Source organism: Sceloporus undulatus, chromosome 4 (assembly GCF_019175285.1).
Source record: "Sceloporus undulatus isolate JIND9_A2432 ecotype Alabama chromosome 4, SceUnd_v1.1, whole genome shotgun sequence".
In the NCBI taxonomy this organism is placed as follows: Eukaryota; Metazoa; Chordata; class Lepidosauria; order Squamata; family Phrynosomatidae; genus Sceloporus; species Sceloporus undulatus.
This window is the reverse complement of record NC_056525.1, coordinates 75279384-75423176: the sequence shown is the minus strand read 5'-3', so window position 1 is coordinate 75423176 and position 143793 is coordinate 75279384. Positions and strand designations below refer to the sequence as shown.

The 143793-nt window shown below is 40.5% G+C and overlaps 6 protein-coding genes and 5 non-coding genes across 15 annotated transcripts; 9 read left to right on the top strand and 2 right to left on the bottom strand.

Annotated features, from left to right (window-relative positions):
• The first annotated feature begins 4088 nt into the window (after window positions 1–4088).
• LOC121928327 (riboflavin-binding protein-like) lies at window positions 4089–18605 on the top strand. Its single transcript, XM_042462858.1, is given in 8 exon segments — window positions 4089–4243; window positions 7712–7886; window positions 8848–8947; window positions 10128–10256; window positions 15735–15846; window positions 18178–18216; window positions 18218–18377; window positions 18380–18605. Coding segments are annotated over 7 exon segments (720 nt in total). The 5' UTR covers window positions 4089–4243; window positions 7712–7741; the 3' UTR covers window positions 18415–18605.
• Window positions 18606–29487: 10882 nt separating this feature from the next.
• Window positions 29488–40551, top strand: LOC121928315 (intracisternal A particle-promoted polypeptide). 3 transcript variants are annotated; one of them, XM_042462829.1, is made up of 9 exons: window positions 29488–29542; window positions 31692–32017; window positions 35283–35714; window positions 36452–36607; window positions 36713–36880; window positions 37535–37672; window positions 38134–38256; window positions 39221–39441; window positions 40116–40551. In XM_042462829.1, exons 2-9 carry the CDS (start codon window positions 31735–31737, stop codon window positions 40338–40340), a joined length of 1746 nt encoding a protein of 581 aa, XP_042318763.1. In that variant the 5' UTR covers window positions 29488–29542; window positions 31692–31734; the 3' UTR covers window positions 40341–40551. The 3 variants fall into 3 exon arrangements, with proteins under 3 accessions (XP_042318763.1, XP_042318764.1, XP_042318765.1); XM_042462831.1 differs by lacking the exon at window positions 29488–29542 and having other exon boundaries at window positions 31703–31851; XM_042462830.1 differs by lacking the exons at window positions 29488–29542; window positions 37535–37672.
• Window positions 40552–42083: 1532 nt separating this feature from the next.
• Window positions 42084–47502, bottom strand: TMEM69 (transmembrane protein 69). 2 transcript variants are annotated; one of them, XM_042462855.1, is made up of 4 exons: window positions 47358–47502; window positions 46971–47137; window positions 45174–45229; window positions 42084–43560 (listed from the first exon to the last, which is right to left on the bottom strand). In XM_042462855.1, the coding sequence occupies exons 3-4, from the start codon at window positions 45222–45224 to the stop codon at window positions 42838–42840; spliced, it is 774 nt and encodes a 257-aa protein (XP_042318789.1). In that variant the 5' UTR covers window positions 45225–45229; window positions 46971–47137; window positions 47358–47502; the 3' UTR covers window positions 42084–42837. The 2 variants fall into 2 exon arrangements, with proteins under 2 accessions (XP_042318789.1, XP_042318790.1); XM_042462856.1 differs by lacking the exon at window positions 46971–47137 and having other exon boundaries at window positions 47358–47472.
• Window positions 47503–54220: 6718 nt separating this feature from the next.
• Window positions 54221–105345, top strand: GPBP1L1 (GC-rich promoter binding protein 1 like 1). 2 transcript variants are annotated; one of them, XM_042462835.1, is made up of 12 exons: window positions 54221–54243; window positions 85544–86411; window positions 86844–86958; window positions 88105–88234; window positions 89251–89528; window positions 91782–91854; window positions 92820–93013; window positions 96629–96769; window positions 97434–97592; window positions 101412–101533; window positions 102765–102867; window positions 104441–105345. In XM_042462835.1, exons 3-12 carry the CDS (start codon window positions 86899–86901, stop codon window positions 104588–104590), a joined length of 1410 nt encoding a protein of 469 aa, XP_042318769.1. In that variant the 5' UTR covers window positions 54221–54243; window positions 85544–86411; window positions 86844–86898; the 3' UTR covers window positions 104591–105345. The 2 variants fall into 2 exon arrangements, with proteins under 2 accessions (XP_042318769.1, XP_042318768.1); XM_042462834.1 differs by lacking the exon at window positions 54221–54243 and adding an exon at window positions 54340–54547.
• A 5391-nt stretch (window positions 105346–110736) lies between these two features.
• RPS8 (ribosomal protein S8) lies at window positions 110737–118401 on the top strand. Its single transcript, XM_042462859.1, has 6 exons — window positions 110737–110886; window positions 111999–112105; window positions 113893–113992; window positions 116359–116534; window positions 117466–117595; window positions 118240–118401. Exons 1-6 carry the CDS (start codon window positions 110883–110885, stop codon window positions 118347–118349), a joined length of 627 nt encoding a protein of 208 aa, XP_042318793.1. The 5' UTR covers window positions 110737–110882; the 3' UTR covers window positions 118350–118401.
• On the top strand, window positions 111163–111249 carry LOC121930225. Its single transcript, XR_006103875.1, has one exon. It is a non-coding gene; the product is annotated as a small nucleolar RNA SNORD55/SNORD39 (small nucleolar RNA).
• LOC121930230 lies at window positions 113713–113815 on the top strand. Its single transcript, XR_006103879.1, has one exon. It is a non-coding gene; the product is annotated as a small nucleolar RNA SNORD46 (small nucleolar RNA).
• On the top strand, window positions 116968–117040 carry LOC121930228. Its single transcript, XR_006103877.1, has one exon. It is a non-coding gene; the product is annotated as a small nucleolar RNA SNORD38 (small nucleolar RNA).
• LOC121930229 lies at window positions 117937–118003 on the top strand. The gene has a single exon (XR_006103878.1). It is a non-coding gene; the product is annotated as a small nucleolar RNA SNORD38 (small nucleolar RNA).
• A 530-nt stretch (window positions 118402–118931) lies between the features above and the next one.
• LOC121930247 lies at window positions 118932–119064 on the top strand. Its single transcript, XR_006103895.1, has one exon. It is a non-coding gene; the product is annotated as a small nucleolar RNA SNORA35 (small nucleolar RNA).
• Window positions 119065–120525: 1461 nt separating this feature from the next.
• Window positions 120526–136492, bottom strand: BEST4 (bestrophin 4). Its single transcript, XM_042462832.1, has 9 exons — window positions 136047–136492; window positions 134382–134476; window positions 129979–130212; window positions 129078–129232; window positions 127719–127796; window positions 126208–126366; window positions 124969–125049; window positions 124246–124400; window positions 120526–121169 (listed from the first exon to the last, which is right to left on the bottom strand). The coding sequence occupies exons 1-9, from the start codon at window positions 136196–136198 to the stop codon at window positions 120773–120775; spliced, it is 1506 nt and encodes a 501-aa protein (XP_042318766.1). The 5' UTR covers window positions 136199–136492; the 3' UTR covers window positions 120526–120772.
• Between the last annotated feature and the right edge of the window lie 7301 nt (window positions 136493–143793).

The following is a 143793-nucleotide window of genomic DNA, read 5'->3' as shown; positions in this document are numbered from 1 at the left end:
TGTACTTTGTTGCTTTGCGTCAAACATAGGGAAACCATAGTTTCCTGTCAAATATTAATGGCTTGACCCAGTTTTGAAAGTCATGTTAACTTGTAGCTGGCAAACAGACAGTAACAAAACTAGACTCAGCTATTTTTTAAATGATTTAAATTAGTTTCCAGGGGGGAAAAAACACTTCCAGATTCACAGAATACCTTGGCTGACATTATCTTCTTAAAAGCCTGGAATCTGAAATAAATAAAACTTTAAAAAAATGTAAAACTGCCAATGCAATTGTTAAATGCTACTAGTAGGCTGCAATAATTATTGATACTTTGAGCAGTACTCGTTGTTGTGAATTTATAGAAGTCCTTTTTATTTTATTCAGATATATCATTGATATGACAAGTGCAGAACTATGCACGTTTACAAGGATTTGTGATTGGTTGACTGGCCAAACCCAAAGGGTGCTCAAGAATGGCTCCTTTTCATCCTGGAGAGAAGTGACCAGTGGGGTCCCACAGGGCTCTGTCCTGGGCCCAGTGCTATTCAACATCTTTATCAATGAATTGGATGACAGAATTGGGGGCATGCTTATCAAACTTGCAGATGACACCAAATTAGGAGGAGTAGCTAATACCCCAGAGGACAGAATCAAACTCCAGAATGACCTGAATAGACTAGAAAGCTGGACCACAGCTAACAAAATGAATTTCAACACAGAGAAATGCAAAGTCCTGAACTTAGGGAGGAAAAATGAAATGCAGATATGGGATGGGTGACACCTGGCATCTGAGCATCCAAGTAGACCACAAATTGAACATGAGTCAACAGTGCGATGCAGCAGCTAACAAAGCCAATGCAATTTTAGGCTGCATGAATAGAAGTATAGTGTCTAGACCAGGGGTAGGCAACCTTTTTGATCCGGAGGCCGGGTTGCTGTCCCTCAGACAACTGGGGGGCCGAAACCAAAAAATAAATAATTAAATAATTTTTAGAAAATTAATTAAATAAATAAACCGAGACAAATGTAGGATAAATTTTTCAAATGGAGGGCACTTTTTTTAAAAAAAGAGGACACGCAAAATAAATTGCTGATTTTAAAAAAAATGTTAATATAAATGCATGTTTCAGAGGCTTCTATAGACGCCCCCCTTGCCCGCCTCCTCCTGATAGGCCAAAGGCCCCACGCCCTCACGCGAGAAGCCAAAGGCTCCGGCGGCAATCGGCGGCAGGACTGGGCTGGGGCCGGTCCCAAGGCCTTGCCGGGCCGCATCCGGCCCACAGGCCACAGGTTGTCTTCCCCTGGTCTAGACTCTAGATCAAGGGGAGTAATAGTTCCACTCTATTCTGCTCTGGTCAGGCCCCACCTGGAATATTGTGTCCATTTCTGGGCACCACAATTTAAAAAGGATGTTGAGAAACTGGAGCATGTCCAAAGAAGGAAATGGTCAAGGGTCTGGAAACCATGCCCTATGAGGAATGACTTAGGGAGCTGAGGATGTTTAGCCTGGAGAAGAGGAGGTTAAGGGGTGATACTTGAAGGGATGTCACATTGAGGAGGGAGCTAGCTTGTTCTCTGCTGCTCCAGAGACTAGGACCCAGAACAATGGGTGCAAGCTCCAGGAAAAGAGATTCCACCCCAACATTAGGAGGAACTTCCTGACAGTAAGGGCTGTTTGACAGTGGAACAATCTCCTTCCTCGGAGTGTAGTGGAGTCTCCTTATTTGAAAGTTTTTAAACAGAAGCTAGATGGCCACCTGTCAGGGATGCTTTGATTGAGAGTTCCTGCATGGCAGAATGGGATGGCCCTTGCGGTCTCTTCCAACTCTATGATTCTAATATGTCTTGCCAACCTCAGTTTCCATTTCCAGATATCCAAGTGAATGGTTTTAAATTAATTGTCAATACATCACATAAAGTTGACAGTACATTCATCCCTCCATATTTGCAGATTTGATATTTGCAGCTTTGATTATTCATGGATTTGCTTAATATGTTCTCTCTAGGAGCTATGACTCTATATTTCTATGAATATCTGGGTCCTCCAGTGCAACTCTATGGTCAACTTTAGCTAAAAGTTGCATTAAAAGATCTAGAGATTCCTAGAGAGAATACTCTACTAAGCATTTGTAGCTCCTCCAGTGCAGTTCTATGGTCAGTATCTGTCGGACGTTAACCACAGAGTTGCACTGGAGGGCCTAGAGATTCCTAAAGATGTGTCCTCTAAGGTAAAAACATGGTGCTTTTGTTATTTGCTGTTTTTCCATATTCACGGGGGTCTTGTGTCTCTAACCCTAACAAATATTGAGGGACAAGCGTAGTCGATAAAGTACAATCGTCCCTCCCTATCTACAGATTTTTTTACCTACTTATTCAACTGCAGCTTGAAAATGTGTGTGTGTGTGTTTTATCTATGGATTCAACCATTCATGGCTTGACTATATATAGGCTTCCCATATCCCGCCTGGGGGCGGGACTTTCCCAATTTGGGGCGGGTCCGCACGGTCCCATCCCGGTTTGGCCCCGCCCCCAGGACTCCCACCCCAGTGAGTCCTCCAGGCTTGGCTGGGGCTTGGAGGACGTCTGTCTTCCAAGCCCCAGCCATGCCCAGGGGGCTCCTCCGCGATCGCGGAGTCCTCCAGGCTTGGCTGGGGCTTAGAGGACGGCTGAAGCCAAGCCCCAAACCTCTGCCTGGCTGCCTTCGTCTCTGGGGGGGGGGGATCCCAGGGGGGGGGGCAAAACGGCGACAGAGGCAGCCAGGCAGGGGCTTGGCTTCAGCGAGGCCCCATTCCCTTGCCTGGCTTCCTCCGTTGGCGACGGAGGCAGCCAGGCAGGGGAAAGAGCCTTTCCTCTTTCTCCTCCTCCTCTTCTTCTGCCTCCTTTTCTTCCTCCCCTTCTTCCTCCTCCTCTTCTTCTTCTTTCTCCTCTTCCTCCCCTTCTTCTTCATCTTTTTCCTCCTCTTCTTCTTCCTCCTCTCCTCCTCCTCCTCCTCCTCCTCCTCTTCTTCATCTTTCTCCTCCTCCTCTTCTTCTCCATCTCTTCTTCTCCTCTTCTTCCTCTTCCTTCTTCCTCCCTTTCCTCCTCTTCTTCATCTTCTTTCTCCTCCTCTTCTTCTCCATCTCTTCTTCTCCTCCTCCCTTTCTTCCTTCCCTTCTTCCTCTTCCTCCTTTTCCTCCTCTTCTCCATCTCTTCTTCTCCTCCTCCTCTTCCTCCCCTTCTTCCTCCTCCTCTTCTTCTTCTCCTCTTCCTCCTCCTCTGCCTTTTCCACTCTTCCTCTTCTTCAATGCCCAAATATGCTGTTTGGAATGGGGGGGGAGGTTAGCCAGAAAGGGAAGTACATTTCTGCCATCTGTCTAGGAACAATGCCCAAATGTCCTCCATTTTGATCATGCCTAAGAAACATGCATTTATATTAAAATTTTAAAAAAAATCATCAATTTTTTGCGCGTCCTCCATTTTTAAAAATGTGCCCTACATTTGAAAATTTGTCCTACTTTTGTCCTACATTTGTCCCAGTTTGGAGGTCCAGAATTATGGCAACCCTAACTATATACTAAAAAGCAAATCTTAATTTTTCCATTTTATATATGCAACATCATTTTATTATGCCATTGTATTTAATAAGACTTGAGCATCCACGGGTTTTGTTATCCATGGGGGCTGGAATAACCCCCATAGGATAGCAAGGGCCCAGTGAAGGGTGGGGTATAAATACCATAAATAAATAATAAATAAATAATATTTCCCATTTTAAACTTACACAGCTCTGGTCATAGCCCATTGACCTGGACAGGTCAAACAACCAGTTGGAAGAAAGTAATCTTGAAGGAAGAAAATCCCATAGTTTCTGGACACTGCCATGAGGGCTCTTCTCTTAGCTGCTAAGATTAATATGTGGCAAAATGGTCTGGCTTCCATACACCCTTGTATTTTCTTCTCTACAAAGCTGTGTTTTGAATGAAGGAGAAGACAACTTTTCAGGCCTGTTCTAGAGACTTCTGACTGGCGATTGCTAGAGACAGGATGCTGAACTAGATTGTAGACCGTTCCAAAATCCAGCAAGGAAGGTTAGTCAACCTCCCTATTGGCACTGACCCTAAGATAAGTCTGTTAGCTTTGCAAAAGGTCAGGGAACTTTTCTTCACAGACAAACTGTGAGCTCGTGATGACAGACAATATAGAGAGAGACAGAGGAAAGAAAGGATAGCAGCCTTTTGGTTTCCAACCTGTCTCAAAGAGAAAGAGGAATTCAGCAAAGGGGTAAGCAATCACTTTAAATTATCTTGATTTGTCTTACTTTATTTACAACCAAAAAAGTTAGAGGGAGGGATATATGGTATAGACCAGGGGTAGGCAACCTTTTTGAGCCGGGGGCCAGGTTGGTGTCCCCCAGACAACCGGGGAGGGAGGGAGGTGAAGTCAAAAAATAAATAATTAAATAATATAGGACATTTTCAAATGTAGGACACATTTTTTAAAAAAATGGAGGACATGCAAAAAAACTGATGATTTTTTTAAAATGTTAATATAAATGCATGTTTCTTAGGCATGATCAAAATGGAGGACATTTGGGCATTATTCCTAGACAGATGGCAGAAATGTACTTCCCTTTCTGGCCACCCCCCTTTCCAAACAGCACATTTGGGCATTGAATATGGCTTTACTTAAGATGGCCTCTTGCATATTTCAGAGGCTTATTGCATAACCAAACTCTTTGGGTTTCACACCGAACATGGGTTCACATGGCTATGCATATTATAATAATAATAAAAATATTGAACATGTCAAGGTGGTTTCACAGTTCTTGCACCAAGTGTACTTCTCAGAAGTGTGTATTTGGTCAAGGGACTTTGGTTTTTCTTCACTGCTCATGAGTTTGTAAAAATTACAGCAATTTACATTGGCCTTGCCTCAGAGGTTTTCTGATATCAATATCACCATTAAAGAACCAAAAACACACAGAAAAGGCACTTTGGAAAGTCACACTCTCTTGGCTTCAGAAAGAGTGCCTGCATGCCTCTCAAGCTGACTCATATCATCATCATCATCACACTGTAACTGTCAAAACAAGGGAGACTTGTTAGCATTAAAAGCACCCTAAACACACTTTGGAAGGTGACACTCTCTCGGCTTAAGAAACAGTGCCCGCATGCCTCTCAAGCTGACTCATATCATCATCATCATCACCACACTAGCATTGTCAAAGCAAGGGAGACTTGTTAGCACTTAAAGCACACAAAATAAAATTTAAAAAAACCTTGAGGCCTCTGGCCACTCACCACCTCCTCCGTCTGCTCCCCTTCCTCCTCCTTCTCCTCCCCCCCCTCCTCCTTCTCCTCCTCCTCCGCTCCCTTCCTCCTCATTCTCCTCTTCTCACTTCCTTCTCGTCCGCCTCCCCCCCTCCTCCTCTTCCTCTCTCCTCACTCCTCCTTCTTCTGCTCCCCCCTCCTCCATGAGCCGCGGGCGGGCCTGGGGGGCAGGGGTGGAAGGAGGGCAGAGGGGGGAAAAGAATGAGGTGGGCAGCGCAGGGCCGCACAGGGAGGTGGGGAGGACAGCGTGGGGCTTCCCCCTTTGCCTCCTCTGCCCCAGGCCGTGCGGCCCTCCTCTTCCTCCTCTGCGCAGTGGAGGAGGAGGAGGGCAGCGCGGTCGCGCGGCCCAGGGGAGGAGGAGGTGGAGGCAGCGGCGGTGGCAGGACCGGGCTGGGGCTGGTCCTGCCGCCTCCGCGGGCCGCATCCGGCCCACGGGCCGGGGGTTCCCGACCCTTGGTATAAACGAACCTTGTTCCTGCATCCTTGCTTGTACAAATCTTACTACTTATTCTTTGGAATGATGTTCACCTTGAGGACAGAAACTCCCCATTTAAGGGAACGTACATTGTTTTTTATCCTTCTATTGTTAAATGGGGAAAAACACATTTAATGTCATTTTTGTTTTGCCCCAATGTTGTATAAAATGGAGTGCATCAAATGTGATACAGTATTCCATCAACTCAGTATTATATAAAATCTGGTTAATTGCTTATCGTTCATCAGCCATTGCAAGCTGCATTGCGGGGGGTTAAATCTATTCACACACTGACAAGCTGGCTTTGCCTTCCTCTTAAAATATTATTAGCTGGGACTTAGTATTTTGTTTCCCTGCAAGTCAGAATAAAATGGAGACACTTGGTGCCAAGGAGATCCCCATACATGTGTGAGGAGTCTAGTGATAACTGATCCCTTAGAAAGGAAAAAAAAAAGGGGGGGGGGAGGAAAGGCAGCTGATGTATGTGCTCCAAGATTACTAGACAAGACAGCACATGGGCAGAAATCCATGAAATGATAGTGCATTTTTAGGCAGTAGGATTTTTGTGGTGCGTTTTTATGCAATGTGATATTCATAGACTATAGACTATAGTCTATAGAAGTAATTTCTAGCAAAGATGAAACTGTGACAGATGTGGGGCAGGGATTTATGTGGCTGTGTACTCAAAGCTAAATAGTCACAGGCAGTAGATTGGTGCCTACAACACCCAATCTTTGCTACAGATTTTCAATTGCACTATGGAAAAAGTATCATCTGTGACACAACTAAATGGGGTGCAAGTCACAGCTGGTGATGCTGCTACTCTCAATATCTCATCTCTCCCCTAAAAACTTTGCATAGTGCTCACCTTTTATTAGCTGAAGCCTTCCTGGTGTTGTGTCCTAGAACAGAGAGCAAATTTAAATTAGAAGCCTGGCTGCCTGTCCTATCTATACCATACCGCCTGAGATGATCAAATCCAAAATCTTGCCAGAGGCAGTGCACAAATCCAGGATCTAATTCTGAAACTGGGCTCCTACATTAAGTGTGCCTGCACAATCAGAGTGTTAGGCATACAGGCTAGGATGAATCTTCCTGGCTTCCTTCACCATTTCATGGTTCCTCTAGGGTGGCAAAAAAGAAATGAGTTAATTATGCTAGCTAGCTGATTTTCTTCTAATTACCCAGTGATAATAATGTAGCCATCTTGTATATTAATTCTTTCTCTCTTAAGCATATAGTGAAGAGGGCAAAGGAAATATTTTTTCTTGTATTTGGATTATAATGTGCTATGTTTTAATATAATTTATATCTGACATTTGTCATTAAACTTGCTTCTGATCCTGAATTCAAAGCCATGTTAGTTTGTAGAATTAGTATGTAGAGAGATCTTGTAGCACCTTTGAGACTAAGTGAAAAAAAGAAGTTGGCAGCATGAGCTTTCTTAGACTTCAGTCTACTTCCTCAGATGATTTTGGTGAAGTGAAAATCCAGTTTTAACAATGGCCGTTTGTGAACAAAACATAGCCACTGGGTATAGAACTGAGGTCAAAACCAGTTTGGCCTTGGAAATTAGCATGTAGGTGGGGATAAAAGATGAATGCTGGATGCCCCCCATGAGGATGGGATCAGATAGTGTTGAAATGTGTTTAGTGAGCCAGGAAGCCATTGTCCCTGTTCATTTCATGAGTGAGGGACTGTAGTTTATGGATCAATTCCAATTCTGCTGTTTCCCTTTCCAAACTACCTTTGTAGTTCTTTTGTTCAAGGACAGCTGTTCTGAGGTCTGAGATGGAATGCCCAGGGAGATTGAAATGCTCTGCCACCGGTTTTTGTGTATTCCCATTCCTAATGTCTGATGTATGTCCATTTATCTTCTGGTGCAGGGACTGGCTTGATCCTGAAGACAGCTGTCTGACTCTGCAATATATGTTTCTCTTACAGGGACATTACAAAAACAAGAGGAATAAGAAGATGTTGAAGTTTTGGGTGCTTCTATTCTTTGCTATCTTAACAGTAACTATAAGTGGAAAGAAACAAAAATGCCTGGGAGGAGCTGGTCATAAGCACAAACCTACCCAAGAGTATAACTTACAGGAATGTACCCTATATGCCAAATGTAAGAGTTGAAAATTTGTGGGAGAACATTTGCAAAACTGCTTTAATAGTTAGACTTTACATGGCTTTGCTGCCTGAGCTGCCACCCTCATTAATGGGATGTTCTAAAGGAATTATTGCAGTTGAGTTTTATATTCTAATTTGTTTATATAACAGCCAGTTCTAGATATCTTTCCCTTTTTAAAGTCAGCTGCAGAGCGCCATCTGCTTTGATTTGATCTTTACAAACAGGTATTTCAAATGACATGCAAATTCTTTCACTTGCACCAGAAATTATGGTTTAATAATGTGTAATACTCTGAAGCTGTACTTGCCTTGGGTTTTACACAACTATGTGTTGATTGTAAAACAGTCAATGGAACTCCTTAATGGAATGTATAATAGTATTGATGGAAATGGTGATACAGTACATTGCAACAGGTATCTGCACATCATGGCCAAAAGATCACTATACACTATATGTTCAGTTTATACAAAAGATGAAGGCTATGATACAAATATGTAAGAACTGCTATTGTTGTCAATGTGATAACTTCTCTGGTTTATAACTTGTTTCAATACTTCATCAACCATTTAAACATAAAATATTGCATTCTTCATGGAAGGCAGCTATGGGAATTAATCTCACTAAGATCAATGAGATTTATTCACGAGTAAGTGTGCAGAAGATTGCAGTTTTAATATCTTGCTCTATAAAGTGTGAATAATTTAATTTAATAAAATTATTTTCAGTATCAAAGTATGAATGAAATATATCACAAACAATGTATGTACAGTACTTCTGAGATCCTTTGTTTCCCTGTTCTTTATTTTACACAATCAAGAAAACTTGTAAGGACTGACTTTCCATTTTTAACCAATTGCCTATTGTGGGCACTTACAGAACTGATGAGGCTTCAAAATTGTAATAATGTTAAACAGTAAGCCTTGATTTTAAGCTTTTTGTTTTTAATTCCCCACAGCGTCTTGTTGTCATGCAGACATTACAGAAGAATTAGCTCATTCTCCAGTAATTAAAGTAAACACCACCTACTGGAACAGATGTGGAAATCTCAGTAAATCGTAAGTAACTTGTATATGTTTTTCCAGAAACATTCTATTTTATTTTATTTTTTAAAACTAACTTTGGGATGTGTTGCAGACAAAAGTATAGAATAAAGTTGCTACCTTTTCCTCCCACCATGGCTCATATTCTTCTAAGAGCAGCATTCAGACATGCAGTCAGTTGAATTCATTTCTGAATGCTGTATATTTGTTGAATCATAGGCAGTACGGCAGAAGTGAAGCTGGTAATCTTATCTCATTAGGCCCTCACAGAATCAGCCTCACTCTATACTCAATATTTACCTATCATTGACATTTTAATATAAATTGTTAGCATGCAACAGAGGAAAAGGCTATTTGCAGGATCAAAACATATTTTGCATATTTTGAAAATAATAATTAAAAAAGAGCCCTGGTGGCACAGTGGTTAAATGCCTGTACTGCAGCCACTCACTCAAAACCACAAGGTTGCGAGTTCAAGACCAGCAAAAGGACTCAAGCTCGACTCAGGCTTGCATCCTTCTGAGGTCGCTAAAATAAGTACAAAGATTGTTGGGGGCAATTAGCTTACAGTTGTAAACCGCTTAGATGCTGCTTAGGCGGTATGAAGCGGTATATAAATGGAGCTTGTTTGTTAAAAAATAGAAACTCACTGCAGAATTAAAAACTTTTAGTTCTGATAAAAGCTATTTTCCTTTACAGAGTGTAGTTACCTGAATCAGAGAGTACTAGCAAAGGACTTTTATTGATTTTAATAGGATAGCATAACTTCAGAGTTACTTGGCTGGAGAATTACTGAATCAAAGCTACATGTTACAATGTGGTCCCATGTTTGATCAGTGAATTTGTGTTTAGACTTTGGCCAATAACAGTCTTGAAAAATATTTCTGCTCCAGGTATCTTCATCAAGTGCTATCTGTCTTAATAGAGAGAGGATGGGATGTTTCAGTTATGGCACCCTGCTTATGGAATGTTGTCAAATAATATTACCTTTATGTAGTCCAGTGAGGATTGAGCATAGTTTGTGGGAAGAGGTCATCACGAATGACAGAATTCTGGTTTCTACTTGATATTCTGTCTAAAGAGCTGCATCCTAAGAAGCTAGAAAATGGAAAGAGATAATATAATACAGAGGCAGGCACATGCAATGATAACAGTTTTTCACAGAATAACATTCCTTTTTCTCACATAATAATAGGTGTGAGAATTATATGAAGAAGATAGAGTGCTTTTATAGGTGTTCACCACATGCAGCTCTCTGGGCACACCAACAATATGAAGCTGCTATTGATTCTGTTCCCATATGCCAGCACTTCTGTGATAACTGGTAGGTTGTGTGTTTTGTACTAGTAATTTTCATAAAACAAATTGTGAGACATGTACATTCAAGTTGCTATTTTCCAATGGAAACCTCTATCTGCAATCAAATGCACTCTTTTATTCATAGGTAAGACCCTCAAAGAATTGGAGTTTAGAGTTGTCAAAATAAATAGGACTAATTTTTCCACTTTGCCCTTGTCTACTGCATGCCTATCCAACTGGGCAAAGCTACAACAGGAGTTGCATGCTCACCTGCATGTCTATAGTCAGATGAAAGATGATAGCAGGGTCCCTTTAATACTAGACAGCTGTAGCACTATGATTCTATTTTAACTGCATGGCTGCATCCTGTGAAATCTTATGTTTGTAGTTTGGTGAGGCAGTGGAGCTCTCTAGCTGAGACTTCTAAGCACTCCTCCCTAAACTGCAAATCCCATTATTCCATTGAATATTGTCATGGCAACTGAAATGGAATCATTGCTATAATTGTGTAGTGTGAAAGGTGCCCAGGACACCAACAGCCATTATAAACAGGTTCTAAATCAGAGGTTAGGATAGTTTTCCTCATGATTTGGCTTAGGGCATCCAGTTGTTGACCCCAATTCCAACCATGTGATGTAAACCTCCTCCCATTAGAAATCTATCTGCTCAGAACTTTGTTTCTATGTGTCCTGTGTCCTTAGGCAGAAGCTTAATGGCTGCTTATTATACATGCTAGAATTTATATAATATGTGACCTGGCTCCTAAGGATATTGATTACTTTCCTCTCATCCTACAGATATCTTTGCTTTAAAAACTCCTAGAAAGATCTTTGTAAAGGATAATTTTTGCAATCATTTTTTGGGGGGAAGTAAGGGCTGGACTTTAGATAATTAAAGAAACTCACATCAAACTTCCTGTTGGCTCAGGATTGCCTGCTGCTAAAGCTCATCTTTCAGCATGCCTATGGACTTTGGAGAGCCCTAGAGGCAGCTTCACTTTTCAACCCATCTGCCAAAGTGTCCTTGGGCAATTACAGAGGAAATTGTGAACTTGCCACATTTAATAATTCTTTGATCTGACATAAGGATTTGTTTTAAATGAAAACAGATCTTTGGTGAAGCAAAGAAGTCAGTGCATTACTTTATTATTATTATTATTATTATTATTATTATTATTCAGATTCTCTGACACTCAGCGCCATATATTTTTTTCTCCAGATGTATTTGTGAATCTCCATGTACTTTAAAGCTGTACTTTAAAGCTGTGGTTTTCTTAAGTGCCTTTTTAAAATGGAGGACAAATCCTGAAACTGATTATGGTTGCTTGAAGGAAGTTCCTAATTCTGGGGACAAGACAGAAGAGCAGGAAAGGAGAGGGAGGAAGGGTTCAGAGTGTACTCTAAAGAGCTCTTTGCTTGTAGGCTGTGGATTCTCATGGTCAAGGATGCTAATTAATGCTGTGTGTATGTCTGTGTGCATGTGTGCGTGCCTTCAAATCATTTTAGATTTACGGTGACTCTAAGGTGAACCTACTGGGTTTTCTTGGCAAGATTTGTTCAGAAGGAGTTTGCCTTTGCCTTCCTCTGAGACTGAGAGAGTGTGATTTGCTCACGGTCACTCAGTGGACTTACATGGCAAAGCAGGGATCTGAACCCTGGTCTCCAGAATTGTAGTCCAACACTCAAACCACTACACCATGCTTGCTCTCAACTTTATTTGTTCCCCACCTTTTCCCAAACGGATGGTTGAAATGAAAAACTGAGGAAAGGATAATATAGGTTGAAAATTTGAGTACATAGTAAAACGTGTACACTCTTAGATGGCAGTACTGAAATCAGCTAGATATGTGTTTGAGTTTAACATGCACAATAGCAGTAGTGTTACCAAACTGGAAATGGGTTACCAGATTCAGTAAAAGCTAGACCACAAACTTTGACTGGACTGGCTGGTCTAAGATTTCTAGCAGGTGGACCTTTCCCTTTTATTGTAATAGTGGTGGTATTCCCAACAGAATATCTTCAGGTGTCACTATGCCTGCTGCTGCAGTCATCAGCTCCTGCTGCTTCCTATACTTCCTCCCATCAAAATAAATTAACTGAATTCTCATGGTGGGATAGGGGAGAGGTGGCACTGCTAGAAAAACCACTTGTGAGGAAGGGAAGCCCCACTCTGTCCCCTACCAAGAACTCTTGAGATAACAGGGTCCTTGGCACAGGTTGTGGGTTTCCTGCTCAGCGCTTTGGAGGAATAGCGTATTTCTCCCACTATATGCAAATAAATTGAATGCTTTCTCCTTTCTCTCACTGTACTCTCTTGTTCTTCTGTGTCTGTTCTCTGACCTCTCAAGTGTTCTTCCTCTCTATGTGTGTTTGTGTGTAAGAGAGAGAGAACGAGAGAGAGAGAGAGTTGTTTCTTGTTTCTGACTTTTGTCTATGATTTTTCTGTTACTTTCATATCTAGCTCCTATACCATAATTAAGGCAATATGCACAACAACTACACTGGAAAGCCTGTTTTCTGGAGAAAAGGAAGGGGCTGTAGATGAGGAAGGAGGCTGTGTACAGATTCTTCCCATGTGAAGTTCTAGAGAAAAGGGAGGTGCATTCCTCTTTTGCGCTTCTTTTTCCCCTGAAGTACAAATGTCCTCGTTTCTCATAATGCTCCTTTTTAAAGGCTGCACAAGAGTAGGCAATTGGTCCCTTCTCCTGATTACCCTTGCTGCTTTCTTCCTTCCTTCAGCCTTCAACATCTTGGTCTGTGGTTTCCTTTATTTTTTAACCAAGAACATCAGTCTGAACAGCAGTTATATAATTGTTGCTTGAACCATGTAGCTTTGTACAATACAATTCACCAAAACTGACATTTATTACTGGGCTGTAGCTCAGAGACTGTAAAAATAGTATGCCCACTGTTTTGCTAGTCTTTCCATTCACTCTATCCCCCACTTGCTGCATTCAACAGGGAGACTATCACACAGGGAAAATCAGGGGATTAAAAAGGCACTTTCCCTGGAAAGCTGTGCGATCGCGAGAAAGATTTTCAGATGACGTAGCGATTTGAGAGAACTTATCCAAGGAAGAACCAGGAATGCTCCAGCAATAAACCATTCACGGAATTTCCCCATGCATAGTTTGTTGCTGGAGTATTCCTGGTTCTTCCTGGGATAAATCCTCTCAGATTGTGATGTTTGTGAAAATCTTCACCAAGATCACGCAACTTTCCTGGGAAAATGCCTTTTTAATCCCCTGATTTCCCCTCATGTGATAGTCCCCTAGGACTCATCATCCAAGGCTGCAGGAAAGGGAGATGCTAGGCAATGAGATAAAGGAATTAATAAGTAAGGGGCTGTACAGGCAAGTCCCAAAGGGGCCACCTGCAGCCGCCCCTTTTCACGCTGGATTGGGGCCAGGGCAGCCTCACTGGCAGCCCTGCGGCCCAAATCTAGCAAAATGCCGCTTCTCCGTGGCCTGGAAAAGGGGAATCCTTGGGGCTTCATGCTCCCGGACATCCAAGCCCTCAGGACTGTTCCCATGCCCGTGTGGTTGCCGTGGGAATGATCCGCTCTTAAGAAGGAGCTGCAAATGCAGTTCCTTCCTGCAACGTCATAAGGGCTGCATCACTGTGGGCATGCTGCGGCGGCAGCAGCATCATGGCGGCCCCCGTATGGATGGGAGGCCGCCATGAAGGCATCACCCTGACATTCTAGGGTTAAGGACCTGCAGTTGGTGTGCGTTCCCTAACCCTAGAATCACCGCTGCCACGCCACAAAGCGCCTGTCTGTATTGGGCCTAAGAGACACTACTGCTTCATCATCCTCTTCCATTTTAGCTTTAAAGCTACAGTGTCCATGCTCAGATTGCAACTTGGAAGTCAGTAGTAGAAAGCCTGGTTTCAGACAAAAGTCCACTCCACTATAAGTATATTGTTTCTTACATGGATTTTCACACACCCTGTAATTAGGATCACTCTTAAGTTGATCAGCAAACTTTAGTGTGTGGATATTTCCACAGAGAATCCACTACTATCCTGAATTCTTGCAGAGATGTTTCAGCCTTCCTCTGCACAATGCTGGAGTACAGCTGGAATGCTGGACTACAGTATTCAACATTCCCAGCCAACATCTGGAGAGGATCTTGTCAGGAAAGACTGAGATACTGTGCTGAGATCTAATTTATATCAATAACCCAGAATGCAAGGTTAATCTTGGCAGATGTTTAACTTTCCTTTAGAAATAAAAATAAGCTGTGTCATTTACAGTATGAAAAGTATATCAGAAATAAATAAGAAGTAATTTTAAGAGGCTTAGTAACTAATATTTAGGAAACCATCTGCTTTTACTGCTAGAAGCTGCTGAAAGTATCATGAGATACTTCTCTAGCAAGCTTTCTGTCTTGGGGTTCATATGCTGCTATCATTTTTAATGATCAAGCAGAAATCATGAACTGCAGAGGTGCCTCTACAGCACTTTTGTAGTTTTTTTTATTTTTTTAAAGAACATTTTAAACTATCATTTAAGTTTGAAAATGATATTATCTAAGGTAACCCTATGAAATTCATAGGGTTGCCATAAACTAACAAACAATGTGAAGGCGCACACACACACACACACAAGGTAATACTTGCATTTTAAATGGGTCTGTGGGTTTCCTAAACGAAATTTGCCATTAACCTTTTTGAGCTCTATTAATTTCAAAACTTTGATCTTACTAATTAACTAACTTTCCTGTGAATCCCAGTGATATAAGGCATGGTTCATATACTGAGATAAAAAGTGGACTTTTGTTCCTGATGTGCTAGCAACAAAAACTAGGCCAGAATGTTAAAAGGGTGGTGAGGTTGCAACAGTCAAGATTTTTTTAAAAAAAGAAAGGTTAAAAAGAGTATTCTGTTGTAGTAAGGCTGACTCAGATTCATATGTATTTGTTCATTACTATGCATGCAATCTAGCCATCATACAGTAAAATTACTTCTGAAAAAACAATTACCTGTACAAACCATGGGATTAAGATTTATGATCATTTTATTCCACTTTTATGCATGTGCTAGATACAAACAAATGCTGCAGAGCTAAAGACTCATATATATTGACCTAGTTTCCCTCCATCTGATGTGTTTGCAGATTAATGATATACTAAGTACCTAATGGTCTCAGCAACCCTGTGCTTCATTCTGTTCAGTATACTCCTAGGTATGTTTTTGCCTACCAGATTTCCTACTTTAAAGCCTAGTTGGTAGAAATATGTTATTCTTTAAGCATTCATTAAGTAGAAGATGTTGACTGACTGAAATCATTGACAGGTGGGAAGTGACTGTGTGTTGTTGCTATATGCCATACAGCTTACCAGTATTCCAGTTACTTACACATGCACACACAGAGAATTAACTGAATGGAAGAAATCATTATCAGCAAGCCTATATGCCTTCCTCTGTGTTCTATCAAGGGGGACATCACGAATGCAAAGCAAGGCAATCTTTTGCAATTTGTCTCTTTCTTTATTTTGTAGGTATGAAGCTTGTAAGAATGATCTCACCTGTGTCAATAACTGGTTAACAGACTGGGAGATTGATGAAAAAGGAGAAAACCACTGTAAGAATGAGTGCATCTCTTTCAGACAGGTAGTGTATCACAAATTGCCCGTGACCTGTAGACGAAGCTCCTGTGTAAAGCAACTCCAAGACAACATTTAGTTTTACATCCATCACCAGTGCTCTAATCTAACATTTAATATTCCTTCGTTCAGGAGAAGACACTTAACCACCTGAACTACTCCAAAATTCTAGTAACTTTTAATAGGTCTTGTATATTTCTCTGGAGCAGCAGTAGTAATAGCACCAGTGCAAATCATATTATATCACTAGGATTACAACCTCAGCCTCCCACACAGTAGGATTATTTCAAATGATGAGGAATCTTTTTGGTACAGGCTCCGAGAGGTCAGGTATGCAACCCACAGCCACCTGTTATGAAAAGATTTCCAGGTATTTCAAGAAAAATGTTGCTTGCATTCACTCTGAACTTGTCACCATACTTGTTACAGAATGTAGGAAGGTGTCCAGTGCACCTTCTGGTCACTGTTCATGGGATCAGTTTCAGTTACTGAGTTCTGATTATGTGGACAAGATGCTTAAAGCAGTTCAGCCCACCACATGAAAGCTTGACCCTTGCTGTTCTTGCCTGATAAGTTTAGCAGGGATGGACTGACTGGGTGGATCTAGTGATGGTAAATGCCTTGTTATGTTGGAAAAGGGGTGCCTGTTGCCTTGAAGCAGGCAGTTGTGTCCTCTCTTGAAAAGGACCCCCATGGACCCAAGGAATATGACAACTACTGCCCAATTGTAAATATCCCTTTTGGAGCAAGTTGCTTGAGCATGTGATGGCTAAGCAACTCCATGCATTCTTGGAGGAAACAGATTATCTGGAACTATTTCAGTCTGGTTGCAGGCCAGGGTATGGCACCAAAACAGCTTTGGTTTCCCTGATTGATGACCTACTCTGGGGGAAAGATAGGGGAAGTGCTGTCCTGTTGATCTCCCTGGATCTTTCAGCGGCTTTTTACACCATTGATCATGGTATCTTACTGGACTGGCTCTGTGGGATGAGAGCAGGAGGCTGTTCTACAGCAGTTCTGCTCCTGCCTGGAGGGCTGGTTTCAGAGAGTAGCATTGAGGGATTCCTGTTTAACCCTATGGCGATTAAGCCATGAGCTGCTGCAGGGATACATCTTATCCCCTATGCAATTCAACATTAAATGTAAGTCATTAGGGGAGGTCATAAGAGGGGTTTTGTAGGCTGCTATGAGATCTTTGATACAGAGAAGGGTATAAATATAAACATAAAATGAATAATATAGATTTTATTGCATTTAAAAAAAACTAAAGCAACTGTTAGCATAAAGCAGAGTGAGCAACTGCCAGGACTTGGGGCAAAGGATAAAGTAGCTCTCCATGGGACCTTGGAGAGCTGCACCTCTACCCCCCCCCCCAAAAAAAATGTTTGTTACGTTTGTGAGAGGTAAAGTTTTGTTTTTATTATGAATGCGTGGCAGTGGGAGCAATTTTGCCATGGGTTTGCCTCCCTGGGCTGTTTGATGTCCAAGATGGACTTTTTCCCCCATACAGGAGCAAAACTATGAGTCAACTTGTAGCTTGGCAATGTGTATTACCTCAGTTATTTCGTGTTGTGGCAAGCCAGCCAGGACTGATTAGGAGCCCTCTTGCTTATTCCAGAATGGGTCCTAAATTTTTCTGCCCCAAAGAACTGCCATCATGGCACCACTGCCTGTCTTCTCAGTCCTATTATCTAGCACTAGTCAAATTTAGGAACAGAAAATGCCTGGTATATAGTTTACCTGGTATAAGAGCATTCCCATGGAAGCAAAGACACAGCTTAAAAACAAATGTGGTTAAAAATACAAAGGAATAGAACTGGATGATACCCAGAGGGTTTGTTTCTGGTTCCTTTCTCCACACCCATAATTTTAGCTCTTTGGTAAGCTACAGCAATTTTCTGTCTGGTGTGTGCAAATGTGCTGAAAAACTATGGGGAATGGTGGTGTTATATATCAATAGCCGTTTCCAGCCTAGAACTGGTACCTTTATCCTGCCAAACCAAATCTAGTGCCTGGATCATAAGGAGCCTGGTTGCTCCAGGAGCCCTGGTGATGCAGTGGTTTAAAATGCCAGTACTGTAGCCACAAGGTTGTGAGTTCGTTCCCAAGGTTCCAAGGTTGACTCAGCCTCCCATCCTTTTGTAGTCAGTAAAATGTTTACCCAGCTTGTTGGGGGCAATTGGCTACAGATTGTAAACTGTTAGAGAGTGCTGAGTTCACTGATAAGTGGTATACAGCGTAAATGCTATTGCTATGGTATCATCATCAACTACGTGGCAACAATAGGCCTCAGGGATGGATGTTGTAAAATGACCAGCTTTTTCCTCTCGACATCTAGATGTATGCCAAGGGGACTGACATGTGTGAGACCATGTGGGGGCAGTTCACTCAAAGTTAGCAACTCCAACTGCCTCTGCCTGCAGATGGATGAAATGGATGACAAGGTGATTACCCTCATGAAGGAGAGGTCCTCCAGTAATAGCAGTGCCACCAGAATTGATGAAGAACAATGTCACCTTGAGATGGAGAAAACCAAGCAGCTGAGGAGATGAAAGAAGAAGCCACAGATATATAGTGAATGTCAAGTTTTGGTGGGAGGGGTGAGCATCATTTTTTTAAAAAGGCTATCAAGATATATGAAACTTGGGCCCTTTCCACTAAATAATTATGCACTCATACACACATATATCTATACATATGGCTGACAACCCCAAAAACATGGAAAAGCAATCACAAACATTTAAAATAACTATGTAATTAAATTCCAGAAAACAGATATTATTGCAGATAATTTTAATGGTTGAATCACATTAAAATTGCCAAGGCTAATGAAAAGTCTGCCTGAACAACAGTAAGTGTGAGAAGTTAAACAGAAAGAGGAACTAAACAAACTAAAGCCACCTGACAAATTATTGGTGATTCCATGAATTTCATGGGGTTTTTCTTAGGCAAGGAATACTCAGGTGATGTTGTCAGAATCTTCCTCTGAAATATAGCCTACAACACATGGTATTGTTGTTGGTGGTCTCTCATTCAGCTGGGGTATAGCCACAGAAATGGTCCTTTTAGGGGTCTCAAGCAATCTACTATAAGCCTATTTTAGGAAACTGAGAAGGGCCCTCTCCTTAAGAAAAAAATATGAGAGAAAACTTAGGCACTCTAGACCAAACCATTTAGGACTATGGGTAATAACCAATACATTAGGCACCTCCTGTCTGGCACAACTCTGCACCAGACTGGTTGTTTATTTTTAGTACCTGTTTAACAACAACAAGGTGGGATAAATTGTTGTCATGAATAACTGTTACATGATAGAACTGAACTGCTTAATCTGTTAAAGTCAGCTTTTTAAAATACACATCTGCTCCTATACAAACCAATTTTTATTTGGGAGATTTTATGACATTTTCCCTCACAAAGTATTTGCTGGGTTCTTTGCAGCATTATCAAAAAACTTTTTATTCCCACTCCCTTCAAGTCATTTAATGAAACTATGGCCATAGTTGGTCCAGATCCTTGACCACGCTTGGTCGCATTTTTCCCTCTCAAAGTGATATAGCAAAAATAGAGGAAGAAACTTCATACTTTAAACTGCCTTCTTCCTGTGAATTTTCTGTGTTCATGGTGCTTCAGTCAGCTTACAGACTTACTGCGCCTTGCGTCATGCTGTTATTTAATAATGAAGGGGACAATAATCACTACTTATACCAATCTTTGGAATCTTGTAAGCTAAGGGCCTCGGCAGAAATTCAGACTGGGCATTGGAACACAAATCTTACAGACACTGGCATAAGTCTTGTTAGGTATGCATGTGCATGGGTTCATGGCTGCCACCACAGTGCCAGATGGCTACATTAGAATCACTTGCAGTGTATTGCTGCTGTAAGAGACATTGCTACAATTACATTTTAATCTGAAATTATTCATAGCCTAGGAAATCAACTGTAATTTTTCATATCTCCTATAAAACAAATTGTGTTATAACCTCTTCTACTTAGAGATCAAGGGCCACAAACCTTGATAGGGCTAGATGCAAATTAAAATTAAAACTTTGTTTAGTGGTAGAACATATGCAAATTTGCAGATTCAGTCCATGGAACCCCACATAGGACTGGGAAAGATGCTTGTTTGAAGCCTTGGAGAACACTTCCTCTCATATAGACAATATTGAGTGAATGATTTGCTTTTGTTTGTGGCAGCTTCCTTTATCCCAAATGCTCAGCAATGGACAGCATTATGAGTAGAAGAGGGAGTCAAGCACACATGTACAATGGAAGATTTTTAGCACTGGGCGTCTCAGACAGGGGAAAGTTTTTCATGTGGAATATCAAAATAGTAAATAATGAAGATGGTAGGTATCAGAAGATGGTAATTGTAATACAAAAAGGATATGGGGGAGTTTCTGTAAGATCTGAATGTGGCCAATAATTGTGAGAAGGTCTTCAGATGTAAGAATCACAGTGTACAGAGTTCTAGATGGTTTTTCAGTTCCAGTCAAATATGAGGCAGTTACATTCCTAAATGGAACTTCACTTAGAAAAAAACCTGAATCAGCGCTCCACATGAGTGTGAACCTTGAAAGGAGGATGGGGCTAACAATGGCTCCTAGTTATCACTGCAATAATTACCTCCGATCTAATCATCAAATCAATCTTTATGAGCGTAGGAGCCAAAGGCCATTCGCATGATAAAATAAAAACAATAACAACATCAGATTATAAATTTCCATCAATAAGCATCCAGATTAATACATATAGATACTTCCAATCAGAAATAAAAACAACGTTTAAAAGGGGGGGAAAAAAACCACTTCAAGATGGTAAGATCATCCACCTTCAATATCATTAAAACATTAAAAAAACAAACAGCTTCAAAGTTAGATAAGGTCATCCCGAGACAATCAACTGCGAATGTCTGCTATTACCCTTGCCCGAAATTTTGTTTGCTGCTGAAGCAAACAGCGAAACCTTATCCTTAGAATCAATATCAGACAAGAGATTAAAAAATCTTTTCCAGAAATGGTATTAGACTGTAAATTGGGACAGAAGGATCCTAAAATTTGTTCTTTGGACCAGTATATCACTGGTGCCTCGGGTAAACGAATGATCGGTTACGAATTTCCGGGATACGAAAAAGGTTGGATTGGCAAAAACTGTTTCGGGTTATGAAACATTTTTCGGGTTACGAAATTCATTTCGGGCGCGAAATTCAATGCTGCAAAGTGCGTATAGGCTTTCGTGCTAAGGAAAGCCTTTTCTCGGGTTGACGAATATTTGCGGGTTACGAAAGGAATGCGGAACGAATTAATTTCATAACCCGAGGCACCAGTGGTAAGTGAGCAAGAAGAACAAATAATGAGGCAAATCCCTCAATTTCTGGGGCTCCACAAATAAATAAACGGGAATCCTAGGTGTAGTGAATTACCTCAAAATCGTAATTAAAAATAAAACCCGTCATCAGAGCTGAGGGAATTGTTGAAGCGAAGGCTGTAAAAGCCTGTCTAAACTTAGAAATGTAAGTATAAGAAAACAGTAATGCTTTGTCACAACCAGTTGCTGGGACCCATGAGCAGAGGACATTATGGGCCTTTAGGTCCTGTTTTTTTTTTTGGTTTGCATTTTGGCATTCAAAGGGCTACTGTGAGATCAGAATGTTGCACTAGATGGGTCTTTGATGTGATCCAGCATGAATCTTTTTATGTTCTCAAGGGACATACATTGTACTCAAGTAAATTTGGGAGTTTATCAGATAACGGAAATTGGAAGTATAATCCAAAGGCAATCTGAATGCAAATGGGGTTTAACATTATTGCATGATAGACCACCACACGCAATTTCAGGCAATGGGAAGTCAGTCCGAACGCAATCATGGGGTTTCACGTTATTGCGTGAGAGATGATCAAAAATAATATATAATTACTTCATCAAAGGTTTTTTGTTTGTAATATCTGAAAAACAACAAGATCCACAAACTTATATGGTTCCTGGTCTTCCTGTGTTTCAAGATGCTGCTACTTCCAAGATTCCAAAAGAAAAAGGTTACAAAAAGTCATCAGTCCTCTGGCAGCAGGGCCATTCAATAACTGAAGAGTTGTCAAAGAGGCTGTAAAAAGGGCTTTTAAAAATGAATGGAGATAGTGTAAAGTATGAGGGAGAGTATATCAGCAGCACAGCCAGCATGGTGTAGCGGTTTGAGCATTGGACTACGACTCTGGAGACCAGGGTTCTAATCCCCGCTTGACCACAGAAAACCACTGAGCACTGTTAAGCATGTGCAATGGCAACCCCTCTCTGCAGAAATCGAGGCAAGATAATCCTATGAACAGATACATTCTTTGTGTCTCTTGATGTGCTTTCAAGTCACTTGTCCTCTTAGAATCACCATAAATCAGAAATGACTTGAAGGCATACTGCCATCAACACATCAACAAATATCCACAAGGCTTGAAAGTGTTATTGGCACCTCTCATGGTTGTGGAAGGGAAAAATGCATTACCTGTGCATAGAAAATCCAGTAAATATAAGGAAATCAACAATGCATATATATGTGTGTGTGTGTGTGTGTGTGTGTGTGTGTGTGTGTAATCAAGCTGCTTAGGTTTTGGGTGGGGAAGGAGGTCTTAGAAACATGGGAGAAGTTTAAGCTAAATTGCCAAATCTTAAAAATCTTGCCAGTATAGGTTATATTTCAATACCATCACTATCGCAAAATGAAATTAGGCCTGTTAACACATGGAATGCAAGAAAGAAAAAATAAATGGCATTTCTAGAAATGCTAGATTCCCTCACTTTTTAAGAGAACACTTAATATGAACATCAAGTTCCATAAAATATCAGAGGAAGAAAAAAAGAGTAAGATAGGAAAGCAATGTTTCTTTAGAGAAACACAACTTCCAATTTACTTGGCGAAGTATGTAATGAGTCATAAAATTTAGGTAAGTGTTCTTCCAAAAGACTATGGATGTTATCAGACAAGGGAAATTGGAAGTATAATCCAATGGCAATCCAACCGCAATCTTGGGGTTTAACATTATTGTGTGAGAGGTGATCACACGCAATTTCGGGCAATGGAAAGCTATTTTCGGGCAATGGGAAGTCAGTTTGAATGCAATTTGAATTCACGTAAATTTGCTGAACTAGTGAATTCACGTGAATGCGTTCTGGCCCCACTTTCTTTTCACTGGAAATTAAGAGAAATTCCTCCCGTGTGATAAACTCCTATAAAGCAGAGTGAGAATCATGTGGCCCTCCAGACACTGGGCTGCAGCTGCCAGCAGTGCTAGATATCATAAAGTTAGGCTGGGAGTTGCAGCTCAACTTCATCTGAAGGGCTGCATGATTTCCAGCCTTGATGTGAAGGAAGAAGGGATTCTAGCATTTTATTTAATTATTATTCATGGAAAATATTGTTAGAAATTTTCCTTTTTGGGACATGGAAAATTCTAAGTTATAGGATACCAAGGAGAATACAGAGCTGCTGGATGTGTGCTGAAAATTGTCTAAAGTGGGACCTTCCAGTGTCCACAAAGAGGTGAGAAATGCTCAATAAACAGTACTGTACATCATGGATAGGCAAAGTACACCACATACATGGCCCATCAGATTCCTCTGGTTGCCCTTTTTCTGGCAAAACAAATACAAAACACATGTGAATAGGTTTCAGGGGATACCTTTCACTCCAGTTTAACATTTTGTTTATAAAAAAAGTTTTTCAAAGCCTGACATTATATTTACATTTCTCCCCTCATCAGAGTTCCAGTTACTTCGTCAAATATTTCCACTGCCTTGCAGTGTGAGGCATTCATGAAAAGATGGTTATTTCTCCCTCCTGTTCCAGCTATAGCGCTATGGCACGATAGCATTTTATCACCTCTGCAGTGTCCTTTTTAAAAAAAAAAAATGTGCAGGACAGGGAACATGGATAGTGGAGGAAGTGTTGAGTTCAAGGAGATGGCAGGAACCACACCTTAACCATACTTCCAGTGTGAGAAAAGAGTAGTAAAAAAAGAAATATACAAATTGGGGTAGTACTGAAATCTGTTACAAGCCACAACAGACCAGGGTCAAAACCCTGAAATATTTAGAGCATGACTGGATGCAGGAGTAGAAATAACTGTTGCAGAGCATTGCAAAATGTGAAACTGAATGCACAGATTTTTGGTTGAACTATTGGGTGGTCTGGAGATAACCTGTAATTCTCCTTGGGACTGAAAGCAATCCACACACTCTTGTATGTTACAACCATCTCCTGGACTTATGGATATATGGTGATCAATAATGAAAGCACCTGAGATATAAAAGACAAAAGCTCTTTTTGTGAAGAAAATAAATGTTGATAGAGTTCTGGAGGAATCAAACATTTTCTCATTCTTTTGTGGTATTTTGGTTAGTCCTATTCCTACTAATGGTATTGCTCACTGGAACAGTGTAGGTTTTGGAATGAAATTGGGAGTATGGTTCCCACAAATGGAAACCCTTACAAGCAATTATTATTATTATTATTATTATTATTATTATTAAACCTTTATTTATAAAGTGCTGTAAATTTACACAGCGCTGTACAATCTTTTTAATTGGATGGTTCCCTGCCCTCAGGCTTACAATCTAAAAAGACACGACACAAAGGGAGTGGTGGTGGGGAAGTGGCCTCTCTAGTAGGATAATACATATAAAATACATTAAATAAATAAATAAATAAGAATAAATAAATAAATAAGAAGGAAAGAGGGACAATGTATTCATACAATTCCCTCTTTCTCTGCTCTTTCAAGCCCCTCTGCAGCTGTTGCAATATAAGACTACACCCCTTTAATTCTGAGTCCCATTTCTGTCTCCAAATTATGTTTTAGTTCTGCTTTTGGAATGGAAATGCAGTGAACCCTTGGCAAATTAAAAATTTGGTTCTCCTCTCCCTCACACAGCTGTGATGAATTCACAACACAAGCTCTTCTTTTAATTCTCTCATTAAAGTTTTTTTTTCTTTTTAAACACGATGATTGTTCCCAAGAGAGAAATGAGACATACTAACACCACGTAGCACCAAGATCTGACAGCATTTGAAATGTTTGCTCATACAAACAAGTTGCTTCACCAGACTATAGTCAGTCTCGGGCTGAAACACAGCATTTCTCTAAACCAAATACTGTATTTAAAAGGTCAAACACCATGAAAAATATTTGCTCAACATAATTATCAACCTATTTATCCTCCAGTCTACTGATCTTCTGTACCAGAAGATGTCAACTCTCAACATTCTTCATTATAGGCTATGGAGGCTGGAGTGGATAGGAGTTCCAATCCAACATCAAGAGAGTTATGCTTTGCCCACCATTTCTCTGTACACTGAAAATCTCTACTGTAGAGATGGGCTTCCATGAGGATAGATACTGGGCTTATATTGTAAGACTGTAACTGAAAGATGGGAAAATTCACATCCACTCTTCTCCTTTGTATCCATCTATGGAGTTTATCACACGGGAGGAATTTCTCTTAATTTCGGATGAAAAGAAAGTGGGGCCAGAATGCATTCACGTGAATTTGCTAGTTCAGCGAATTTACGTGAATTCAAATTGCGTTCGAACTGACTTCCCATTGCCCGAAAATAGCTTGCTATTGCCCGAAATTGCGTGTGGTAGTCTATCACGCAATAACGTTAAACCCCATGATTGTATTCGGATTGCCATTGGCTTATACTTCCAATTTCCCTTGTCTGATAAGCTCCTATGCTCCATTAGAAGGTTCTCCAGAGTGTTGAAGGATTCATTTGAAAACTGAGGGAAAGGGAGGGGGAACTCTTGTAGAAGAAGGGAGAATCCCCCAAGACAGTGGGGAGGTGAGGCTGGAAACTATTCCTTTCTTAAATTCACTTACCAAGCCATTAAGCAAAATAGACAATTGTGACAGATGCAAATAATATAACAATTCTGCAGCAGGAGTCTGTAAAGTTAACCGTTATTCCTACTTTTAAGGACTAATTCAGCAGTTTGTCAATGAGCATGTCAAGGACTCAACCTGATCCTTAAAGCAGTTAACTGTGGCCCCTGGTGACAATGCCAAATCAAGATGAGCTATCAAGTTTTCTGACAAATGCTAAAACTATTCTAAAACATAGGAGAAATACTCAACTTGTTAATCATATTGTGTCACACGCCACATCCCAGCCAACAGCCTCTCACTGAAGCCCTCTTATCACTTGATGGTGGATGTTTTATGATGGAGCATGCCAAGGGCACAAGGCCAGTTGTATCACAAAATATATTTGTTCATCCCTGTCTGAAGAACACAAATTGGTCCCCAATAACAGAATTCAGTGGGCCCTTGGTATCCACTGGGTTTGGTTTCAGAAACCCTCATGGATACCAAAATCCATGGAGGCTCAAGTTCCATTAAATACAATGGCATAGTAATAAGGTGTCCCTTATATAAAGTGGCAAAAATAAGGTTTGCTTTTTGGAGTTTATATAGAGAACATCCCTTGGAATCCATGTATATGGAGGGCTGACTGTAGACTGCTCCTGGATCTAAATATTTTATTCATTGTACTGTTCATCATCACAGAGTTGGATTCTGTGATATACTGAATATATGTTTAAGGGACCTAAATTGGAGCAGTTTCGTCACCTGATACTTACCTGGTGTGGTCTAGATACTAGTCCTGTGAAATGTAGCTTTTGTTCTTTCCATTGGGGCAGGGGGAGAGAAGGGAAGGTATTAAGGGAAGGCTGCATGAACTACTCTCTCATGCAGCAAGATAGTTTGTTGTTGTTGTTGTTCTATGTAGATCCCAATAAAAATAAACTATGAAATTGTCTCTGCAGACTTGAAAGCAGAGCTTCTCAGGCAGAGGAGTGAGCACTCCACCCACATTCAAGGGGGAAATATTAAGTGGATGATGTCACTGGAAAACCATTATATATATTTAAATACTGTTCATTGTGAGGTAAATGTGTTCTCCAGAAGCTGCCTATGTGACAAGCAGGTGGTGAAAAGGTCTTGGCCTGACCCACTTCCCAAAATCTGGGCGTAATTTTGTCACGCTACCTTGAAAGATTGTTATTTTGAACTGTAAACTGCCAATTTGTAGGATTGTAGCTTTTCAGATCGTCAATATAACCATGGCAATAAAATGTGTTGAATTTTCAAGTGCTGAACTCTGGACCATCATGAAGTTCCTTTTCCTAAGCAGAAGAAAACTCCAAAGGAAATCCTTGACTGTATGATGCAAATATTGAGTGACAAATGCCAGTCATACAAGAGTGTGAAGAAGTGTTGTGCCAACTCTTTTCCGCATTCCATGTGTTAACAGGCCTAATTTTCCTTTGCGATAGTGATGGTATTGAAAGTGGAGATTTGACACTGAAGATGCAGCAAGATCCAGGAGGCCTTCAACAGTGCCAGCCCCTGAAACTGCTGAGTGTGTTCATGATTTTATTTTGGCAGATCAGTGAATCTCAGCTAAAACAATTGCTGAGACACTAGTGATATTCCGGGAATGTATAAGACTGCACTGCTAGTTTATTAAATTAAAGGTATGGAGCTTGTATCTGCATGTTGTTCATAACAAATGCTATGTTTCTTTAATCATTGTTAAAACTATTTTTGTTACTTTAATAATTGTATTTAAAACATGCTGCAGTTGTGCCCCCTTCTGGAAACATAAATCTATTGTACTATCTGCAGAAAGGATAGGAGCTTCCATCTGCTGAGAAAATAGCAGTGTAAATGTGGCACTAAGTTGTAAAATCCTTTAAGCTGCGGTTTCTGACAGCAACCATTACAGCAGACTCTAGTGTAATTGATCTGTGTGCATTTCAAAGGAAAGCAGATTTATTGCTCTGACACATCAACGCTAACTGACCACTGTAAAGATCTGAATCACCTTACTCAGTCCTTTGAAAATTTAGGGCAAGGGTCATGATTTGTATCTTTCTGGATCCTATTACATTTCACCCCTCTCTCACAACTATATAAATATGCTTTATATCCTCAGGCCTGGATATCATCTGGACTGCATCTGAAGAAGTGGGTTTATATCGTAAAATAAAAAAAAAACAGTTAGTCTTAAAGATGCTGCTACATTTGCTCCCCTCCATTCCTCCACGTTCTGTTCTGGATATGTCCATGTTTGCCAAAAACCATGGGACCTCAAACCCCATTGGTTTGAATGGCGGCGTGCTGTGTGCATGACCACATGCACACGCCAGCATTGGGGTGAATGGGGTAGGGCTATCTGCAAGTGCTCAAATCTGCAGATGACAAGCCCAGATAAGAACTTGCTGAGCTCATGGCTTAATTTACTAACATCCTGACTAAGCCAGACTTGATGTGCTAAAGTGAAACAAAGCCATAGATGCTACAAGAGGACAGTTTGATTGCACAGAGGTGACAAAGGGATGCAGAAAACAAGATGAAAACAAATGAAGTTCTCAAACATCCCTTCCTCCAATGGAAGGAGACGCACAGCTAGCCCCCAAGGTAGAGAAGACGCTTTGCATTCAGGAGACTTCAGCGGCTGCCTCAGTCTTCCCTCTGGGCCTGACACCAAAAGAATCTCAGTGCAGGTTTTTATACCCAGCCATTGCCTTTATCCTCAAGATGGGAAGGGAATAAAGCACTCTTCCTTTTGAGTCAAGACTCTAGCCGTCTGGATTTCTAGTCTTTCTGCAGAATTCTCTTTCTGTCAGAGGGAGGCCAGTGCAGCTAAGCAGTTGTAGGAATGCTTACATGTGGCCTACTCTCATTTGGTACAGTTTAACATTAAAGGAACTACACTACAGTCTGTAAGCAACGTGCAATTTTTTAAAGCTACACAGGTCTCTACGTACCTTCAAAGCTATGGCACAGTCTGTGAGAGTTTTAGTTAAAGTCCTTACTCTTCTTCCAGGATCAAACTCACTACGTAGGGTCACAGAACACATGCTGCCTCCCAAATGTTGCTGGATCACAATCTTCAACATTGGCCATACTGGGTGGTATACTGGGAGCTGGAGTCAAGCAATATATATATACACACACACACACACACACACACACACTTGTCCCTCCATATGAATATGGACAAACCGCAAATAACAAAAACACCATGTTTTTACCTGAGAGGACACCTCTAGGTCCTCCAGACCAACTCTGTGGTCAACGTCTGACAGACACTGACTATAGAGCTGCACTGGAGGAGCTACAAAGTACAGTATTCTCTCTATGAACCTCTAGGTCTTTCAGTGCAACGTTTAGTTAAAGTTGACCATAGAGTTGCACTGGAGGACCCAGATATTCCTAGAGAGAACATATTAATCAAAATTGTGAATAATCAAATCCGCAAATATGGAGGGATGAGTGTATATAATTGTAAAAATATCAGCCATATATATATATATATATATATATACATATACACATATGTAATTATAATAGTAGCCATATATATATATATATATATATATATACAGTATAGTAGCCATATATAATAGTCATATATATATATATATGGCTATTGTTGTTATTGCTATTATTATTATCATCTTCCACCTCCTTCCTGCTCACATAGGGACTGACTCAAAGCGGCCTTTTTAGACAAGCCCCAGAGTGACTCTCTCCACCATCCATCCATCCATAAGATGGCGCTAGAGCGCCAGTCCCAAGCGGAGTGGAAGCGCCATTCCTTCCCAGTGCAGACGCACCCTGAGGGAGGGCGTCTGGGTCTCTGAGGTAATTACCACATCGTCAACATTTCGTTTTATATCTTTATGGAGGCAAGAGAGCCCAGCTCGCGCTGCCTGCTGCCATTCAATGCCTCTGAAATAAATGTCGTCCTGAGGGGAAGGAAAGAGTCCCTTGGCTCCTTTCCCAGCCCCAGCCTTTCCTCCTCCATGTTCTCTTCCTCCTACTTTCCCCTCCTCCTCCTTCCTTCCCCATCGGAGGTAAGCGGGGGTTTTGTCTTTTCTGTGGGGCGAGGCTCTAGTCTAGCTTTTCTCTTTGGTTACAGAACAAGAATGAAACGCCTCTCCTTTCATGATGGCCGCCCAGACAAACACACTGCAGGGGAGTCTGGAGACTGTAGTTCTGTGAGACAGAGCTCTGGGCCCACAATAACACTACAGTTCCCAGCATTCCCTACCACTGAGCCTGGGCACTTAAAGCGGTCTCAAGCTGGATTATTTATTTCTGCAGTGTGTTTTGGATCTTGGGGTGACCCTAAGGCTTTTCTTGGCAAGATTTGTTCAGATGGGTTTGCCATGGGAATCCTCTGAGGCTGAGAGAGTGTGACTTCTTGCCCAAGCCCAAGGTCTTCTTTATGTGGGGATTCGAACCCTGCTCTCCAACCCTAATCTATCTATCTAGTAATAATAGCAACCTAATCTATCTATCTATATCTATATATAATTGTAATACTAGCACCCAATATATATACACACATACATATATATATATATATATACATATACACACACACATACAGTGTGCCCTTGGTATCCGCTGGGGCTTGGTTCCAGGACCCCCTATGGATACCGAAATATATCTCAGCCCTGTCTCAATGCAAGGGAGTCCTTGGGATTGCAGTTGATTGTGGCACCAGAGCTCTCTGCCAGAGAAGGCTAAATGTCACACAAAACTAAAGTTCCCAGCATTTCCTAGCACTGAGCCAGGGCAGTTAAAGCAGTCTCAAACTGGATTATTTCTGCAGTGTGTTTTGGACTAAAAGGGGATATTTGGTGGGGGGGGGGGGGTGAAGGAGAAGTTAGGGTTTCCTTAAGGCCACTCTACTTATAGGATCAAAACACACTATGAGGATTTAACACACAGAGGAACTTAAAAAATATGCTTCTGTATTGAAGATAACAAGATGTAAACAACAAAAGTTTATACAAACTGGATGAATATGGTGAATCAGGTTGTAAGTAATGTCTATTTGAAAATTATACTTTATGATTATATTGAATGGTACAATTTCAAGTATTGTGGATTGTAAAAATAAAGTACATATATAAAGAATTCAAAGATATAACTGTGCTAGTCTGTAGAATCTGTATGTAGAAAGATCTTGTAGCACCTTTGAGACTAACTGAAAGAAAGAAGTTGGCAGCATGAGCTTTCCTACCTAGACTTCAGTCTACTTCCTCAGATGCATTTGTGTACATTAGATTGTAAGCCTGAGGGCAGGGAACCATCTATTATCCCCTCTGTTGTAAGCTGCCTGGATTCCCAGTGGTTGGGTGGCATATAAATAAATCCTATTATTATTATTATTATTATTATGTGTCACTCATTTCCTTGTGCTGAGATTAGACAACATTTTCGGCCCTATTAAAATCAGTCTGGAGGTTCAAGTGGTTAGAATAAAGGAGGACAAGGCATCGTAAAATGTTGGATATTCAAGATTACCAAATAAAAGCTAGAAATGCTAATATAAATATAAATTCTTGCTTCTTAGTCATGTTCAAAATGGAGGACATTTTGAAATTCCTCCTGGACACAAGGTTGACAGAGCTGATAAAGTTCATCCATGGAGTCCAGGAACCCAGCCCTGGTGGATACAAAAGGCTCATTGTATTTATCAAACGGGGCCACTAAAACATAGAGGGAGAAATAAGAGGAAATAGGAAAGTAATAAAGTGGCAGCTGGATAGTGAATAGGAAAAAAAAATGAAGAAAATTTCAATATCCATTATTTGATTTTTCACTTTCTCATCAGTTCATTACTTTCTCAATAGTGAAGTCACACCTGGGATTGATTACCACATTGAAATAATAATATTTGAAAGCGTCCTAGTTTTATTAAAATGTAAATTATTGTCACTCATGTTTTCAGCCCTGACGTCATCTGTAATTTTCAACATGTTTCTTGTCATTTCTTCAGGAGATTATGGCTATCACTCACACGCTTCTTCTGTGACCCTGTCATGGCTTGTCCTAGCACAAGTGAGTTCCCTTTCTTGGCAGACAGGCATGCGCGTCTTATACTGGCCCAGATCAACAAAATGAGATGTGGACACCACTTCTGCGATGTGCAGCTCCAGGTTGGTGAAGAAGTATTTAAGGTCCACCGTCTTGTCTTGGCTGCAAGCAGCCCTTACTTTGCAGCTCTGTTTGCTGGAGGGATGAGAGAGGCTTCAAAGGATACTGTACAGATCATGGGCGTGAATGCTGACATTTTTCAGATCCTCCTAGACTTTATTTACACAGGTAAATTATGTCTATATTTTGTGGCAGTGTTTTAATGACATGAGAAGCTTGTGATTCTAATGTGTTGATTTACTCTTTAACAGTAATTCTATCAAAATCTGTCTTATCTTGGTGAAACTGTGGTTAATGAATTCTTACGTAATGGATTTTTGAGATGCCACTGCAAGAAGAGTTTTTGTTTGTCGCAATTGGAACAAAAGAACAACAGGATTTAAGTGTGCACACATTATGCATGCATATTCTATAATATAATAATTTGAAAATTTTTATTGGCTGATGGTTATTAACAGTAAAACAGAATACAGCTACAGATGCTGGCGAAAGGGCAGGAATAAACTCTTCCAGTACACAGCCACATAGCCCACAAAAAACTACGAATACAGTGAATTGTATATGATAGCACTATTTTATTATGAAGGAGCTATCTTCTTGGAACTTAGTCACTTGTTTTTTCAAATAAACTCATGTCAGCTTCAGTTAATTTGAAGATGTAATATTTTGATAAGGTTAGCAAACTGTGACTGCCAAGACTTAGTAAGTAGCCATTATTTTTTTAGCCAGCTGGAAAGTACATTCCTGTCACAAGATTACTATGCTTGCAAAAAAATAAGTTTGATTTAGTAATCAGACCTCAAGATACATAACTATGGCGGGATACAGATTGCTCCTTTCCCCGACTGATTGGGGCCTCAGTGGTAGCCCCAGAGGCCCTAATCCGCTGCTTTTCCAGGCCTCGGGGAAGCGGCAAAAAACCACTACCCTGCGGCCTGAAAAGGGATGTCCTTGGGGATTCATGCCCCAAAGACACCCCGACAACAGCGGGGAGACAGAGAAAGGGGCTGCTCGGCCCCTTTCTCTTTTGTATTGCTGGTGCAGCTGTGTAGAGTCTGTGCCAGCGATACAAGCGGCGGAAGGAGCTCCGTTTCGGAGCTCCTTCCGGTGCCGCTGAAAGGGCGCCACAAGCATCCTGCAGCGGCACACATGCATCACGCCCATGCCGCTCCGTTTGGAGGTGGTGCAGCCGTGATGTCATAATGGCAGCACCCATATGGACAGGGCGCCGCCATTACAATGCCGCGGTTACATGCTAGAGTTGAGGGGTATCTGTAAAGGACGCCTCGAGGCAACCCTAGCATGTATACAGGCCGGCGCAAAGCGCCGGTCTGGATACCACCTATATCAGGGGTAGGCAACCTTTTTGAGCCAGGGGCCGGGTTGCTGTCCCTCAGACAACTGGGGGGCCGATGCCAAAAAATAAATAATTAAATGTTTTTTTAAAAATAATTAAATAAATAAACTGGGACAAATGTAGGACAAAATTTTCAAATGGAGGACACGCAAAAAATTTGCTGATTTTTAAAAAAATGTTAATATAAATGCATGTTTCGGAGGCTTCTATAGACAATTGCCCCCCTTGCCCGCCTCCTCCTGATAGACCAAAGGCCCCACGCCCTCACATGAGAGGCCAAAGGCTCCGGCGGCAATCGGCAGCAGGACTGGGCGGGAGCCGGTCCCAAGGCCTTGCCGGGCCGCATCCGGCCCACGGGCCGCAGGTTGCCTACCCCTGACCTATATTAATGAAAGGAAAGTTAAAATGCTAATTTTGGGGATTTTTTAAATTGTAAAACAGGCATTTAGGCACATTTTTATTTGCACTTTGCCGTAAACATTTCTATTTTCTACTTCTACAAAAGGAAAGGAGAGCAATTTCTGTCTTGTATCGACATTTTCATCTAAGTGTAATTTTTAGTGCCGTTTCAAAACAAATTCACATTAACAGTTAACAGTAACTGTTTAATGCAGCTTCTAGTGACACATCTTTCTTAATGAAAATTGATTTCAGTATAAACAAATTAATAAAACTTTTATTTATTGTAATGTAACTTGTGGATAGACAGCCAGTATGGTGTAGTAGTTCGAGTGTTGGACTAGAACTCTGGGAGAACCAGTTTTGAATCCCTGATCAAGAACCCCAACTCAGCCATATAAACCCACTGGGTGACCATGGGCAAGTCACGCACTTTCAGCCTCAGAGGATGGCAATGGCAAACCCACTATGAAAAAACCTGCCAAGAAAACCCTGTGATAGGTTTTAAATACAAATATACCTTAAGATTGGCATAAGTCAGAAATGACTTGAAGACACACAGCAACAACAAATCAGCATAAAAACCACTGGCTGACTTTTACCACATCACACTCTATCAGTCTAAGAGGAAGGCAGTGGCAAATCTGTTATGAGGAAATCTGGCCAAGAAAATCCTATGACACTGTACGTCAGAGTTATAATCTGAAGGCACAACATCATCACCATAATCATCAATGCATTCTTCAATATAGGGGTTTGGAATGGTCAGCCGTGAATCTGACAAAAGTTGGTCCAGGAAGCTGAAAATAAAATTTATTGAAAACTATAGAAGGATACTGGTCTTTCCATCATGGAGCACTGCAGCCTCAATTTAAGCTTTTGAAAAAGACTTTTTTGAAACTTCAAGGCTTCAGCGTTCCAGACAAAAAAACTGCACAAAAACAGGAATTAAAAAAAAAATACTAAGGGGGAGGGGGGAAAGGGGGCATGCAGGGTACAGTGACACTACATGATTGCCATTCGCATGAATGTCCAGGGAATGGCTTTTCACACCTGAGGCATTGCACAATTGGCAGCTCATTCACAGGTTTCCTCTGTGAATGAAAAAGGATGCAGCAAGAATGGGGCAGCTACGAGAGGGAAGTGGCATTGTGCAATCAATGTTACTGATACCACTTCTCTTCCAATGAAATTGCGGTTTAAGAACCGGGTGTGATCATCTCCCCAGTACACCTACACTCGTCCCTCTACATTCCCTGGGGTTAGGGATACAGTACCCCCGTGAATGTGGAAAAACCTCAAATAACAAAAACACTATGTTTTTACCTGAGAGATCACCTCTGTAATAATCTCTAGATTTATCATCTGCTGGGCACTGACCATAGAATTACGCTGGAGGAGCTATGAATGTCTAGTGGAGTGTTTTCTCTAGAAATCTCTAGGTCCTTCAGTGCAACTTTTGGTTAAAGTTGACCATAAATTTGTACTGGAGGATCTAGATATGCCTAGAGAGAACATATTAATAAAATACATGAATAATCAAAGCCGCAAAAGTCAAAGCCGCAAATGTGGAGGGACCAGTGTATATTGTTCAAGAAAAAAAATTGTAAACAGATTATGTGTTACTGTGGTCAAGATTTCATACAGTCTAAAAGTTTGTTTCCCTTATACATTCAGGCATAGTCAGCATTGGTGAGAATAACGTCCAGGAGCTGATTGTAGCAGCAGACATGTTCCAACTCACTGAGGTAGTAGACCTTTGCTGTGAATTTCTGAAGGGACAGATTGATCCTGGGAATTGCATTGGACTCTTCCAATTCTCTGAGCATATTGCCTGTCATGATCTTCTAGAATTTACAGAGAACTATATCCATGTCCATTTCTTGGATATACAGAATGGGGAAGAATTTCTCACTCTGACAAAAGACCAGCTTATTAAGATCTTGCGAAGTGAAGAGCTGAGCATAGAAGATGAGTACCAAGTTTTCATAGCTGCAATGCAGTGGATTCTGAAGGATCTAGGGAAAAGAAAGAAATATGTCGTGGAAATACTGGATACAGTTAGATTTCCACTGCTACCCCCACAAAGACTCTTGAAATATATAGAAGGTAACTGAGTACAGGTATATAATAGTGTGTGAATTTGTTATTTTTATACTTTCAAATCTTTACAAGTCTGTGGACTGATTCTGTGAACAGCTATACTGTAAATACGGGTACCATAGCAGAGTTCCATTACATTAACACCATGCTGTGCTGGAACCCATGATAGTGCTGTAATTATTTGGAAGTTTCCAAGTATGAGCAGTACTGGGTTCCATCTGTAAGATGATGCAGAATATGGTGGCATTTCACTTTTCACAGGCAGGGAAGCACTGGATATCTTCCCACACTGGAGGAAAAGACGACAGTTGACTGTCTGGTCAAGATGAGAGGTAAGACAGAAGATTTCAGGAGTGTTTTTAATTTCTTATGTAAATACATAAGACAGATGAGAAATCATGTCTTATGTATGAGAGATCATGGCTCATCATGCTATTTGTACAATTCAGCTGCAAAATTATGGCATTAGAAGATTGGAAACTATTCCTCCTCCTCCAAACTTAAAATCTCAGTCTGAATATTTTCCAGAAATCCTACAAGGCATTTTATTTTATTGTTGGCCTTTGATGACTGAGAAAGGTGATACAATATTTTAGTCATTTGTTGACTGAAAAATATGTGGTTTGGATGAAGCTACAAAGCCAATAACCCAGTGAAAATGTTACCACTCATACCTACACATATATCTGATTTATGTGTAGGTTGGCTATTCCCAAATTTTTCATCTTTTTTTTCTTCCCAAGGTGTTCCTGATTTCAGTCTTCGAGTGGCTCTCCAAACTCTCTTAAAAGAATACTGTGAAGTGTGTAAGTCTCCCAAAGAGAGCAAAGTTAGCAGTTTCCTGCAGACAGCTAAGGCTCGTCCACGGAGAAAAGCCAGGAAGTACCTTTATGCTGTAGGTAGGGATCCTTGTTAGTATTCAGATATCTTCAGAACCTGACGTATTGGGAAGATGCATATGAGACAGCAAATCTATTGTGCCATTTCTTCTATTTCTTAAATAGGTGGATATACCCGTTTGCAGGGAGGCCGTTGGAGTGATAGCAGAGCTCTCAGCTGTGTGGAGCGTTTTGATACTTTCAGTCAGTACTGGACTACTGTGTCTTCTTTGCACCAAGCTCGCAGTGGGCTGGGAGTTGCAGTATTGGGAGGAATGGTCTATGCAATTGGAGGTAAGGGTGAAGAATCACTGGAGTTAGGAGGAGGAGAAGGGGGGACTTTCTTCATGCTCGGTATACATCTTTTAATTATTTACTTAAATGTAGAAACCCGAAAAGAAATTGGCATATATTATTCTAAATCCAGACATAGTGATATTTATAGAGTCCATCAGATAGAACATCTAAACTTCACCATTGGGGACTGCAAGAGGTTGGAATCTTTAGCCCAGTCTTATTCCAAAAACTCATCCCATATCCATGCTCTGCAGACACAAACTCACACAAAAGTGTATGTGTGTGCATGTTACCTAACATTCACAATTCACCTTCCTGAAGCCTACGTTTTTGTTTCGCTACTTCTCAGACACAGAGTGATCTGTGCATAAATATATAAATATACATATACATGTCCATTCCTCTAGAAAACCTTCAGGAACTTTGCAATTGATAAGTCTTGGTGATCTTTCTTGCTCTTCACTTTTTTTGTGTTGTTTTTGTTGCTGTAACTTTGTCTTTTGTTTTTTTCTTGTTTCTTTTTCTTTTTCTGGTTGCATCAATTTGTTATTGTTTGTTGATCTAAACTATATATATATATATATATATATATATATATATATATAATACAAAACAGACCCAAGTTTGCTGTGTTACTATTTTACTTCTCAGGTGAAAAAGACTCCATGATTTTTGACTGTACCGAACGCTATGATCCTATTACAAAGCAATGGGCTGCTGTAGCTTCTATGAACCATCCTCGCTGTGGTCTAGGAGTATGCACCTGTTATGGCACCATCTATGCCTTTGGCAAGTCTTCTGATTACTGAATTGAAGCAGTATATGATTAGTTTTGTGTACCATTGAGAATAGGAATAACAGCATAATGTGTATGACACTAGCAATATATCTTTTTTGGCAATGGTAAATCACATTTTTTGCCACAGTAAAATGTTAAAAGATTGCAAGGTCAGGTGTACTTGCTGTTCAGTATTGCTTCATCTCCAGCTTGCTTGTTCTATAATTTTCTAGTGTCAGAAAACTGAAGATTTTTAGTGATAGTTGTACATGACCTCTTATATTTAGGTGGTTGAGAATAATAATGATGGGTTACTTGGAAAATATAAATGAATAGAATAATATGTGTTATGGCTGCTAGGCTAGTGTTTTACACTGCATTCTCTTGCTAATATTAACCACATATAGGGTTGCCTTAAGGAGATGGTGAACATTTAATTTTGTTGTATTTCTTACCTGTGCTGTGCTTTCAGGAGGCTGGGTAGGAGCTGAGATTGGCACCTCAATTGAACGCTTTGATCCGGAAGAAAATAGCTGGGAGGTTGTGGGCAGTATGGCTGTACCACGATACAATTTTGGGTGCTGTGAAATACAAGGTAAGTAAATTGGAATATTTTGGTAAATGTTGCTTGTTGCTAATAATGTAATGGATAGCATTCATTCTGATTAAATAACAATTTTCCGCCTAGAAATCAGAATGCTATATGGAACTATGTGCTGTATTTGCAATGCAAAATATTTTGCTTCCTGTGCATCCTGTGTGCACTCACTATTTGACTTCCACTATTTGATCCAGTGGATCTTGCAAACCTCCGATTGTGCTTGATAAATTAAACATCTTCACAAGAGGCTTGCTGTTTTGAATTGTGCAGTGCAAAAATTATTTTTCAAAGGTAATATATTGGACAAAATAACTTAGGGGAAAATCATTCTTAGGCTTAGGTGTTTATTTAAGAACAGTTCAATTAAGGCAGGTGTGAGTAGCACATGCCCTGTGGTCTGTAACGCATCCCCTCCCCCCCACAGCGTTGCCAGATTGTTACCCATTTGCCACCTATGTCATGCAAAGCACCTAGGGTCATGCTTGCACACCTGCTTCTCAACAAAATAGGACTCCCACCAGCCTGTCAAACAGCTATGTGACAAGCTGTTGGAAGCATAGTTCTAGATAATGGGACAAGCAATAATTACTGCTCTCTCTCACACATTTCTAGCAGAGCCTTAAAGTGCTGGGGAAAAGGGTTTATGAGAGTACTCTTATGCACTTTTCCCCTCTAGTACAACTGATGTTAAAAACGTCTCCCTCTACCCAGTGATCCTGAATTGTTCTGGAGTAGGACACTTCCGGTTTGTATAATGAATAGTATTGCTGAGTGAAGAAAGCCTCCCTCCCGCTTCAGTGATCTGAAATGGAGGCGAGGAAACTTTAGCCTCTCCCTCATTACAGTGATTATGTTTAGTATTACTGGAATGAGGAAAGTAAAACTGCCCCCAAGGATCTGCATCAGGGTGTGTGTGTGTAGGTGGCATGAGTTTAATTGTAAACCATTGTATTTTTAGGTTTAATTTATGTTATTGGGGGCATTAGCAATGAAGGAATAGAACTGTGTTCTGTGGAAGTCTATGACCCAATATCTAAGCGCTGGTCTACACTCCCTGAAATGAGCACCAGAAGAGCCTACTTGGGGGTGGCTTCTCTGAATGACTGTATGTATGCTGTTGGAGGATATAATGAGACTCAAGATGCCCTTCCAACTGTTGAAAAATACTCTTTTGAAGAGGTAGGTCCACTTTCCAGAAATCAGGTTGCAAGACCTATTAATTTGTCTTGGATTTGTGTAGAGTTGTTCAGTTAACTGTATATTTCTTTGAATCTACTATCAGGAATGTATAAGCCCTTTTAAGTATGGCTGTACACAGATGTACATAGCTTGAGTAGTCCATCTGCACTGAGTCATTAAGGAATAAATGTAGAAACTTCCAACCAAACTGAATTCATTAGTTCTTGTTTGAAATAGAAGGCGTTCATGTGGAATATCAACTAGTTGGCTATTATGACAGTCATGATGCCACCTCTCTCTTATCTCCCTTTTTGGCTACGCAGGGTACTGACTGGCTAGCACTGTTGGCAGTCATGAAACTATTTTTGTGTCCATTCATTTAAGTCTAAGAAAATGCCACTTTAGATCTATTTGGTGTCTGTTGTCGTTCCCTGTTCCATTTCAAATGTTTACTGTGATTTAATTATTCTGAATACATGCAAACCCTTTGTTTTACACTTGGTCACTAACAGAAGTTAGAACTTTCATAACAAGAAAGCAGAATATTCAGTTTGAGAGAACCTTTCCTATCAAACCCCTTATATATCTGTTAAATGTAAATTTAGAGTACTCTTTCTGCAGAAAAATATACTGCACAAAAACATAGCTTTTAACATTGTTGTTTTAATCATCAGGAAAAATGGGTGGAAGTTGCTTCGATGAAAGCCCCAAGAGCTGGAGTCTGTGTTGTAGCTGTCAATGGTCTCCTTTATGCCATAGGAGGAAGGACTGCTAGCTATGATTCAGCTGCTCCAGTTACCTCAGACTCTGTAGAGGTTTATAACCCACATATGGATGCATGGACCGAAATTGCTAACATGATCACCAGCCGCTGTGAAGGAGGTGTTGCAGTGCTTTGACGAATACAGAACTTTTTTAAAAAACAGATATTTGGGGTGTGAATGTCAATGTGATAAAGTGAGGATGCATCCTCCTGAGAGTGTATCTGCAGTTATTGGACATACAGATCTCCAAAATAATGAACCAACACCTGTTACAGTTACTATTATTGGCTGTACTAATATGCTTCTTTGTGGACCATACAAGAATACAAGGAATTTTTTGATTCTTGACAGTTATTCTTCATAGACATGAAGTCTTTGCTGTCTCGGAAGTCTTTTGTCATTTCTAGGGCACAGTCAGAATGAGGTTTGAAGTGAAGTATATTTAGAGTTACACTGATTGCACCAATTCTTAATGAGAATCCCAAACATCCAGGTTTTATTGTCATAAAAACCCATTAACTGTTTAAGAGCTGGCTTCTGTTTTTTATTGCATAATTTGTTTTTCTTAGAGAAAGACAACAAAGTAATGATGGATCTATTCTGTAGAACAATATCCAAAAAATGTTTTAGCTGAATGCATTTAGAAATAAGCAGAAGACAGTTTGATTTTAAAATGAAATTTCCTTCCCATTGATATACACAATGAGGAGATATGCAGCTTACATCTTACATTTATTCTTTTCAAGATTGATCACAATTCTTTTAACAGCTTTACTGTTGAAATACAGTAACTTTCTTCCAAGTTGGTAATATGAACCTGGCTCTGGGCATCATTTTTCTCCAGCCTATAGTATCGTTAACTATAGAATCTTTTAATTTAAGCTATAATAATCAGGGAATAATTTAATCAGGGAACTGTCTGATTAAAAATATTATTGTAAGCCACCCTGAGAGCCATTAGGGCTGAAGGGCGGGATATAAATACCTAAATAAATAAATAAATAAAAGAAACCTCCAAAGGATACCCATCATACCCCATGCTTTCCTGTTGAAACGACAAATAATGACATTTGAGCATTACCAGTAGAAATGAGTTGGATGGAAGTGGTAATAACAAAGGCAACATACGATGTTGGTTTAGTTTTGCATGTGCTAGAGCTAGATCACTCTTTCCTCTTCTGTATGTTAGTCCATAACAAATACTGGTAAATCTGAATTGATATGCATCAGTATGGCTGAGTGCTGCGAACGTGTAGTAGGAAAATTGTTTTCCAGGAACATGTTATTGACACACATATTGTATGGAATTATTATTGCACACTGAAGAAAGAAGTGGCTTAAATCTGTAAAGCTGTTACTTGAATTATCACCTTATGAGAACTCCGTCATTACTCTTCTTTGTATTTTATTTTTTACATAGGAACAACCACCTCTTCTTTGGAAAACAGTGTTGTTCCATGCTTAGAACAGGTCTGAGGGGTCCCTCACTCAAATTTGTATTCTTCATATGATAGAGGATGCCTTATCTACTGCAAGTCCAGCCCAAGGAAAAATCATGTGTGGTGCATATGCTGACTAGTGCAAAAGTATTACCTTGAAACTGTGTAAGAAATAGTCTCAATAGAGGTTACGCAATGCTGGGATCCTCGCAGAACTTCAGGTCACTTAAATTTAGAATCTGCAGAGTGTTCATTTGACCAACTGAATTTAATTCTAGGTATATATGCCTTACACCCTAGTCCTCATTACTGGTAAATAAATCTTATTGAATTTAAGGAGGTCTAATCTTAAGAAAGAGAGTAGAATATTGCAGCCTTGACACTAGAATGTAATCACTTTTATCAGCGGCTGAATTTTAGTAAATACAGATTAACAAGATGTGATATCTTTCCTTTATAGAACATTTCGTAAAAGAATCATCAGTGACATCCAAATGTGTTTGTAGTATCAGGTTCTTGTAATAATCCACTAAAGTTAATTACAGTAAAAGAAAGAGTATTGACAATTGGCTTTGAAATTGAATGTAATTAAATATCAATAGCTAGACAGACAAAAATAATATAGAATTCACTGGTACTAAATGAGAATGCCCAATAGCATAAATTGTTTATTACCTGTGAACTTGAAAGATGTATCGTGTCCTGCCTGCCATTGGAAAGAGAATGCTGGATTTAATTTTAACAGGGCACTTATTATATTCATTGTCCAAATAACTATTTCTTCAGAGTATGCTTCAGATTTACTGCTTCTTACTCCTTAAGTGTTAAGGCTGAAACACCATGCTCTCTGTAGTACAAATACCAGTATGTTCAGTAGGGCTTATTTCTGCATAGATCTGTGTAAATTAAAACTTAAAACCTGATAATTAAGTGCCATCATTGTGGATGAGTCTTACTGTTACAGCAGAAGCATATCACATCTATTTTCTAATGTGCAAAGCACCTCTTAGGCCTTTGACATTGACCTTCTACCTTTTTTCCCCACAGCTGTACATTCAGAAGCAGAGAACTCAGTTTCTCTCACAGTAACCTTCCTTATGGAACAAAAATCCCATTTTATGCAAGACAGTCCTGTGAATATCGCATGAGGGATTGCCCTCTGTTTCAAGGGGCACTGTATTTTTTTGTCTTATTTATTTCAATACTTTAATTTCATTTTCATTTTGATTTAGACTCTTCTCTGGATAAATGTTCACAATACATATTGTGGCAATCAGTGAACATGCAGCTATTACAGTTAGGATAGCCCTCAAAGCTTTGAACCAGCGGGGATAAGTGGGAAGGAGGGCAAGATCATAATGCAGGGCTATTCCTAAGCCAATTATAACCATGATTCCAGCTTGAGTGGTGTCATCTTTGAAAAGCAAGGCAAACCAGGCTAGTAAAGAAGGAACAACACTGTTACTCAGATTAATCCAATCAGGTTTGGCAGGGCTGCCTTCCGGAAGAGCAAATCCCCACCTGATTCCTCCAAGAAAAGAAACTATAGAGGCACCATATGCAATTTGAGCAAACACCAGTTCTGGATAATAGGCCTCCTGCACAGCCATGAACAATGGTATTGAAACAAACGGGATTAATCCTGCAAAACCCAAGTAGAGAGCAGGCTTTGGAGTGTCCTTCAATGATGGCATGTCATATCTTAACAGATCCAGTTCACGGGGTTCAGGCTCTGGAGGCTTTTTTTTCTTCAAATTGCAGAAGGAGCAATGGAAATGTTGTGCCTTGATCATACAAGCTGGTGTCTGCTTTATTAGCTTCAATTTTGGCAAGACAAATAGACCATATTTGAAGGGAATAGAAGAGCAGATAGTATGACTCCTTCCTGGCTGTGAAAATCTTTGAACATATGCTACCTGAAAATACAGTGCAAAAAAACTATTACTGTTTGACATCATTCAGACCTGTGTTAATTATTCCTTTACACTTGATTTCAAATGTAATCATTTCTTTATTAACAGTATTCTAGAATGATAGTTTTAGGAACCCTGGCCAGTGTTTTCTGTGTTTTAATTAGACACGGGTAATGATTTAAATATTTTTAGCCCCACTTCTATTTCAAATCCCCAGTAGACTCCCATCAGAGGGACTAAACACATACACAACCACAGTGCTACAGCCTCAGAGGCTTCCATATCATTCTTCATTCCATATCGTATTTTTCCCATTTTGGGACTCAAGAGTGGCTTACAACAGTTGTAACAAATATAAATCAAAAAGTAACATACAAAGTTAGGATTCATAAAGTGATATATGGAAACAATAATTAGATATTTTCCTGAGCAAATGTAAAAAATGCTCAATAAAATTAGAATTCACTATAATACAGTTGTTCAAAATATTTCAGTGAAGAAAAGCAGGGAAGGATTTCTAGTCACTGGGCAGGTATCAGGTTTTCCTGTGTTCCTTGGCACTAAGGTTGATTAGTGAAGACTGACTGCTAAAATTGGCAGGGAATTCTACACAAATGATCCACAGAGCAGGCTGGCTTCGCATGTTGCTGGAATAAAGCAAAACTCAGAAGAAGCCATCAGCTGATTCCCCTTGTGATTCTAACGTAAGACTAAATAATGTATTTGCTATCAAATTTCTGAGGGACATGAAGCATGCAGGAACATGTCAAATCCTTAATGGTAAGTAAAACCCTTATTTGGGAGTGATTGGGAACATTTCATGGGTCTTGCCATCATGGAGTTTAAGCCATATGTTTCGAGGGACCTATTCCTCCTTATATTGTTTTGATTTGCAAGCCTGACACATTAATGTTTGTTACAGTATTTTGCACCCAGTGTGACAAAAATTGTGAATCTGTTTCAAAGCATATAAAACTAGGAATAAAGGTATAACCTGATGGATTTCTAACTTTTGTTAATAGAGTAGGATTGTGTTTTTTGATCATGTGGAGAGAGAGAGAGAGAGAAAATGTTTAGCTAACAGTTACTAACAACATAGCTGCAGATCAGGGATGAAGAACTCTAGGGGCTGTATCCCTAATGAAAACCTTCAGAGGGTGAAACAAAATGTAGGTGAGGGAGAAGGAGAATTACCACTCCTGGATGTTTCCCCGATTGTCTATTTGTCCACCCCCTCCGAGGTACTGGACTGAAATAAACAGGCAATGAGAGAACAGGCAATCTGGAACCCAATCCTATTATAGATACTTTATCACAAGTGTTTATTTTTTTATCATAAAGGTCCAATGTGATAATGATGGCCTATGAGGTCCAATAGTGTCTCTGATAAAGTCAGCACCAAGTGTTGCAGAATTAGACATGTAGCAATACAACGAACATATAATCCTTCATTTATCAGTTAGTCTTTATGACTTCCACCTGAGTCTTTTACTAATACAGGAAAAAAACACATGTGATTTTACATCGTATTCCTGATGTTTTGAGCAACATGGTTTAGTAATAAGCTTTCTCTACAGACACATCTTAAAGACCAAAATTGTTTGAGGCAACATTACCTTCAAAGGAATTTGGGAGCAACAGTGTCTCAGGAGAGAGAACATTTTCATATGCTCTGAAAGAGAAGGGAAAGGATCACTGAATAGCACAGGCAGGTGAAACAGAATACCCCTAACCTACTTGCAGGGTTAAATCTTATATAGCCCATGAGTCGATACTGCTGTAGGAAGTCTCAGCATTTGAAACCGCTTCCATTCACCAAACCAATAATGGGAGTGACAGGGCACTTGCCTGCAAGCCCTGAAGTCACATACTATCAGCATTTGTTTGGAGTTAATGTCTGTGCTGGTGTGGGACATCATAAGTATATAGGCTGAATTTATCCATAACTCCAAAATGCTCCAAAAACCAAAATTTTTCATGGGTTGCTTAGATAGTGCCATCTTTGCTTTCTGATGGTTCATTGCACACCAATGTGGTTTCGTGCACATATTTATTTAAAATGTTGCATAAAATTACCTTCCGGCTATGTGTATAAGCTGTAGATAAAACATAAATGCATTCTGTGCTTAGACTTGGTCTCATCTTCAAGATATCACATTATGTACATATATGCAAATAAAGGTATTCCAAAATCCCAAATACTTCTGATCTCACACATTTTGGATAAGGAAGACTCAACCTGTAGTACAAGTAGTCCCAGAGCTCTATTTAAACCAAACTTCAGTATGATGCATGAGTCTGCTTAGCCCAGCTGCCAGCTTAATTGCACACCGCAAAAGCAAAAGATAAAAGCCATATGTGCTTTTTAGCTTGCTCATAGGCATAACTTGGTTTTACCAGGTATAACCTAAATACATTCCCATTGTCCCATCCTCAGTTTTTATCCTAAGGATCCTCTCCCTCCCTTTCCTGAGGTTCTCTGAGGTAGTCAAGCAGTGCCAACTTCATTGGTATTTCGTTCTGCTTTTCCATGTTTCCCCTGATCCTCACTGACTGCGTCCATACTGCAGAAATAATCTCGTTTGACACCACTTTAACTGCCATGGCTCAGTGCTATGGAAGTGCAGTTTGTTGTGGCACCAGAGCTCTCTGACAGAGCAAAAGCAAACTGCAGCAGCCACTCTTAGCTTGTGTGCTCGTCCACATTTATAACTTTTGCCATCTTGACCATGTTCTGATGTTACCTTCCCACATGTGTCCTGTGATACGTTAGAGAGTATGAAAAGTCTGGTTACATTTGTCTTGTATTTAATGAAAGCAATCATTAAATTTGTGGAATTCAGAGACACAGCCGTGTTAAGTCTGGACTATTACTATGCAAGGGGATCTTGTAGCACCCTTGAGACTAACACGAGTGAAATAAGTTGTAACACACCTTTCCCTAGACTTGGGCTGCATCTGCACTGCAGAATTAATGCAGTTTGACACTGTTGTAATTGGCACAGCTCAATGCTGTGGAATTCTGGGAGCTGTAGTTTCGTGAGATATTTTTCCATCAGACAAATTATTTGTCTTCACTAGTTCACCAAAGAGTCAAGAAGCTCAAATACATTCATTCCACTTCTCACAAAAACAGAATTGTAACCAGGAACTGTAATTATCCAGTAATTCAATACCAACATCCCAAAACACACTGCAGAAATAATCCAGTTTGAGACTTTATATGGCACAGCTCAGTGCTAGGGAATTCTGGGAACTGTAGTTCTGTGAGACATTTAGCCTTCTCTGTCAAGAGAGCTCTGGTGCCACAACAAACTACAATTCCCTAGCACTGAGCCAGGGAAGTTAAAGCAGTCTCAAACTGGATTATTCCTGCAGTGTGGGTGCAGCCAATGTGTTACATAGATACTCACCTTCTTGTAGCAGGAAATAATAATTAATTAATAATTAAGGAAGCTGTAGAAGGGACACATGGACAGGAGAGAAGCCCAAAAGGTTGGTTAAAGATCTTCCATAGAAAGCTTTCCCAGGATCCAAATGAACTGGGCAGGATTAAAATGCTGCCACTTCTTTCCTAAACCTGCAAGAAGTAAAGGGTTTTTAACACTCTATTTATGATGATATAATGGTATCTCCAAGAGCCAGCCTGGTTCAGTGGCTTCAGACTGGTTGGGCTACAACTCTGGGAGACCAGGGTTCAAATCCTGGCTCATGGAGACCCACCTTGTTGGAGCCACACTTTCTCAGCCTCAAAGGAAAACAAAATCAAAGGGGGGGGGGGGAAGACCCTCTGCACAAACCTTCTTAATCAAACTCGGTGATTATCTCCAGTCACTCGACCCTCAACATCCAAAGGACACAGCCATCAAATATATTTGGAGGATGGGTTGGGAAAGAGTTTCCTGTGCATCTCTTTAATTCCTCCCTCTAAGTCCCACTTTTAGGATCCTCGGTCTGAAACACATGCCAGCCTTCAGTTCCGGATGAAAAGGAAAATGTCCCACTCTCAACCCACTTTTTCTTTCTTTCATTCTTTCTTTCTTTCATTCTTTCTTCATTTCTTCAGTCCCTCTGCATGAAGCCCACCTTGCCTTGAGAACTGCCATTAACATGGAGAGAGTTTCTCAGACATATATAGATATAATATTTATGTAATATTTATGTTATATATAGGTACTCTGCTCCTTAAATCTCTTAGATTTATATATACTATCATATACTTAGATGGTAGGCCTTTGGCAGGTTTTAATGTTTTGACTTGATTGTTTCTGTAAAGGGCCATGTAAATTTATGACCCTATATAAATACATGATAACAATAAATTTTGAATCATTGTGTGTGTGTGTGTGTGTGTGTGTGTGTATATATATATATATAAAAATTAACCTTTATTTATGAAGTGCTGTAAATTTACACAGCGCTGTACATACAATCTTTTTAGTTAGACGGTTCCCTGCCCTCAGACTTACAATCTAAAAAGACATGACACAGAAGGAGAAGGGAGTGGTGGAAGGAAAGATACATACACACACACACATTCCATTTGAGATTTACTCTTTCTAAAAGAGCGAGAAAGAGATTTCAAATCATTTCTATTTATTTTCTTCATAATATATATATGTATATATATATACACACACACACACACAGGAAATACAAAATGATTTGAAATATTTTCTAGAAAGTAAATCTCAAGTGGAATATATGTGTGTGTGTGTGTGTGATTTGAAATTATTATTATTACCTATTATATAGGGTGATTATATCTATAGAGAGAGAAATATTTCAAATCATTTTTATTTATTTTCTTCACTGTGTGTGTGTGTGTGTGTGTGTGTATATATATATATACACAGAGAGAGAGAGTATGTGTGTATATATATATACACACAGTATATATACAGAGTATATATATATATATATATATATATACACAGAGTATATATATATATACACACACACACTGAAGAAAATAAATGCAAAATTATTTGAATTATTTCTTTCTACTAGAAAGAGTAAATCTCAAGTGGAATATATATATATATATATATATACACACACACACACACACACACACACAATGATTTGAAAATTATTATTATCTATTTATATAGGGTGTTTATTTATATTTATATAGAGAGAAATATTCAAATTTGTATTTATTTTATTCACAGTATACACACACACACACACACACACTGAAGAAAATAAATACAAAATTATTTGAAATCTCTCTCTCTAGTAGAAAGAGTAAATCTCAAATGGAATACACACATACCCACACACACACTAAATTATTTGAAATTTATTGTTGTTGTTCATTTATATAGGGCAGTTATTTATATTTATATATAGAGAGAGAAATATAGAGTTAAGAAGCACAGAGGCATCCCAATAAAGGAGCGCACATGCATATATGGATGCCTAGAATTAGAGGACTTTGTCCACTACGTATTGTTTTGTTCACTATATAGTGGGTCAGGATGGAATATGAAGTGCCATGGTTTCCAATGGTCAAGGGGGTCAAATCTGTCTAACTTGTATGCTGAATATATCATATAGAAAGCAGGAATATGCTTGAGGGAGGGCAAGGGGTGTTAAGGTTAGAGGAAGGAACCCAAACAATTTAAGATACGTAGATTAAATCATCCTACTAGCAGAAAATAGCAAACACTTGGAACCACTGCTGAAGAAAGTATAAAGGGAAGTTTCAGATGGATATTTTTAAAAAAGAAAAATAGCAACCACAGATTATTTACATAACTTTAAAGTAGATGGTGAAGACATAGAAATAATCCAAAATTTCCCATATTTTGGGTCAGTTATCCATCAGAATGGAGACTGCAGTCAAGAAATCAGAAGAGGTCTAAGGCTTGGAATGGCAGCTATGTAGGAATGAGACAACATTCAGAAGCTGAAAGATTGGATGGTTCAATACTAAATTTAGGATTGTCAGTGCCATCTTATTTCCCATTTTTATGCATGATTATGAAAGTTTGATAATGAAGAAAGCTTGATAGGAAGATGATCAGCTAATTTTAAATGTGGTGCTGGAAAAGAGTTCTGTGGATACTGTGGACTGCTACAAACACAATAAATAGGTCCTAGAGCAAATCAAACCTGAACTTTCTTAAGATGCCAAGATTACTAAACTGAAGCTGTCATACTTTGATCATATCATGAGAAGATATAACTCAGTAGAAAATACAGTAATGCTTGGTAAGGCAGTATGAAAAGAGGAAGACTGTATTCCTTGGCCCTGAATCTGCAGGACCAGAGCTGTAGAGGACAGGATGACTTGGAGGTCTCTCATTCATAGGGTTGCCATGAGTTGAAGCCAACTTGATGACAGTTAACTAATCTGTCAGACCATTTAAGTTTGACTTCCATGGTAGATATCCATGTTGATTATTGAATTTCTGAGTATTTATATAAACAGTTGAGATTTCAGCTATAGCTTTCCTCAAGTTTGCCTTCAGAACAAACTTTACGTGAAGAAAACTGTTGTTGCTGTCTCACTCTACTCTACAGTAACTGAGAATCTGGAAAGTACTCTGCATTTGAAGGGAATAATTATGGTACAGTTAGCAGCTACTCCTAACCAGAAGGAACCAGAAATATTAGGTGGTGCTATAAACAACTTTTAGCTGTTTTGTGGAAGGCCATGCAGACACATTTAAATGATTATTAAAATTAATAAATTTATTCAATGGCATATTTCACATAAATCATCTTAATTTAATTATTAGGCTGTTATAAAATATTACTTATTTGAAGGGATGTCATATTGAGGAGGGAGTAAGCTTGTTTTCTGCTGCTCCAGAGAACAGGACCCGGAGCAATGGATGCAAGCTCCAGGAAAAGAGATTCCACCTCAACATTAGGAAGAACTTCCTGACAGTAAGGGCTGTTTGACAGTGGAACATACTCCTTCCTCGGAGTGTAGTGGAGTCTCCTTCCTTGGAGGTCTTTAAACAGAGGCTGGATGGATGGCCATCTGTCAGTGTGATGACTGGTCAAAAGGACTACAAATCCCATCTGCTGTGAGTAGTTAGGAACGTGTTAGCTAGTGCGTTTAGGCCTTTTGTTATTTTCAACAATGGCTTGTCTGGAATTAACTCTGTAACTATGTTCTTTGACCTGCAAGGCAAAGGGGGCTTTGCAAGAGTGTTATAAATTCTTTCTATCCTATTCTATCCCTTTTTTTAAAAAATAAACTTCTTTCTTAAAAAGCATCTGCTATCTCTCTTGCTCCTATACACGTGCCTAGACTTGGCTACTGGTTGCTCTGGGTTGGCAAGAAAGGAAACTAGATCTCTCTCTATTCCTCACATGTCCCAGTGTGTGTGGGGGAAGGGGTAGCTGTGGAGCTACTATAAATATAATTTATAGTTCATTCACTGGGTGGTGGCAGCTAAAAGTTCTGTCTTTTAAAGGGATCCCCTGAGAGTAACAGTCACGCACAGGGCTTCGCCCTCAGGGATCATCACAGTCAGGGATGCTTTGATTGAGATTTCCTGCATGGCAGAATGGGGTTGGACTGGATGGCCCTTGCAGTCTCTCCCAACTCTATTATTCTATGATTCTACTTCTTTGTTGCTGATATAAGCTGTCGAGTCAGTTTTGACTTATGGTGGTCCTACGAATGAGAGACTTCCAAGATCCTGTCATCAACAACCCTGCTCAGGTCTTGCAAACCCAGGGTCATGGCATTCTTGATTAAATAAATCAATTTGTCATGTGGTCTTTCTGTTTTCCTATTGCCTTCCACTCTACTGAGCATTACTATCTTTTAAAATGATTAATATCACCTCATGTTATGTCCAAAGTATGGTAGCTTCAGTTTAGTCATCTTGGATCCTAGTGAGAGGTCAGGCCTGATTTGTTCTAGGATCCTTTTTAAATTTTGTGTAAAAAAGAAGCTATATTTTCTAGGATCTGTTCTTTTTAGCAGTCCATGGTATCCATAGAAGTAGAACTGTTTTCCAGTTGATTTTATGCCATTTTTCTTTACTGGCTAAGGTGCACTAAAGAATTATTATTATTATTATTATTATTATTATTACATTTTATTTATAAAGCACTGTAAATTTGCACAAAGAAGTTACATAGCTTTGCATTACAGAAGTGGATCAGAACATGCAAACGTTTATTTTTGAGCCTGCATCCCGCCGCAACCCCCAGAACACTCATTTCCAAGCTCTGGAAAACAGTGAGAATGTGTGGGAGTTTCTAGAAGAGTTAGCACATTTTGCTTGTGTGCATGGCCCTGGGTTGTTTCTTAATATTATGGTCATAGGTGAGAGAAATGGATTTGAATCAAACATAAGATTTAATAAAAGAGTTAGAAACACATGAATAGAATAGAAATTGTGTTAAGACTATATAAATGTATGCTATAATTAAATTACACATATATAATATGGAACCACATATATATATATGTATAATATTATAATCAATATATCTATTCTAATAGGATTGAGTAAAGGTCAGCTGAGGCCTTTAACTGAAAGGGAATTTTATAAAAATATATAGGTTAGTAAAAGAAAGAGTTTTTAGGTAAACTTTTTATAACACTGTTATTTATTAAATATATTGTTTTACAAGAATAAAGGGGGGGTTATGTTGTTGATAATAAGATACGCTTATAAAATATGCTGGACTTAGTTATTTTAAATAGTATTTTTTGTCTCTATTAAGATTATCAAAATGGCTAAGTGTTCTGTTTATATATATATATATATATATAAGGAAATAGACTTGTATTGCAAATATAACAGTTAAATTAGACAAAGAAGCTTCAAAGGAAAAACTTTTGTCTGCACCTGTAAATCTAGGACAATGTGACAAGGGAGAAATAAATCAAGAGATACGGGAGTTTTATTCTCACTAATTGACAAGAATACTTTTTTTATAAAAGGGTGACTTAAAGTTCACAAAAATTTCTAACTGACCATGCGTAATAGGGGGTGATGAATATTAGAACACACCTATGAATCTATAATGGCTAATTTAAATGGTCATGAGACGTATGATGAGATATGTTATGGGTGGAGTTTTTACATACTTGGAAAGGTGGTCTTAAAATTGATCACATGTCTAGTTCTAGCCAATAAAAAAATGAGATAGAAATATTGTAACAGAAAATGTCTTATAAATACTGTGTAAAACCTCAGACGGTGTGCCTCTTGCCTGAGACACCCCTTCTTGCAAGATTGTAATGAATAAATTGGAAATTGCTGCTTCACTTGTTTTGTCCTGATTCATTTGATTTGGTACTTTGGTACTTAGAAAAATCTGTATCTCACAATAGGCTAAGAAGAACTTATTTTTCTGTAGAATGTATTAATTACTTTGTGTTGTTAGCCCACAATTTACTGAGGTACGGTTTCTACTTAGAGGAATGTACAAGCTCATACCCTCCAGCTGTACCAATTTGGCAAGGACACTCCTCATTAATCCTCTGTTGCTTCACCTTTTCCAGCTGCTTTTAGTGTGTCCCAGTTTCTCTCTCCCACTAACTTTTCCTCTTTATGGTCAGCTTGGTTCAGTTGCTGCAAACTGAGTTCAAAGTGAAAAAGCAGTTTGCACTCAAGTGTGGAGAGAAGGGAGGAGGAACCTGAATCTTGCCCTTCCCTGTTGCCTTGGGAAAAGGCAAACTGCTGCAGCCGCTCTTCACTTGTGTGTTGTCCCTCACTAATAACTTTGTCACCTTGACCGCACTCTGGTGTCGCTTTGTCACATGTGTCCTGATTTCCATCTGTGATAATGGAAAGTGTGGGAAGACCAGTTATATTGCTCTTGTATATGGTGAAGTTTATTAAGTTTGTGCAATTCAGAGACATAGCTGTCTTAGTCTGGAATATCACTATGCAAGCTTGTAGCAGCTTTGAGACCTGAGTCCAACCCACACTGCAGAAATAATCCAGTTTCAGACCACTTCAATTGCCTTGGCTCAAGGCTAGGGAATTTTGGGAACTGTAGTTTTGTGAGATATTTAGCCTTCTCTGTCTGAGAGCTCTGGGCCACAATAAACTACAGTTCCCAGGATTCCCCATCACTGAACCGGGGCAGTTGAAGTGGTGTCAAACCGGATTACTTCTGCAGTGTGGATCGGGCCTAAGTGAAAGAAACTGTATCATACCTTTCCCTAGACTGCATCAGCAATGCAGGATAAATGCCATTTGACACCAATTTGATTGCCATGGCTCAATGCTATGGGATTATGGGATTTGTAGTTTTGTGAGATATTTAGCTTTCTCTGTCAAAGCGGTCTCAAACTGGATTACTTCTGCAGTGTGGATGGGATTTAGGCTGCATCAGAATGAGTATAACTTGAGACCACTTTAACTAACACGGCTGAATGCTGTGGGATTTGTAGTTTTGTGAGATATTTAGCTTTCTCTGTTAGTCAAAGCGGTCTGAAACTGGATTACTCCTGCAGTGTGTTTGGGACATAGGCTAAAGAGGAGGCCGGAAGTAGCAACACACCAACTTCCTTTCCCTGCATAACTAGAGCAGCAGTACCAGGAAGCCGCCCGCGCATGCGCAAAGCAAAAAATAACTGGCGTCCCTTTGCTCTGACTGGTCGAATGTATACTATATGTAAAGAAGAAGAAGGAACCCGAGCGTCGTGGAATGCCGAGTGCGCATGCGCCTTCTCCCATCGGGGCAAGGGGACAGGTGGGTGTGTGCTTCTCGCCTCCCCTTCCTCCTTTCGCTCCCTTCTTTTCCTCGCGCACGCGCATGCGCACACACCCACCCCGCGCGTTCCCCCATTGGCCACGCCCCCTCCGGCCCCCGGCCGCCGGGCAAGGGAACCCAGGGCAGCCATTTTGGGCAGAGCTTTGTTATGATTCGGTGCGAGGGACTCGAGCGGCGCGGAGAGTGAGGCGGAAGAGGAAGAGCAGCAGCAGCAGCAGCAGCAGAGAGGCCTAGTCCAGGGGAAAGAAGAGGGCCTCCAGGAGGAGGAAGGGAAGCTAGCGAGGTCGGTACCTAGTAAGCCATGGGAGTCTAGATAACAATAATAATAGTAATAGTAATAATAATAATAATAAAGGGTCGGAGGAGGAGGAGGAGGCTGTGGTTGTCGTTGGCTTCCGTTGTTTTAAGCAGACGCTTTTGTTTTTTGTTTGTTTATAAGTGTTTTACTGCGATGTTTTGTTTTGAAATGTTGTCGGTTGTTTTTGTTTGTTTATGATCTCGTAAGACGCCTCGAGCCCCTTCCTGGGAGAAAGGCGGCATAGAAAAGGGGGAAATGAAAATGAAACACATCGTCCAGGGCCTGAAAGCCCCGTTTTGAGCGGGGACTAAGAAGCAACGTGGATTTAACATTTCTAGGGGTCTGTTTTGAGCCTTTCTGGGTGTGTGTACATTTATATGGGAGCCACCTTGGGTCCCTCGGGGAGAAAGGTAGGATATAAATAAAATAAATACACACACACACATATATATATATATGTGTGTGTATGTGTGTGTATACATATACACGTATATAAAAGCTCAAAACACACTTCAAGAAATGTAAACAAATGTGTGTGTGTGTGTGTATATATATATATATATATGCGTACAGTATGTATATACCTATATGTGTGGTCGTTTTTTCTGTTTTTTTTTACTTAACACGGATTTACAATCTTGTTTAAACCATTTCTGAAAGTTTCTGTGCAAAAATGATAAAGTTTTCCTAGCTTACCTAATTCTTTTCTGAAGTTACTATACCTCAAGCAATAACAACAACATCATCGGCAGCTTCCCTTGTTCCCTTGACATTAGGCCTCTTCTATACTGTAGTTACCAAAATATTGCTCCATTTCTGTCTCATGGCCACGTTTTGTGCTACATTTTGGGGCGCCTCCTCCTCCTCCTCCTCCTCCTCCTCCTCCTCTTTGGTGAAGACCTCTGAACAAATAAATGCTGGGGATACCTGCCCCTTCCTTTGCACTCTTGACTTTCCCAAACTAACACCATTTTACGTCTTCGGAGTCCTGGTTTATAACAGTTTTAAGCTGCCAGCTCTTCTTCAGAGCGGCCAGACTTGGTCCTCCTCCTTTTCCAGGACATACATTTCAGCCTTCTCTCCAGGTGGAGTTTCAAAATGCCCTCCATTTTGAGCCTAAGAAGCAGGAATTTATATTTCTATTGAGTGTGTTTAGCCTTTTATTTGGTCGTGTCCTCCATCTGTTATTGAGTGCCCTCCATTTTGCGGTGAGGACATCTGATTACTTAAAGTTCCCGATGGAGGTGTGCTGGGTGTGAGGGAGGGAAGGAAGGAGGCACCATAGGTCTCCGAAGTCATAGGCCTCGGGAGTGGAGCTCTCATACACACACACATTGCCAGTGGAGAAATAGCCTAAGGATTGTAGGAGGACTGAACCACATAGTATTTTCAAGCATGTACTTAAGAAAGAAAGGTGAGAGCCAGTGTGGCATAGTGGTTTGTGAGCTGGACTATGACTCCGGAGACCAGGGTTTCATTACCAGCTCAGCCGTGAAACCTACTGGATGACTGTAGGCAAGCCACATGCTCTCAGCCCCAGGGGAAGGCAGAGGCAAACTTCTTTGAACAAATCTTGCCAAGAAAACCCCATGGCAGGGGCGCCATAAGTAAAAAAAAGACTTGAAGGCACACAACAACAACAACAACTATTGGTGTGCAGTGGTACTGTATTTAGTATCTGCTGTGGAATATCAGTTGCAAGCTTAGCAGCAAGTGACACTCCACATATATACAAAACACTATGATAGTATTTTGATTTTGTCAGGAAGAAGCCAGAGTGCCAAGGTGGTGTTGTGGTTTGAGTGTTGGACCATGACAGTGGGAGTCCAGGGTTCGAATCCTAGCTCAGCCATGGAAACCCACTGGGTGTTGTCACTCTCTTGCTAAGAAAACCCCATGATAATTGTTGTGTGCCTTCAGTCCTTTTCTGACTTAGGACGACCCTAAGACGACCGACCACCTTAGGGTTGCCCTAAGTCAGAAAGGGCTTGAAGGCACACAACAACAACAACAACAATGTGGGGGGGGATGATGCAACCATAACTTTAGCTGAGTGTGGTGTGAGGAGGTATGGGGGTTTGGGGTAAATGAGTAGGGAGTACTAGGGTGCAAAGAACTGGTTTGGGGAAGGGGTACTTTCTTTTTGCAGGACAAGTTGGAAGGATCTAAGAACAAACAGGAGTGATAGTTCGAAATCACAAATGTTTAGTTAAAGCCTAGGCTAATTTCCTATGGAGTAGCTCCCACCCCCACCCCCCACCCCCGGCAAGCTGCAAAACCATGTTTTCCAGAAAGAAAACAAACTCTAGAAAGATTTTCATGGACTTGGTCAATATCCCTTGTTCCGTACACGGAACAAATGCAGACTGCCCTGTAAAATAATCTAGCAGAGCTCTTGCTGAGCAGGCAGGGAAGGAGGGGTTGACTTGTGGGTGTGTAGGAAAGCACAAATAGGGTGTCTTGAATGTTTAGGAGGGTAGACTTCCTAGTTGTGTAAGACCAAAGGCTTTGCTCACAGAGGCTGTTCAACTATCCATGCTCCTCGGTAACCGTTTCTTAGTAAGGCTGGTTTCTGGCAGGACTGATAGCCGTTTTTTGTACAGTACTTGGATAGAATGTGCTCTTCCTGTCCGCCACCCGCTTGCCTGTGCCTGATATTTTAACCAAACTCTAAGTGTTACATAGAACTGCAGGACAAATGACAGAGATGCTTTTCCTGTTTTAATAGTGCAGTTGTTTTTGTTTACTTACTGATAACATTACTTGGGGTATGCTAAGATTTTTGAATACTTGGAGTACTGGGAAGAGTCTGAAGGATGTGGAACAGTTTTTAACTATTTGACAGATTGTATTGAAGGTTTAGCCTGTGACATTCCCAATTAGGGTTGGAAAAGCTTTCAAAAATCCAGAGAGCTACCGCCAGTCCTTGCCAACAATACTGGACTAAACAAGCAAATAGACTGTGCATAAGGTAGTTCTCTGTGTCCTAAGTGTTGAATCCTACATCTTGCAGTTACAAAAGTAAAATAAAAATAGCATGTTGTTAAACTGTTCTTTGAAATATTAACATTGTTTTCTTACATGCTGATTTCATTCACACAATTTCTCAACTTTAGGATGCAGTTCTAAACATAGTAGGGAGTTGGTACCATGGAGGTTGAATCTGTACTGCAGAAATAATGCAGGGTTGACACTGTTTGCACTGCCATTGCTCAATGCTATGGAACTCGGGGGTTTGTTATTTGTTTCGGCACCAGAGCTTTCTGATAGAGAAGGCTAAAGATTTCACAAATATTTCCAGATTTCCATAGCATTGGACCATAGCAGCTAAAGCAGTGTCAAACTGCGTTATTTCTGCTGTACAGATTAGATCAGGGTTAAGATTGGACTTGCAAACCTAGACACACTTTCTGGGAATTCATCTGATTTTTAGTACAGTGAGCCTCACTTTGGACTAGGAATTGTACACTTTTGTTTTGTTTCTGTTTTAAGCAGTTCCATGAATTTAAATTAAAATGTGCCATTTGTAGCACAAATATAAAATAATTTTATGGTACAAAGGAGTTTAAAATATATATCTTTCTAAATGCAAATAATTAAGCCTCTACAGCACTTGAAATTATTAAGTGTTAGACGTAAGAGATTTGATGGCCTGGGGGGGGGAAAGGGGAATAATTTGGGGACAACAACTAGAAATAATGGGGAAAATATTGAATTATGGAATATATTCTCTTAGAAAGATTAATAAAATGTTTAAGATGAAGTATTTACATGTTTACTTCTCCAAAATAATTTCTAAAAAGTAGGTAAGAGGAAGACTTTTATGTAAGACTATAGTCCAAAACACACTGCAGAAATAATCCATCTTGAGACTACTTTAACTGCCCTGTCTCAGTGCTAGGGAATCCTGGGAATTGCAGTTTATTGTGGCATCAGAGCTCTTTGACAGAATCATAGAATCATAGAGTTGGAAGAGACCGCAAGGGCCATCCAGTCCAACCCCCTGCCATGCAGGAAATCCAAATCAAAGCATCCCTGACAGATGGCCATCCAGCCTCTGTTTAAAGACCTCCAAGGAAGGAGACTCCACTACACTCCGAGGGAGTGCATTCCATTGTCGAACAGCCCTTACTGTCAGGAAGTTCCTCCCAATGTTGAGATGGAATCTCTTTTCCTGTAGCTTGCATCCATTGTTCCGGGTCCTGTTCTCTGGAGCAGCAGAAAACAAGCTTGCTCTCTCTTCAATATGACATCCCTTCAAATATTTAAACAGGGCGATCATATCACCTCTTAACCTTCTTTTCTCCAGGCTAAACATCCCCAGCTCCCTAAGTCGTTCCTCATAGGGCATGGTTTCCAGACCCTTCACCATTTTTGTCGCCCTCCTTTGGACATGCTCCAGTTTCTCAATGTCCTTTCTGAATTGTGGCGCCCAGAACTGGACACAATATTCTAGGTGGGGCCTGACCAGAGCAGAATACAGTGGCACTATTACTTCTCTTGATCTAGACACTATACTTCTATTGATGCAGCCTAAAATAGCATTGGCCTTTTGTGAGACATTTAGGCCTGTTACAGACTGCCAAAATAAAGCTGCTTCGAGTCTCTTTGGAGGTATGCTATTTAAATGATGCATGCATCCTAAGAAACCGGAAGCTGCACCAAAGCTGCACCCCAGTGCTTAGGAATGGAGTGTGGCGACCTCCGGACTCTTAGGACCCATGTATCATTTAAATAGCATACCTCCAAAGAGACCCGAAGCAACTTTATTTTGGCAGTCTGTAACAGGCCTTAGAAGGCTAAATGTCTCACAAAACTACAGTTCCCAGAATTCCCTAGCATTGAGCTAAGGCAGTTAAAGTAGTCTCAAGATGGATTATTTCTGCAGTATGTTTTGGACCTTACTTAATTTATTGGATAATTACAATTTCTGATTACAATTCTGCTTTTGTGAGAAGTGGAATGAATGTATTATGTCTTCTTGACTCTGTGGAGAACTAGCAGAGACAAATAATTTTCTCTGTTTTACTGTTATTGGTAGTTTCCTCTGTTCTAATTAGGACTTTTTGGCACGCTTAAACTGGCAGACTCAAAGCAGTTCCTTATAGTTCAGATATCTCTTACCATTCAGGACTTTTTAGATCCACATGTAAAAAATATTTTTGGAAAAAAAGTTAGTTTGATTTGTAATTCTGAATAATGTACTGTACACTCTTAATATTTTAAACATGATGGTGTTTTTGCCAAACTGTGGCCCATACCACACTGCAGAAATAATCCACTTTGAGACTGCTTTAATTGCCCTGGCTGAATGGTAGAGAATCCTGGGCATTGTAGTTTATTGTGGCCCCAGAGCTCTCTTGACAGAGAAGGCCAAATGTCTCACAACAGCACTGAGCCAGGGCAGTTAAAGTAGTCTCAAACAGGATGGTTTCTGCAATTTGTTTTGGACCAAGTTAGTTAATTTTATGTTCTTAAAGTAACAAAATGACTTTCAAACTGTAAATGGTGCTAAAATTACCATTTAAAAAGTTTTTCCTGGAAAAAAATGGGAAAAGTTATTTTATCTGACTTCAAAATATCTAGAACTTTACATCGATAGAATTTATCTTGATAAACAATTATTACAGGTTGAGTATTCCTTACCCAGAATTCTGAAATCCAAAATACTCCAAAATTGTTCACATAAGTGTCTGAGATAGTGAAACCTTTGTTTTCTCGTGGTTCAATGTACAGAAACTTTGTTTCATGCACAACATTATTTAAAAATATTGTCTATAACAAAATATTATCTATACATATTATCTATAACATTAGCTATAAAATATTATCTATAGCCTTATCATCAGGCTATAAGGTATATACAAACGTTTATAAAGTATATACAAAACATACGGTGAATTAATTTCATGTTTAGACTTGAGTCTCATCTTCGAGATACCTCATGCAAATATTCCAAATTAAAAATATATATAAAAAATAAAAACACTTCAGGTCCCCTGCATTTTGAATAAGGGAGACGCAACCTATATTGCTTTTTTGTTTATATTTCACTTTTCTCCCAATGTGGGACTTAAAGCAGCTTACAGGATAGATTACTAATGCATCCTAACTGAGCAAGTAGGCTCAAAGCCAGCTGAACCAACACCAGGCTAGCTGACTTTCTGCTGACTTCACACTGCTTTCAGTGGGAGAAGGAATGACAGCAACCTAAAGGGTAGAAAGTCAGCAGAAGAAAAAAGCCTCCTCCTCTAGAGATAAGACACAGAGAAACTGCTCAGCAGTTAAAGAAAAGTATGGGGACAAACTCAGTTACTGCATGTTGTAATGAAGCCCAGTCAGTCCAGTAATGCATACAGTTGTATCCCTCCTTTCCTGTTGGTCTCGAGATCTATCTTGAAGTTTGTGCCTTTTTTACCCTTATTGCCCAAAATGCTAGGTTCCTCTCAGGCCATTGAATTTCGTTCAGAACACAAGGAAGTTGGCAGATTTTTCTTTCTTGGAGTCTGTTAAAAAGAGGTTTTATGATCATCTATCAGGTTTGACTTGTTATGGAACTCCTGTGTTGACAGGATTGGTTTAGTTGGCCACTGAAGATTCTGTCCAATTTTCCACTTCTGTGATCCTATGATTCCACCACTGGATGCTTTCCCCCCTGTTATGAGCATGTGCAGACACACACACAAAATCACAGATCTTGTCTCCAATAAATAAAGCTATTAGTGAAAGTACAGTTCCATTGATTGAACAGCAGATAATAATGTACTAGCAATTCAAGTGAAGCAAATGCTGTTGAGGATGTATAGGACAGCATACCAAGGGCAAATCTAACCACACTGCCGATGCAGATAGTCTGAAGAGGCATGCCGAAAGGGTAGGGGAAGGAAGGAAGGCACCCCTTCCAGAGAAAAAAACTGCCAGCTGGTGGCCTGATGAATAATGATCAAGCAAGGGAAAGTAGCAGAAGGTTGTGCAACCACAGGAATGAGATGAAGTAGCTGGGTGGGGGTACCATGATGCCATACCTGCACATCTGCACTCCGTCTACAGCTATTTTATTCATTCGTGTTTATTGAAATATCTTGCCTTTTACTTGGAAATCTCATGGCATGAGTGGGAGCAAGTTGGTGGCAGGATCAGCAATAGATGGATAGCTCTGCGTACCATGACATACTCATCCCCCAAGAAGATATCAAAAACTTACCATGTGTGCACTGCTGCATAATATGCTACTGGAGTTCATTATTCCCCATTAAGTGGGGCTGTCATTGTACTGTTTAAATACGAGAGGAAACGGGCAGTATGGCCATGATTCCTGTGGGCTGTATATACAGGGCTATTTGGCTCAAGTTCACTTTGAGTCCATGAGAAGCTGAAGCTATAGCCTGCTCAACACTCAGGCTCTGGCTTTGAGTGATGCATATTTGCATGTCCTCACATTTCCATGTAGTTCCTGAAAAAGCCCGCAGTTCTGTTCTCTTGCTTTCCACAACCCCTCTGGACCAGGCTTGGCCCTTTCTCCTTCCCTTTTACATCATGTTTGAGGCCAGGGATTGGCTTATCCCACTCTCCCTCCATCATGCCAAGATGGGAGATAAGCTGTTACCCTTTCTCCTTCCTCCACATCATGATTAGTGGGTAGGGCTTTCCACTGTCTGACCACGTATGAAGGGGACCCTGGCACTCCACATTAGGCTTGGGGCTGTTCTGAAGTTCCTCCTCCCTCCCTCTTATGATTGGGTTCTGGACTGAAGTCTCTCTTCCTCCATTCATTCCCTCATGGAGTATGGTTGGGAGCAAAGCTTCATATTCTCCATTAACATCACACCTTTCTTGCTGAAGGCTGGAATTTACAACCAGGCTTCCCAGTGTTATCAGATAAAACAAATAAATATGGATCAGTTGTTTTGCATTGTCTTTTACTGAGCAAGCAAAAAGTGAATCGTTCTGCAGTTAGGTGACTAGAGAATAGTATGTTTGGTTGTCAGCATCTTCTAGCAGTAATGCTTCTGCACCTTGGACGATAAATGGACCAACAGCAGAGAGGCAGATGGCTTTGCGTAGCTAAGCTATGTGAAGAACTGCTGCTCCAGATAGCTTTTTGATGAGGGGATTTTAAGGGACATGAAGGCAAAGAGCTCTCAGAAGGTCAGTCAGTAACCTCCTGTCTTATGGTTGTTTTGAGAAGGTTTTTGGGACTAAATGGCACCCCCAGATGACCTGCCTGTCAGCAGAGACATAGTGGCATGTATTAGTAAAACATTGCTAAGGCCCGTTCTGTATGGGCAGAAAGTACGTGCACGGCACGTACTAGGGTTAGAAAGGGGCGTTCTTTCCAGACGACCCTAACCATAGTACGCGCTGAGCACGTACAAAATGGCGGCGCCCATTCTACATGGGTGCCGCCATTTTGATGTAGTGGATGCTTAGCATCCGCACGTCTCGGCGCCATTATGAAGCCGCAGTGCACCATTGGTGCCTTGCGGCGTCATAAGGGCACCGCAAGAAGAAGGTGCATTTTGCAGCTTCTTTTTGTTGTGCGGAGGAGTTGCGCGGTTAAGCCGCTGGGGCTCCTCCATGCAGTAAATGATGGCACCGGCAGACTACCCTTTTTGGGTGGTCTGTAAAGTGCCTAAGCAACTTTATTGATAGGGAGCAAAGCTTTGGCTTCCTTTAAGTGGCACTGTACTCAGAAAATCTGGCAGGAATCAAATACCATGGATTTGAGAAGGATGTGAACTGATCTGGCCCATTATCTCCATAGTTGACATGAGAACCTCTGCACATATGTGGAGCTTATCTTTATCAAGGCAGACTCCCTGCCATGATAGAGGGAATGCCTTTTTGGTAGGCAGCCCTGGTATTTGGGTTCTAGTGGGAGAACAGCAATCAGTCAATATTTTAGGTGCCCATGAAACTGAAACTTCAAAGTGAGTACTACTTTGGCAGAGGGAAGAGGAATACCCCCTGCTTATCTACTGTGAGAACTGTATTTCCCTCCACCCCCATGAGGCTTTGTTTGCCATACATGTGAGAGATGGGACGTCTTGGTGTGCAATCGTACATTGATTACAGAGATACGCAGGAAGAACAAAGGGAAACACATTAGATACCTTCAAGCTCACTTTCCAAGTTGTTACCAAGAAGATATCAAAAATGTCTGATATGTGCAGTGCTGCATAATATGGTACTGGAGTGCATTGTTTCCCATGTTGTTACCCACATAGTAGCTACCTTCCAGTGGGAATTCAACCTGCATGAATACTAGGCTGAGAGGTGTTAGGAGGTGAGAATTCTCTTGCTTGTTTTGGAATGTTGTGTAGAGAGTTTTTAAAAATGCAAATTCGCCCTCTGGAGTTAGGGTTGTGCTCCCCTGCGTTAAGCTAAGTGCCATTGCTCATTTTGTACCATCGCCAAAGTGTTCTCATGTAAGTGCTAAGTGTTAAATCTTGAGTCCAGAAAGGCATAGCCTCATCCCATTTGCCCTGGCATCTATATCAGAGCCTACCTGGATAAGGTTTTATTGTAGTATAGATGTGCTTGGTCACCATTTCGGTTCTGTTATAACATCAGTCATTGTTATGTTTGAAATCCTGTTGTTAATCTCATCTAGAAAAGACTAATTAAATTGATGTAATTTACTTATGTGTTGGCTCACTGTTCAATGGATTTACACTAGTTGGGATTCTAGCCATATATTATTATTATTATTATTATTATTATTATTATTAACCTTTATTTATAAAGCGCTGTAAGTTTACACAGCGCTGTACATAATTTTTTTTTTTTAGTCAGACGGTTCCCTGCCCTCAGGCTTACAATCTAAAAGACACGACACAAAAGGAGAAGGGAGTGGTGGTGGGGAATAGGATCAGGTCCAGCAGATCTTTTCCACCTCCGAGGCCTGGACCAAGGCAGATGGACTGGAGGAAGGGCTTGGCTTCTTGATGGATGGTTAGAAGGAGGCTTCCTGGGTCAGAGAGGGGCTCACCTCTGGGAATGCTTCTCTAAACAATATAGTCTTTAATTCAGTTTTGAAACTGGGCAGAGAAGTGATGAGGTGTGCATGTGGGGGAAGAAGGTTCCAGGAGTAAGGGGCAGCAAGCGAGAAGGGACGAATTCGGGAGGGGGCAGTGGTAGTCCTACATTGTGACAGGAGACTCTGACTACCAGAGCGGAGGGTGCGAGTAGGAATGTAAGGAGAAAGAAGGTCAGATAAGTAAGGAGGGGCCAACCCATGGAGGGCTTTGAAAGTCAGTAACAAAAGCTTGTACCGGATGCGAAAGGGGAAGGGGAGCCAATGAAGGGAGGATCAAAGAGGAGAAACATGGTCAAAGCGGCGAGCGGATGTGACAATACGGGCAGCTGAATACTGGACAGATATTAAAGGATGGAGGTGTGAAAGAGGAAGCCCTGTTAGAAGGAGGTTACAATAATCTAGTCGCGAAACCACTAGGGCATGGACTAGAGTCTTGGCAGTAGAGATTGAGAGGAATGGACGGATCTTGGCAGTGTTGTGGAGAAAGAATCTACAGGCCTTGGCGGTGGCCTGGATCTGGGGAATAAATGACAGAGAAGAGTCAAAAATGAAGCCAAGACTGCGGGCTTGATGAACCGGTTGAATAGAAGTGTCGTCGACAGAAACAGAAAAGGAATAATGAAGGGTGGGTTTAGGTGGAAAGACGAGAAGCTCAGTCTTAGACATGTTGAGCTTCAAGCGCCGAAGCCGCATCCACTGAGAGATGGCAGTCAGACAAGAAGAAACTTGCTGTTCAAGCCCCGTCGAAAGGTCAGGGGTGGAGAGATACAGCTGAGTGTCGTCGGCATACAAATGATAGGAGAAACCAAAAGAACTGATGAGTTTACCTAGAGACAGTGTGTATAGAGAGAACAGAAGGGGACCCAAGACAGAGCCCAGGGGAACTCCAACAGATAGCGGAACAGAGGATGAAGTCTGACCACCCGTGACCACTGCAAAAGATCTATCTGACAAGTAAGATTTAAACCAGTCGAGAACAGAGTCGGCGAACCCAAGGTCAGAAAATAAATCGACCAGGAGACAGTGATCAACAGTGTCAAAGGCTGCAGACAAATCGAGAAGAATGAGAATAGAGTAGAGGCCGTTTGCCTTGGCCCGCAAGAGATCATTTGAGATCTTGGTGAGGGCTGTCTCTGTAGAGTGCCGTGGGCGGAAGCCAGATTGGAAGGGGTCTAGGATGGAGTTGGCTTCAAGAAACTTAATACAGCGAGAATAAACGACCCGTTCTAGGACCTTAGAAAGAAAAGGAAGAAGAGAAATTGGACGATAGCTAGACAAAGAAGAGGGGTCGAGAGAGGGTTTCTTCAGAATTGGGGAAACGAGAGCATGTTTGAAGGCAGAAGGGAAGGAACCCAAAGAGAGAGAGAGATTAAAGATATAGAGGAGCGAGGGCAGAAGAGAAGGGGCTATAGAGATTAGGAGACGGGAGGGAATAGGATCAAGAGAACAGGTAGTAGGTTTGGAAGAATTTAGCAGCTTAGAGAGTTCATCCAGAGAAACAGGGGGAAACACAGAGAGTTTATTAGTAGAAGGTACCAGGAGGTTAGTGGTAGGGGGCAAGTCGGGAGGAACTATTTCAGATCGAATAGTAGTGACTTTTGTGATGAAGTAGTTGGCGAAGTCAGTTGGGGAAAAAGATGAGAAGACAGGGGGAGAGGAAGGTTTGAGTAGTGTATCGAAGCAGGAGAACAAACGCTGCGGACGCCTCTCATTAGCGCAGATCAGTGATTTAAAATAGTTCTGTTTTGCCATAGACAGAGCGCGTGAAAAAGATAAAAGGATGAATTTATAATGAATGAAATCGGCCGGTTCCCTAGACTTTTTCCAAAGACGTTCAGCCGCTCGAGAGCAGGACCGGAGGTACCTGATAGTGGGAGTGAGCCAGGGCTGAGGCCTAGTCATGGGGGAAGACACACGTACAGATACAGGAGCAAAGCTGTCAAGAGTTGAAGAAAGAGTGGAATTAAATAAAGACATTGCTGAATCAGCAGAGTCCCCAAGATCAAGAGAAGAGAGAGATGAATTCAAAGTCTGACTGAGATGGTCAGAGTTAACAGACTGAAGGTCGCGGAAATGGCGCTGGACAGTACGACGAGGAGGTGGGATATAAGTAAGAGTAAAAGAAATTAAATGATGGTCAGACAATGGAAAATCAGATGCCAGGTAGTCGGAAATGACACACTTAGCAGCAAGAATTAGGTCGAGACAGTGACCAGAGGAATGGGTTGAGGAGTTAGAATGAGGCTGAAGGCCAAAAGAAGCAAACAGGGATCTAAGGCGAGATGAAGAAGGATTGTTGGGATTGTCAAGGTGAATATTAAAGTCACCTAGGATTAGAGAAGGGACTGTATCAGATAGAAAAATTGGTTATGACAAATTAAGACACCACAGGCTGTGACATTACTAGAGAGCCAATGTGGCATAGTTATATGAATGACTATGACTTTGGAGACTAGGGTTCAATGTCCAATCTGGCCATGAAATTCGGTGGGTGAGCTTGGGCAAGACGCATGTGCTCAGCCTTGGGACAGCAGTGGCAAACCTCCTCTGAATAAATGTTTCAAAAAACACACAAACAAACCCATGATAGGTTTGCCTTAGGGATACCATAAGTCAGAATCTACTTGAAGGCACATAACAGCAACAACAATAGTAATGACATTACTTGTAATATGTTGCTTCCAAGTACTACCATGTGACATAATTTAACACAACTGTTATAATTATAATATGCCAGTAGAACTTATGATCAGGGCAGGGGAGTGAAAGCATAGCTACAATATATAATTACTAATAGGTTACACATCTTGGTTGTAGATGTGCATTTCTACATAACTGGATGCAGAGATTATGTTCCTTTTGCATATTTCCCAATATTTGTGTAGATCTTGCACTACATGTGCTTAATAGTTGACCCACTGCAAACAGGACTTAATTTCAATTGTATTCTCTCCCCAAGAGAACACCTTGCTTTTTAAAAAATAGTATGTATATGGCATTATAACACAATTTGGAATGTAAGGTCAAAGCCTCGATTGCATTTTGTAGAGAGGCGGGATGTAAGTAAATTTTATTATTTATTATTATTATAAAGCAAGAAAAGGTAAAAAGTACAATAGTCATGGTCATAAAACTAGTTTGTGTGAAAGATAGTGTGGTCTGTTACGGCTAATATTGTACCTGAAGTGAAGCACTGGCACTGAAATAATGTAGTGGCACTTTGGGGGAAAGGGCTTCAGGTGTTCAATAGGAACAGTAGTTGTCATTGTCATCATAATAGTGATAGGTGCTCTGGGAAAAATTCTAAATGGTCTGAGAAAACATCTGTATTAAATTACTAGAGATAGGCTCAGAATAGCACAATTACAAAATTATTGCTTGGAACATGCCAAGTTAACCAACAATACCTTGCAGATTGCTGGATTGCTGGATAGAATCCAAATCATTGGTGGTCTAATACTTCAGCCAGTAACACCTAATAGACAGTGAAACCAAATAACACTACTACTACTAGTAGTAGTAATAATAGTGATAAATGTTTCATGCTTTTCCCAGTCTGGGACTCAAGGTGGCTTACAAAAATTAAGAGATTGAAATCTGTTTTTTTGCAAAGTGGAGCTTTTTCTAGATTATGTTCTCACATGAATTTAAAGTCATGGAATTCCTAGCAGTTGCTGGAAGGGACATCTGATGAATACAACCAGTAATCTTCCTAATACTCTTCCACGTGCTGTCAGTAAAAATTAATGCACATTTTCCTGGATGTCGAATGTGCTGCCTTTTTACAATCATTTTGCCCTTCTTGAATGACAGTGTTTGTGATATAGATAACTTTCCTGTTTCGTGTATTGAAAGTAGCTACAGTGTAGAGAAGGAGTATACGTAGATTTAACATGTTGGTGGGTATTTCTGCTCAAAGTTCTCAACTTGAACATTTTCTTCCCCTTGCAGGTGCCTAACTGCTAACAGAGGTTTGTTCAAACACTAAGTATTTCACAGCATGATAAATCATCCAGAGAATTGGAGATTAGTAGGGAAAATCAGCCCCAACTGGGTTGATTTGTATAGTTATCTAGCTCTTTAAAAATACTTTAGTTCTTGTACATTTGGGGGGGGGGGTTAAACACTAATATTCTTGTTTATCCTTGTGATTTCACTTCCCTGTGGGGGAGAATTGATTTCTCCACAACTCTACAGGAAGAGCTCTGGAATATTTCTATATATAACTTTTGGTGTGAAAATAGTATTGCATACACTAGTTTGAAAACACATGAGGAGTGGTGAGCTATGGTAAATTTTTCTGATTAACGTAACTTAGGTTATGAGAATGTATCCTTAGCCTGCTTCATTGGGAAAAAAATATTATGTTTACTGTCTTAATAAAAATAACCATTATGAAATCATGTGTTACCTGATAATACAAGAAACGATGTGAAATTGTGTGAATCCCAGTGTCCAATTAATTAAACCAAACAGAGACATTACTCACAATAATGTTTTATCATTTAATATTTTATTATTCATTATGTATTATTTATTTACTTACTTTATTTATATGCTGCCTTTCTCCCAGGCCTGGACCAAAGGCAGCTTCCATAACACATTAATATGTGTTTTAATGCATTACGTTTTAAGTGTGCAATAGGTGTTATAGGCAATTCAGCCCTTCCATTGGTTTACTCTGTGGTGTGGACAGAGATATTAGTATTTTGCAATTGTATGCATGTATATAGAGAGAAAGTGGTAATTCAAATTCTGATGTATGGAAATACAAAAAAATTGCTTAGGTGTGCAGAATGGGTGCATGTTTTTAATTGGTGAGATATGACGTTTGAGATATACTAGGCACAGGCAGGCTGTATTTACTTTAGAAGTTTAATGATTTCCTTATTATTCATAAAAGGAAGAACTTAAAATACTTGTTTAATAATTTACAGTATATATAACCAAATGATTTGATCTCCAAAATTACAGTGCTTATTATGTAGATACAGTGGGCTGGTTGTATTTATGGGCTAGTCATCTGTGGATTGAAGATCCCACAGTTCACTCTGGCCTGTATTAGTAAATGGAGGTATGTGCATGCATGTTGACACAGATACAAGCACATCGCTGCCTATTGACCAGTATGGGCTTGAGCTCCCATGTTTTTCCCTCATTGGGAGAGGGCAGAAGCAAACCCGCACAGATGGGAAGCACACACTGTATAAGGATCTCCCTACTAGGATTACAACTTATATATCCTGTTTAGGCATTAATATTCTGATAGTAAAACTGATCAGCTTCTGTTTTGTTTATAGATAAATATCCATAATCTAGCACCTAGTTGCTTATGAAAGTTATGCTTGGAGATCTTGCTAGAGCTATTAACCATCAGTTGTACTGACTACCTTTTCAATTCCAGTCCTAAGTGAACATGTTAGTTTTGGCTTGATGAACTATATGGGGCTTTCTTGAAGGTGGTTTAGAAACCAGGGATAAAGAACATGGTGTGGGGAATAGGATGCTCGTGAGAGCCAGCTGCGTAGATCATGATCACATTACATTTCTTTATCAGTTACATTGATTGCATGTTTGTCCCTCGGTCCTAATTAAGAGTGCTAATTTGAGCTCTGAAAGGTTTGAAACTATGATACGGTGGGGCAAAAAATATTTAGTCAGCCACCAATTGTGCAAGTTCTCCCACTTAAAAAGATGAGAGAGGCCTGTAATTGACATCATAGGTAGACCTCAACTATGAGAGACAAAATGAGAAAACAAATCCAGACAATCACATTCTCTGATTTGGAAGGAATTTATTTGCAAATTATGGTGGAAAATAAGTATTTGGTCACCGACAAACAACAAGATTTCTGGCTCTAAAAGACCTGTAACTTCTTTAAGAGGCTCCTCTGTCCTCCACTCGTTATCATATAAAAGACACCTGTCCACAACCTCAATCAGTCACACTCCAAACTCCACTATGGTGAAGACCAAAGGGCTGTTGAAGGACACCAGAAACAAAATTGTAGACCTGCACCAGGCTGGAAAGACTGAATTTGCAATAGGCGAGCAGCTTGGTGTGAAGAAATCAACTGTGGGAGCAATAAGTAGAAAATCGAAGACATACAAGACCACTGATAATCACCCTCGATCTGGGGATTCATGCAAGATCTCACCCCGTGGGTTCAAAATGATCACAAAAACAGTGAACAAAAATCCCAGAACCACATGGGGGGACCTAATGAATGACCTGCGGAGAGCTAGGACCAATGTAACAAAGGCTGCCATCAGTAACCAGCTACGCCGCCAGGGACTCAGATCCTGCAGTGCCAGATGTGTCCCCCTGCTTAAGCCAGTACATGTCCAGGCCTGTCTGAAGTTTGCTAGAGAACATTTGGATGATCCAGAAGAGGATTGGGAGAATGTCATATGGTCAGATAAAACCAAAGTAGAACTGTTTGTTAGAAACACAACTCGTTGTGTTTGGAGGAGAGAGAATGCTGAGTTGCATCCAAAGAACACCATACCTACTGTGAAGCATGGGGGTGGCAACATCATGCTTTGGGGCTGTTTCTCTGCAAAGGGACCAGGATGACTGATCCACCGTGTACAGGAAAGAATTAATGGGGCCGTGTATCGTGAGATTTTGAGTGCAAAACTCCTTACATCAGCAATTGAAGATGAAATGTGGCTGGGTCTTTCAGCATGACAATGATCCCAAACACACCACCTGGGCAATGAAGGAGTGGCTACTTAAGAAGCATTTCAAGGTCCTGGAGTGGCCTAGCCCGTCTACAGATCTCAACCCCATAGAAAACCTTTGGAGGGAGTCCATGTTGCCCAGCGACAGCTCCAAAACATCACTGCTCTAGAGGAGATTTGCATGGAGGAATGGGCCAACATACCAGCAACAGTGTGTGCCAACCTTGTGAAGACTTACAGGAAATGTTTATTATTTATTTATGGCATTTATACCCCGCCCTTCAGCCCTAAATGTTTGACTGCTGTCATTTTCTTTAAAATTGTAAGCCTGAGGGCAGGGAACCGTCTATTATCCCTTCTGTTGTAAGCCGCCCAGATTCCCAGTGATTGGGCGGCATATAAATAAATCCTGTTGTTGTTGTTGTTGTTGTTGTTGTTGTTGTTGTTGCCAACAAAGGATATATAACAAAGTATTGAGATGAACTTTTGATATTGACCAAATACTTATTTTCCTCCAGAATTTGCAAATAAATTCTTTCCAAATCACACAATGTGATTGTCTAGATTTGTTTTCTCATTTTGTCTCTCATAGTTGAGGTCTACTTATGATGTCAATTACAGGCCTCTCTCATCTTTTTAAGTGGGAGAACTTGCACAATTGGTGGCTGACTAAATATTTTTTTGCCCCACTGTATCTGAAGGACTTCCTACATCTATCTAAGCCTGCCTAAGCATTCACATCAGCAACAGAGCTCCTACTGCATGGTCCAACAGCAAGAAGCATTAGGCTAGTAGGTACATGAGATAGGATTTAGATTCATTACTACTAATTTAAACAAATCTGAAGATACCTTATTCCTGTATCAACTTAGTATTTAAAAAAGAAAATCTATAGGACTGCTGTATTTTTAATTTGCAGTTGTGCTTTTATAATCATACAAGCCACCTTGTGAAGGTATAGCATCCTGAAACACAGGTTAAACATGTATTAAACTGGATGAACAACATGTAGGCCACATATGAGTCCAGCTTGTGGGTTCATGCTATTGAGCCTGGACATGAACATTGTTAAAGCAAAATCTTTCCTCTCCTGCCCATACCTGGTGATAATACCATAAATTGTAACTTATTTATTTACATTAGTCCCACAGAAAACTGCATGAATTACCATATAGAGAACTGAACCAGAACCTTTCTCTGAGCACTTTTTTCATTGCATGAAATGAAAAGCCAAGGTTGGCAGTTTAATCCCAATATAGGAAATGGTTATAATGGAATAATTTGGGCTGGTGATACCATTGGAGCTCACATAACCAGTTGTAACAAGGCCAAGTGTACCACACCCAATAGTGCACAACATATATCATTTAGCCACCCTCACCTTATTCCTACAGTTTGCAGTAATGCCACAGCATTGAATGAAATTAACCTACACTGTAATCTGTATGTAAATATTTTGGTGGTGTAGGTGGATGAGGAGGATGGAGGTTTGGAAAACCAACTTAAGCTGCCAGAAGGATAGATTGTGGTAAGCCTCATAATACTCTAAAGTGTATAGGCTTGATCAAGGTCCTGTAGAGACTTAATATGTAGTGTAGAATATTCAATTTAATTATAAACATTTTTATCCTACATTGTCCCCCCTCCCCCCGGTGATTAACAAGTTCAGATAGAAAAGTGTAGTGTTAAAAATACTAAAATACAGTACTAAAATAGAAATGACAAATTAAAAGTATTAATTCCAAATAATACTCAAACTACAAATTTTTAAAAGCATGGGAAAACATCCCCTCCCCCCTTAGATTTAAAATGTCAGCATAGACCTCCCAAGTATGGCGTTCTAAAAGTGGGTGAAGGAAGCACTCAGAACTCCGCTTGTTGATATACTACATGAGCACTATGCAGCAGCACAGTGTTGAGAATCCCATGTTCTTCTCTTAAGATACAATTTGGCTTTCATTGACACAGATGATAATGTTTGATTAATTGGAATGTAATAGGAAAACCAGATTACAGGTGGATTGAGTCAGTCAAGCAGGTCATAGCCCTGACATGGCTGGATAAGATCTGGTTTCTTGATGACTATGACTTTTGGAGGTCTTTCATCGATAAGGTTGCATAAGTTGACTTAATGGCAAATAACAAAAAAAATCTGTATAGATTACTCTAATCACGTTCTTTTTCATGATGCTGTGATGACCAGGGCTGAATAGGAATGTGTTGCTGCTGCTGCTTCTGTTAATAATAATAATAATAATAATAATAATAATAATAATAATAATAGGTTTTATTTATATACCGCCCAATCACTGGGAATCCGAGCGGTTTACAATAGAGGGGATAACAGACAGTTCCCTGCCCACAGGCTTACATTCTAAAAGACACGACACAAAAGGAGAAGAAGGGAATGGTGAGGGGGGGGGAGGGAATCAGGTCCAGCATTCTTCTCTCCCTCTGAGGCCTGGACCAAGGCAGATGGACCGGAGGGAGGGCTCTTCTTCTTCAGACTAGCCCCTGATGGTACTGGGCCAGCCTACTCTCTCCCTCAGAGTACAAGCAACCCTAAGGGGCTCTTGCCAGCCCTTTCAGAAAGTACAAGGTGTGTTGTACAAAGTCATTTATTCATTCAGGGTGCATAAATGCATCAGGTGACTGCTTTTGTCCACCCCCACCCCCACCCCCCCATATTTCCTTTTGTTTTGCTTTGCTTGAAGGTACAGATTGAAGTAATTGGTTTACCTTAAATGCATTAAACTATGTTAAATTTGAACAAGAAAATTGGCTTGGTAAATATATACAGATTCTGTCTTGAAAAAAGTGCTGTTATTCAAGAACTGATTGTCCAGAGGAACATGCTTTATGACCTTTTGTCTGCAAAGCCATAGTGTTTAGTTGGCGAGCAGTTTCGTTGTGCTAGAGTTGCTTGTGCCTTGCCTGCCAATGCTTTCCACTACAGAATTCCTGGAGCTAGGCTACATTCTGGTAGGAAATTGCAGTGCAGCAGTTGATAGCAAAAAGTGGTTGTTTATGTTATTGGCAGAATGGTGCATTCATAAAATGTAAGGAAGAAATTGTAGTATTGCTTTTTGAAGAGGTGGATGGAATAGGGTGCTTCACTGAGGATATGGTAGGTAAACATATTGGTGGGATACTTGGAAGGGATACTTGGAATATTGGGTAATTCTTTGAGTTCCTAATTAGCAGTTCCTAATTCTATTAAGATAATAAATCTGCTTTGGATTTCCCAGTCATTTATATATGCCATTGTTCAGACTAAAGATGTACAAGCTTTTTGGCATTTATGCCACATCTAGTGTGCCAGCACAGGGGGCTGACATTTTGTTAGTGAATCCCTATTAGAATAGACCATTCAGTCAGAGTCAATACAGAGGTAAAGCACATTGAGTCCATGGGACTACTCTGTTCAGGACTAACATCAAGATTTTGGCCAAGCTGTTGCTTGCACACATGTTAGCATGCTACATTAAGATTGCACTTTACTAGCTGCTACAGTAGCAGGTGAATAGTGATTTCCAAAAGCCAGAGAACAGTCATTTCACTCCTTTAATCAACTGAGCTGTGGAAGGAACTGTTTGGGATTCTGCCATCTTTGATGTTGTGCACCCTTGACCTATATGAAATAAGGAAAACAACCCTATGTGTTTTTTTTTTAATTACAGTATTAGCAAGCTGGCTGTCCTGAATTGTTTTTAAATGCAATAAACTAGTTTCTTAGCCAAGGAATACTCAGAGATGAAACTCTATGAAATCCATGGGATCTCTATAAACCAATAGGTGACTTGAAAGGACTTGTGTAAACTACTTTCTTGTACATGTTACTTAAACAGTGGCATAGAGTTCTTAAGCCATAACTTACTGATAGATAAACTTGGGTATAACAAACCCAAAAATACTGTCTCAAGAAGCATGATAGAACATAAAGCTAATGCTAGGGCCAAGAAACATGTTTTATCCATTATATGTGCTAGCTGACTTAATTTTAACAATTTGGAACAGAACTATAGGTTTTGGCCAGTAGATAAACTGACTGTGGTCCAAAACATCTTGCAGAAATAATCCAGTTTGAGACCACTTTAACTGCCCTGGCTCAGTGCTAGGGAATCATTGGAACTGTAGTTTATTGTGGCACTGACAGAGAAGGGTAAACGTCTTACAAAACTGGAGTTCCCAGGATTCCCTAGCACTGAGCCAGGGAAAGCAGTCTCAAACTGGATTACTTCTTCAGTGTGTTTTCAATCTGTTTTACAAGTGTGTGCCTTTTGAAGGGGGCACGATTGTGCATTTCAAGTTCATTCTACAGTTATCGCTCCTTATCCACGGGTTTTTTATGCACGGATTTGAGCATACATGGCTTGACAATATTCTAAAAAAGTATAAATTCCAAATAGATATTATTCAGTAGATAATGCACTAATGTTCTTTTTCTTTAACTTGGCTACTTGCACTGTATGAGTTATACTCATCAGGACCTAAAAAAATCCAGTCCTCCTTGTAGACTTACATGTTGTTTCATCATTCCTGTTTAATACACAGTATTTTGGCTTTCAGGTAAGCTTTCTGAAGGGAGTGGAATGAAGCTTGGTATTTGCATCTCAGAATATAACCCACATAGTGCAACTAGAATGTGAATAATAATTTCCTGAAGGAAAAATTGTTTCAGTACTTCAGTGCAGTGAATAATATGACCTTCTAAGAGCTGTGATGGTAAATTATCAAATTATTTCATGCCAACTTTAGCTTTTGGTCTCCCCCACCCATTTTTCTTTGCTCTCCCCCCTTTTTTGAAAATATACTTTAAAAATTCCAATAATTCTTTTTTCAAAAAACAAATTTTCTTGCTTTAGTCAGGTATATTTTCTCTTTCCTTCTCATTTCTCACTTGTATGAATAGTAAACACAAGTTATCCCAGTTGGAGAGCACTGAAGTGGCAGAATCCAGTTTCCCCAGTTTGAGAACTGGAGTGGTAGTTTTGTAATAACTGTGTTTTTCTATGAATAATATTGATATTTTTATACAGTTACAATGTAGATATATCTAAAAAGGCAAGAACTGTGAGACAAAACAAGAGCAATGAACTGTAGAACAATAGAAATCTAATTGAGGGGAGGGAGACAGCAGCTCTGAAATCCAAGACATGTGTCCATAGCTCAACGATAAACAGCAAATACTTGCCTTGTCTTCCTTCAAAGGATGCTCACAAAATACTTTTGGAGTCACAGTATTGATTTATCTGGAAGCAAGTATGCTTCATTCATTTTTATAAAATGGAGAAATGTGCAGCGGAGTGGAGGAGCAAGCAAGATTCCATATGTTAGATCAGGAGAGGATGAGTAGTTCGGAAATGACCTTGTTCCATTTTGTAGTCTCCCTTCCCTACCACTTTGTGCCATTTTACATGGCTTTCTTGATCAAAGTGCATTATAATTCCCCAATCAATGTGTGAGGCTGTAGTTGACCCTCTGTATCTGTGGATTCTACATTCACGGGTTCAACCAACCACAGCTCAAACATATTCACACACAAAAAAGTTCAAAAACAAACCTTGATTTTGTCAGGCGCACATTCTTAATTCTCCCCTGCCTTGGGGTGGGGGTGGGGTCTACCAGCTACCTTGCAAATGAATGAGACAGTGCACCACCTCATTAATTTGCTAGGCAGAAAGGGGAAGCTGGCGGGCTTCCCAGAGGCAGTGGAGGCCAAATAATGCACACCTGGCAGCCAAGATTACCTCTACTACTGCTGTGGGACCTCTTTGTACTAGATCCCAGGAATGGATGGATGGATAGGGCAAGCCCACTGTACTGGGAAACCAGGAATACCAGTTGCTGTGTGCTATATATGGACTAAGGCAATGGCCAAACACTTCGGACCATTTGCCTGAGATACTCTAGAATTTATGGGGTTGTGTAAGTGACTGGTAACTTATAGACGCATACTTTATTTTTAATATATGTAAATTAACATGTATTGGTCAGATTTGCATCACTGTTCAGAAAAAGTATCATTGGGAATTTTGAAATTTCTCAAATTGCTTTGATTAAAAGAAAACATTTTTTTAAATGTTGCTGCCAGAGAAGTTAAACCTTAACTTGAACGTCTTTATATGGTGCAAGTTAGCTATAAGCAAAGAAAAATCTCAGATTCAGATATTAAATTAGAGGCAATAACTGTTCCCTTTCCCCACAACAATATGTAGAATTGCTGGTTTGGTTAAGAGCAACAAACTGGGAGCTTTAGTTTGGATGTCATACAGAGCTTTCCGTTTATGGTTTGTTGTGCTTGTGTGCATGAAAAAAAAATAGATCAGACAAGCTGTAAGCCCAAGCATGCTGTTTTCAGAGCAAACAAGCATAAACCAGCAATTATGGCTTATTTCCTGTGAATTTGGCAAGAAACTTCCAGATAGTTTCTTTCTTCTTACTATGGTTGGCTGGAGTGCAGTTCCAGCATCTAAATGTATTATGATGAATCAAGTTTTATATTTTCTTTTTTTTAAAATGATTGAGAGCTACATGACCCAGTTACAGCCATTTGAAAAATCATGCATTGATATATGGTCTGCAGTCTGACCTAATGTATAGTATAGGGTACTTCCTCAGCCTGGCACCTTTCAGAATATAGTGCACATTACCCATGACCTTTGGTCATGCTATTAAGTTATGGTGAGTATCAAATTTGGGAAGACTCGCTTAAAATAAGCTGTCTTAAAAATAGTGAGACTTATTATGTAGCAGGCATACATAGGAGATCTGGATATTACAAGCTGATATGGCAAAGTCAGACCAGAATATTAGATCGTACATGATTGTTGCACTGATACAATAGCTTAAAAGGCAGTGAATTATTTCTAATAAATATGTACTTTCCTAGAAGGCTGAAATTGCATGCCCCTTTCTTAATCTGGTCATAGAATTGCACATGTAGGACATTGATGGCTGTATGATATGTGTGTCTTACTACTGTTACGCCTTAATAGCTGGGAATGTCCCAGTTCCAATCCTTCTGAAGAAACCACTGATGGGGAAGAACTGGATTAAATGTATAAGGGCTCTTTGACTGTATACAACATTTTCTGGCCCCTTAATTTGTAGACATAAACAATTATATGCTTAAGGAAGCAACAGAATTATCTGTATTCTTGACCAGAATGTTCTGAATGAGACTAGGTACTAGATGAGAATGATCCATTTCAGAAAGAGCAATTGTAATTTTAAACTTGGTACTTCAGAGTGCAAATATTATTTTAGATTAAGGTAAGTCTCACTGAAATCATGCCTGTTCTATCTGCTCTTCTTCCCTATCTTGAGAGATGGTACTTCTATATGTGATGTCATTTAGATAATGAGAGTATGTTCTGTTACTTCATACTGTATTTTTTTGTTATTAAAATTCTGTTCTTAAAATCTGTTTCCGTGAAGCTCCACAGCATGCAAAGCAGGAAAGGTTCATTCAGTTGGGACACTTTCTATCCACACGCTCAATATTATTTACAATGTCAGAATAATAAAGCATCAAAGACCATACTTCATCTTTTCAGAAGTAGGTCACCTAATAATAGGATTCTAGCACAACAAATTCTAAATGTATATTTGTTCTTTGGTGGTGACAAAGAAACTGATCTTTCTCAGTCTGTCAGTACTTTAAAGAATAATGATTCTTTGAACTGTTCAGTCTGTATTTTAAAAGAGTGCAAATACAAGCATATAATTTGAGATTATATTGGCTCTGCTTCCACTGTACAGCTAGGCCACTCCTGGTCCCCGGTAGTCACAGTTGGAGGGACAGCAGTGGTGGCGCAGTGGTTAAATGCCTGTACTGCAGCCACTCACTCAAAACCACAAGGTTGTGAGTTCAAGACCAGTCAAAGGGCTCAAGCTTGACTCAGGCTTGCATCCTTCCGAGGTCGCTAAAATGAGTACCCAGATTGTTGGGGGCAAATTAGCTTACTGTTGTAAACCGCTTAGACACTGCTTAGGCGGTATGAAGCGGTATATAAATGAAGCTTCTTTTGTTTGTTTGAATTCCTGGCCCCCACACTTACCTGGCATTTACAAGCTCTACATTTTGAATTATGTTGACCTCATTGTTTATGTCAGGGTTAAGATGGCAGCAGTAGCAAGTAGATGATAAGTGTAGGTTGCAAGTTTTGCTTGGCACATGGCACACATACTCATTATAGGAGTTACTAGTAGTTAACCCACTAGTCAGCCATGGAGATAGTAGAATGCAGAATTATGCTTTCCCCCACATTAAACATTTTAACGAACATTTGCCCTTAATGATCTTTGAACTATCATGTACTATCTGTGGTAGAATCTACTCAAGTTCTTCTTTGTGGTCTCTGTCACTCACACAAATAGGGTTATCTGCACCTGCACAGTGCTTTATTCAGAACTTTCTAGAGCTATAGGTAGAGAACTTTGGCTGTAGCCCTACCGACCTCCAGGCAGTCCCATTCCTCACTTCCCACCTGAAACCCTCAGTTCTTTTTTGTCTGCTGCTGCATCAGCGGCAAAGAAACACCTCAGCTTTTGCTTTCGCTTTCTTGTGTTATCTGGCCTTGGACTGTTTTTTATTGTTCTCTGATATTGGACTCCTTATTATGGTTTTCAGCTTTGGCTTTCTGACTTCTATTTTCCTACAGCACAGCAAGGTTTACCCTCTGAGGGGCTTCTCATATGAACAGCCATGTCTTTAAATGGCTCATTTAAAAAATGTACTACGTGCAGGGCCAAAATTCCAGACTGCAACGGGCACTCTCAATGCCTTTGCTTGGGACAGTCTTACAATGTCTACTCTTGTGTACATTGCAATGCCTTTATTCCACAGTTCCACTCAGTCCTCCTGACTTAAGGCTATCCTCTACAAACAGCTCTTGTCCACTATTGAGCACTCCTCCACATTGGTGTCTGCTCGCACCCATCTGACCATATCTTCACCGGGTTCATCTATCTGCCTGTGTCTAAAAAGTTACTCTAGGATGACCCCATCCCCTGATGTTACTGCTGCCAAGAAGCACCTTATGGTCCCAGAAAACTTGGTACAAACCACATCTGTACTGTCTTCTTCTTGTATTATGGATGCAATCTCAGACAGGCCCTCCACTCCAGGTCGCTCCAGCAGCCTTCAGGATATCACTCGTAAGATTTGGAAACATAATCACAAAAAGAGAAAACACAAGCATAGAGAGGATTCCAAACATTTATCCTCCTGACCACCAACATTGGATCAGGATATGAGGCAAAAACCTCTATTTCACCTCCTACTTCAGTCATCCACAAGGTGCTATTCTGTCCCCGATGTTATTTAACATCTATATGAAGCCACTGGGCGAGATCATTCAGAGTTATGGAGCTGGGTGTTATCAGTACGCTGATGACACCCAAATCTATTTCTCCATGTCTCGTTTGTCGGCCTCGAATTCTGATGGCATCTCCTCTCTCAATGAATGTCTTTGGGCAGTAATGGGCTGGATGAGGAAAAACAGATTGAGGCTGAATCCAGACAAAACGGAAGTGCTCACGGTAGCGGCCCTGAAACCAAGAATTGGGTTGCAACCTCCGGTCCTGGACGGGGTCACACTCTCCGTCAAGGACTGCGTTCGCAGTCTGGGGGTGCTCCTTGACTCGTTGCTCCTGATGTCAAACCAGGTAAATGCGACAGTCAGGAGCGCCTGTTATCAGCTTCGGCTGATACGCCTGCTGCGCCTTTTTCTGGAAGTAAGGGATCTTGAGACTTGTGCACGTGCTGGTAACCTCACGTCTAGATTTCTGTAATGCGCTCTACATGGGGCTACCCTTGTGCTTGATCCGGAAACTGCAACTAGTACAGAATATGGCAGCCAGAGTAATTTCTGGAACACCCAGGAGGGACCATATTATCCCGGTTCTAAAGTCCCTTCACTGGCTGCCCATTAGCTTCCGGACCCAGTACAAGGTGTTGGTTATCACCTTTAAAGCCCTAAATGGCTTGGGTCCAAACTATCTCCGGGACCGCCTTCACCCCTACAATCCTCCCCACGCACTCCGCTCCTCTGGGAGAGGCCTACTTCAGCCACAAAAATCTAGGCTCTCGGCTACCTCCCAGAGGGCATTTTCCATCGTTGCCCGCAGGCTGTGGAACGGCCTGCCGGATGAGATCCGTCTACTTACGTCCTTAGACGGCTTTAAAAAGGCTGTTAAGACGGATCTCTTCTGGCAGGCCTTCCCAGAATAGAGAACCCGGCCTCAGAAAAACGTCTGGGAATAAGATAATGCTGATTGTTTGCTGAGTGATGTTGTTGACCTTCTGGTCAGTTTTTAACTTGTATGTTTTTTTGTTTTTGTTTTTGTTTTTGTTTTGTTTTTAAATTCTGCATTGGATTTAATACTTTTTTAAGGAGGGGAGGGCACCAGGGATTTTATATGTGCTGTATTTTTAACTTTGTTAGCCGCCCCGATTGTTCTCAGAGGGGCGGAATACAAATAAATATTATCATCATCATCATCATCCAACCTGGTCAAGGTTCTTCTTTACATGCCTAATGGAACACTCCTTTGGAGGGTGAGATCGTTGAATATCCTTTCCCTTCTTAGAACACTCCTCACTGGCCACCACTTTGAGGAACACTGCCCTAGAGATGTGTTGTAAGAAAAAATCAACAGGCATTACTAGTTGTGGCAAAGGCTTCCTCTCCACAGAGAGGAAGGACTCTCAATCCTTCGCCAGGATGGAGAAAGGCGCAGCTGGCTTCCCACTTTTTTCCCCAGCAAGAAAGGACTCTCAGAAAGAGGGGAAAGAGGAATTGACCCAGGATACTCTTCCTGCTCCTTCCCCAGAGATTAGCCTTCTCCACACAAGTTCAGGTTGCCTCGTCCCACAAAAATTGTTTCTTCTGCTTTCTTCTCTTTGCCTGTCCAGTGAAAGAAAGCAGGAGCAGTAGTGCAGTTTGAGTCTACCAGCCAAGTCCAGGCAAAGCTCACAAAGCTTCAGCAGGGTCCCAAATGTGAAAGCTCTTTTTTGCTGTTGCTTCTCTCCTGTTGTCACATGCTCTAACCCCTCACTCCAGACATTCTGTCCCAAAATGGTGCCCCGTAGGTGAGCTCACATAGGCAGGCAAAGAGTAAGAAACCCTACAACATGAAGCAATTAACAAGGCTTTGCACTATTTTTAAGGGACGCTGAAAAGAGAAGTTTCAAGAATCACTGCTTTAAGTGACTAGTCTCTTATATCTTGATCACATCAGGTATTTTTTCCCTTAGGTATTCCTAGTCTTCAATACAAATGACTGGATATAGGGAACAAGGAGACTGTGTTTAGAACTGGTATTTAGAATTCAAGTTTTGAAATAATTTGCAGGTGGGAATGGCCTTACCTTAAGCTTTTTCTTTGACTAGTGAATACTGTCATGGAAGTTGAAACACATTTCCTATAGAAAAGATATAGAATAAATCATGACTTGCAGTATTAGTCAAATCTAAAAGTCATGATTTATTCGTATGAGTATCCTTACAAAGTACTTATATTTTTATTTCTATTTTGCTTAGGTTTTTAAAAAGCTTTTAGAGAACAAATTCCACAAACCTCAAGGTTGCTTGAGTGTGCTCATCCAGCCCTGTCATTTCTGAATGGTTTTCATTTGACTTAACTTCTGTTTTCTCTCACTATTGTCTCACAAAGTGGAGCCAACCAACCCCCCCTTGTTCATTAGGGTGGTGATGAAATGAGTGTGATAGAGACTAGAGCAACGATGGCAGAAGACTCAGAGCAAGTCTGACCAAACACAGGATAGGGCTCATTGGAAGTCCTATGCCATGGTGATGTTGACAGTGAAGAAATTATACTTCTCTGCCACCATTGTGTCTACACATTGTCATCCAGTGGAGCTGTCTTGAGTAGTCAGGGGCCTTTTACACTCTGACCCACAAGAAGAAAATAAAGACCATGTGACAGCTTGTTGTGAAGAATTTGCAAGACATTTTGCAATCAAAATCGCTTGGATCCGCTCTGACTTGGATGCTGTAGCTGAAATGTAATCTTGGCAGCTGCTTTTCCTGTATTATTGGATAAGTTTCAATTTGTGCAACTTGAGGATATGGGAGGGATCCTTGGAGAAGTGAGGGCCATCACATGTACAGTAGCCCTTCTTATACACTGATTTTTTATACACGGATTCAAGCATACACGGTTTGAAAATGTTTAAAAAAAGTATAAATTTCAAATATCAAACCTATTTTCCATTTTTTATAAGGGACACCATTTTGCTATGTCATTATATTTAATGAGACTTGAGCATACATGGATTTTGTTATACACGGGGGATCTTGGAACCAATCTTGGAACCAAACCCCAGCGTATAACAAGGGCCCACTGTATACTGGATTATTGCCCTTCCTCACTCCAGAAAGCAGGTAGTTGTGAAGCAAATGGTCATGTTCCAGCTCCAAGATTCTCTGCATGAAATGGGTTATTTAGATCTATTTCGATCTGGCTTCCCGCCTGGCTATGAGATGGAGACAGCATTGGTCACCTTGAGTGAATGACCTACACAGTGACCTGAACAGGGGGGAATGTGTCCCTGTTGGTCATGCTGGTCCTCTCTTTTGATACTGTCAGTCATGGTATCCTCCTGGGCCATCTCATTGAGATGAGACTTGGGGACACTGTTATACAGTGGTTTCCAGTCTTTCATGGAGAAGTGAACTCAAAAGGTGGTGTTGGAAGATTCCTGTTTGATTCCCTGACCTCTGGCCTATGGAAGACCACAAGGTTCTGTGTTGTCCTGCATGTTATTTAACATTTACTTGAAATCACTTGGAGAGGAGTTTTGGGGATGTGGTCTCACCATTTGATTCCAAGGAAGCTGTCTCTACTGAACCACTATGTGCTGTCAGTAATAGACTGGATGAGGGCAAACATTGAAACTTAATCCAGACAAGACAGAGGTGCTTCTGGTCTATCAAAAGACAGATAAGGGAATAAGGACTCTACTTGTGCTAGATGGGGTTTAACTCCCATGAAATCTCAGGATCTCAGCTTGGGCATTCTCCTGAACTCAACTGTGAGCTTGGATGTCCAGGTTTCAGCAGTGGCTGGGAGTGCATTTGCACAGTTAAAAATAGTGCACCAGATGCACCCATTCCTTGAGACTCCAGGTCTGGCTATGATGACATGTGTCTTGATTACATCCTGTTTGGACTACTGTAACACAAATGGGACTGCCTTTAGAACTGTTCAGTGAGTTCAAAATGTGGTGGCCAGAATGCTGACTGGGATCTGTTGTAGGAAATATAGAACTAGTTTGTTGAAATAGCTCCACTGGCTACCAGTTTGTTTCTGGGCACAATTCAAGTATTGGTCATGATCTATAAAGCCCTACATGGCATAGGTCCAGACTATCTGAAAGACTGTATCTCTCTATATCAACCTGCAAGGGTCCTAAGATCTACACAGGAAAGCTTTCGCTTGGTCCCCCCACCATCACAGGCTCGTTTGATGAGGACACAAGAGAGAGCCTTTTCAGTGGCTGTTCCCACTCTCTGGAACACCCTTCCATGGAAAGCTAAATTGGCCCCCTCCCTGCTTTCCTTTCACTGGCAGACAAAGACATTTTCTTTTTCAAGCAAGCTTTTAATATATGTCAGGGAGGCTTTTATATGGGGTGTGTGCTTTAGTTGTTTTTAATTTTTGTATGTTTTATGTAATGTCATACTGGTTTTAGCTGGACAGTTTTAATTGTATTTTAACATTTTATTCTAAAGTTTTTCACAGTTTTATCTATGACCTCCCTTTGGTCTTTTTCTGGGAGAAAGATAGCATAAAAATTAATTAATTAAATATTTGAATGTCTTGTTAGAGCAAGTGATTGATAGCCTTGGCTGGTTACAAGAATATGGTACTTGTAAATCCAAATTTTATCAGGGTATGCGCCAATGTGTGTGATCAAAGTGTTGGATCTCAGCCAAAGTGATTTGGGTTGAAATTCTTACTCACTAAGGGGCATTCATAAGCTCACTGTGTCTAAGCGTACCCTGCCTCACAAGATTGTTATGAAGATAAAATTACTCTTGGAGAGGTGGGTAAGTTTTGCTATGAACAGTATTGAAACAAGATACCAAGTAAAAATAGAGGTACTATTCAAAACTGGATTTCTACATAATTACATAGAAACCAATGGTGACATGGGAGTCTTAAATGATGTGATTTTGTATTGTTTTTCTATATTTATTGATGGGTATTATTTTTTCCATTTTACAGAGTACTTCGTGAATTCTACTGTTTCTGAGGGAAGAAGACAGTTACCCAAATGTGAACTCTTCATCATAATACAACCAGCTTTTCCTCTTTTTTTAAAGCAAAAATTTAAGTAGAATAGCTTAGGGAGATATTTTTTTCAAATTTGGCCTTTCATTTTTAGCTTTCATTAAATCCATAAATGGAAACTATAGAAAGACAAAAACTGTTGTAACATATCTTCATCAAGTTGCTTTTAGTTTGTTAGCATATAACCTTGTTAAATTATATGTAAAGATTTTCAAGGTACTGTTTTGAAGAATGCTAACACAACAGTATTTTTAGCAACTGTAAAAATGATGAAATTGAGCCTTGCATTTTAGGACTTCTAGGAACAGAAGCCTAACCTACAGTTCCACAATTTGCAAGATTTCTCAGGAACCTGTCACCTTCTTCCTCCCCGTGCCCTGCCCTGGTTGTTTTTTTCAGATTTCTTATAGAAGATGAACAGAGTTTTGTGGAGTTCACCATTAATAATGGTGTTTTTCTGAATGTTGTGCAGATTTGATAAGTACTTTTGTGATGTAATAGCTGGATTACATAGCATTGTGACGACAGGGAAAAGTTTAATGAGGTGAATGTGGTTGTGGCTTTCCAAAAATGCACACTCCCTTTTAGGAATATTTTTTTTCTCATATGAGTGCAGAGAGCAGTTAAAATGAGCAGCTAGAGAGGTTGAGGGGGTGCAGTCAGCACGAAGTGCGGCTTCTTGTGCTTCCTTCAGGACTCACCATTGCCACAAAGCTGGCATAGGTGCACCCTGGAGAAGAAAAGAACCTGGAGACCCAAGAGGACAGCTATAAGCAAGAGTGGACTGCAGAGGCCAAACTAGGTAGGTCATTGTGGGACTTTCCTTCACAGCTCCATGTTAAGTACATCATTCTGGCCTGTATACACTGTGAAGGACTGCTAATAGAAATTGAACTGGAGGATCCTACAGAGTTTGTTGATGTTAACTTTGTAAATATACTCAATTTAGGTCACTGGGCATCAAAATAGTGTCCAGGGGAAGCTCTGGTAGTGAAAACTTGTATTCTGTAACAGGAGACAAATACAACATTCTTTCTTGATTTCTCCCCCTAGCTCTGGCAGTAATTATAGGTACTTGTACAGCTAGGGTTTGAGTTATTTTGGCTGAAATGGGTTGTAGCACTTTGGAAAGATGCTAAGATGCTTTCCGAGCTGCTGGGAGGAGTCACAGTATTTCCTGTTTCCATATTTTGGGTGAACTTACATTGAACATATTGGGTTCTTTTTGTCTTAGCTCCTGGCGATGAGGTTTGATGCCTCACTTTATTGAAGAGAGACACTGGACCTAAATGGCGCAGCATGACTTTGTTCCTGCCTGGCTTAACTTCTCTACACCACAGTCTGCAAAGGTAATTGTTGCATCTTGGATCAACCCCTTTAGTTCCATTTAGGCATGCTACAGACAGGTTTATCGTTTAGATTATGAAATGCATAAAAATGGCATTACCACAGTAAACAGTTTGTAAATGAATAGATAGCTGGCTTTGTATAGCTCTTTATTGCTGTCTAAGTAAAAGTTCATTGGACATATTTGCAATAAAAATCACATACATTGTTAAATGGTAGGACATGACTGAGTTAGTAGTCCATTTGTCACTGTGCTGTTTTAAAATAAAGCTTAAAAAGTTGTGCTAGCTGAAGACCGCAGGTAAAAAAAGGTTGGATGTAAGCTATAAAAAGGATAAAAATCCTGTATTGACTTTATCTTCCTGATTCAATCGAGACTACAAAATTCTCATGACTCTTTATGCTAAATCAAAACCAAGTAGGATTTATTTGTGATCAGACTTTAGATGGTATTATAAGACCAGTACATTTAGTTAGTGGATTTGAGCACCATGAATGAGCATTATTTATATTCCTTGGCAGAGAAAGATGCTTAAAATAGAACTGTACTTTTTATTTAGCATGTTGCAAAAACTGTGTGTAGGGGAAACCTTGAAAAATTATGTCTGCTTATAACAAATCTATGGCAATTTTGGAAATCTGTGGAGTAAGATCATATTAAATCCTCTTTGGAGAAAGGAGTCATGGATGCTTTGTTTTGTGTAGTATGTGTGTGATTTTTATGAAATTCATTACTATATAGAGATTTGTTTTTATTAAAAAAGGATTTCTGGTACTAGAGAGATCAGCAGAATTATAAACTTGCATTGTATGCAGACTAGATTGTTTTGATTATAACTAATGTCAGTAATGTCAGAAGTAAGTTTAAAGACTATTTTCTGAAGTATTTGAGGCTGATCATACTGTAGGAGCAGGAGTATTTGTTTCTCACCACATATTATAAAAAGTTCCAAATTATGAAAAATCTAAGACTGAAGAATTACGTTGCTGGATTTGGCGCATGAAGACATACATTTGTGGATAGTCATATTGTGTGTCACCTTGTTTATTTTCCAGAAATGCAGTATATATTCTGTTAATACAGACCGAGACATTTACTTATAATGTTGGAACGAAATCCTTCATATGTTTTGAAATCTTCTTCTTAGGCCCCTGGAGCTGCTTTTGAGAAGCACGGAGAGCATCTTCCTCGAGGAGAGGGCCGCTTTGGAGTAAGCCGGAGACGCCACAACTCTTCGGATGGCTTTTTTAATAATGGGCCCCTCAGAACTGCAGGAGGTATATAGCACAGCTCATGCAAAGACTAGTGTACACTGTTACTGCATTATCAATCTTACCTTTCTGTCAGGTGAAGCTAACATTAATAACAGGAAAAGAAGGTTTCCAGCCAACTGAAGGTTGGTTGACTCATTGGGAGAAAGCTTTAACATTTGTATCTTGCAACGTGTTTATTACAGTTTTCTATTTCCTCATAGAGCCATAAACTCTTTGAGCATCCCTGTAGCTAATATTCCTTGATGTGCTGGGATTCATTTGGTATAAAGATTTGCCTCATACATAAGCAAACTACCATAGTTGGTGGGGTCATTTCTCTGGAGCCCAGAATGCTACACTGCCCAATGTTTGGCTGCTCTGCAGCCTCAGAGGCAATGGCCACCATTTTGGGTGACCAGAAGTGATGTTAATCATTTCCAGTCACTTCTTTGTTTGTTTGGGGAATGGGGAACCATCTAAACAGCAGTAGCCTACAAAGGGCCCCCCTCCCCTTGCAGGACTGCTACAAGGATACTTGTTTCAGCAACAAATTTGGTTGACTTAAAAATCAGAGAAGGTCCCAAGGGCCACATGTGGCCTGCAGGCTGTATGTTTCTCAACCCTTGATTAAAGTCTGTAGTTTCACTGCTTATATGTTGTTTTGGGCCTTCAAGATGTTTCCAGTTTATGGCGACTGTATCACAGGGTGTCATTGGCAAAATTTGTTCAGAGGGATTGCCTTTCCCTTCCTCTGCAACTGAGTGTGACTTGTTCAGGGTCAGTCAGTGGGTTTCCATGGTCGTGGGAATTTGAACTCTGATCTTCCAATCTCCTAGTACAACACTCAAGACATCATGTTGGCTGTTTATATGGGTAGAATAAATAGAGGGATTGCTTTGTCTTACTATAGAGTCTGCAAATCCCAGCACCAGGTGTGCATTATATTATTGCACAAAAGCTTCTGTAACAAATGTCATGCATTAGAACAGGAAAGTGATACTGACTAGCTTTATTCATACAACTATGTTCCTTTTATGCAGATTGCTGGCATCAGCCCTCTTTACACCGCCATGATTCTGTGGATTCTGGTGTTTCTAAAGGAGCTCATGTCGGGCTAGCTGGCAATCAGCCTGGCTGGCATGGTTCTTCACGGGGCCATGATGGCATGAATCAGCGAGGAGGAGGAAGTACATCCCATCGCCATTGGAATGGCAATTTCCACTCTCGAAAGGGTTCAGCCTTTCCAGAAAAGCCACCTGCTGAGGCAAAGGAGGAGAAGGAAGAGAAGGAGAAACTGCAGTTTGAGGAAGAAGACTTTGTAAATATATTATATTTTCAACAAAGTATCCCATCTCTAGCAAGCAGATTTCAGGAAGCTAGAACTGATTTCTTCTGCACTTCCTTGTTGCATTACATGTTTTCTAGCACCATAGTTATTGTTAAATAACTTTAAATAACTGCCACTTTGTGCTACTCAGGATATTGGTTGCATGACTTCTCAACATTTCTTATCAAGACTCATACAAACCAGACCTCAGCTGCCAAATGCATTATTAAAAACAGACACAATTGTTGCAGATTCCCTTTCAGCTGTTCAAAATTGTAGCTGTAGTTCTATAAATGCTGTAAATCTGAAAGTATTCATTATTTTATCAGCGATAAAATAGAAATGAAATAGAGCTGAAATAGCCTGAGATCCAGTTCATTTCCAGCAGTTTATGATGACCCCTCAAACTAAAATCAAAAGGCCAAAAAAGTAACTTTGGGGTGAAGCAGACTGCCCCAAAGGAGCACCAGATTGGGGCTGCGGCAACCACACAACGCAACCCCAATCCAGCATTTTTCCAGCCCAAAAAGAAGCGACAAAATGCCGCTCCCTTTTGAGATGGAAAAAGCCGCCTCTTTCGCCACACCAGCAGCTCTTCCACATTTCTGCAGTATGCGGCATCTAATCGCCACACTGCAGATACATACTAAAGGTACCCACCATCTGGTCAGGCGGGCAGCGTGATGCTGGCTCGGGGGCAGAGTGGAGGTGTGCAGCAGACAGACACCATAGCCCCATGCTACCCTGTAGCCAGTGCTTTTTGCCAGTCTGTTCAGCTAGCCAGTTTCCAAATGTAAAATTAACTTAAACGATCCTTTTGGGAGAAATGCAGGCTTGAAAAAACTTGTTTCCTGTATTTGATGTGTGTCTCCAGGTGTAAGCTATAGCACAAAATGTGTTAGTGTGGCACACAAGGGAATCCTGCACATAAGGAGCAATCAGCCCCACTTCACATCACAGGCAGATTGGCAATTGTGTTCTCCTGAAACTTAGACTCTTTGGAGAGCAAAGATTTCCACCTTACAGTGTTGGATATAGGTTCTGGTCCCTCCAGACAACATTGAAAGAAAAACAGTTGTTTTAAATTTCTGTCCTGCAAAGTGACTACTGCAGAAATTGAGTTTTCATCTTTGTATAAGTATCAAATCTAATACTTTTGATTTAGTGTTTGTAAGTTGCTCCACTCATTACAGTTATGTTGGACTGTGTGTCGCTTGCATGTATCGTTTCACCAGCAATTGTGGAAGCACTCACTGAACAACACTGCTTTTCTTTTCTGCTAACATAACATTCTATACAGAATTATTTACCCTCAGTATCTGTATTTGAATCTATGATGTAATGAACAGTTTTAGTTCAGAATACTGAGCATTAAAAGGCTGAAAGGTGAAATAAGAGAAAAAACTTCCTATATTTTGAAGGATTTGTGGGTCAAGGCAGATGATAAAGAGGAGGTTGATCTCTCAGTGAGTAGGAAAGGAACTTTAAGCCCGTATCTAGTGAGGGAGTTCTTTATGATGGCGTGAGCCTGAACACACCTGTGGTTGCAGAAGCTAGTTACTCAGGTTTGTCATCATGTATCATGTAAGACGGACTTTTATGTCTTTCTGGGAAATAAAGAGGGATAGCTAGAGCAAAAACCTATTTTCCCTGATAGATATAAAACGTTACAGTGGCTTTCTTAACGATGTGTGTGTCAGATGCTCAGTATATGTGTAACTGGAAGCTAAGCTGTCCTAAAAAAACAAAATGGCACCTTAAACAGAGTTTTCTGAGCATCTTCACAGTATTTATATTTGAATCATTGTTTTCAGAAACCTATATTCAGTGTTGTGCTAGTACCTATTAATATAGTGGAACTTTCTTCTCTGCACCTTAACTGTGAAGCCCTGTGTGCCACCTGAAAACCAGATCTGTAAGGTTTCCAAGCATTTTTTAGCAGATTTTTGGAGTGCACATGAGTCTGCAGGGGTGATAATACACTTCTTGGTCCCACATCAGCATAAATAACCACATTTGGTTCTGATTTGACAGTACATCTGAAGTATGTAAGTCACAAAGAAGATAATTCATCTGAATTTTTTATTTTGATGTTAAATTTTGAACTTCTGGAAATGCATCACCTACATTGATTCTCCTTACCAAATTAATGGAAGATAGCCAGTATAATGCAGATTCAAAACAGAGGAAGATTGAAACAGTGTCCCCCATTATGAAATAATTTTTTTCCTTGTCTGTTTATAGCCATCACTGAATCCAGAAGCTGGAAAGCAGAACAACCACAGTAAACCAGTTGGGACTCCATCAGGTGTCTGGGGTAGGTATTAAGGCACTATGAAATTGTTTATAAGTTTTAAAAACAAGAAGGATGTAAACTCCAATCTCTTCCTGCTGACTTAGTTCAAGAGGAGCAAAACACAATAAGGAGCTGTGTCATTTCTAGTTAGCTCTGTTATAGCTGTTTTTGTGTTGCATCTGTATAGTTTACCTGTACAGATGACAAAAGCCAAGATGACAAAACTGAGTCTGTCATACTTCAGACACATGAGAAGGCATGACTCATTGGGAAAAAAATAATGCTAGGAAAGGTTAAGGGAAGCAGAAAGAGATGAAGGCCCACATGCTAGATGGATGAACATTGTTAGGGAGATCACAGGTATGAGTTTGCAGGAACTAAGCAAAGTAGTGGAGGACAGGAAGTCTTGGCGATGTCTCATACACAGGGTCTTCATGGGTCGAAATCAACTTGAGGGCAATTAACAACAAAGCTTACCCATTTTTATAATGCCAAACTAAGCTTATATAGGTACTTGACACAGCTATAATAATTTCTCCTCACTTCCTTTTAACTAGATCATTTGGTCTACTTTGGTACTTACAATTTGCCACTATTAGTATATTGATTCATATTGTCACAATTCTGGTTTTGTAGAGTTGTTAAACATAGGGATATCTTACATTATTTTTCTCTGGAGATTTTTAAAAATGCAACTGGAGATGTAAATTAGATGTACAGTGCGCCCGCGCCATACGCGGCCTTGAGCATATGTGCTCAAGCCGCGGTGCGCGTGCGGGGCAGAAGGGGCAGCGCATCCCATTCAATTGAATGGGCGCGCGTGCCCGTTGCGCGCCGCTGCACATGAGCCGCATTGTTTCCAATGGGGCTCGAGCATAGGCGGAATTCGCCTTACGCGGAGGGATCCGGAACGGATCCCTGCGTAAGGCGAGGACGCACTGTATGTGTGTAAATTTACTGATCCTTCCCTGCCTTTGTTTTAATAGAAAACCCTCCTAGTGCCAAGCAACCTACCAAGATGCTGGTCATCAAAAAGGTTTCAAAAGAAGACCCTGCTGCTGCTTTCTCAGCTGCATTTACATCACCAGGGCCTCAGCTTTCAAATGGGAACAAAGCAACCACCATTGTCCCAAGCGTCTATAAAAATCTGGTTCCTAAACCTGCAGCACCTCCTTCCAAGGTAACAAGGGCTTTACTGAATGGTCACAACATGAGTACAATAAAAAAGAAAGTTAAAATTCTATTAGCTATCTTAAGAAATATTAGATTGTGCCATACTAAAATCTGTGGTAACATTAGACCATCCTGTTAATCTATGTGAAAATAAGAGATTATTTATACTTTGAACTGGATAACATCCATTTGTATCTTACATGTACACTTTTCTCTTCTTCTTGACCCCACCCTTTGGTGAGAGTGTATTTTCACTATGTAGAGAGATCTTGTAATACCTTTGAGACTAATGGAAAGAAGAAGTTGGCAGCATGAGCTTTTGTACACTCTAACCTACATCCTCAGATGCATTTGGTGTATTTCCTCTGTTCTGATTGAGAACTGTTCTGTGATCCCTGATGGTGCAGTGGTTAAATGCCTGTACTGCAGCCACTCAGTCACAAACCATAAGGTTGCGAGTTCAGTAACAGCAAAAGGGCTCAAGCTTGACTCAGGCTTGTATCCTTCCGAGGTCGCTAAAATGAGTACCCAGATTGTTGGGGGCAATTAGCTTACACTTTGTAAACAACTTAGGGAGTGCTTAAGTGCACTGATAAGAGGTAAAAAAAATGTACTTGCTATTGCTATCCCTAAGCTCTTTTCCAGTAGGAACCTGTAACTATACAGACATGCATGTAATTCCCTCTTTATTCCAATTCTAGGAGCTTTCTCCCCAGCTTCTGCTTAGTTTTGCCAGTCTCATCTTTAGCTGTTTCACACGGGGTGAAATGTCACTTTTATGTAGTGATTTTACCTGTATTACCTCTATGAAACCCAAAAGCTGAAAGCAGACCCCTTTGTATTTCAAGTCCTTTTTGGTGATTCTTGGTACCCATTGTTGCCCTTTACCACCATAGTGGAAACGAAGGCATATCCCAAAATTCTTTCAAAATATGAACAAAAACCTTTTTATGCTCCTTTGTCCACTTGGCTTCTCTTCTGGAACTTAGACTTGTGTAATAAGATTGGTACCAGTTTTAGCAGCCTGGTGCAGTTAGCCAATTGCATCTGAGATATTCTTGTAAATTGCCAGAAAAGTTAAATCCATGCCACTAATCTTGATAAAGACAACTAGACATGATGACTGAATCAGATTTTAAAAAAAAAAAAGGGTGAGGAAAGGCAGCTGTTACAGTAGAGCAAAGAATGAAGATCAGATCAGTGCTTTAAGTGTTTTCTACTGTGAGGAATATGCAAAAATATATCTTTGTATGTGAAAATATGGTAACTTAAAGTTGGATGCTCAGCGCCAAGAATATCAGTTTATGATTCTTCAATGTATCTTTACTATCTGGTTCCTTCTTTTGACTGTTGAAGTGCATATACCAGGGGTAGGCAATCTTTTTGACCCAGGGGCCGTGTTGCTGTCCCTCAGACAACTTGGGGGACCAAAGCCAAATAAATAAATAAACCGGGACAAATGTAGGACAAAAACTTAAAATGGAGGACACTTTTTTCATTTAAAAAAATTGAGGGCATGCAAAAAAATCTGCTGATTTTTTAAAAAATGTTAATATAAATGCATATTTCTGAGGCTTCTATAGACAATTGCCCCCTTGCTCCCCCTTGCCCGCCGCTTGCCCCCACTTGCTCCTCCTTGCCCCCGCTTGCTCCCCCTTGCCCGCCGCTTGCCTCCGCTTGCTCCTCCTTGCCCGCCGCTTGCCCCATGTGCAAAGGCCCCGCCCCCCTTGTGCTGGAGGCCAAAGGCCCCGGCAGCAATCTGCGGCAGGGCCGGGCTGGGGTCAGTCCCTAGGCCTCGGGCCGCGGGCCGTAGGTTGCCAACCCCTGGCGTATACTGTAGGTTGAGGCTTTCACATCCAGAATTCTGAAATACACTCATCCCTCCACATTTGCAGTTTTGACATCTGCAGATTTGATTATTCATGGATTTTATTAATATGTTCTCTCTAGGAATATCTTGTGGTCAACTTTAACCAAAAGTCGCACTGAAGGACCTAGAGAATCCTAGAGAGAACACTCTACTTGGCATTTATAGGGAGCAGCAAACCTTCCCAGAGCGACCAGTCTGGGACGCTGAACTTTGGACATTTGCAGCTGCCCCAGTGCAATTCTGTGGTCATTGTCTGGCAGATGTTGACCACAGAGTTGCACTGGAGGCCCTAAAAATTCCTAGAGAGATGTTCTCTCAAGTAAAAACATAGTGTTTTTGTTATTTGTGGTTTTTCCACATTCATGGGGTTCCTGTGCCCCAACCCCAGCGAATGTGGAGGGATGAGTGTCCAAAATTGTCCATATGGCGGCTGAGGTAGTAACACCTTTGCTTTCTGATGGTTGAATGCGTAGAAACTTTGTTTCGTGCACCAAATTATTAAAAATATTGGGTATAAAATTATATTTAAGGCTATGTTTATAAGATGTATACGAAACATAAATGATTTTCATGTTAAGATTTGGGTCCCATCTCCAAGATATCTCATTGTGGATATGCAAATATTCCAAAATCCAAAAAAATCCAAAACACTTCTGATCCTATGCATTTCAAATAAGGGAGATTCAACCTGTATTAATTTGTTTTTTAAAAATCTACAACTAATATTTATAAAAGTTGAATTTTAGGAAAGAAGTATACATAGAATCAATGGATAGACTTCAGACTTTATAGGTCTACAGTTTGCTTAAAGAGAAATGTCTACATCTGCATGTAGCTAAACTTGTAAAATTACTCAAATGAAAGGCTTAATAAGGATTGGAAACTCACTAGCGTTTATCAAAATTAGCATTTATAAAAACCTGTTTGGTTTCTTCAAAATTATTTCATATTTTGCTTGAACAGAAGCTTCTCTCCTTGCATCAGTTCTCTTCTAGGGAAATGTCATGTTAATTTGATATTTAAAGAATTAAGGACAGAGTTTCAAAAGGCATTAAATTATAGAATGGCAAACAAAGAGAACAAATACACAAATTTCAAATTGTTTAGAGGAATGCATAGTAGCAATGAAGGACTTGGAACCTTAAGAGAGGAAGATTTATAGGGGACCCTACCTCGTGAATACAAGAAACTGTGCTCAGCCTCCTTGGGTTTTTTGTTTTGTTTTGGAGCCTTCAGTCAATGTTGCTCATTCATTACAGCCGTTTTTCTTTACATATTAGGGCTGGCAGTTTTCTGCAAATTGTTTTAACTGCTTAGGGAACCCCTTTTGCCTTCCATGGTCATCCGAGCTTCGGAGGCACCCAGAATCAGCAGTACTGTATGTCACTGCTTCCATTTACATTAATGCAGGTCTTACATGTCAGTGTGCTGAGATTTAGAGGCATTCTGGGAAATTGCAGCGGCAAAAGACACGAGACCTTATCTTGGCTGATAATGCATTCCTTTGAAGGAGTTTTGTCACTTACGACCTGGCCTGCAATTTTGAACATAATTTCCCAATTTGCTGATAGGGATTACTCTTCCATGCTAGAAGCAGCATTTTAATTGCTCACTTGGGAAACATGTGTATTTTAAAGCTAGATTTTTTTAAAAAAAAAGTTTTTAACAAAATCAAGTGTTTGATGTTTTGGTCTTATGTTAGACAGTTTGCCACATTGGGTTCTTCTCATTGTTGGGTCCTTCTCATTATAGCCAAGCCAATGGAAAGCTAACAGAAATGAACATAAATCAGCCTCACTCACCTCCAGCCGTGATTCTGCTTTTACCAGTCCTGTGTCTATAACCAAACAAGCTGTATTGGCCAGTGGGTCGATTCTTGCCTCTTCCAAAGAGGTAAGTATGCAGGAGTGAACTTGAAACACTGTGAGCTAAAAGGGACTCAGAAGTCAGAGAACATACTTGAAGACAGATGAGCAGCAACTGAATGTCCAAAGGCCCCCATTGGTTCCATTCTCCCCAAGAAACCATAGCTGTCCACCCTTTGTTCAAACCCACAAGTGGAAAATAATAAATAATTATAATTATAATTATTATTAACTTTATTTATAAAGCGCCGTAAATCTACACGGCGCTGTACAAAACCAAGTAAAATCAAGAATATAAAAGCCTGCCTATGGCGTACAATCTAAAAGTTAAAGCAACAAATTAAAAACATCATATGAAACAAGTTAAAACAGCAATATCCACTATTGAGTCAAGCATCTGAACAACCAGGACACAATCACAGACTCCCTGGGAACGCTTCCCTAAACAATATGGTCTTTAACTCGGCTTTGAAGCTGGTTAGAGACGTGTTGAGTCATGCTTGTAAGGGGAGGAGGTTCCAGGAGTAAGGGGCGGCAAGCGAGAAGGGACGAATCCGGGACGGGGCAGTGGAAATCCTGGGCTGGGATTTTATTTATATTGCCCCTCCCCTCCCTACGGATCGGGTGTGTGTGCCTCTGCCAAGTTACAAGTATTTTCTAGAATATTTGTAACACTGTGTTTCTCTTCCCAGAATCCTTCCAGCATCACCCCTCCAATTGAAATAAACTCCTCTCGCTTGACAAAGCTGATGCGACGCACCACAGATAAGAAGAGTGAGTTCCTGAAGGCCCTGAAAGATGACAGGAATGGAGAATTGCCAGAACGCAATGAAAACAACAAACTGGAGGATGTAAGGGAGTAGTCCCTTTTTTTCATGTCCAAAGTATTAAAATCATGATGAACAGATATGTTTTTTTTCCTTCAGTAAAAGAGGATATCCTTGAATGGAGCACTATTCCACATCATCTGATAGGCAGGAATGTGTAAATTTTGCACTTGAACTACTTCTTTGTGAACTTTAGCCAAGCTAGCAAAAACTTCTGCCCATAAGTGCTTAATTGCTCTGTTTTGCTGGTTTTTGTTGTTGTTGTTATTTTTTGTGCCTGCATCCTGGCAGCAGATTTGATCAGACTAAATATCTATAAATCTAGCCTATGCAGTTTTATACAAGATTCGGGTTGATTTGTTTGCCTCTTTCTTTGACAAGCAAGCTAACAGAAGCAAGAAGAAGCCCTTTTCCTCTGTTACCTAGGTAAGAGGAGGAGAAGCCTTCCATGTCTTTCATTAGTATCTTATGACTGTAGTCAGCGGTTTAAGTGGAGGGACATCTTTTTTCTAAGAGAATGGCAATAATTTGTTAGTATGGAGGAACAGTTGGATGTTTTTAACTAGCTGACCTAGGTGTTTCTCCTGTTAAGTCATTGTTATTATGAGAAATACACTGTGGTTTGCTATACATACAGTATGTACTCATTGTTTGTACTAAAATATTAGTTGCATTTCATGCATTAGCAGAATTCACATTGCCTACAAAGCTGAATCTTCTACTGCAGTGGTTCTTAAGGTACCTGAAGTTGGGGGACCAGCAAGTTTTTTCCATCATGTACCAGGGCCTGGTACCATATTTGTGAAGGCAAGGATAGGCTGTTCATCCTTGAACTTGTCTTTTCAACAGTGACCTTGGATGGTGAGAGTGGTTCATCAGGTTTTAGTGGAGAGGACACTGGTAACAATGGTAGTCAGATGGTTAAGAAAGGCCTGATGCTGGGATTTGGTTGCACTTAGCAATAGAAGAATCTCACCCCTCTCTTGTGTCAGCTCCCTCCCTCTCATAATTGTTGAACAATAAATTTGGAGTCTGGGACTTGTAGAGGTAAGTCCATAGACACCATCTTGGCTTCTTCAGGCCTTCCAGTAATAGAAGCTGGTAAGCTCTTTGGGTGGCATCTGCCACATGGCGCAAAATGTAGCTGTAGTACAAACAGACATTAAGGTCATACCTGCTTTCTTCTAGGCTGAACTGGAAAAGTTCTGTATTCTTGAAAGAAATAGCATTTTTTTCGTTGCCCTCCCTCAGGGACTTGGATACTGTATGATTACCCATCACAACTTCAAACTCTTGAGATGAACAGCCCTTGAAACCACCTGCTGATCATATTCCTCACTTGGAACTTAAATAGTATTCTTTTGGCTCTTCATTAGAGACACTGCACAAAGTTAGGAACTGAGCAAATTATGTTGGAAAGTACTGTCATTACCTTTCATAGTGGCAGGAATAATTTCTGCACCCAGATTCTGTGGTGGTGCATCTGGGTCTGACTAGTGTGCCAAAAGTAATTTCTGTGTTTCACAGTGTGCAGGAACCGGCATTAAATATGTTTCATCCCCAACCAAGTAAATCTGAGGAAAGGCCCAAATTAAATGTCACATGTGCTATCAAAATCTCAAGCACACCAAATTTTGGGGGAGTACTAATTTTTTTTCTACTACCACTCTGATAAGTGGATCAAAATCAGCATTGCATTGAATTACAGTCAGTTTATGAGAGGAAGATATCTGCTTACTGCATGAGAAGTCCCACTGTTTCTGACACGTTCAGTACCAGCCCTCTCTAGTAGTCATGTGAAGGATTGCAACATGAAAAAGACTGCCATCCTGCTGACAAAACTCTGAATTTGGATATCTCTGCTTTAGCAGAAACCTGCTTTATATAACAGATACTCCAGCAAGGGATGTAATTCTTAAGAGTTGTCAGTAGTGAAGGAGGATCTGTCTTTTATTGGTACCTTTATTCTTCAACCCATCCAAGGATATGCTCCTCCACTTTGGGAAAAGGAGCCTTGGGACTTAACCATGTTACATTCTTTTTCTGTTGTGGATGGAAGCTATTGTCCGCTCCCTGGACTGATTACCTTCACTGTTCAGTGGGGTTAAGGAGTTACTATTTGACAGGTAGAGAATACATCTAACCCATCCTATGGTTACTTCATTACTATATGAATATCATAACTTTTAGTCCTATGGTTCTAGGGCTTTGGAGAGATGCCTTTTTCTCCTTGTTCTTGTCTCTTTCACATTTTCTGTAACTGTGTATAGGTTGTTCTTACACTAGGGAGTGCACTTCAAGCCTAATTTATATATTGCTTACAGGAGAAAGTGGAAGGATCAACCCATCCAAGGATATCCTTCATTCAGTATAGTGAGTGTGTATCAAGTTAAGTCCCAGTGTTCCTTTTTAAAGCTGAAGTAAAAAATATTTTGCTACAGGTATTACAAAATGAATCTTCACATAGAACATGGGATTACACTGGTGTCTAGGAAACCTGCCAACTTACGTGTTTGTTTGGTACACTGGTTGTATTCTGGAATTCTGATCTTTGTTTCTATTTTTGACTTGTATAGATTATAAGAGAGATAATAAATAATTGATGGATGTGCTAGTGATAAAAGCTGTTTTATCACTGGAACATCCATCGCAAAGGTGTGAACAGGCTTTGCATAAGTAAGAGGTTAGGTATTTTCTTTACATATGACTACAGAGTAATATTTCTGGAAAGGGGATTGTTTTTAAGGACTTCAAATACATTATTTAACCAAATAAAAGTAATTTATATTTTTAAAATGCTATACTTAATTTTAAAAATGCACAGTACAGTGGAACCTCGCCATACGTGGGGGATCCGTTCTGGATCCCACTGTGTATGGCGATTTCTGCCTATGCTCGAGCCCCATTGTAAACAATGGTGCTCGTGCACGTCAGCGTGCGAGGCGCAATGGGTGCGAGCGCCCATTCAATTGAATGGGATGCGCCGCCCCGCGCGCGCTGGCGGCTTTGAGCGCCTATGCTCAAAGCCGCCTATAAAAAGACTGCGTATGCGGAGGATCCACTGTACATAGCGGGGAATGTTTATGGAAAGACCTACCCCTCAGATTGTACCTGGAATCTCTTTTCACTTTTGAGAAATGAAAGATAAGGAGGATAATGAAAAACAAAACTATTACTCTTGGAAGCAAACACTGTTGCTTTTCACAAGACTTCATTTATGAATATTAATATGTAGGTGATAATTATGGTTTGCACAGTCCACAAATTTGGGTGGAATTTATCCCAATCAGTGGTATGCTGTTTAAATGACACACACATCTTAAGAGGCCAGAAGCTGCGCCAAAGCTGCACTCTACTCCTTAGGATTGGAGTGTGGCTTTGGTGCGGCTTCTGGCCTGTTAGGACGCATGCATCATTTAAACAGCAGACCTCCAAAGTGACCCGAAGCAGCTTTATTTTGGCCTGTCTGTTCAGGCTCTTAGATTCATTTTGGGTCTTTTGCCAAGAGGAAGCTAGCCTCTTTACAGGGTAATCTTAGGCATATTTTTTCAGAAGTCCTATTTTGTTAAACTCTACATCTGTTACTATTTAGCTCCCATCATGTTTGAATTTGTGGTCTTTAATAATAAATAATAAACTGTTTATTTATAGCCCGCTTTTCCTGGGAGATCAAAGCGGGTTACAACAGAGTACTATACAATGTACAATTTACAAACAGTATACTTATAAGCTTTATGGTTTGCTGAGAATCAGGGCATTCTCTGAAATTGTATTTGTAAATGTTAAGAAAACAATGCCACCTGAGTATGGTTTTACCTACCCTTTTTTTCCCTCCCTCACCAGGTGGAAGGCAGCAGCACACCAGAACCAAAGGAAAATTGGGAAGAGAATTGCCATCAGAATGGTCTTTCTCTGCCTTTGGAAGAGGGAGAAAACCTCTCTCACTCATTAGAAGCAGAACACAGGTGAGGGAGGCAGGAACGAAGGTGACCAAGGAAAGTCTCGTTCCAACAGCACTGCATAGAATTTATTGGGATAAGTTGCAACAGTGAACCACAGCTTGTAACTTTTTGAGGTGGATCAGAAGTACATTTTATTCCCGTAATCATTAAAAGAGTTCAGGACTTTTGTAAGCTTGATTAAATTGTTCTTCAGTGCATTATGGCTTCTTATTAACCTGCTATGAATTCCCATAGACTACAAGAGTCAGTGCAATCAAATAATGTTGGCAACAATATATTTTTGTCATTCTTTTCACAGAGGTACAGCTATAAATGCAAACTGCAATTTCTGATCCTCTGTATCCGAGCAGTTGACCAAGAAAAGTCACACTCCAGCTGCATTATATAGAATTTATTGGGATAGGTTGTAACACTTCTGCACAGTTCCTGTTGAATGGTAATGCAGTCCCTGCAAGATAAAATTGGAAGAAGTTTTTATTGTATTTTACTTCAGTGGAACTAAAATGAGACAGATCCATAGTGACTTCAGGGCTGTGCAGACATCCCCAAAGGGGCAGCCTCTAGCCAGATTGGGGCCGCAGAAACCACACACCGCGATCCCGATTTGGCCTTTCCAGGGCACAAAAAGGAGTCACAAAAAGTGGCTCCTTTTTTGCGCCCTAGAAAGGGTGCGATAGCCACAGTTCCATGGCTATACAGCATTCCTTAAGTGCTACATCATGCAGATGCAGAACTGGAGGAGCACTGTGATGCGGTGCACAGCATCACAACTCCCTGGGGGCAGAGCTGGGACATGCGTCGTGTGGATGCTACACCCCGACTCCGCCCAAAGTGCCGGTCTACAGAGGGCCTCGTCTAAGCAATTTTCTTCCTCTTGATTAATTTTGGATATTGTCAGTGTCAAGCATTTTAGCAGTACATAACATAGGCTGTAAATCTGTCTAGTGTTTCTGTTTGCCACCTAATTGAAAGAGAGGAAAGGTAGGTTTTACTTTCAATCTATACCCAAGAATATTTGATGTAACTTTGTTGCACAAAGTTTCATTAATGGAATATGATGGGAATGCTTGTTAAATAGACAAAAATATCTAGATAGTTCCCACTCAGTGATAGGAATCAGTAGGAAAACTATCCAGTTTCTTCATTTGATGAGCACTAACCTCTATTAGGCTACTGTGCCATGTTTAATCCAGTATTTTTTTCTCTACCTACTTCTGTTCCTTTGACCTGCTAGATTATTAAAAGCAATGGGATGGCAGGAATACCCTGAAAATGATGAAAGTTGCCTTCCCCTCACAGAGGATGAGCTCAAAGAGTTCCAAATAAAGTCAGAGCAGGTATGTTCTGTGGGTTGGGCTTTTGGCAATCTTTGAAATATCCTTTTGAATTTTTGCAAACTTGTCAACAAAAGCTCAGTGCTATAACACTGCTCAGTGCCAAATTATTGTTTTGTTTCATCTGTTAAAATATAAGCTTTATATAGTTCTATACATGTCTACTTCAGTTGACGAAGTAGATGTGTTTGTGGGTTTTACTTACTTAACAGAATGTTTGGTACCAGGTGCAGAAATAACATGGAAAGAATAAGGGAAAATAGGTTCCTACACCACAAAACAGATTAACAGTACTGTATTTTCTAGCGTATAAGACTACTCTTTAACCCAGGAAAATCTTCTTAAAAGTCAGGGGTCGTCTTATAGGGTGGGTGCTGAAATCTCTGAGCTGAACTGCAGATTCTGCGGTCACCGCATATGGTGGGGGGAGCTCAAAAAACAGCCGCGGATGCATCCCCATCATATGTGGCAACCGTATGAAAGCAGCAAGGGTGGCACTGTACAAGTACAGTAGAAGAAAATCCACTCATCAGGATTCGTGGGAAGAAGTGACTTAACGCGATCCCGATGATGAGGTGAGGGAGTGCCTCACTGGGAAGGTGTAAGTGAAGGGTGGAGCAAGTTGCAGGTGTCCGAGACGCCTGGGGTATGGAAAGAAGAGCCGTGTTTGTGCTACCGCTCTGATAGTCTTAGAGACAGGGAGGGCTGGGCAGGCAGGGAGAGCTGACCAATTCAAGCAGGCTTTGTATTCCACAAGTTTTCCTGCTAAGTAGCTGCATGTCATAAGCATTTGAATTAAAATTACCATATAGAAATCAAATGTTTTTTTTTTAATTTTTATTTGGTGTACATTGGAAGAGGGGTAGTCTTATACGGCGAGTATATCCCAAACTCTATATTTTAACTGGAAAAGTTGGGGGTCGTCTTATATGCCAGAAAATACGGTATGTATTTGTGAAATGAAACAATCAGATGAGGTTTGAGTAAGCGAACAAAAACATTTTGTTTCTTCTAGAGACCACTTGAAGGCTTCTTCCAAAATGCAGTCAAGGATTTTTATTTATTTATTTATTTTCTTTTGCAGTCTTCAGTTTTTTATGATTTCCATTTTGGTAGCAAAACTTACGGTTCTATACTTTTTCAGCATTTCAGAGAAGCTGCTGAGGCAGGCTAATCTGCTTTCACTTTTTTGCTCTTCCCACATGCAAAGTGATTTAGAGGCAGCTGCTTACCTTGCCTGTTGTACAGTATGTAACAATACACAGCTATGGTATGGCCACTTAGAGTAGAAGCCCATTCTTTCCTAGGTCAAGCTTTACTGCAACAATCCAGCATTAAAAGAGTCTGTCATTCTCCAGCTCCTCTTCACCATCCTTCCAAAGCTAGTGCTGGTGAGGGATGGGGAAACAAACCAAAAAACAAACCCATCCCAACCTCCAGCTAGATGGGAAACAAGTAAATGGAGGGCTGGGCTCCCATATAAAGACTTTGGGGGAAAGGAGCTGAAATGTGATGTGCTTGTTCTTGATTGTATGAAGAAGGGATTCAAACATGAACTCATTCTTTCTTCCTCCAGCTAAGAAGAAATGGCTTTAGAAAGAATGGATTTCTTCAAGGCCGTTGCAGCAGTCAATTGTTCTCCCACTGGAGAAGCACTTTTAAGACAGAGTTTGAAGAATCAGATACAGAGACAAGTAGCAGTGAAACGTCAGACGATGATGCCTGAAAATGGGCACCAAAAACCCACAGTATAAAACCAACCCAGCAAACTCAGTTTGTAGTTTAGCACATTAATGTTTGGGGTTCAAATGAAACAGAGTTTATTCTGTCTCAAGTCTGTTCAGTTTCTTTTTATTGTTGAAAACTTCATGCACAAGGGAAAGAATTATATCCCAAAGAAGAAAGCTATTGGCTTATTACTTTTTGGTTTTGCCCTTCTATGCTTCATAGAAAACAGTCCATGCAGATGGGTGGACCCATGGTCTTCTGGGGCAAGGCCTCGGTTCAGTCTCATCAGGAGCAGGTTGTAAGGGACTGAGTTGGGCAGCCACAAGCTTCTCATACTGCCGTCCACATAGCAAAATGCTGTGCGGCAATAATGTGCTAAAACAATCATTGTCAATGACAAAATGGCTATGGAAGTTCTAATTGTGTTAAATTAATGCTAATAACATGGAACTTTTTATTTTTTTGGCGGCTCGGGGAGCTTCATCACTTAACCAGGCGTGTTTGGTTTTTCTTTTTTGGGTACAGCTGTAAAATATTTGGATATAGGAATTGTTTGTGTTCTTCTTGCAACCTTGATATTCAGGGTGGATTGTAAAATATAAATTTTTGTGGGATTTCAAAGATTAAGATTATTTTGATAACATTATTTACAGATTTTAAAAAGTGACTATCACATTGAGTCTGTATGAGGGGGAAAACTACTGCATCAAAAGATAACTAACTTGGAATAAATATTTTGCATCAGTTTGCCAATTATGTGTCAGTCGTTTCTGAAGAAATTACAATAATATGATAGCCTGGATTTTTTAGTATTTTGTCTTAATGTTCATATAAAAGTACTTCTTTAAAGGCACATTATTAAGAAAGCCAGGTTGAACCCTGATTTACTTTTTTAAAATCATTGTACTACTTTCTTGCTGTAGGCTTAACATTTGTATTAAAATTAGTAAAAATTTCAGTTCTATATGCAGAGAAATTTTACATAGGAAAGAGTATAACACAATGAACAAGAGCAATGGGTAATCGAGAAGTTATTGTTGATTACAAGAGAGGCTCAGATCCCAGTGGAGGCTCTAGCTCAGCCTCCTTGTCCTCAGAGTCCTCAGCCTGACTGGGCATGACAACATAGTATCAAGCCATGCTGTACAGTTATTTTTTGGGTCACCTCCCCACCATGCATGCACACCATCGCACAAACACACCACCAGTGATCTCCAGTTACTTCCCTCTTCCTGCCCAGATGCCATTCCAATTGATGCCTGTCCATATGAACGGCTGCACGGTTGCATGTGATGCACCAGTTGTATAGTGCATTGGTGTGCTCAGTGATACATTGGCAAAGCACAATCATGGAGGGCACTTATATATATGCCGTCTTCATCCCATGCCCCCTGTTGGACTGAATTGGTTTGTGCATGTTGTAATAACATCCATTGCATTATTGATGTGTATTTGCTTTGCCACAGTCCCGTACTGGCACCAGGCTGTTTATATGCCGGTGCAGTGATGCACATTTTTCACTTTGTGTCACAGTATCACAGCTTCTTTTTGCTCCAGTTTTTATCCCAGGAGTGCAGCTCCCTTTTGTTTTCCACCCAGCTTTGGCCTCATGCATCATCTCACAGCCAGGCTTCAAAGCTGCTTCATTTGGCCAGTGCGGTGCGGATGACCCTTATGTGTAATCCTCATAGTCCTGTCTAGGAACTGTAATAGTTTCATTCCTGGCCCAGGTCTTTGCCCTGATGTGTACATAAAGGGTACAAGACACTCTAAAATCACCTGTGGCATGTGGGCAGACAATATAATAAAGGGAATTCCAAAGAGGTAGCTCCCTAAGTCTACTGGAACAAAAACAAATGTGTGAAATTCAGATTTTTTTTACAATATACCTTATTGGACTAAAGCCTATTAGATGCATGAAGCATTGTTCTAGGTACACATCCACAATATGAAATGTAGCATACATTAATCAGTTTCTTACTACTGACAGAAATCTATTAAAACCTAACAGTAAAACAAAATACATGCATAAATCATATTTCATCAGTTTCATGCTTTAGAACAGATGAGCAATCTAAAGTAGCACAAGTAATCTGTGCTGATTTACAGAGGGAAGGCAGGCTGGTGGCAGCATGAGGTGAGGAGGAAAGAATGAACAGAAGGAAGAAAGCTCAGTGGAGGCTTCAAGGAGCAAGGTAGGGATATGATGCAAAGGATGAAGGGGTGAGATATTGTGCAGGAGAACAGAAATGGAGGAAAGCCAGGCAACAATAATAAAAGTTCCTCAAAGCAGGAGCAGAGTACAGTAATTCCCTGCTGGCGCTCTGCCTCATTCCACCTAATAGATAGGCTGGCTGTTTTATTCAACGAGTTCATGCCAAAAATAAGATTTTGGCTTTTCTGTTTATTCTTCTAGCTCTTACTAATGCCAAGAATCACCAAGTAAGCTTCGAGTTGGGGTCTCTTTTCCAGATCTACCACTACACTGCCCTTTTCTCAGCTTAGTGCTTGTAAATACCTCAAAGGCTGAAACAGTGGTAGCACCTAGTAGATAAACAATATTATGCACTCTTAAAGTTATCCAAATTTGGAATATTATTCTAGCTGGCTACACAGTTTGCTGCAGTTTGGAAAAGTTAATAAAAGTGTCGCAGTTTGCAAAGACATTTAATTTCCAACCAGTAAAATATGTTATCTTTGTTTATATATGTGTTTGGATAAAAAACTCTTGAGCGACTATGTTTGTTGCTTAATCATCATACTTAATTATCTCACCAGCCCCTTCCCTCATGGCATCACCAGGGAGTCTCAGAGTTTGCCTAGAAATCTCAGTCTGAGATGATCTTGACCTGGCAATGCTACTTGAGTATCATAACTCATACTTCGGAGTGCAAGGTCAAATAAACCAATGCTGCTCAGAGTGATAGCCCCTGTACCAGTTCCTGAGTCATTGGTTGCCTGTCCCTAGCAAGCTTCCTGAAAAGGAAAAATTGTACTCATTGGGCATAAGTTTAACGCTGGTCCCTTGTGCACTTGAAAAAATAATTGCCAGTCCTCTTAGACTGAAAAAAAGTAAAGTAAGCCATCTAGTCTATTCATGCAGCTGGTTTGGGGGAAAGCACTAGATGCACAATTCACTTTAAAAGACACTCAAGACAATGATAACAGCATAGTCAACTTTTCCAATTGTTGAGTACTGACCTGGCCCCCCAAAAATCACATTCAAACTTATGCAGCACATTTGGCATCCATCACCAATTTGTAGAATGGCATGTTTCACTCGTTTATGCCCTGTACTATACTCGCGTAGTAGTTTAGGTTTGCATCAAGTCCCAGTAGCATGTCTTTTAGAACTGCAATTCCTTTACAAGAAATGCGTGCCTTCGAACAGCCTCACAGTTGGGAGACAGAACATTTGCAGTGCCCTCTTGTTTGTCCTATTTCTGAAGAGCTGTGGAAAATACATGAGAGAAGATCTTCTTTTTTTCAAAGCTAATGACAGCAGGGATGTCCTGAATAGACTACATTGTATTCAATTTAGGCCCTCTGCAGTCTGGCTTTAAAGCTTGGGTTGGGGGTGGTCAGGGTGTAGCGTCCATATGATGCATACTCTGGTGGCGTGCCGCACCGCACAGTGCATGGTGCCACGGTGCTCCTGCCACTGAGTGCGCATGATGCAGCACCAAAAAAGTGCCATAAAGCCATGACATCGCAGATACCATACCCTTCCCAGGGCACAAAAGGATCTGCTTTTTGCAGCTCCTTTTTGCACCCTGGAAAGGCCAGATCGGGGCTGCAGCATGTGGATGTTGTGGCCCTGATCTGGTTGGAGGCACTGCCACTTACCTACTTATGTAGAGAAGAAATGCCCTAACAACCCAACTGGTTTTGAAGCCCCACAGCTATGCAGAGGTCCTCTGTGTAGCAAATCCTGCCACCACATTGCCACATTTAGATGTCGTTAACTGTTGTCAAGTTGATTTTGACTAATGTTGACTCTATGAATGAGAGACTTCCAGTTCAGCCTGTTATCAACAGCCTTGCTCAGGTCTTGCAAACTCAGGGCTGGGGCTTCCTTGATTCAGTCTTATCTATCTGGAATGTGATCTTCCTCTTTTCCTATTGCTTTCTACATTACCAAGCATTATTGTATTTTCTAGAGTCAGCATGGTGTAGTGGTTTTAATGTTGGATTAAGACTCTGGAGACCAGGGTTTGAATCCTAGATTAGCCATGTAAACCCACTGGGTGACCTTGGGCAAGTTACACACACTCAGCCTTAAAGCCATACCCTCTTTGGAAGAAATTTGCCAAGAGAACCCCATTATAGGTTCACAGACTCATAGAGTTGGAAGAGACCCCAAACGCCATCAAGTTCAACCCCCCTGCCATGCAGGAACTCACAATCAAAGCACCCCCGACTGATGGCCATCCAGCCTCAGTTTAGCTATTTCAGTGTTTTAACTACAATTTAATTGAAATTGATTTGCTTTAGGAACCAATTATAATTTTTAGTAGTTCATGGCAATTAAAAGTGCCATCAAACCAGATTATTCCTGCAGTGCGGATGCAGCCACTCATGCATTCTTGTTGTCATGTGTCTTCTAGTCGTTTCTGACTTATGGCAACCCTAAGGCAACTCTATTTTTGTTGTTATTGCTATTATTGTTGTTTGTATCCCACTCTTTTCCCAGAACTGGGATGCAGAGTGGCTTCACAACATTAAAAAACAATACAATTAAAAACATAGAAAAAGCATATTAAAAAGGAATTAAATTATTACAGTATTAAAACAAGATAGTTATTAAAAGAATAAAACACATTTTAGAAAGATAAAACTATATATATATATATATATATATATATATATATACTGTATCAATTTGTTTTAAATGGTACAACATATCAACCTGTCCTTATAATAACCCTTATCATGGGGCTTTCTTGGCAAGATTTGTTCAGAGGAGGTCTGCTGTTGCCTTCCCCTGAGGCTGAGAGAGTGTGACTTGCCCAAGGTCACCTAAGGAATGGGAAATACGATGGCACAGATAAACCCCAGGGTGACCAGGTGCCCTAACCCCAGAGAAGGGCAAGGCACTGTAAGATGGAGGACATTCAAGAAAAAATGGAGGGCATTGCCAAAGAAAAGCTCAAAACACTAATGTAAATATAAACCAGTGGTTCTCAACTTTTGGCTCTCCTAACGTTTGGACTCCCAGAAGTCCCAGTCAGCTTGCCCAAATTGAACACGAGTCAGCAGTGTGATGAGGCAGCTAACAAGGCCAATGCGATTTTAGGCTGCATCAATAGAAGTATAGTGTCTAGGTCAAGAGAAGTAATAGTGCCACTGTATTCTGCTCTGGTCAGGCCCCACCTGGAATATTGTGTCCAGTTCTGGGCACCACAATTCAGAAAGGACATTGAGAAACTGGAGCGTGTCCAAAGGAGGGCGACAAAAATGGTGAAGGGTCTGGAAACCATGCCCTATGAGGAACGACTTAGGGAGCTGGGGATGTTTAGCCTGGAGAAGAGAAGGTTAAGAGGTGACATGATAGCCCTGTTTAAATATTTGAAGGGATTTACACTGAGGAGGGAGGTAGCTTGTTTTCTGCTGTTCCAGAGACTAGGACCCAGAACAGTGGATGCAAGCTCCAGGAAAAGAGAATCCACCTCAACATTAGGAGGAACTACTGACAGTAAGGGCTGTTCAACAGTGGAACATACTCCCTCGGAGTGTGGTGGAGTCTCCCTCCTTGGAGGTCTTTAAACAGAGACTAGATGGCCATCTGTTGGGGATGCTTTGATTTGGATTTCCTGCATGGCAGAATGGGGCTGGACTGGATGGCCCTTGCGGTCTCTTCCAACTCTATGGTTCTATATGAAATGATCACAGGGATTCTGGGAGCTGAAGTCTGAAATGCCCGGAGGACCCAAGGTTGAGAACCACTGATGCTGCTTAGTCGTGCCCCAAAATGGAGGACGCTTTGGAATTCCTCCTGCGCAAAAGGCTGAAGCAGAGTCCTGGAAAAGGAGGACCTCTGTTCAAGTTCACTTCAGTATTGGATCACACACAGGCAGTTCACTTCTTAGTTTTCCATTGCGCATGCGCCAAGCCCCATAATTCCTCCCTGTGCTTCGGGAGAGTCTCCACGTCCCCTTCTGATGACGCACCCTACGAGATCACGTTAGGGAAGCAGAGAAAGCGAGGGGATATCGCGAGACTTCCTGTGGAAGAAACCTCCCCGTGATGCTTTGCGCCTTCCTCTTTGCAGTGGGCGCCCTCGGAGAAGGATGGGTGAGTGTCTCTGGGAGGCCTTCTTCTGTTATCCGCCGCCATCCGCCCCGGCGCTCGTCTGCAACATGCTGTAAGGGGGTTCCGGGGAAGCGGGGCGGCAGTCGGGCTCGGCCTCGGGGGATATTGCCGGTGGTTTCGCTCCCCGGCCGCTTCGGCCACCGGGGCCGAGGCTGCGGCCTGTACCATGTTGAGGCAGCCTCTAGAGGAGCTCTGGTGACCCGGATGAGGCCTTTAACCCTCCTCTCCTCCCCCCCTTTTTTTTATTCCTTTGCCATTGGTTCCAATGATGAGGCTCCTTCCACTGCTGCATTAGGCCGACGATGCCATGGGGAGACTCTGTCTACCTTGGAGAGCTGAGGAACCTCAGGCCTAAGGGAACCATTATTCCCCTTTGAGCTGTTATAAGTTAGGAGCCATTTCCAAATTGTTTTACATGACCCAGACTATCAGCCTTTGCTCTTAGTACATCTCAGCACGATAGTCTGTTAGTAAATTAGTAAAATCCAGAATTGGCAACCCTTCTACCACAGAGCAATGGCTGAAGCCTGGCGCAGGGGAACCTTTCCACATACTCATGGCTTTATTTTGTTTTAGAAAACCTTGGAGGGAGACCCGAAAAGAAATGTGTTTATTTTTGCTGCAGTTGTCCCCAGAAGGAAATACATCCACAAATTTCTGGGACTCAGATTCCACAAAGAACCAGTCCTTTATGTAGTTCCTTGAGCAAAGAAAACTGCAAATCACATTTCATGGGTTGCATATAAAATAAACATTTAAACCTTTGTATATGAACATTCATTGGAAGTTCAAATATAACGTCTGACATAACGTCGCTATCCCTTGTGAGGTAACCTCAATCAAATTGTTACCTGTATGTTTGCTTTCACTGCCCCCAAACTGTCTAAGCCGCATACCTCCTTTTATTTGGGTTAAAATCTTAAATTAGGAGCCATTTCTAAATTGTTCTACATTCCAGGAGAAGACTTGACATGACCTGAATTCCATCCTCCTGGCAACCTTTGCTCTCCATATACATTTCAGTACTATAATTTTCAACACCTGAGCATAGTAAAATTCTCAGTCTGCTTCAACGTCTCTCCTTCCTCCCCCAGGTATCTCCAGGGACAACTGGCACAAGCGCCGAAAGACTGGCGGGAAGCGGAAACCCTACCATAAGAAGAGGAAGTATGAGTTGGGAAGGCCCCCCGCCAACACCAAAGTAAGAGGGCTCGGGTTCACCTCAAAGCAAGTCCTCTACAAGATAATAAACAGGATGATAACCAACTTGTAGTGACTGTTGACAGGAAGTTTAGTAAGATGAACGAAGGATAGAATGTACAAGGATAGAGGATGGATTCCAATACAAAATACTGTCAGTGTTGACCGGTGGTAGAAATTTCTGTTGTGTTTGAGCCATTGTGTTTGTAAGAATATAAGGATATGCTTGTATGGAAGGATATTGATGTTTAATAATTTTTAATGATGACGATAATAAGTAAGTCCTCTGAGGTGGAGCTGGACGATGGCAGTGATTGTTATGGTGGGCTAGCCCTCCCTGGGAAAGAATAAATTTAAGAAGTCTTATGTGGCACACAACAAATGTAGCATAGGTCTAAAAATGTTAAGGGTTTTGATCTTGAAATTTTATTAATATATATATATATATATACATATACATATACACACACACACACACACACCAGGTAATAACATCCCAGGAAGTCAGTAAAAATGTTATAAATCAGGTATGGAAAACATTCAGGGGTAGCTGTGTTGAGTCCCTATATTGCAACAAAGGTGGGATATAAGGGGGGGAAATAATAATTGGTCTTTTAACAAATACAAATAAAAATCCATCAGTGATGCCTTCATTGGCCAGCTGAAATTAACAGTATACTTTGTTGCAAGCTTTTGAAGCTCCATGGGCTTCTTTATCAGGCAAGATGTTAAAAACCAAACAGGAGGGGGGAAAACAATTGGAGATGTTAGTCAGATGCCTGCATGTTGTTTCAGTCCTTAGTAAAGATGGTAATGGGGGGGGGGGGGGGGATATTTTGTTAAGGGAAGCTCCTTGTTCTGGCCATGTGGCAATAGGGAGGATTTTTCAAAGTCCAGGAAATTTAAAGTCAACAGGAACCCCCCTTTTGCAGTCCAATATGTCTACATTCCAGTGAGGTCGACTATGTTGATAAAGAGTATGGAAGCAAAAGGGAAATAGAGGAATGATCACTGAACAAACTGTTGAAGTCTTGTATACAATGGATATTCAGATGTTTGTGGTCATTGATAGTATTAGACCGCATCTATTGTAAATAACTGTTATAACAGAGTTTTGATGTATATAATTTGATAAAAATAATAATAAAACGGAAGAAAGAATTTTTATTCATTTATTTTTATTTACATGGCCACCTTTCTCCCAGCTCCAAGGTGATTTGAGTAATGCATTAAAAAGACTTACAAAAAAGTTTTAAAGTTTTAACAACAATTTAAAAACACCACACCAAAGCACCGTAAAACTGATTCAGCTGTGTGGCTGTTGTAAAAACTGCATTGTGCTTGAAACAGAGAATTCCCCAGTGAACAGTCAGCATTAATTCTCATCTTGTACTTGCCTGTATGGACCTGGTGGATTTTTTTTAGATTGAATAGCACAATATGATAAAACCTTGCTGTATCAGCAATTGTTTGTGAAATTCATCTCAGTCTTGAAAAGTTTGCATTGCATCACAAGGAGGTAAACACCATTCTTTAAGTTCTTTTGGGCCTCTGCACTAGCTGCATGGCTTACTGTTCATCTGGAACTGTATCCACAGAAAGGGAGGCAACTGGAGTGATGAGAGCTACACCTTAGGTGGGTACTGTGGACTGTTCTGGTCTTCATCACACTCACCAGTGCTAGGAGTTGTCATAGTTACACTGACCATGTTGCCATGCTGTTGTGAGAATATTTCACTTCTGTGAATCCCTGTATTCTGACTCTGTGTATTGTTCTCCTTGTTCCAGATTGGCCCCCGGAGAATCCACACAGTAAGGGTACGTGGTGGGAATAAAAAATACCGTGCTCTGCGTCTGGATGTTGGGAACTTCTCTTGGGGATCTGAATGTAAGTGCAAAGTGGATACTCTGAGGCTTTAAGAGTGCTAATGGCACTTGGGAAGCACAACTGAAACAACAGTGATGATAACTTTGACCTTAGGAGAGCTTTGGTGAATTGCTCAGCTCTCAGTGATGGGAGTGTCATAGTTACCCTGAGTTTGTGTGCTTTGTTGCCGCAAGAGCAGTTGTGTTAACTTAAAAGAGTCAATAAAATTGCTTGTGTGAGGTTATAGGATATATTTCAAGGGCTGTGCAAAAGTGGTTTATTTATTTATTTATTTATTTAGGTATTTATATCCCACCCTTCAGCCCTAATGGCTCTCAGAGTGGCTTACATTTATTATTTTTAACCAGACAGTTCCCTGCCCTCAGGCTTACAATCTAAAAGACACGACACAAAAGGAGAAGGGAATGGTGAGGGGGGAGGGGATCAGGTCCAGCATTCTTCTCTCCCTCTGAGGCCTGGACCAAGGCAGATGGACCAGAGGGAGGACTCTGCTTCTTCCAGGCAGGCCTGGTGGAGCTTGCCTGCCTCTCTCTTTAGATCATGGATGCTGATAAATATGGATGAAGGTTTACTGCCATGAGTGCTATTCAGTAACTGGGGTGGGCTGCATTTTTGCCATGTGTTTACATCTGGGGGAAGGGGATCCCCACCATTGTTCAGATAAAATCCAAATGTTTTCTTTATACAGATTGAGTATCCCTTGTCCAGATTTCCAAAACAGATGGCTGAGATAGTGACAGCTTTGCTTTCTGATGGTTCAGTGTACACAAACTTTGTGCACAAAATTATTTTAAAAATACTTTAAAATTATGTATAAAATTGCCTTCAGGTTCATGTTTATACGAAATATGAATTTAATGTTTAGACTTGAATCTCATTTCCAAGTTACATCATACACACACACAAGCGTTCCAAAATCCATTTAAAAAAACTGAAATCTAAAACACTTCTGGTCCCAAACATTTTGAGTAAGGGAGATTCAAACTATAGATGCTGCTTGTACATTTAATCACTTTGATTATTCTTTAGCGTATTGGAAGTTTCTTTCAGTTTGGCTTGACAGGTTAGCCTGGTGGTTCTTATTCATTTTGTCTCATGGACTGCTTTGAGTGAAAAATGAAAGCTGTGGGCCCCCTCCAGAAAAAAAAAAGTAAACACAATTTTAAAAGGAACAGGAAGGAAAATTGGAGGAAAAAAATGCTTTTGACCTGTGGTTCACAGGCCTCTCAGTAATCTTATCCGTTGACTCTTTGGATTTCTAAGAACTGTATTAGCCTTATTCCCTAGGCTTATTTTGTGAGACTGCTCAACTAATATTTTTCCACTTTTATAGTCGGCCCTCCTTATCCACAGATTTAAACATCCACGGCTTGAATATATTCAAATATATATATAAATTCCTAAAACCAAACCTTGATTTTGCCATTTAATACAAAAGACATCATTTTACTATGCCATTGTATTTAATGGGACTTGAGCATCCACAGATTGTGGTATCTACGGAGGGCCCACTGTATATGGTTCTTGTGCCTTCAAGGGGTTTCTAGCTTATGGCAACCCAACCATGGGACTTTCTTGGTAAGATTTGTTGAGGGGGTTTGTCATAGCCTTCTGGAATTGAGTGTATGACTTGCCTGTGATCGCCCTGTGGATTTCTGTGGATGATCAGGGATTCAAACCCTGGTCTTCCAGAGTCCTAGTCCAACACTCACACAAACTACTCCAGGCTGGATCTCATTTTTATATATATTGATGTATGGCCACTGTTCCAGAGGCTATCAGGAGAAAAAAAAATGTGAACATTATAGATGTAAATTAAGATTAGGATGTTAAACCTTTATGTCATTGATAGCACTTTTTGTTACATTTGCCAAAAAGCAGGCATAGTAGTACAAAATTGCCAAGTCTCCTTCTGTACTGTTATCTCTCCATGTTGGCAGCTATGGGATGACTCCTTTATGATCCTTCTCTACAATAATTCATCTTGTTAAATTGTCTGTGAATTGAGAATTCTTGGTTGGCAGAATAAAACAGGTTGAGTAACTTTTATTTTGGGAATTTGACAATTTTCCAGATTATAGTTGACAAATACCACTTGTGTTCTCTAAATAGGATGACTTTTAGGAACAGAAACAGTCAAAGTCTTGTTCCCATATTTCTAGAATGGCAACTGTTCAAGCTGTATAAACTTGAACACCAAAGAGTGTGGTGGAGTCTCCTTCTTTGGAGGTCTTTAAACAAAGACTGGATGGCCCTTGTGGTCTTTTCTAACTCTATGATTCTATGATATTTGGATAGCTGTTAGACTTCTTTGCCATGATTTGCCTTTTGCTCCTAGAAGGTGTGACACACTCTACTCTTTACAGGCTGCACTCGTAAAACCAGAATCATTGATGTGGTGTACAATGCCTCCAACAACGAGCTGGTGCGCACAAAGACCCTGGTCAAAAACTGCATTGTACTCATTGACAGTACACCATACCGACAGTGGTATGAAGCCCACTATGCCTTACCCCTTGGGCGCAAAAAGGGTGCCAAGCTGGTATGTATTAAGTGAGTCAACTCCAACTTACTTACATCAGTGAAGAGTTGCAGATGGATGTGTTGCTAAACTTACTATAGGGGTGGGCAACTGTGGTGGTCCCAGGGGCCACATCAACTGCTAAAAATGTCCCAATCCTAAAACTGGAAGTAACCAGAAAATGACATTAATGCTGAAAAATGGGGGGTGGTGTGCACTGTACTTAAAAGGTGAGTTGCAAGCTTTCTAGAAGTATCAGTTCTCACTGGGGGGGAGGGGCAGAAAAAAAGGCAACCTAGGGAATCGGGAAGAGTGGGAGCCACAAAAACAGTCTTTCAGGGCCACATGCAGCCCCGTGGCTGCCCTTTGCCAGTCCTTTAATTAAGACCATCCTGTGCTGCTGTTTTGTGTTATGCATTCAGCTGTTGTGTCCTGGGTTTAGTACTTAATTTGTCTTCTAGTGATGATACCTTTGTCCAGTTCTGCTGCTGAATGATAAGCGATGACATTTTATTGATCTGAAGAAGACATATGGCCAGCCTCCTTAGGAACATTCTTATTTAAAATGGACAACTTGTAGCCCTCCAGTTGTTGTCAGACTGCAATTCCAATCAACTTTAGCCATCATGAACAATAATAACTAAGGGTGATGGGATTTACATTGAAATGTCACTTGTGTGACACAAGGTGCCCATCTCAGGTTCATAGCATTTCATTGCAAGTTGATGTTTTTAGTAAAAGAATCTGATTTGTGAACACTGCCACCTTTGATCTAATGTTTTTCATTTGACCGGTGCTCAATTCTGAATCCTATTTGAACCAGTAAAGAATTTAGCAGATAATATCTCTGTCCTTTCCAACATATTCATATGTTTTGTAGCAAGGTGTAGTGATAGTGCATAAATGCTACATGGACTCATTCAATTTTTGTTATCATTCTGATTTTCCCCAGACTCCTGAAGAGGAAGAAATCTTAAACAAAAAACGTTCAAAGAAAATTCAGAAGAAGTATGATGAACGAAAAAAGAATGCTAAGATCAGTAGCCTTCTGGAAGAGCAGTTCCAGCAAGGAAAGCTACTTGGTGAGGCCCTGAAACATAAACAAGTGAATAGCCAGGCACAAGAAAGGGGTACTCATAAACAGAAAGCAGACTGGGTGGTGTGAGAGTGCTAGCCACTTACAGATGGGGTAAAGCTGTAACTTTTTACTTCTGACTTCAAAGAGAGCCATTAGTGCTTCTGCAGCAGATCTAACCTGGCACTGGGAAGAGGCCCATGTACTTTATTGGTTAAGTTCTTGGAATGGCAATGGATAAATAGGAGAGTGAGGGAGATAGGTGTTAACAGCCTTTTCCTAGACATACTTTGCACATGTGAAGTAATTCACATGTCAACTGATCAGCATGAATCAATGAAGTTGTGACCTTATGATGAGAAATTTGTCCAGTTCTGCTACTGAATGAAAGTGGTGACAATTTGGATTCTGAAGGCGACTTCACCAGTGGGGTGGGCCTAGTGCTTTCTTTCATAGAGGACTTGTATTCTTTGGGAGAAAGAAGTATCTTTTTGCTTTTAAATAAGGACTCGTTAGCAGAATATTGGCTGCAGTCTTAAGACTCTTGAGATCAGTAATTTCCTCACATGAAAGGCTAGTGTGAATTTCTTCAGTGAAGCAGCTTAGTGATGTATTTTCCCCTTTCTAATAATAGTCTGTTTCATTTTGTAGCTTGCATTGCCTCCAGACCTGGACAGTGCGGCCGAGCAGATGGCTATATTCTGGAAGGCAAGGAGCTAGAATTCTACCTGAGGAAGATCAAGGCCAGGAAAGGCAAATGAACAGTCACTGTACTTAATGGGTTAAATAAATATCCCAGAGTCTTGTTATAAATGATTGATGTGGTTATTTATGGGCATTGGGATGAACACAGGGAGGAGAAAGAATGAAAGTTGTGTTTGAACTGGTAACTTTTATCATGGATCCCTGGGCTCATTTGTTGTTATGATGGAAACAGACTGCAAAGTGTTGTCTTTGCAGAACAAACTGGCTTTCCTGGATAGTGTGTAGAGGGAGGGAGCAGTGACTGAAGTTCAAGTTGTCTACCCCATAATATCATCTACTGTTCTTGCAGTTCTTCTTCAGTGTAAACTTGGTATTGTCTAATTAGAAATATTCTACTTTCATTGGCCATGTGGAAGTTTCCAGGAGACCTAGAACATATGCATTGGTCATCTCTTCAGATACATGGAATATGTTCTTAACCATCTAAGGTGAGTATAGTGCTTTAGAGTAATGCAAGGGAGCATTGCTACAGGTTTTTCCCCATTATTGACCCTTGCAATAGTGTGACTAAAACTTAACTGCTTGTCTTTTCTATATGGTTAACACCGCATTTAAATAGTCACTGACTAGAACATTTGTCGCACTGCTAAGTGACCTGACTGTCTCTTTCGTGACCTTCTGGTCTCATTCCAGTGCAAGATAAACTCCCTTCTAGCAGAAGGGCCTGCCTTCTTCCCAAAGGCCTGGTCCTTTCGAAGGCTGGGTACAACGTTTTTCTAAAATGTAACATTGTTATGTTGAGCGAGGGGGTGTTGATAGAGGTGTGGGCCTGAATCTGCAAATGTAAGAGTGTTATGTGGGTTTGGACACAGAATCATCTCCCAGATTTCCATCTGAAGTGCATTCCTGTGTACTGTATTCAACAAGTCTATACTCTCGGGCTGCCTGGGTCCATACAGTGACTCAACCCAAGTGCCTACTTGAGTGGTGTGCAATATCCTTTAATGCAGATTAAGGATATTTTATGGGTATGGAGACTTCTGCATGTAAATTAAAACTAGTAAATAGATGTGGTACTTCACAAGTTCAGTTGGTCAACTGGAATGAGTATAGAACCAGTTAAATCAAAAGCCATTGTAATTAATTTTGCTTCAAGCAGCTGTTCTAGGGAAGTGATGTATTTTTGTGTACAGCTTTTCTGATTTCAGGCATGCTTAAATTAGTTCTTCATTGCCCTCATTTTTCCCCTCTAAAGCTGTAGTCCTAAGCACTCTATAGCTGAGGAATAAGCCCATCAAGTATGGCTTCAAGTATACACACCTAAGATCGTGCTGTTAAAATCTAAATGTAAGTAAAGTACATGTATATCAATAAAAATAATTTTGAAGCAGAACAATAAATTGGTTCAAATGAAATTTAATTAGTTTTAGATATCGATTCACACTTATTTTCTTCCACTTCCCCATTAAACTCAGGGCACTACACTGAGCACTCTTCCTGCTTCATCCTTGCAACAGTTGTGAGGCATATCAGGCTGGGAGAGAGCAGTAGTCCAAAATCATCCAATGAATTTCATGGCTTTTGTTGTGTGCCTTTAAAATCATTGTTGACTTAGGTTTGCTTGTGGTTTTTCTTGGCATGATTTGTTAAGTGGTTTGCCATTGCTTTCCTCTGAGGCTGAGAAAATGTGACTTAGTGGTCTCCAAAAACATGACAAAGGCTTGGATGCAGTGTTATTATTCTGCTGGTTGAACTGCTTCCCACATTGTGAAGAGTTAATTCCCCTCTGAAGCTCACCACACATCCTCAATATCAGCCTTGACTGGCTGGTTCAGACAGCATATCACCAATGTTAAAAAGTATTTACTGAATAAAGACCATCTCTGACAGCTTAGGGCAACAAAGATTATCATTGCACTTCTAAGCGTTTTGTAACTTGGGAAGAACAACTGGATATTTGATTACATTAGGGCAATGTATAAGTGAATATGATAGTACAGTCGGTCCTTCTTATACACGGATTTTCTATACACGGATTCAAGCATACACGGTTGAAAATGTTCCAAAAAAGTATAAATTTACCTTGATTTTCCATTTTTGATAAAGGACACCATTTTGCTATGTCATTATATTTAATGGGACTTGAGCATACACGGATTTTGTTATACATGGGGGATCTTGGAACCAAACCCCAGCGTATAACAAGGGTCCACTGTATTTGACCATGCGCTTACAAAACAATTGTATGTATGTAGTTTGGGAATATTAATTCAGAAATAGAAAGTGGCTCCACCATATTTTGGTAGAGCTGTAGCCCATCATAGCTCTCTTTAAATATGTTGGAATTAAGATGTAGTCTGGGTAACTCACCCACAGAAGTAATAAAGACTTGAAAATGCTAAAATTTCTGTCCTGGTTGTTCATCTGTCTTGGGTCAGCTGCTCAAATAGTTAAGCAAAAGGCTTCACTATTGCTGGGCTTAGCCAGAGGGCTGGTCAGAGATGGTGTCTACCTCCGTCACTGTAATAACGGGGAGTTCTTTTCTCTGCATCTTTGCACTTTCAGGCTTGTGGGAGTTGGATACAAGGGATTCACCAAGTTCAGATTCTTCATCCTCCATCTCTTCCTCATCAATGCGGCCAACCATCTCTGGATCTTCCCTGCGGTAGAAGCTAGGACTGGTAGCAGGGAAGGTGCTGTCATTCCTCAAGCGCAGGAGTTGAGCATGCTGAATTCGGCTGCTCTTGCCAAAATTTTTGAGGCTTACTGCTGGGGAGGCAGCTGCGGTGAGGAAGCGATTGAGCAGTGGGGTCTGAATGCGACTCATACTGGGGGATGCTTCCACTTGCTGGCTTTGCTCTGGGTCATCGCTCATCCTGTACAAGAAGGGGAACACATTTAGAGCCCAAAATCATAGTTCTCTATTGTGTCATGCTACAAAGACCAGACATCTGACAATAAGGCAAAATGTGGGGGGGAAAACCCAACTATTTATCAGGATAGACAAGACTGATCTGAACAGTGGCTGCTGTTTCTCTAAAACTGGTTCCCAAACATTGGTTCTCCAGGTGTTTTGGACTTCCATTTCCAGAAGCCCCAGCCAGCTTGACTGACAGGAATTCTGGGAGCTGAAGTCCAAAACACCTGGAAGACAATTCAGTATCTAGCCATGGTTTCAGTGAGAGGCCAAGGGACTGTTTTAGGTACTGTACTGTGCAAACAGATTTCTGATTTTTTTTGGAAAAGCCAAATCACAGCAGACTTCACTGTTTGGTCCCATCAAGGATAAAACGCTTTTGTAATGCAAACTCAACTCATGGTGGCCCCATAGATGAAACGGCTACAAGACTATCTACCTCAGGTCCCGTGTCTTGCCAAAAGCAAAAGAGATTTTTTTTCTCGTATGATTCAGAAGCAATATAAAATATCCATTGTGGTTGCAAAAGCCTCATACATCTAGTAAGCTGTACAAAGGGATATGAATAAATTATAACAACCTCTTAAAGAGGTTTACAGATTTCTCCAAGGTCATATAACTCCCAGGCCATTGATTAGATTATTTGCATAAAAGTTAGCCATGGATTCCAACATCACTTCAAACCTGCTGTCTAGATTCCTCATGCTCTTTCAGCTGATGTTCTGCCTGGGCAAGCTAAGGTTGTTATCATACGACTGAAATTGGAAGTATAATCCAGTGTCATCTCGAACACAGTCATGGGTGTTCACGTTATTGTGCAAAAGTTTATCGGACGCATTCACTGGCATTCCAAACACTTCAATCCACACTTAAGTAAATTCGGTGATCATGGGAATTCACAAATCCTACTTGGCATTCAATGCGATGTTTGGTGTGATATGCATGTCTGCTGTGGCCCTGGTATTCCCCCCCTCCCCGCATCAATTCCCATGACCCTCCGTTTTGTTTTGGCTTCCGGGGCTCCTAGTTCTTCCAGGGCAGCCGGCAGGAAAAGCAGCTGCTTTTGACAGGAAAGAGTGGCTCTCCATGAGGTGTTCTGCAGGCTCTTTGCCCAAAATGCTGGGCTTGGGGCTTGCCCTGCTCCTGGCTCCTTGTCCCTGATGAGTTCTTCCCTCATTCCTCCTCCTTTGGGAGAGGATGGAGTGGGCAGCCTGGGGAATGGGGGTCTGTTTTCCTCCCCTCAGGGGCATCGCTCTGGTCTAACAACCAACTCCAACTCCCAGAATTCCATAGCCTCGAGCCACAAAGAGTTAAAGCAGTGCCACGTCGGGTTATTTCTCCAGTGTGGATGTAGCCTATAGTCACCAGTTCTGGTTCCTGCACACCTTCCCCTCCCCTTTCCCCCGCCTCCTCCGACTCATGGCAAGGAGGCAGCACCATTGCCTTCAATGGGACTCCCAATGGGCAAAGTTAGAACCAGAGAGGACCCAGGCCCCTCACAACCAGGCTGCAGCAATGTTCTCCCAAATGGGAGGGACTCCTTCTCCCATTCCCCCCATAGCTGGAGACTTAAAGGCACAGACACAGTCTCTCACACACACACACAACCATCTGGAGACTCCCATCCCACTTTTTGGGTTTTCTTGGCAGGTTGATTCAGATGGGGTTTGCCACTGCCATTTTCTGAGGAGGCTGAGAGAGTGTGACTTGCACCAGGTCACCCAGTGGGATTCCATCCCTGCCTTCTAGAGTCATAGTCCAATGCTCAAACCAAGCACAAGGTTGCTTTGGACTGATTTTGAGTTGGTGAATTGCCTAAATAACGTGAAATGAGGGGTAATGAATGCACAAATAAAGTGCATTGCCTAAATAACGTGAAATAAGGGTTATAAATGAACTAGTAATGTGAATTGTATAATAATGTGAAATAAAGGGTAATGAATGAACAAATAACATGAAACAAGGCAAAACCACAGGAACCGGAGGCAAGCCCCGCCGGAAGTGTAAAAAGGTCATGATCCGATTCTGCCCTCACTGCGCATGTGCAGGGAAGCTAATTCGAACTCTAGATTACGAAGAGTATGTACTCATATGATAACTTCTTTTGCATTCGCACTATTTTGGCTTTGGGGTGGGCACTGTTGTTTTGTGCATTTCACAACCATTTGTGTAATCGCATCCATTTTTGAATTGGACCTACTTTCTTTCTTTTTTTTTTTTTTGAAATTGGGAGACATTCCTTCCATGTGATCTCATCCTAGGTAAGAGGCTAGGTGTTTGGGTTCCTCCCTGTGCTTTCCCAACTATGTGTTATCTCTTAGTCCAGGTCAGCTTGCTACCTCTTCTTGGTGTTTAAATGTCTCTGTGTTTTCCCAAAACATGTCATCTTGTACAGATGTTAGCAAATAGACATGATTTAGCAGAATCAAAACAAGGTTTTGCTCAAAGGGTGAAAAGAGGCTCCATTTTGGTAGCATGGAGGAGAATGGCAGGCTACTACACCTTGAGATGCAATATGTCTTCCAGGGTTGCCCATATATCCTGCAGGCCCAGTCCAGTGGATTCTCTGACTGAGTCTAGCCATCTGTTTGGTGGTCTTCCTCTTTCTGCTGCCTTCCACTTTTCCTAGCATCATCGTCTTTTCTAATGATTCTTTCTCAGGGTACAACAACCTCAATTTAGTCATCTTGGCTTCCAGGGAGAGTTCAGGCTTTATCTGTTCTAAGACCCATTTGTCTCTTTGGCTGTCCAAAGTATTCTAGTCTAAGTAGATTCAAGGGCAGCTAACAACAAAATGTGACTTCATTTGGCTCCCTGCATGTCCAAAATATCTTCTCCAGGGCCTCACAACATCTTAACAGTAGTTGGGGGATAGGGTAGGGTAACTGAATGCCAGTTGTTCCATTATTGCTGGGAGCTGAACAGGATTGGCCTACAGCTCAGTGGTGAGAATGACCCTGGGCATCTTTCCCAGCTTTGGCTGTTCAGTCTGCTGGGGCTGGTGCAACTTCATTCAGCTTGTCTGGTGAACTTACCTCATGTCAAAAGTAGAGCCCATGAAGGAAGGTTTTAAGGTCTCTGCAACTGTGGCCATTGTATATGGAGGCTGAGCTGTAATCTCATCCCAATATTTGTCCTTTTCAGTTGGAGGTAAGTTCTGATACATGTCATCCACCGAAAGCAGAGACACCTAACCAAACCAAAGTTATCATTGGAGGAGAGGTAGATAAAAGCTAGTGAGTTTGTTCAAGGTTGTGCTTAAATACCAGATTCTCAATATCAAGGAGAAAAAGTACAAAGGGAACAATAATATACAGGGTGGCTAAATTTAAACAAAAGAAACTTCTGGAGGCTTGTAAAAGGGGAAGGTAGTAAACTCTTGTGTTGCTGAGCAATCTGAATCCAAATATGGGGAGAGTTCATGTCCAACATTTCAACAGATTTGGTTAGGACATTGGTCACTGCATGGGTAAGAATGATCCTTTTAAATTGTGCTAGGAAATTGAATAATTGTTACATTGTAAAATAGGTTAGTTTTCAGTCTGTAGAAACAAAATCTATTCTCAAAGAATAATAAGGTATATTCTGTTTCATTCCGTGTTTAAAAAACAAGTGTAATAGTCACAGACATCTTAGCCGGACCTCTGTCAACTACCACACCCTGCATTATTATTTTTTTTGTAAAATTGCAGATACCAAATTTTATCTCAAACAATGTGTGGCTGGCATGTTTCCTTTCTTAGCCTTTTGAGGCTCACCTGAAGATTTCTGTCTATTAGTCTGTTAGTTTCAAAGTCATCATCATCATCTCCAAAAGGATTAATTATTTGTTCTGCCACCTAGAGGAAGATATGACATGAGAATACTCAGTACTTGATTCCAAGTAGAATTTGAATCAGGATTTTAAGAAACAATACTGAGCAACTTGTGCTTGAAACCTATTCAGTTTTCTCCTGGCATTGAACCCAAAGCAGCTTACAGTAATTGAAAAGAGAAGCTTAGCTAAAATCTTATTTTACACAAGTTTTAAAAATCTGTTAAGAAGTACCTGCATTAAAAGCAAATACAATTAAAATAATTGATAAATAAAAGATAAACAGCACCTCACTTTCAAAACTCTTCTGCCGCATGATTCAAAACTGATGTTTAATGTGGCTTATTTTAACTGGCAGAAATTAGCATGCATTTCCTTTTGCTCTGACTAAAAACATAGATGGTTGAGCTTTAGTAGTATAAAGTGGAAAGTGATTGGTGGGTTTTTAGTAGAATCATAGCATTAGAAGAGACCACAAAGGCTATCAAATTTGACCCCCCCCCCCAAAGCTGGAACACAAAGCATTCTTGTCAGATGGGCCATCCATCCTCTGTTTAAAGACTACTACCGTGTTCCACCATCAAACAGCTCTTACTGTCAGGAAATTCTTCCTAATGTTGAGGTGGACTCTCTTCCTATAGTTTGCATTCATTGCTCTGTGTCCTAGTCTCTGGAGCAGCAAAAACAAGCTTCCTCCATCCTCAATATGACATCCTTTCAAATATTTAAACTGGGCTATCATATCACCTCTTAACTTTCTCTTCCCCAGGCTAAGCATACCCAGCTCCCTAAGCTGCTCCTCATAGGGCATGGTTTCTAGACCTTTCACCATTTTGGTCACCCTCCCCTGGACACACTCCAGCTTAATGGAAAACTTCAGTTCTTACCATTTCATTTAGAAATCTTTCGTCTTTCTGGTTTCCCATTCTGGTACAAAAATAAATAAATAAATAATGGGACCTGAATGAGGCCATGAGCAAAACATGGCCAGATTTCTAGCGCAACAGGAAATATATTCTAGCTGATAGAAAACAATTCTTGAGTTTGAAAGGGGTAATTTCAAATTCTTCTTCAGTTGACAGCCTTACATGATGTCATGGCCAAACCAATTCTTTCATCTTAAATATTAAAAATTAAGAAAAGCCCATGATATGTCCTCTGCCTAGATGGCCCAAATTCTCACCTTCAGCCAGCCAGCATAGAAGAAAAACTGGAGGAGTGTAGGAAGGGGAACATACAGGTCTAGGCTTCCTTTAGAAGGTTGTACGTCTTCAGAGGTCTGTAGGAATTGGCGCCCAACCACACAGAAAGCGAAGAAGGAATAGACAGCTATGGTAACTACCTGTAGAGAAAGTGTTATTAACATTTGCTAGTCTCAGAGGATGTTTTGAGATATTTTTTTTTCTGTGATGTGATGCATGACATTTTACATTTGTTATGGCAATGCCTAGTACACACACACAACATCAAAGCAGTGCAACTTCAGAAAATGATTCATTTTCACTGGTTGTTGCTTCCAAGTAACTACAGCAATAGAGCCAAGTTCATTGTGTATATGATTTTTTCAGTGTTGCACAGGAATGTGTGTGGCTCTTGCATGTTTAGAATTTAGTCTAATAGGTTGGTTGCTAAAGAGAGGTAGTGAAACTGCACAAGAAGGGCTACAGTCCTTGAAGAGGTGAGAGCCACCACACATGTGCTAGACCCTCCTCCTTCCTGGCTTAACAAACAGACTAGAGGAGGACATGGCTGAGTGGATGAAGAGGGCAGTGATAGTCAATGCCTTCTTACAACAAGACAGATATCCAGCTTGTCTAAAGGAGACAGTTGTGAATTGAAAAAGCCATCCCTAAATCCCTCTATAATGGATAATTATCGGCCAGTTTCTAACCTACCATTTTTTGGACAAAATGTTGGAGTATGTGGTAGCCTCCCAATTACAGAGGATTCTGGATGAATTTAAATCCATTTTAGTCTGGTTTCAGGTTGCTTTGGTTGCTGTGTCCCTTTTGGTTTTTCTGGACCTCTCAGCAGCTTTCGATACCATTGACCATGGTATACTTCTGAGCAGCCTTTCAGGGATGAGACTTGGAGCCATTATTCTACAGTGGATGTTATTTCCTGGAGGTGCAAATCCAGAAGGTGGTGCTGGCAGATGACTTGTGGGGTCCTTCAGAGTTCTGTTTTCTTCCCCCATGATATTTAACATATACATGAAACCATTGGAAGAGATCATCTGAAATTTTGGGGTGTGGTGCCATCAATATGCTGATGAAAACTAACTCTATTACTCCTTTTCACCCCACTCCAAGGAGGCTGTCCTGGTTCTAAACCAGTATTTGTCATCAGTAATGGATTGGATGAGAGCTTAATCCAGACAAGTTAGAGGTGCTCTTGATCAGTCAGAAGGCAGGTCAGGGAATAGGGATTCAGCTTGTGTTAGATGGGGTCACATTCTCTCTGAAGATATAGGTTTCCAGGTTGAACTCCTGAACTCAGCTTTGAACCTGGAGGCCTAAGTTTCTGAGAACTGATAATGGTATATTGTAGGGTTGTGCTATGAAGGTGCATTAAGTCAGATATACAGAGTTGCAGTTTTAATGTAGGGAGCTAAGTCTTTAGCCTCCTGAGACACTTGTTAAAGAGAGGTTAACATTAAGACATTCACAAGGTACATGACGCTTCCTTACTCACCTGTGTGTACACCAGGGGGATGCTAATCCAATCATAATGGAAAAGCATACTGCATTTGGAGCGGTACAGGTTCAGCTCCTGAAGAAAGAGAAGCAGAAGATTATTAAAAACTGGCAGAAGCAATCACCAGATTTCTCTTGTTAGACACTGAAATACCTGCTTCGTCAGTAAAGCCCCAGCCTAGTACCCAGTACTGATTGGTAGATCCCACTTCAGTGGGGTGGTAAAATTCAATCCAGGGTTTGAAAGCTTTCAAAGAGCAGTTCTCAGCCTGTTTTAAGGATAAAATTCCACAATTGGATAGCTCATTTGAGATGTGGTGCTGGAGAAGAGTACTTAGGAAACCGTGGACAGCCAAGAAGACAAACAAATGGGTTCTTGAACAGATCAGACCAGAGCTGTTCTTGGAAGCTAATATGATCAAATTGAGACTATCGTATTTTGGCCACATAATGAGATGGCATGGATCACCAGAAAAAACAATAATGCTAGGAAAGGAAGAGGGTAGAAGAAAGAGAGGCAGACCACAAACCAGATGGATAAACTTGATTGGGGGGTTATGGGCAAGGGCTTGCAGGATCTGGGCAAGGCAGTGGAAGATAGGGATGCTTGGAGATGTCTCATCCACAGGGTCATCATGGGTTGGAACCAGCTCAAGGGCAGCTAACAACAACAGCACAGTGATTCCTAGCACGACCCCCCCATCCCCATTTACTGGGCAGCAGCCACTGCTTTAATGGGGGCCTGTTCTTCTGTAAATCACTAAGCAAGTGACAGTCTCATCCCCTTCCATGAGTAATCACTGTTGTGACAGGCAGAAGCAGGGCCATTGCTACAATTCTACTTCATATCCGAGATCAGAGATCACTCATGCAAGGTGGGGGGATATCAGTCTTCTGCTTCCTAACTGACAGGTGAACAGACCCCCCATTGACTGCAATGTCTTTTGACTGAAAAATTGGTTCTGGGGGGCTTTCATAGTCCTTCTGTTTCCCCTAAACTAGGGAATACATAGAAACTATGCATATGATACAGTTACCAGTGCATAACTCTAGGTCACACATTTGTGACTGACTAAGTAGATTCTGTCCAATATCTTTATTATTTACACTTTCAAACTTTTAATGTATATTTCATATTTTTAACTCTATACCACTTTAGTACTATGTAATTATTCTCCAAGAAGTAAATAATACAAGTAAATAAGTTTATTCCCTCGATTTGTTCATGTTTAAATTGCTGTTTGCCAAATACTGAGACTAAACTAAGAAGGAAGGAAGAAAAACAACCCATCTGTCAGGCGCCACAAGCAGGGAGTGTTTAGCTAGCTAGCTAGTAGCTTTCCTTTTTGTCACTTACATCCATGAGCAATCGGAGTGCCACGTCATCCCGGATCCTCCCATCTCGGCGTGCCTGGGCTGCTAGATTGGTGAACCACACACAAGGGATCCAGTACTTGTTGAAGTCTGAATGGTGACTCTCATATTTCTTGCGCTCAGATTGTGTCATGAAACCTGCAAGAGGGTGAGGAAAAATTAGAGACTGCTTCCTCTTCTTTGGCTCCTTGATACTTCTTGTTAAGGTCTCTATGCCTTAACAAAAAAGGCATTCTACTATCAATGTAATCAGAACATGCTTCACTGTCATTTGTCCTATAACTCTGAGAGGCAAACTGCATAATATATACATTACTAATAATTCATGCTTTCTACACGTGTACATAAAAACTAATATTATATGAGTAATATATACTACTGTTACAGCTTGAGTCTCCCTTATCCAAAATGCTTGGGATCAAAGGTGTTTTGGATTTTGGATTTTTTCAGATTTTGGAATATTTGCATATACACAATGAGATATTTTGAACATGGGACCAAATCTAACATTACATTGATTTATGCTTCGTATACACTATACAAATGTACCTGAATGGGATTTTATACATAATATTTTTAATAATGTTATGCATGTAATAAAGTTTATGTACACTGAACCATCAGAAAGCAAAGAGATGACTATCTCAACCATCCATGAAAAAAGTTTTGGATTTTGGAGTATTTTGGATTTTGGAATTCTAGATAAGGGAGACTTAACCTGTAATAGTCTTAATATAGCTTTCCTCCAGATACTTGGCTTTAATCCATTTGTGCCATACCACTCAACATCAAAGGCATCATAACATCAAAGGCATCATAACATCCCAACCTGAAGCATCTGTTATTTCCCCCGTCCTTGTTTCTACACACAGAATGAGCCTCACCAGCTTCCACTACGTGGTCCATAGTAGGGAATCTCTTAAGCACCCTGGTGCTGACTGATCGTAGGATGAGCACAGATGAGAGGTTGGCATAACGGATGAGAGTACGCCGCAAGATACGGCCCTTCTCATCTTTTCCATGCACATTGCTAGAAATGACACACATCAGCTGATCTGGCAGTGGGATGCTTGTATACTGGGCCCACCAACGGTTCACAATCAATGTGACATAGAAACCTGCCGAGAAAGAAACAGAAGAGACTTTTAACAGTGTTGAAGGAAAAGGAAATGCAGTCAGTGTGAAGATAACATGAGATAATCAGACTTACTGGATTTCTGCCATCATATCATGTCAGCACTATGAACTGAAAGGAACTGCCCATTTCATCACTAGGAACTAGTTTAAATTGTTAATCATTTCACAAACTATGTCATTTTCTTTAAAAGAAAAAGAAAAAAGTAATAATATCACAGTATTTTAACATTTTTAAATGATCTTTAAAATGAATTTGTATTCCCTGTATAACTTGGAAAGGAACTTTTATTTTACTTTTCTTTTTGAAAACTTCAAAAATGAGTTTTGCATTTTATATTCTATTTACAAAGTTTTTAAAGTTGTAAAATAAAAATGAGATATACATCATTTTTACTGTATTTTCCATTTTATTTCATTTACCAAAAAAAATAAAATAAAAAGCAAAATAAAATAAAAGTGATTTACAAAAATGTCAGATTCTTGTTTATACCCAATAGCTGGTAGAGAAAATATCAAATATATTGTATCTCATTTAGCTGCCTATGTTCTGGTTGGGTAAATAAGATATGTTGACACATTGAATTGAATGTTAAAAGCACTTCACCAAAAGGAGTAACAAAGAAAATAGTTCTTGATGTGGGGAGCTACCTCTGCTGATATCAGGATCTTCTGGGATTTTTAAAAAGATACCTCCTGCCCTGGATTTCAAAAGTCCTAACTGGTCCTGCGGATGTCTTCTAGATGTTCTAATGTTAACCTCTCTTTAAAAATTAGTAGGCTAAAATCACAGAAATAAACTGGGACAGGAGGTATGTCATTTGGACATTTATAAAGCCCTCTTGATTCATCAATATACAACTTCCAAGGCTTTTCACAAGTCTGAATGTTGTTGTTCTTAACTGCCGTTAAGACAACTTGACTTATGAATGAGAGACCTCAGAATCACTATATATTATCAACCACTCTGCTCAGGTCTTGCAGACTCAGGGCTGTGGCTTCTTTAATTGAGTCTATCCAACTGGAATGTGGCTTTCATTTTTTCTTACTGCCTTCTACTTGGGTAAGCATTTCTAGTGAGTCATGTCTTCTCATGATATGGCCAAAGTATGACAGCCTCAGTTTAGTGATCCTGGCTTCTAGTCAGAGTAAAGTTTGACTTACTCTGTTTTTTTTGGTGTGCTTTCAAGACATTTTGGACTTAAGGCAACCCTAAGGCTATCCTGGGGTTTTCTTGCTAAGTTTCTTCAGAGGAGCTTTGCCATTGCTGTCCTCTGAGGCTGACCCAAAGTCACCCAGTGGGTTTCATGGCTGAACCAGGATTTGAAGCCTAGTTTCTACAGTTGTAGTCCAACACTCAAACCACTACACCATGCTGACCCATTCATTCGTCTTTTTAGCAGTCCACAGTATCCTCAGGACTCTTCTCCAGCACCACATTTCATCCTATCAGCTTTCATAGCTATACATAGAAATGGAAAATACAATGGCATGGGCAATTCTAACTTTAGTATTCAATGATATATCTTTACACTCCAGATTTTGTCTAGTTCCTTCATGGCTCTCCTTCCAAGTTCTAGTCTTCTGATTTCTTGACTGCAGTCTCTATTCTGATTAATGATTAAGCCAAGGTATGGAAAATCCTGAACTATTTTAATGTCTTCATTGACTCCTTTAAAGTTATGCAAATCACCTGTTGTCATTTATTTTTGTTTTCTTAATGTTGAACTGTAAACCAGCCTTTTCACTTTCTTCCTTGACTTTCTCCAGTAATTGTTATAAGTCTTTGCTATTTTCTGCTACTAGTATGATGTCATCTGCATATCCTAAATCACGGATGTCCCTTCCTCCAATTTGCATGCCTCCTTCCTCCAAGTCTAGTCTTATTTTACATATGATATTTTTGGCATACACATTAAACAGATACAGTGATAAGATGCAGCCTTGCCCTGACCTGCTTGCCAATTGGATACATTCTGTTTCTCCATAGTCTATCCTGAATACAGGTTATGCATCAGGACAATGAATTGTTGTTGTGGCACACCCACTTCTTTAAGAGCGAGCCATAATTTTTCATGGTCTACAAAATCAAAGGCTTTGCTATAATCTATAAAGCACAGGCTGATTAGCTCCCCCTTCAAAAATGAAACAAAAATTTGAATTTTTATGAGAGTGGGACAAAGCCTTCTTATATGTATTTGCACAATAAAACAAAATTAAACACAAAGCTAGTAAGGTCTCTCTCTTCCCCCAATCTTTCTTGGAGATTTTGTATCAAATAATGCCCATGTCCTGCTTCTATGGTGTTTGTTTGTTTGTTTTTTCAAAGCTTAAAAGAAAGAATAATTGACATGCAGGGTTCACTGTGTGGTTCTTTCCTTCTGACTCATTCATTATAGGAAGAGCAAACAAGCTGCTTGGATAGGAGAATTGCAATTTAGTGTAGATGACCTTTCCTGTGAAGAGCATATTTTACAAAGAAGTTGCGAAAACATGATAGTTTTCAGAGAGATAATAGTTTTTAAGCCCATCAACTCAGACAGGGTTTCTGATAGAGGCTTTTCCCTCTCTTGAAGAAAAACAAGATCTCTCTCACAGTCTGTTGACAATGGGAAGTCAAGCAGGCTCATTTTGCATTTTTACTGCATTCGCTGTACATCATTTAGACATAAATTGTTTTATCTGCTGAAGTGTCACTTCCCTTTTAATTTTATCTGCCCATTTCCTGCTCCTTCACTTCTCTTTTTTCATTCTGTGCACCCTCTGCAATTCACTTAAATACACCCCTTCCCCTTTAATTAGCCCTTTGGTCTCCAAGGATCCAAAGATCGAAGCAGGATTTCATCATATTAAAAATACAGTACAATATAAATAGAGGCTGTACCAACTGGCGTTATACACCAGCTTTGGAATAGAGTGGGGGCATGGCATCCACAGCATGCACACCTTGATGCTGTCTTGATACTGCCATCATGCCGTGAGCCCGACTGCATGGCGAGTGGTGCCACGCCACTCTGTCCAGATGATGTTGTGCCAAAAAGAGCTCCAGAAAGTGCTGCAACAGCAGAAAGGCACCTTTTCCCTGGCATGAAAAGGAGCACCATTTTGCCTTCCTTTTAGCATTGGGAAAAAGGCCAGACCAGGGCAGTGGCATGTAGACGCTGCAGCCCTGATCAGGCACTGAAAGGGGCGGCAGCAGGCCCGTAGTTAACAGAAGGAGATGTTGGGTATTATTATTCCTGTTTAGGAGTGTATAATTGCAGGAATGGGATTTAAGTCCTATCCAACTTTTAATTTCTCTTTCAGTTAAAGAAAGCAAGCTAGTTTGTTGTAAGAGGGGCAACTGTGTTGTATAAACTCACCATTCAGAAGATCTAATCTATTTGTTTCCTTTTCTCCAGTGAACCTGGATGTGAAACTACATTTCATGGGGAGGGGGACAAAGGAATGCTATGATGTTGAAGAAATTCCTTAATTTGCTTGGCTCCTAGTTCAAATTGCTGTTAACCTCCTAACTTTCACACAAAACATTTATACAAAGATTTGTAGAAGAGTCCAAATATGAACAGGAGCAAAAACAACTCCCCCATCCCAATTTCTGTTACAAGGTTTTCTATGGTCTGCTATCTTTTCTAACAGATTAACCTCAGTCTAGTTTAGGATTTGATTTTCTCATCTATGAGGTGGAAAGCTCATATGCAAAGCATCACTTAGTAATAACATTTTGTCACATTTAGCTTCCACAAAGGAGTCTGAGGGCCCCATTTCCAAGTAGAAATATATGAAGCTACTATTGCCAATCAGATGATTTCACAATGTAATATAGTGTGTGTGACTGTAGCAACTCTCCAGAATTTTGGTCATAAAAAGGTCCATCTTTCACATCACTTACTACCTGATCCGTTTAACTAGCAATGACAGAGACTGAACCTGCATACAAAGGTGAGTTATTACAGTTGTTCCCTACAAAAAATAATGTGGCCTACTGAGCAATCAAAAGATTAATGGGGCTGTTATTAAATGCGTACTCTTTCCTCCTGCTCAAAAAAGATCAGAGGAACAAGAAATCATGCCCTTTGTGGTCTCTTCCAACTCTATAATTCTATGATTCTATAGTGAAGCACGTCATCAAGAGGATGCACATAAACTGTACCTAGGACAAAAGACAGAGGGATGAGGTCAGTGGAATGGTTGCAGTAGTTTGCCACCTTTTCAAAAAGACGTTTTTGGTTGTCATTCAAAAGGTGCCTGGGAGGAAGAAAGAAAAATATTGTATTAGTATTTGTATTTGACTGCAGTTTGGTTATGTGTGTTTTTATATCCCTGCTTTATATTGTATTAGTGTTTGGCTATGTATGTTCTTATACCCCTCTTTCAAAAAGAGCTGAGACTCTTCTTTTATATATCCTTGCCAAAACCATGCTTAGTTCGTATTTCTTGCTTGGTGGTGTTAACTTACCAGCATTTGGTAGGGGAGATCCTACTTCATGGACTGCAGCATAAAAGTTCAATAGCTGGAACTTTTGCTATGGCTCCCCTCTCAGCATCCCAGGGTTCACAGTTTTACTGTGAACCTTAGTCCCACCCTCCACAGCCATGCAGTGGCTGGTAGATAGTGATGTGTGTGGAGTGGAAAACATCAACATGATGGCATCATCTATTGAGATTCACTGGCGAGCCCTGGAAGTCCCAGGTGCTTCTTCCATCTTCTTCCATACTCTCCAACAGCTACTGAGTGGCCATGGGAGAGGGCTATTGCAGTGTTGGTGAGGGCTTTGGTAGAGGGAGAAAGAGGAGACTGACTTCCACAATGGCCCAAAAAAGACATATGCAGACAGACATTGGGCTTAAACTTATGTTTATTGCTAATAGCTGGTCAGCTGGGGTCCCAAGTAATATATGATTCTTACTCTTTAACAAAACATGTTCCCCCTGCCTTTGACAAAAACCACAAGATAATTTAAGGGTTGTGGAGCATGGACTGAACTAATGGCCTCTCAATACAAATAAATCCATCAGTCTGAGCTAGAAAGGTCATCTTAACTTCAACCTGAAACCTGATGCGACACAACATCACCACTAAAGGTGGTCAGAGTGTCATACCCTTAAGATGGACTGGGGTACCTCTTCAAGAATGGAGAAAAGGCAGTGAGGTGAGTGGGAGTAGAGATGAGATGACTGTATACTACAAGACGAAAGGTGCATACAGATATCAGCTCCTACTATGTCCACCTATTATTAGAAATTACAGTAAACCTCCACTTCTTTCAGTGGCCTCCATGTTCAGACTTATCTTCCCAATCGGAAGGATAAGAAGTAGGCCATCTTTAAAGCAGGAACATCACACTGGGTCTGAAGACCACTTTTCTGCCCCTGGAGGTTGCATTGACTGCCCAAAATGCCCAGACTAAACATAACAAAACCAAATGCTGGTTTTATTGGTTCAGCAGCACAATATACTATTGGTTTTATGGGTTTGAAAAACAGTTGTTGGCTTTTTAAAAAAAGTTAAACAATGTGAGGCTGCGACCCATTAAAACATGAATTGTTGCTCCTGGAGGCTTCCAGAAGAGGCACTTCACTCTTTTTGAGTAGGCAGCAAAAATCATATTCTGGAGGGAATGAGAGCATTAAAAAGCCCTTTACCCACACTTTAAAAGGTCAAGAAAATGCATTTTTGTTGAATGTAAGAAGAAACATTAGATAACCATGTTCTGCTTATAATAGGGGCCACAGACTACTTGCTGAGTTCTTGAATGCTGGGGTTCCTGAGTTTTAGCATCTAGCTAGTAATTTAAATGTTAACAGGCCAACTCACCGGTAGATGGCACTGAGGCCAGCATACAGCAAAATGAAGACAAGGAACTCCTTGTAGAGAAGCTTGTAGATGCTCCCTTTCCAACGGAAGAGCAGCTTGGAGAATCCTCCAAAGCGAGCATTGGCAACTTTCAAGGTATAGGAAACCGTCATGGCTGCCTTGTTTGCATCTCACGCAGCCACAAGCTGAGACAGAAAGCAAAACAGCATCTAGGGTGGAAAATACCATGCCTCCTTTTTTCCTCCTAACAGCATGGTGATAGAATACTGAATGAAGAGATGGTTCTCCAAAACAAAGTATAACCGAATTATATCTATATTTTAAAGAGATAACTGAGCTAGCTGTTTCAGTATAAAAAGGAAAAGAGGGGGTGGGGGAATCTAGCCACATCTTTAAAACACATGTATTTTAGCATATATTTTTGTAGACTTCAATCAATTTCTTCAAATGTACTTTTGGAATACAATATTAGTGCAGTAGGTATTTAAGCACCTACATAATTATAGAGTTGGGACCAAGTATAATGACATGAAGAATTCACAAGAAGGTGCCACTCTTTTGCACTTGCCTCCAGACCATTGTCCTCCCATTTGGAAAATGCAAATGTCAGGGAATGGACATCCAATTATAGAGCAGCATTTTGTAGAGGTTTGAGCATTCTGACTCTGGAGACCAGGGTTTGAATCCTGGGTCAGTCATGTAAACCCACTGTGTGACCTTGGATAAGTCACACTCTTGAGTCTCAGAGGATGGCAATGGCAAACTTCTGAAGAAACATGCCATGAAAACCCCATGATAGATTCATTTTAAAGTTGTCATAAGTGTGAAGGCACACAACAACAACAACAACAACAACAACAACAACATCCAGTTCTAAAGGACTGGGACTAGCGACGCAACCACCAGGCAGAATCCTATAAGTAGATTCAACTAGAGTGGGCTATATAATGCTTATATAGTGGACCCTTGTTATCCTCTGGGCTTTGGTTCCAGGAACTCCTGTAAATAACAAAATCCGTGTATGCTCAAGTCCCATTAAATACAATGGTATAGCAAAATGGTGTCCCTTTTATAAAATGGAAAAATCAAGGTTTGATACTTGAAATTTATACTTTTCTTGAATATTTTCAAGCCATGGATGCTTGAATTCGTGTATAAAAAATCTGTGGATAAGGAGGGCCAACAGTATTGATATAAATCAACAAATAATAATAATAATAATAATAATAATAATAATAATAATGTGGTTTATTTATATTTCCCACTTCTCCCAGAGGATCGAAGTGGGATTACAGCAGAATATAAAACAACAAAACAGTATACAACTACAGTTAAAAATATTATTATCCAAATATCTATAATAATTATTAAAAACAGTTATAAAAATAATATATATCTACAAAACATACAATGTGCCAGTCCTAATTAGGGTCTTACTTAATTTCTATAGAGGGGTAGACTTTATAAAGAGTTGGGAGGGTATGCTAATTGGAAGAGATAAGTTTTAATGTAGGGATGAAGTATATCTCTTCTGGGAGGTTATTCCAAAGTGTGGGGGCTGTAGCTGAGAATGTTCTCTGGTGAGTGGAAGTTAGTCTCACCCTAGGGTGCTCAAGTATGATCTTACCTGTTGTTCTGAGGGTGCGGGGCGGATTATGTAGGGAGAGGCATTCCCTCAAGTAACTCGGGCCCAAGCAATGTAGGGCTTTAAAGGTAATAACCAACACTTTGTATTGGGCCTGGAAACTAATTGGCAGCCAGTGAAGAGATTTTAGTACCGGTGTTATATGGTCTTGCCTTGGAGAGCCGGCGACCAATCTGGCTGCAGCATTTTGAACTAGCTGAAGTTTCCGAACCTGATACAAAGGTAGCCCCATGTAGAGCGCATTACAGAAATCTAAATGAGAGGTTACCAGTGCGTGTACTACTGTTTCAAGGTCCTTTCGGTCCAGACAGGGACGTAGCTGGTGTATCAGCCGAAGCTGATACCAAGCACTCCTGGCCATTGCGTCCACTTGGGATGATAATTGTAGGGATGAGTCCAAGAGTACTCCCAAACTACGTACTTTGTCCTGTAGGGGAAGTGTGACCCCATTCAGGACTGGATTACAAATTCCTCTGCCTGGATCTAGGGAACCTATCACAAGTACCTCTGTTTTCTCTGGATTCAACTTGAGTTTGTTTGTTTTCCCTCATACAGCCCATTACTGACCCCAGGCAGGCGTCCAGAGGAGAGATGCCTTCCTTAGTCACTGTATCAGTCGGAGCCATGGAGAGATAGATCTGGGTGTCATCAGCGTACTGATAACACCGTGCTCCATGTTTCCGGATGATCTCTCCCAGCAAATTCATGTAAATGTTAAACAGCATAGGAGACAGAATGGTGCCCTGAGGGACGCCAGATGTCAGCTCTCTTTTACGAGAGCAACTGTCCTCCAGCTTCACCATCTGGAACCTGCCTGTGAGGTAGGACCGGAGCCACTGGAGCGCAGTGCCGCCGATACCCAACTCTCTCAGGCGTTCCAGAAGGATACCATGGTCGATGGTATCGAAGGCTGCTGAGGTGTCCAAGAGCACCAACAGGGTCACACTACCCTGTGTAAATCCCACAATATCAGTCAGTCTCTTCTAGTTGACACTGCTGAGATTCAGGTTATTAAGTGCACTCATCAGCTGCATCCAAATAGTCTGTTATAGGTTTACTGACAAACTACCCAGGTTCCAGTGCCACACTCATCAGTCACCTCAGATTCTTCAGAGACAATAGCCTTTCTCTAGTGATCAGGGTGGATGGCTTCCTTATGAGTTGAATCTTACCACACCTACTGGAAATGGGAGCCCACCATACAACACAGAACTTTGTCACTTTTTCCCAAGAGAATCTTGGATGTTTTTAACATCATGTGAGCATGCAACATGTTGATTCTAATGTGCTTATCACTAAGTCCTGGACAGTATTCATTGAGAGGGAATGAAACAACCTGAACTTTGAGACTGGAAGTGTTCAGACAAAGGCACAGGAGTTCTTAAGAGCTTAAATACTAGAAAATCTGGTGCTACAATTATCTTTTGTTAAAAAAAGAAAATGACAAGAAAATATAAGATTGTGAGAATATTACTAGCTTAACTAGAGGGCTGAAAGATTACAAGCATAGCCCAATGCTATCTCCCCCACCCCCCTGCCAGATGGGCTCCTGTATCTTAAATTTATTAGGATGATTTTAATCAATTGAACAAAGTTTTGGCTTTATAAAATTTTAGTAATAGAATTATTTTTTTAAACAAACAAACAAACAAAAAGCTATTGTATTATCACAGAAATGATAAAAGTACAGTAATCATTCCAGGCAAAACAACAACAACCTTGCAACTGTACGTTATGCTACCCTCATGAAGAAAAATTAGAATTAAATTCTTACCTGTTCTGAGAGAGAGACTGTGGCTTATTGTAATTGTTCACACTGATGCAGAAAGAGCCAGAAAACTCTTGCCAACTCCCTTTAAATATCATGCTTGTGGATAATATACTAAAGTGCATAGAATGATAGATTGGGGGCTATTAGCTGTTCAAGAACAGGGAACTGTGTAAGTACACATGTGATATGCATGGTTATAATTTACCTTTAGAAAACTTAAAGGCAGGGTCCCTAATCATGCATTAGCAGATTATCCATGCACTGTTTTACTTGTTTAGGCATCTGTTCACACCTTCACATGAACATACATGGGGATGGTTGTTAGATTATTATGCTATGCTATGTTATGTTTTTACTATTATTTTACCATGTTATGCATTTCTTTTTGTATTTTGTATTCTTCATGATGTAATTTGGATTTTTTGTGTGTCATTATTCTATTGTTATATTACTGTGCTGTAATTGGAGGGGGGGGTTATTTTTGTATTTTTCTGTTGCCTTTACTTGTAATCCACCTTGATTCTGCGAGGAAAAGGTGGAATATAAATAAATTGTTTATTATTATTATTATTATTATTATTATTATTATTATTATTATTCAGAAGTTGGAGAGCATGTGTGATCCCAATTTCTTTCTCACCTGAGTAGTCATTGAGCACCTGAAAAAGCTATCATTAATCTGAGTCACATAACACAGTGCAAAATGCAGACAAGCAGACATGAACTTGGTGTGCAGTGCAGAAGCATTTGTAACTAATACAGTAGTTCCATTAGGATAAAGTAAAGCATAAACTTAAAAAAGCACAAGTTTAAAAACCCCCACACAATTCTTAGAATATTAGATTATTTAACTTTGGGAGCAATTCTTGTCTGATGCAACAGTTGATCTGTGAAAAGCATCTTTATGATTGTATAAAAACAAAACAAAGCCTATTACGTTCATACAGTGATCCACCTCCTCTGGTCCTGTATGTGACTTAATAACAACACTGTCAGTTTTCCTTCCTCTCTCCCTTCAACTTGCCATATTTATAAACCTGACAACAAGTGCTAATATTATTTTGTTCTCCTCCTTTCTGGTTTATTCTCCAAAGTTCTCACCTCGCAAAAAACTTTGCCTTTCAGTTTCATGATGGTATTTTAACAAACAAATGCCCACCTTCAAATTCCCTTTTATTCCATTCAACTTGTACACCATCATGTTTCATTCCTTTATAGCAAAGGTGGGCAAAGTGCAGCCCCCCCAGCCATTTTTGTGGCCCCTGGAGCCCCTAGTGTAAAAAATTGTTTTTTGTAAATTAGAATTTTAAAAAAAAAAATTTTTTTTTTTTGCTCCAGAATGCCTCCAAATGCACTACTATGGGGTCGCAGTGGGCATTTCCACAATATTTGGACCCTCCCACCAGACCCTTTGGGAGTCAAAAACAATTTTTGCAATTTTATTTTTTCAAGATGTTTTGTGCCAAAATGCCCCAAAATGCCCACTAGAGGGTAGGGGGCATATTTCCATCATATTTTGCAGCCTTCCTGGGCCAAAGCAAGAAGTGAACAAGAAATAACTTCTGTTCAGTCCCTGTTGTTTAAAAGGGGTCTCCTGGATCTAAAATGGCCTATGACCACCCCCAAAAAAACAACAACAACATGCCTCATAGCAATAGCAATAGCAAGTAGAAAGCTAACAAAATGAAATTCAGCATGGAGAAATGTAAGGTACTGCACTTAGGGTGGAGAAATTAAATGCACAGATATAGGATGGGGGACACCTGGCTGAATGAAACTATGCGTGAAAGGGATCTAGGAGTCCAAGCAGACCACAAGTTGAACGTGAGTCAACAGTGCGATGCAGCAACTAAAAAGGCCAAGGCAATATTAGGATGTATCAATAGAAGTATAGTGTCTAGATCAAGGGAGGTAATTCTTTTCTCTATTCTGCTCTGGTCAGGCTCCACCTGTAATATTGTGTCCAGTTCTGGGCACCACAATTCAAAAAGGACATTGAGAAACTGGAGCGTGTTGAAAGGAGGGCGACATGAGTGGAACATGAGTGGAATTCTGCTGAATGTTTCTCCAAATCTGCCCCTATAAATATATATTCCTTAAAATGATGTTTGGGAGAAGCAGTTTTTATTTTCTGAGTGAAAATACATTTTTCTTTTCTCTGCATTTCTTTCAGACTTTAATCTGCTCCTTTTTGTGGTTATATTACATTTGGTGGAAACACAGGAGAGGGCCTTCTCAGTGGCTGCTCCCAGACTCCCTGGGAGTGGCTGCATGGGCACCTTCCTTACTGTCCTTCTGCAAGCAGGTAAAAGCATTATTTTTTAAATCCAACAGGCCTTTGAGAATTTTTTTTCCAGTGCATACAAATAAAAAAAAAATAAAAAAAATAAAACAAATTAATTAATTGTATAATATGCAGGACCTATTATTTGTTGTTGTTGTTTTTAATTTAGCTGATTTTAATTTGGTGTTAATTGAATTGCTTTTTAACTTTTATATGTTATTCATTTTTAACTATGTTTATTTTAACTGGTGTAAGCTGTTTTGAATCCCCAGCTGGAAAAAAGCAGGATATAAATATGATGATGATGATGATGATGATGATGATGATGATGATGATGATGATGACTGGTGAATCAGATTAATCAAATGATACAGCCTGTTTGCTGAGCTACTGGGCTTAAATTAACATCATTTTGTTCTAGATAATCTTAGTTGTTATCTTTCCACTTAATGTTTCAATAAAGATTACTTTGTTTTTAAAAACTAAGATCAGGTCCATGTAGGTCCCTCCACAAAAGAGGTGTAAATATTTCGTAAAACAAATGGGAAAGATTAGCTCCTGTGGAAATAATAGTGCTTACAACTGCCCTTAATGAAGGTAGGAAATACTTTCTTTGTGTAATTCCCCTGGGAAACTTGACTGGGCTTTAAACAGATAATGAATTTATGGCTCAAGTCTCCTAAAGTAATAATTTTTGCACAAATGATGTAGGCTTGTTTGGTTCGCAATGGTTATTGCTGCTTGTATATCTGTCTTTCAGGAGAACTTTCTCCCTTGCTTTACTCTTTTCTTCTGACCTTAACCAGAGTCTTTCTAGTGGATACCCTTGGCCTTCCAAATGTTTTGACCTACAACTTGCGTCAGCAGCCTTGCCCAACATGTCCAGTGATAAGGAAATTATGTACTTCTGGAGAGGCAAAAATTTTCTACCTTAGTTTTAGGCTGAGGATCACTTGAAAGACAATTAAACTACAAGCAATTTTTGAAGTAGAAATGGAAACATGTGGCTGTCTAGATGTTGTTGAGAATGGGATTTCTATCAGCTCTTATCATTAGGTATGCTGGTTAGGCCTGTTTGGAATCAGAATGCAACATCAAGAGAAGTACACATTTCCTACTCTTGCTTTAAAGCAGCTGTTCCCAAACTTTGGTCCTCTTGGTGTTTTGGATTTCCAACTCCCAGAAGCCCTAGCCAGCTTGGCCAGCAACCAGTAATTCTGGGAGCTGATGTCCAAAACATCTGGAGGATCAAGGTTTGGGAACCACTGATTTAAAGCTTTGCTCATATGGAAAACAGTACTGACTTGTAGCTAATTTGGAAGCCGTCCCTCATTCTCATACTCTAGACTTGCCTGCAGCTGCAAAAACAATGGTCAGACTACAGAACTGATGCATATTAAGCCAACAGTTCGAAAGGGGTAGGGATTGGAAATCTACTTGCTAGTTCTGCTTCCCCCTATGGTTCCAATGAGGGGAACAATAGAGTATGAGGACAGAGGTGTTTATCAGACGAGCTCTTAAAGAGGTACTATTCCAGTGTGACTCCTCTAGCTGCCTCCTGTTGCATGCTGGGATTGGCAGTTTTAAGGAGGGGTATTTAGAATTCTCAGGCAGAGAAGTTCAGCTCCTTAAAACTGCCAATCCCAGCATGCAACAGGAGGCTGCTAGAGGAGTCACACTGGAATAGTAGCTCTTTAAGAGCATAGTGTGATAAACATCAGAGTTTCTCAAAATATGCCCACAGTAATTGTGGCATAGTTGTAACCTGGACTATGTTACATTGATTTGTGGCAGTCTGATGTCACGGGACGGATGGTTTAGTTAGGCGGGAGAGGTTTTCAAATGGATGAACAGAGCATTTCCTGCTGACATGGTAAGTCATTGGGAAAGCTATGCCGACTGTTTGACTAGACGTTTACTATACTTCCTGTTGGGGTAATGAAATAGTTTCTTTATGGATACATCAGGCAAAACAGTGAAGCACACATAAAGTCATTTGGAAAGCTGCACCTGTTGAATTTCTGCCTGGTCATTGCTTTACTACTGC

Bases quoted from the DNA above. Each gene is read 5' to 3' on its own strand.
- LOC121928315 (XM_042462829.1), top strand. From the start codon at position 31,735: ATGGCTTGTCCTAGCACAAGTGAGTTCCCTTTCTTGGCAGACAGGCAT. The intron at 35,715-36,451 runs GTAACTGAGTAC...TTTCTTCCCAAG, and splicing joins ACTCTTGAAATATATAGAAG to GTGTTCCTGATTTCAGTCTT. The intron at 39,442-40,115 runs GTAGGTCCACTT...TTTAATCATCAG, and splicing joins AAAAATACTCTTTTGAAGAG to GAAAAATGGGTGGAAGTTGC.
- RPS8 (XM_042462859.1), top strand. The intron at 112,106-113,892 runs GTAAGAGGGCTC...TCCTTGTTCCAG, and splicing joins GGCCCCCCGCCAACACCAAA to ATTGGCCCCCGGAGAATCCA. The intron at 117,596-118,239 runs GTGAGGCCCTGA...TTCATTTTGTAG, and splicing joins CCAGCAAGGAAAGCTACTTG to CTTGCATTGCCTCCAGACCT.
- GPBP1L1 (XM_042462835.1), top strand. From the start codon at position 86,899: ATGGCGCAGCATGACTTTGTTCCTGCCTGGCTTAACTTCTCTACACCA. The intron at 89,529-91,781 runs GTAAATATATTA...GTCTGTTTATAG, and splicing joins AGTTTGAGGAAGAAGACTTT to CCATCACTGAATCCAGAAGC. The intron at 93,014-96,628 runs GTAACAAGGGCT...TTCTCATTATAG, and splicing joins CTGCAGCACCTCCTTCCAAG to CCAAGCCAATGGAAAGCTAA.
- BEST4 (XM_042462832.1), bottom strand. From the start codon at position 136,198: ATGACGGTTTCCTATACCTTGAAAGTTGCCAATGCTCGCTTTGGAGGA. The intron at 130,213-134,381 runs GTACAGTTTATG...CTTTCTCGGCAG, and splicing joins CCCTCTGTCTTTTGTCCTAG to GTTTCTATGTCACATTGATT. The intron at 126,367-127,718 runs GTGAGTAAGGAA...CTTTCTCTACAG, and splicing joins TCCCCCTGGTGTACACACAG to GTAGTTACCATAGCTGTCTA.
- TMEM69 (XM_042462855.1), bottom strand. From the start codon at position 45,224: ATGAAAATGTTCTCTCTCCTGAGACACTGTTGCTCCCAAATTCCTTTG. The intron at 43,561-45,173 runs GTAATGTTGCCT...CTGTATTTTCAG, and splicing joins GCTCCCAAATTCCTTTGAAG to GTAGCATATGTTCAAAGATT.